Here is a 144,179-nt window from a genome sequence, read left to right as displayed (position 1 = left end):
TTAATGCCACCAATATTCAGTGACCATGAAAGTCATTGTTGGGAGGCAACTGCCTGAGACACTTCTACTCACATACCTCAGATGAACTTTTCAAGAATGTGAGAATATATCAAAACAACCTTAATTATTAAAGATGGTGTCTTTTTCTTAATCAGACGTATCTCCTGACCAGAAAATAGTGATAACTTTACCTGTGTGGATGATGTCTGGGCATCTCTGCTCTGGGCAGCTTTTGAAGACTGGGCTGTGTGGGGAGAAGGGTTCTTTGTGCAAAAGTGCTCAGCTCTGGGGGAACCTCGATGTAGGTTCAGCATTCACTGGAACAGCGGCAGGTCCCTCATTGTCCCTAAGACTTGGGCAAGAGGAACTGAATGTGGAGACCAAGAGGGTTGTGCTGCCTTCCGTGCCAGGAGTGAGCAATGTGTCTGTCTAAGTCTGCATGCTTGTTTCCTGACCACTGATTGATGGGACTGTGGCCAGCAAGTCTTCTCCCGGCAGCCGTCACTACCACTTAGCGATGGCTTGGCCACATGATAGCTATGTGCCTAGACAGGGAAGGAAAGAGGAAACGGCCAAGACCCTGCCTAAATGTTTGGCACTGGGTTCGTTGAAACTGAAGATGGGGATGTTTGGGGGAGAGTCAAAGTCTGAGGACCTTGTCTGGAGGCTGGCCAAGAGAGCGGACCAGAAGAAAACTGCCTCTCTTTTCTGTTGTAGCTATTTTACAAACTGGGAAGTCATTTAAAATTGTGTGTGTGTGTGTGTGTGTGTGTGTGTGTATGTTACCCAACTGGGATCATGGCTTACTCTTAGCTTTGCTCTTGGAGATCACTCCTGGTATAGGGAACCATATGAGTGGGATTGAATCAGGGTTGACCACATGCAGGGCAAGCACCCTACCCGCTGTACTATTGTTCCCATCCCCATTTTAAACTTTTTTTTTTGCTTTTTGGGTCACACTGGTGATGCACAGGGGTTACTCCTGGCTCTGCACTAAGGAATTACTCCTGCTGGGGCTTGGGGGACCATATGGGAAGCTGAGAATCAAACCTGGGTCTGCTGCATGCAAGGCAAATGCCCTCCCCGCTGTGCTATGCGCCAGCTCCCAATTTTAAACATTTTTAAATGAAAGCAAGTGAAAGTAATTATGAATCATGGTATAAACACTGATGACCACTGAAGGTGAAAATGTTCCTAGAAGCTTTGAGCCTGATTCGGAATATTTCTCCAGGGCCAACAAGTTTGGTGTTTATGTTTTGTATTCCTGAGAAGTGTGAAAGTTTTTGAAATAATGCTAGCATGTAGTATTTATTGCAAGTAATAAAATGGAAGTCACACCACACATATTATTATTCTTTTTTAAGATGATTTTTTTTTATTAGTGAATCACCGTGAGGTACAGTTACAGGCTTACAAACTTTTGTGCTTGCATTTCAGTCATACAATGATCGAGTACCCATCCCTCCACTAGTGCCCATTTCCACCACCAATGGTCCCATCATCCCTCCCACCACCCCCACCCTGTCCCCTCCACCCTACCCCACCTCTGTGGTAGGGCATTCCCTCTTGCTCTCTCTCTCTCTTTGACACCATACATATTATTAATCTGAAACTAATATGTCTAAATAAGAGAGACCTAAGATAGCGGCAGGTCCCCCATTGTCCCTAAGACTTGGGCAAGAGGAACTGAATGTGGAGACCATCTACTTAAGGAAATCGGCATCTACATTCAACATAGATTTTGAGTAGATTTTGAGGTGATTCTTTACTGAGGGGGAAAAAAGATTTGTGACAGGAATCTTTAAATACCCCATTCTGCTAAGGCATTTAGAAAACAGTTTAAATTATAAACACATAATAAATAGCTTTAATTTCATTTTCCAAATATGAAGAGCAGCTTTTCATGAATATGAAACTTTTATATCTTTGGGCTTCAGGTCAAGCTTAGGATTAGTGACGACAAGTCAGAGGCAAGACCCAAGTTTGTACTGAGTTTTGTCTGAAATCTTGCTTCTATACTGCTGATAATTTCCACACTCAGGGGAAGAAGTTGAGCCCAAAAGTTGAACTTATTAATCCTGAGCTGAGGTAAAAATTAGACAAACTTTACAAAATAATTGGCTGTTTGTAGAGCACAAAATTTACTTTTTTCAAAAAATCAAGATTCACCCCCTGCAGAACATTATTTAGACTCCCTTTTCTTGGCTGGAATGAGAGTATAGTGAGTAGGGTGCTTGCCTTGCACGAAGCTGACCTAGGTTCAATCCCTATAATCTCATTGATCCCCTAAGCATCATTAAAAGTGATCCCCACTTAAAAGCAAATTTCATGACTTCATCTCTCCTAACAGCTGCATAGTATTCCATTGTGTATATGTACCAAAGTTTCTTTAACCAGTCATCTGTTCTAGGACATTTGGGTTGTTTCCAGATTTTGGTTATTGTGAACAGTTCTGCAATGAACATATAGGTACAGGTGTCATTTCTACTGTGCTTTTTTGCCTCCTCGGGATATCATACTAAGTGAAATGAGTCAGAAAGAGAGGGACAAACATAAAATGGACTGCATTCATTTGTTGAGTATAAAACAACATAACATGAGGCTGACAACTAAGGATAGTAGATAGAGGGACAGGAAGATTGCTCCATAGCTGGAAGTCTGCCTTATGAGCAAAGGGGAGAAGGCAGCTGGAATAGAGAAGGGATCACTAAGAAAATGATGGCTGAAGGAACAGGTTGGGATGGGAGATGTGTGCTGAAAATAGATAATGGGCCAAACATGATAACCTCTCAGTACTGCATTGCAAACCATAATGCCCAAAAGTAGAGAGAGAGTATGGGGAATATTGTCTACCATGGAGGCGGGGGGGGAGGGGGGAGGAGGGTATACTGGGGAGATTGGTGGTGGGGAATGTGCACTGGTGGAGGGATGGGTGTTTGATCATTGTGTGATTGTAACCAAACATGAAAGCTTTTAACTACCTCGTGGTGATTCAATAAAATTTTTTTTTAAAAAAAGAGTTAAATACAAAGAAACATGTAATGAGCCTGGAGGAGCACCCAGCAAATTTGCATAAAAAACAGATAATGACAAAAAAAAGTGATCCCCAAGCAAAGAGTCAGAAGTAAGCCCTGAGAACTGGCGGATGTGTCCCCCAAACCAAAAAAAAAATCTCTTTTCTAAAGGAAGAAAATGCAAAAACAAACTTATTCCATTAATCCAACCCTGGGTTCTCTTTCTGCTGTCTTAGAATCTAGCCTGTGATTAATTTACGTGCAAGTGTCTGCGTACATATTCTATGTGCATGTGGTATGTGACCAGGAATGATCACTTCCTGTCAATAGCTTCACAGCGTTATGACATTTTTTTGGTGCACCAGTCAAAAACTAACACAACTATGGGTATTCAGATGATAGCATCAAAAAACAGGGTGGAGGCAGCTAAAAGATTATAAGCCGCTCAAAGACTATCTGGGGTCATTGCAAGAGAAACGTCTGAGAATATTTTCTTAAAAGGGAAAAAGGAAAGGAAACAGAGCATGCAACTTCAGAGTTCAACTTGTGCCTAATCTCTTTGTGTGGGATTTTTTTCATTCCAGTACATTCCTCCCAGGACAAGCACCACAGAGATCCTTAAATCATGTTCATCTTTAGAGCACAGGACTTAATAAATGTAGCCAGGAGTCAGGGCACAACATTGTGCATCTCTTTGTGCAACCCCCAAAAATGTTTTTGCCAACAACATCTAGTACAGATGAACCCCAATATCACTATCATGGGGAGCAAAGGGGATGAAGATTTAAGAAAAAAATGAGTACGAGTTCCTTCTTATTGATAGGCTTTGCCAGTGTTACATTCCCTAAGGAAATTCAAGTGCCCAGTCTTCACAGCATCAGCATCTGAGCCCAGGAAGTTATCAGTCCCTGTTAGAGCAACATCAGAACAAAATCTGTAGCACAGTCCTCCTGTTGTTCATCTGTTTTTCTTGAGCGGGCACCAGTAACGTCTTCATCATGAGACTTGTTGTTACTTGTTTGGCATATTGAATACATCACGGGTGGCTTGCCAGGTTTTGCCGTGAGGTATTGGGGCCAATATGGCACCAGAGAACACCTTAGGTTTCTGTGCCTGGTGCGTTCTGTATCTTTGGGTGACAGACGCTAATGTGAACTTGCAGATGCCTCAAGAATAGAACATGGCTTTCAAAGGGATATTCCCTACTCTGGCTTGGGGACCATGTATGTCAGGTTCAGCCACATTCAAGACAGGGCCTTCATCCCTTGTACTATTGCTCTGGTGGCCCAAAAAGGGGGAATTTAAATATATGGAACACCAGTCTCCTACAGATTGCCTAAACTTTTTCTCCTTTTATATGTATATCAAAGTATTTCAGAGCCCCCCAAATAAGAGGATCACATGTTTAATCTATGTTCTGCATTACAGAAAACAGAAACAGAAACCTCCATTCCCAGTCACCAGTGTTTAGAGCAGCGTTCTGTGTCTACGGAGTGTATACTCCATGTGACATGCATTAAAAAGCTTTAAGGTACAAGGGCAGGAGAAAACCCCAATCTTGTTCTCAGTGAAATGACATGCTATTCCGCAGAAAGAAAGGATATGTTTCTCTGAGACCTCCATTATGCCTGTTATGCCCTCCCCACATTCACCTCCATCTCCAGATATTCACACATGGGAGCTGGCAAAGAAATATACCTTTAGGGTTAGGGGAAATGTGAGGGTTTGTGGCAGGCATATCAGAAAGGTTATCTTGGTTCCTGGTAGACAACTATTGCCAAAAAGCCTATAGATGCTTGCCTGCCTGCCTTCCTTTCTTCCTTCCTTCCTTCCTTCCTTCCTTCCTTCCTTCCTTCCTTCCTTCCTTCTTTCCCTCCTCCTTCCCCTTCCTTCCCCTGCCCTTCCTCCCTCCCTCCCTCCCTCCCTCCATCCCTCCCTCCCTCCCTCCCTGCCTCCCTCCCCCCCTCTCTTTCTTTCTTTCTTTCTTTCTTTCTTTCTTTCTTTCTTTCTTTGTCACACTCAGGGATTCTCAGGGCTTTCTCCTGGCTCTGCACTTAGGAATTACTCGCAGTGCTTGGGGGACCATAAGGGATGCTGGGGCTCAAACCCAGGTTGACCACTTACAAGGCAAATGCCCAACTCACTGTCATGTCATCGAGCCCCTATAATTTTCTTTCTAACTGACTTAACTATATGGATCTAACTACATGGAAGAACTATTCGAACACTTGTGTTTTAATTGACACACACCAAGAAAAAAAAAACCCTTCTTTTAAAAAAAGTATTTGGCAAAACATTTTGTTTTTCATGTTAGTGAAATGCAGCCCGACAGTGTTCTTACTGTAGTCTTGCCTGAAAGTAATCACTTCTCTGGACTATTCCTATGACAAATTTATTTTTCCTATATGCTTTTGTTGGCCAGCATCTCTGGCATGACTCGACTGACAAGGAGCCAGAAGATCAGCATTTGGGGGAAACGCACGGTCTCAAGGCTGGCACCTGGCAGATCAGTGCCGAGGAACACGACACACTCAAGCAGGGCCCTCATGTTGGTTTCATCAGCCCACCCAGGGATCCCCACTGACATCAGATCAAAGTGGTATCACCCACAGTCTCACAGACAGAAATCCAGTATAAAACAGATCGATTTTTTAAATTTTTATTAGTCAAACACCATGAGGTACAGTTGTAGACTTACAAATTCTTGTGCTTGGGTTCCAGTTATACAATGATCAAATACTCATCCCTCCACCAGTGCCCATTTTCCACCACCACTGATCCCAGTATCCCTCCCACCCCCATCCCCCCATCCCCCCCGCCTCTGTTCTCTCTCTCTCCTTTTGGGTGCTGTGGTTTGCAAAAGAGGCATTGAGTGGCAATCATGTTTGGTCTATAGTCTACTTTCAGCAGCATGCATCTCCCATTCTGGGCGGATCTTCCTAACACCTTTATTTGGTGCTTCCTTCGCTATCTGAGCTGCCTTTTCCCCTAGATTGTGCGGATGGCCTCCAAGCCATGGCGTAAACCTCCTGGTATTTATCTTGGCTATTCTTGGGTGTTAGTCTCCTATTTTATTTTGTTACTTTATGTTCCCCCAGATGGATGCAATCTTTCTATGTTTGTCCCTCTCTTTCTGACTCATTTTGCTTAGCGTGATACTTTCCATGTAGCACCACTTTTGTGTAAATTTCATGACTTCATCCTTTCTAACAGCTACATAGTACTCCCTCGTGTAGATGTACCAAAGTTTCTTTAACCAGTCATCTAAAACAGATCGATTCTTGACACTAAAGCAGGCCGAACCATTGAAAATTTCCCTGAGCTTTATCTAGAGGCTGTCCCTTTCCAGAGTTGAGAAAAGTTCCCTGAAACCATTGGCCTTTTCTCTCTGGAGTAGGAGGAGTGACGGGGCCATCCCCAGCCTTGCTGGCCCTGAGCAGCACTGTATCCTCAGGGCTTTGCATTGAGCCACTGACCCAGCAAGAAATTTGCAATGCTTTTCTTTTCTAAAAAATACATTTGCCTCACTTAGCCTAAAGTTCTTAATTTGTGACTGAAAGAGGCCACTGTAGATTGCACATCTGTCTGCTGGGACAAATGTTAGCAAGATTGAAAGACTGCGAAGAATGTGAAACTGGACATTTTAAATAACTGTGTCTGTCTTTGTACTCATCTATAGTGACATGGATGGCACGGGGCCTTTATCTTTTCATGAGTGTCATTCCACAGGGATCCAGCAAATAACACTAATGCTTCTTACTGAAGCCAATCATAGAGAACAGCATTCCCATAAAGCTTACAGGAACAAGATATATTAAGCTTATCAAGTACTCTGTGTGTGTGTTTGTGCATGTGTGCATGTGTGTGAATGTGTGTTATAACTGATCCATGAAGTGCTGTTGTGGCACCATCCAAAATCAGCTGTGAGGAAGTTTGATGTGCATCTTAGAAGTTCTTCCCCTTAAAATGAGCAGCAAAAAAAAAAAAAAAAGGACTATGAGTGATAACACAGCTGTAAGGCATTTGCCTTGTGCACAGCCAGCCTGGCTGAGCTGGGTTCAATTCCCCCGCCCCTCTCAGAGAGCCAGGCAAGCTACCGAGAGTATCTCACCCGCACGGCAAAGCCTGGCAAGCTACCCATGATGTATTCAATATGCCAAACACAGTAACAACAAGTCTCATGATGGAGACTGGAGACGTTACTGGGCCCGCTCGAGCAAATCGATGAACAACAGGAGGACCGTGACCGTGATGAGGATTCACTAAACAGCTGCCAGAGTCAACTCTTTAACAAAACATTAAGACACTTATTTAGATGCACCTAGTTTACGTCAAGTCCTGACTTGACAAAAGGGTATAGCCGTGGGTTACTAAAAGGTGAAGATATATTCTGAGAAATGTGTCATTAAATGACATCGTCATTACATGAGTATCATGGCATGCACTAACATCTACCTACATGTCACTGCCTATTCCACACTGAACTATGCTGTGATATGTGCAGTCATTGGTTGACATGCCATTAAAAGACACTCTATAAAATGATATTCTAATTCTTCTTACATATTACTTTTTGTTTTGTTTTTGCTGTGAGGCCACACCCAGTGGTACTCAGAATTTACTCCTGGTGGGATCATTTCTGGAAGGAATTGGGTAGTCATGTGTGGTAGCATGGATTGAACCAGTGTTGGCTGCATGCAAGACAAGCACTATAATCCTCTACCAGCTCTCTGGTTCTATTTTGTATCATTTTTCTAAATGAAAATAGAATCGCTGCAATGGCTGGGTCCGAACGGATGAATCCTCTATCTCCTCTTAACTCCCTCTCTATGATCTTGGATTGGATGCCCTCTGCTGCAACGACCTGCAATTTAATAACTGAAAACAATACAAATTTATTATCTTCCAGACTTGGAAGTGAGACAACTGCAATGGATCTCCCAGGGCTAAAGTCTAGGTACCAACCTGCTTGCGTTCCTTTCACAGGCCCCAGTGGAGGCTGTTCTCTAGCCCTTTAAGCTTCAACCTCTCTTCTGGCCAACTGCCATCTTCAGAATCAACAGAGGCTGACTGAATTCTGCTCCTATTACAGACTCCGAGGTTCAGTCTTTCATAGCTCCCATTTTCAATGTTAAGGAGCTTGATATTTCTGCCTCACCTTCCCAGATGACCTGGGATAGTCTCCCATTTCAAAGTCAGTTGATTACATACCTTTGTTCTGTCTTCTACCTGAATCCCTCGGCCACAGAACATGTCATCTGGACAAGGTTCCAGAGATTAGGTACAATGGACATCTTTGGGACCATAATTGCGTCTCCCACAAAACCTAGTCTATCCCACTCTTTTCTTAGCTGCCTTTAGTTACTGACACCTAACAGTGTCAACCAGTCTTTCCAACCAAGCTTTGTAGCACATGACAGAGATATCGAGAAGTTCTTTATAATACGAAATGGCATCTTCCAGATGCAAATTTGAAATGAAGTATCCCCATCGGAATTTCTAGTGTAAAAGACATTTTTTATCAGTTATGAGAAGTATCATCTAAAAGAATCAGGCTCTGTTGTATGTTATTGATAAATTACAATACAACACACCATGCTTGGTCATTGAGAGCTTTCTTGATTAGCAATAAATCCTTTGCAAGAACACAGCTTGTTTTTCACCCACTTCCTTATGTGTAAAGTATATCCTAGCAATTGCTCTCTATTTAGGAGAATTTTTTTTCAAATTACTAAAGATGAGTAAGATTAGTCTTTACTCTCAAGTTGTATATAATAAACTAGAACAAAAATCATCTGACCATCTCTTAACAGACATGGGCATCACTTAGATTCATAATCAAATTCTTTGTTCTCTTGGAGAAGAGAGAAGGATCTAGATCAGTATATAACATGTTCTGGTAAAGATAGAAGTCCTAAAGCCAGAGAAAAGGAAGAATGAGTTAGAAAATAAGAAATGAGGAAAGATGGGCTGGAGTACAGTGGGTAGGGTGCTTGCTTTGCATGCTGCAGATCCACATTTGATCCCCAACACCCCACATGGTTTCTTGAGGTCCATCAGAAATTATCTGTGATTGCAGAGTCAGGAGTAACTGAGCACTTCCAGGTGTTACACCTCAAAACATACAAACAAAAAGAAATGAGGGAAGAAGACCTAGTAAGAAAGGAGATCTAGTTATTGTAAATAATTACAATGGCACATTCATTTCCTTGGGATGTAAAGAGTTGTTATACATGGATGCCTTCTTTTTCTACTAGTGATGGCAATTTAAAATATAAGTATAACTGAGCTTATGTGAGCAAAGTTGGGAAGGGTCCTTGGGACACCAGTGGAGGAAGCAGGTTCCCTGGTGATGTGTGGTGTTGTAATGATGTATAAGTAAAAAGCATAATTAATAATATAAATCCTGGTACCTCAATAAAAGTGGCTTAAATATATAATGATATTTTCTACAATATAAGCTACCGAGAGTATTCGATATGCCAGACACAGTAACAACAAAGTCTCCAATGGAGACGTTACTGGGCCCGCTCGAGCAAATCGACGATCAACGGGAGGGCCTTTACCTTTACCTTTACCTTTTATTAAAATAAATAAAAGAAGGGATTTGAAACATTAATAATGAGAATAAATTAATGTTATCCTGAGAGGAGATCATTATAGATAGCCACAGAATTTTTCTTTTGGCTGATATTCCATTAGAAAAGTGATGTGTCTCTTGAGAAATGTTTATTGGGATGGAGAAATAGTACAGCAGTCAAGTCATTTGCCTTGCAAGAGGCTGACCCAATTTCCATCCTTGGCACTCCCATATGGTTCTCTGAGTCCCTCCAGGAATGATCCCTAAGTGCAGAGCCAGGAGAAAGCCCTGCGAGGCCCAAAACAACAAAAAAAAAAGAGAAATGGATATTCACGCAAAACTAGAGGTGGCAAGAGGGCAGTGGAGAAAGATCGTGGGGCACTTTGGTGGAAAGATAGCAACTTTGTACATCAATACCACAAAATTTAGCACTATTATCATCATGTTACCTAAGCTCTAATTTTAAAAAATAATATCCATTCACAAATCATGTGGCAATTATTAGATATTCCCATTGCCAGTAAATATTTGAGAGGAAGAAACAAACAGTCATGAGCAGGGAGACACTAATTATGAATAAATAAAGCACGGGTGGTCCTCTCATGTATGTCTTGTGTCCTCAAATGATTCTGGTTAAAGAGGAGAACGTTCCATTTTCTTCCTCACATCTTCTTTCATTCCATTCCTTTTATCTGGAATATGTTCTCCACTTCTCCCAGAGCAGAATTCCAACTCTGTCTTTAACTCTGAGTTTAGACAAGGGTCTGCCTGAGAAACGTCTCCTGACACCCCATCCCATTCCAGAATGGCATTCTCCCTTGATCACTATACTGGCACATCTGTAACTGTTCACTTGTCTCCCCAATTTGACTTCCCAAATCAATCTTCTTGAAAATAAAGGGCCAAGCATCCTCCACCTATTCTCTGGACAGACACATAGTGAGTGGTTAATAGTTACTAGTTGAATAAATAGCAGACCATATACAGGTTAAGAAAGAATAGGAGGCATGAGTGATGTCTGGGGGAAAGATTCTGACAATTCTTATTTATTGCCCAGTCATAGATATTGTCATCCAATCCCCCCCAAACAACCATAAAACAATGATGTTTTTGCATCAATAAGGGCTGGAGCACACACCTGGCATGCATGAGGCCCCAAGTTCAATCCCTTGCAGTCCGTTTGCACCACCGGGGAGGCCTATCTGGCCCCCTCAAAAGCAAATGAGCAGCATGGGGGTTGCATTCAAATGGCTATGTGTATCAGTGAAATACTATCAATCTGTAAAAAACCACAAACTTCCAAGCTGTGCTTAATAGTGATAAACTCTACATTTCTCGTTTTTTACAAATGTACAATGTATGGGAATTGAAAATGTGTATTTGCGTATGTTCAGTTAAAAATAAATTTCAGCACAGGTAGGTGGAGGGTGTGGGATGGGGGTATACTGGGGTTTTTGATGGTGGAGAATGGGCACTGGTGAAGGTACGAATGTTTCATTGTATGACCGAGACTTAGACCCAAAAGCTTTGTAACTGCTCTCACGGTGATTCAATAAATAAAATTATAAAAAGTGAAAAAAAAATGTAAGGTGGAGTTCATGCACAATTCAATCAGCTAATCAGTGGCTGAATAAATAGCAGTACTCCTACATAAAATAAATAAATAAATAAGTTTCAGAACTTGGAGAGAGTGTATAGGGGTTAAGGTGCTTGCCTTGTGACCCTGGTTCAATCCCTGGTACCATATATGGTCACCCAAGCACCACAGGAAGTAATTCCTAAGCATTGAGTTATTGGTAGCCCCTGAGGACTTCTGAGTATGCTCCCCAAACCCCTTGGGATAAAAATTAAAGAAATGTCAATGATCCTGATGAAATGAGTGCACTGTTCTACAAAATGAGATTAAAATAAATGAAGGGCACAAACACTTCAAAAAATCATAAACGATTTACATGTAGAATAAAGTACAAGTGACTAGTAAAATAAAATACAAAAGGAAAAAAAAACAGGAGGTAAAGAAGTTTAGATTACCCTAAGCAGAATAAGTGAGGAATGTAAGACCTAAACCAGGAATGATTTGCCACCCTGAGCACATACAGAAATGTCTGGAATGTCTAGATTGTCCAGACTTGGGAGGGTACTTGGGAGTGGATAGAAGCCAGGGATGCTACTATACATACTATACATAGCAAAAGTTCCTGACACACATATAAAAGTGTCCGATGTTCCTCCAATAGGACGGAAGTTGAGAAAGAAACCAAGGGAAAAAAATAATGCGGTACAATAATTTACCAAACTTACATGAAAACAGATATTTAACATTTCACCGCCAACATATTTTGAATCAAGTTCTTATTAGAATATTGTATTGTACTTAGGTGACTATTCTTTAGACAATGCAGGTTGGGAATGATTAAAAGTAGACCTACTTATGACTGTCCAGTTCCTGCTTTTCGGTTCATGCAAAGAACATCATGCTATTACTCTGACTCCCACCTATTGGAAAGATCTGGAAATAATTCGTGCCTGTTTTGAAGCTGAGATTTGTGTCTGGGAAAATCTAAGATTTGGGGATTTTTTAAAATGCTGACAAATACACTGTCAGATAAACATGCCATAAAGTAAGGCTTAAGTTGAATGTTCTGGAGAATTAAGTCAGTTCTGAATTATGTACTAAAAGAAAATCTCTAAAAGTTAAAAGACATAGAAAAATATCAAATATACTGAAAATACAAATACCACAAAACTTCAAATGAAAGAGCCAAAAATCTTACATTACCAACATCAAACTATTCCAAAGCTCAACATTTTTAATACTATGCAAATATGCATTTTATAGTTAAAAATGTGGGAGAAATGAAGAATAAGGGATTCCAAAGCAAAAAAAAATAAACAAATCTTCAAGTCACTTAAGAGTAGACAACGGTTAGAAAGGGCATAAGGTGCTAGCAACGAAGCTAGAAGTGATCATTTTTAAAAGTGGGAAATGACAAGCAAGGTTTTGTGGTGCAAAGAGTTTATTTTCATGAAGCCACATTGAACAAAACGACACAGTGGGACCGTTTTGTGTGGTCCTGTTCATATTTCCATTGGACAGGTACTGTGCTGAGTCCGCCGTATGCAGCCAAATATGACTAAATGTTACTTTAAGGAAAAATATGTGTGAAATATTGTTTATTATTTACATTTCAAAACAAGCATTACATTCAGAATAAGAACCACATACTAGTGAAACATTAGGAAAAAAACCCAAGTATGTATGGGAATCACTGTGGTCTAAACATTTTCTACATTTTTTATGAGAAAGTTTAATTTATAATATTTTATAAATTAGTTCTTTAAAAAAAGTCATTAGACGGCTCAGTATTGCAAATGCACTAGGTTATACTTTGATAATATACCTCCCACTAACTAAAAGACCGTATGTATTATCACAATACAATATGAATTGTAAATGAAGAAAAATGTGGGAAGCCTTCAGAAAAGTATTTTTTCTGTTTTTTTTTTTAACCTCATAGCCAGCAGTTTTAACCTCATCCCAACAAAATATTTTCCCAGAAATGCCAATACAAAATAAGAATCTTCTATTAGAGTTTCCTTCCCTGGCCATGGAAAGAAGCAAGTTCAAGTGTGTCAAGGCTTGAATAATTAGGAAATTACCTATAGTCAGCATGTTCTGAATCAACACCTTTTTCAAACCTGAAAAAAAGTCCTCTTCATATATGGCAAGTGCCATTCCCAACTCGTCTTTTGTAACATCTTATAGAGCAAATATCAACTACCCTTCTTTTCTTTTCTTTTCTTTTATTTATTTATTTATTTTTGCTTTTTGGGTCACACCTGGTGATGCTCAGGGGTTACTCCTGGCTTTGCACTCAGGAATCATTCCTGGTGGTACTCAGGGGACCATATGGGATGCTGGGAATCGAACCTGGGTCGGCCACGTGCAAGGCAAACGCCCTACCCGCTGTGCTATCACTCCAGTCCCTACCCTTCTTTTAATTTTTTAATTAAATTACTTTGATATTAAATCCATGATTTTTTTCACCCTTTTTATTTTTACCCCATCCATGTTGCACTCTTGTTACTCTCTCCAGACCAATTCACTGTGCTTCGAATTTCCAAAAATTGTGTTGTATGGGACATACCTCTCTCATCTTATAAAAGAGCCTATGCCCGCCCACCAAGATAATAAAACAACTTTAACAGAGTTATACATGTTTAAAGAGACAAATCCACAGGTACTAAAGATAAAGAACTTCAAGAGTGGTACGAAGATTTCATTACTTCCTATCCCCAACTCACTCACTGAAAACTTAAGCCTCAGGACTTCTGAATGTGGTCAGAAGTCACAAATGGAAATAAGTTTGTGGTAGCTATTATTAAAGGCCCTCCCGTTGATCGTCGATTTGCTCGAGCGGGCCCAGTAACGTCTCCATTGGAGACTTTGTTGTTACTGTGTCTGGCATATCGAATACTCTCGGTAGCTTGCCGGGCTCTCCGAGAGGGGCGGAGGAATCGAACTCGGGTCGGCCATGTTGGCCGCTTGTAAGGCGAACGCCCTACCTGCTGTGCTATCGCTCCAGCTATTATTAGTTGGTTGTTTTGTTTGGGAGGGTCTACACCCAGTGGGGCTCAGGGACCATAGAGTTGGGGGGGGGGGGTAAAATGAGGAGCAATCACATTCAAAGCAAGTTCCTTAACAACCCTGTACTTTCTCTCTGGCCCTAATTAAGTTAAAACAAGGTCATAGGGGAGGAAAGTGGCCCTTAATCAAGCAAGACTGGTGTTTATGTGAGAATATGAAGCTTGACTAGAGGGACACACACACACACACACACACACACACACACACACACACACACACTAAAAATACATGCAGTGATTTCAGGGATGCACCTGAGCTACAGAGGCACCAGCCAGCCAGCGATGCACAAGAAAGAAGCCAGATAAGGAGCATCAAACAGATTTTCCCTCAAGGTCTGCCAGAGAGCCACCTCTGCTGTCACTCCACAATTCTAGCCTCTAGAACCATGAGACAACGCACTTCATTCGTTTAAGAGACTGTGGCACTCCATTGCAGCAGACCTAGGAAACCAATACAAGGAGTCAATTCCAGCTAACGCCTGGGGGCTACTTACCCAATCAGAAGCAAATGCTGCGCCCTGTTACCTACAAGTTGAGAGTTTGTAAAACGATGATGGGAAGTTAAAGAGAGGCGTTGGCGCTCTCCAAGCACACTGAATGGCATGCAGGAAACCAGGTCTCTGGGAAACTTTCTCTGTAGGTTAAAAATACAGTGGAGTACCAGGAATTTTACTCCATGGCTTGGAGGCCAGCCACACATGCTAGGGGAAAAGGGAGCTCAGATAGAGAAGGGAGCACCAAATAAAGGGTGTTGGGAGGATCCTCCCAGGATGGGAGAAGCATGCTGAAAGTAGACTATAGATCAAACATGATTGTCACCCATTGCCTCTTTTGCAAACCACAACACCCAACAAGAGAGAGAGAACAAAAGGGAATGCCCTGCCACAGAGGCAGGGTGGGATGGGGGGATGGGGGGTGGGAGGGATACTGGGATCTGTGGTGGTGGGAAATGGGCACTGGTGGAGAGATGGGTATTTGATCATTGTATAATTGAAACCCAAGCACAAAACTTTGTAGGTCTACAACTGTACCTCATGGTGCCTCACTAATAAAAATGTTTAAAAAATAATACAGTAGAGAAATATTACTAATTAAAAAATAAAATATAGCAACATGTACTTTCTAGGAACATTGAGCTGCAAAAGAGGCAGCTTGAAAAATTAGAATCCCATTTCAGGGCTTAGCAAAGATAGGGTCTGAATTCACTCTTACACATATGATTCAGATTGTGAGGCTGAGAATTTTTCTTCTTTTTTAATTATCAGGAACACATTAAACTTATGGTTCCATTCTGAAACAAAACATTATTCTATAGAGCTTTGCCACTAGACAGGGAACTTAGGATACCCATAGAAATTTAAAGGTATCCAAAAAGAATGTGTAAACCAATGAGGAAGCCATCAAAATATGTGAGTTTATTCAACAAGAGGGAGGACATGTCCGAAGATAATAAGATTCCCTAAGAGAAAGGCTTTTTTTGGGGGTCACACTCAGTGATGCTCAGGGGTTACTCTTGGCAGTGCTTGGGATACCATATGGGATGCTGGGGATTGAACCTGGGTCGGCTGCATGCAAGGCAAACACCCTACCCACTGTACTATCACTCCAGTTCCAAGAGGAAGTCTTAAATAATCTATGTAGAAATACTCAAACAGGTGAAGAAAAACATAAAAACCTTATCACTAGGACAATAGTATAAAAGGGAAAGTCAAACAAATTTAAAATTCTGAAAGTAAAAATGCAATAATTTCAATTAAAAAGTCAATTTACAGGTTACACAATGGATAGAAATATGGAACTAATAAATTTGAAGATCCATGCTAGAAAATCACTCAAAAAACCAAGGAAAACACAGAAAATAAGAAAGAGAATTTGAAAGATTGAGAAAAGAATATGAAAGTCCAATAAATGAATAATTTAAAAAATTAGAAGAACTAATTCATGAGAAGCAATATTCAGAGATTATGATTAAGAGTTTTCCATAAAAGGATCAGAGAGGTAGGACAGTGAGTAGGGCACTTGCCTTGCTTGCGAACTACCTGGTTCCATCCCTGGCATTCCAATATGGTCCCCCAAACACACCTAGGAGTAATTTCTGAGCACAGACCCAGGAGTAACCCCATAGCATGGCTCAACAACAAAATGAACCATAAAAGTTTTCCACAAGATAACAGAACTTTACATTAAAAAAAAAAAATCACTGGGGCCGGAGCTATAGCACAGCGGTAGGGCGTTTGCCCATTTGGTCCCCCAAGCACCGCCAGGAGCAATTCCTGAGTGCATGAGCCAGGAGTAACCCCTGAGCATTGCTGGGTGTGACCAAATAAAGCAAAAAAAAAAAAATCACAATGTGGTCCCAAAGCAAGCAAACAACAACAACAAAAAAAACACAATGAATCCTAAGCAAAGTTACTAGAAATTCTGTTGACATGAATATTCTAGAAACTAAAGACCATCCAAATTAAAGAAAATTATTATAAAAGCATGTGAAAATTGGCATAGTTTGTTTGATATGGTTTGGTTGGTTTGGGGGCCACAACCAACAGCAGTGTTCGGGGCTTTTTTCTGGCTCTGGACTCAGGAATCACTCCTGGCCATGCTGGGGGATAATGTGTGATGCCCAGGAGTGGACCTAGGTCAACAGCTGCAAAGCAAGCATCTTCCCCCCTGCCATGTTCTCTCTCTCCAGCCCTGAGCACTGGAGGATTGGAAAGGAAAAATCTGAATAGCTTATACAATTAGACCGACAGTAGTATTACTCAAAAGTAATAATGGAAGTTAAAACAATGGTAATATCATATATTTGAAAAATTGGCTGCTAACCTATAATTGTAAACCAAGCCACATTATCATTTAAAGACAAAGATTAAAATAAAAATCATTTCAGATTATTGAAAAATTCATTGAAGGAAGTTTAGGGGATATACTCCAGAAATTAGAAAAATTAACTTGGACAAAAAGTTTATGATCAAAGAAGAAAAAAATATGCAAAAAATGAAGATCATAAATGTCTGAAACTGTTTTTTAAAATATAGTATACAAAGTTCAAAAACTGGGCGATAACAACATGGGAGAGATGAGAGATGCTTCAAGCTAACGAATTCTAAACTGTAATGTTTGGGAGGAAACAAGAGGTCTGTGAAGTTTGGATTATTAAATTTAAGAAATTTAATTTCAAGGTAAACCATTTAAATGCTAGAAATCCTATATACTTCTATACATTGAAATTAAAAGAAAAAAAAAAAGAAAAGCAGAATCTTGACAAGCTGCCAAGAAATGACTCAAAGAGCCGTTGCATGCCGGAGGCCTGGCCCCGGTCCACCCTAGCACACGATCCTCTGAGAACTGCTTGGGAGTGACTCTGCGCCCAGAGCCAGGACTAGCCCCCAAGTACTGCTGGGTGGGGCCCCAAACAAAATTAAACAGAAGAAACAAATCTTGACATTCCAGATGAGCAAGAAGGATCCCAAATGTTCAGTCTAGGGTGCTGTTTTCACTGTTGTTTGCATTTTCTAGCTACACAGAACTAGATTTTCTCTAGCACCAATCCAATTTATCTCATGTCCCAGACAAAAGGACTTCCCTCTAATTGGCAGGACTTCCTGAGGGCTCTTTAAAACCATGAGGTCCAAATATCTGTTCCTGTTGTATTTAAAGTTAGGAACATTTCAATTGTGTGACTATGCAAGGTAGAGCTTTAGGGATTTATGATAAAAGCAAACACTGAAGTTGGAACAAACACCATTTCCATCTGAAGAGTAAAGCTACTAAAAAAAAAAAACACACAACACCAGATTCTCACATTTTCCAAATGCTAATAATTTAACTTCAGCATAGGGCTTGGGTTTTGATCATGCTGTCCCTGCAATATGACGAGCTTAGCCTGTATAATTACTAAGAGATCGGATAATTACTGTATAATTGTATTACTGTATAATTACTACAAGATTATTCAAACTATGAATAATCTTTATTTTCCCAAACAGAAATTTCTGAATTCCTTAGTTGACTAGGAAAGAAGAAAAGATGCTATGTTTTGCTTGGTACACAAAACTGATAGAATATACCAAAATCACCCTCGAATAAAATGAATCACTCTCCTCAGAGAACCAACCAGAGATTCAATAGCTTCCTCGGGTCATCTGGTCTTGGTAGGAATCTGTTGATCGGAACACTTCTCAAAAGTGTGGTTGTATAATCGGCCAAGTGGTGTCCATGGGTTCTGAGCCTAAAGAATCTTTCTTTTGGCAGTGTAGAGGGAAATTCAAGGTAACCCCACTTAGAGATAATTTGCATTATTTCTGATCTGAGATACTATTCCCCTTTCCTCAGCTCCAATAAAGGGGTCTTTGGCTTAGCTTATGTTGTTTCTGTCTCAGTTTAAAATACCGTACTCGCAGATAATTATAATGAAGGGTTTCTATTTACAAATTGGACATCAAGCCTTCACAGGACATTTGCTTATCCATTTAAAAAAAAAAAGTGAACCCTTTCCATGACATGGCTAGCAATAAACTTGAAAGCACATCCACTTCAATATGTCCAGTGCCACACTGATGAAATAAAAATCCATTCTTCTTTAAAATACCACTCAGAGATTATCCAGATTCCCTTGCTAAGCCATTCCAGAGTCTAATAAATATCACCATTGAGAAATTTGTTTTTAAATTCCCCATCTTTTATTGATTCTTATTTCCTCTTGTTTAGGCCTCTCTGCCCACACAGAACATAGAGCTGGTCTTCACAAAAGAAGGAACTGCAGAAATGCCTACTCCATATTTGGGAATTGACTTTCATCCTCTCTACTTCTCTTTTCTCTGTAAGTTATCCAGCTTTCACCTCGATGTGATAACTTCGCCAGCCTCCAGTGACTTCCCTCTCTCTGCCTGCCTAGAGCATTTGCTGTCCACGTTATTTTTCTTAGCACTAATCCATCTATATTTCAATGCTTACAGCCAGTAAGAGTTGGGTCCCCTCAGTGCTGATGTCTTGGTGCTTGAGCATACGCCATGCATTTCAATTGCTGAGTCAAACTATGCATTAAAATATACTTCCACCTACCACTGAGTGGTGCTTAAAAGGCATCCTGCTCACTGCCTTCTGAAAAACACCATTAAAAATATCAAAGATTCCTAACAAATCATCAAATAACTTGCCTTTAAAAATACTGTCATTTTTAAAAGTTCATATATTCTTGTAAGTCTCTTAGAAGTCTATTATGAACAGTAATTGACATTTTGGTTGAAGTTTTTTCCAAAAATTTTTTATTATAGGAAAAATTCACATAACATAAAATGTGCCCTCTGAACCCCTTTCAAGTGTGCAGTTCAATGATATTAAGGGTGTTTGCATTCTTATGCAACCTTCATGACCATTCATCTCCAGAACGCTTTCATCTTGCAAAATTGGAAGTCCATGCCCATTACAAAACTTTCCGTTCCCCTCACCACACCCCTGGCAGCCCCATTTTACTTTCTGTCTCTATAAATTTGGCTTCTCTAAGTTCTTATATATGTAGAATCATATAGTATTTGTCCTTTGGGAACTGTTCATTTTAGTTAACATAACATCTAAGAGTTCATATTATAGCATATGTCAGAATTTCCTTCTTTTTAAAGATATAAACGATGAGATTGTATGTAAACTGTCATGAGTCACTTAACACTGGAGATACCATCTGAGAAATTTTGTTGTATGAATGACTTTGAAGGAAAAAATTCAAACATGGATGCCATAGCATTCTATACATTTAGCTATATATTATTACCTATTGGGACCACCACTGTGTATGAAGTTTGCTTGGAGTCATAGCTGGTGGTGTTCAAAACTATTCCTGACCCTATTCTCAAATATGATCTCTGGTGGTGCTCAGGAACCCATAGGTGGTACGATGCAAGGGATTCGAACCAGAGTCACAAGTGCCTCATACAAGGCAAATGCCCTACCTCCTATGTTATCTCTTTAGCCCTACAGTCTGTTTTGAGCAAACATCATCAAGCAAACCTCAGTGGGTACCTCATTTTGTTTGGTCATTCATCAGGCAATAGAAACTCGTGTCTTTTCATTTTTCAGCTATTGTCTGTAACCCTACAATGAACATGGGTATAAAAAATACCTCCTCAAGACCCTGATTTTAATTCTTTGAGCTGTATGTTCCAAAGTGGAATTGCTGGATCATATATAATTCTATTTTCAATCTTAAAAGGATCATGATACATTCATTCACAGTGACTGTATCATTTTATATTCTACCAACAGTGCACAGAGGGTATAATTTCTCCACATCCTTACCAACATCTGTTATATGGATTTTTTAACCCTACAGTAAATCTTGGTACTTTATTTTATTTTTATTTTATTTATTTATTTATTTTGTTTTTTGGGTCACACCCGGCTGTACTCAGGGGTTACTCCTGGCTCTGCACTCAGGAATTACTCCTGGCGATGCTCAGGGGACCATATGGGATGCTGGGATTTGAACCCGGGTTGGCCGCATGCAAGGCAAATGCCCTACCGGCTGTGCCATTGCTTCAGCCCCCTGCTATATGGATTTTGAAAGTCATCCTACTGTGCAGTGGTATCTCATGGCTTTAATTTGCATTTTCATGATGCATGATGGTGAGGATACTCAAGTGCTCATTGGTAACTCATTTATCTTTTTAGAAGAACAACTCTTCAAGTCTTTTGTCCATTTTTCAGTCAGGTTGCTTAGATTTTGATATTAAACTTAAAGGAGTTCTCTGTATATTCAAGCTATTGATCCCCTACCAAACATGAATTTAAAAAAATATTTTCAATTCTATAAGTTGTCTTTTCACTTGCTTATAAGTTGCAATTTTACACTATTGATAATACCCTTTGATGCACAGAAGTTTTTCATTTTCACGAAGTCCAATTGATCTATTTTGTTTTGTGTTGCCTTTGCCTTTGATGTCATATCCAAGAACTCATTGCCAAATCCAATGTGGTGAAGACGTTGCCTTGTTTTCTTCTGAAAGTTTTGTACTTTCAGCTTTTTATGTTTAGGACTTTGATCCACTTTGAATTCATTTTTGTATATGGTGTGAAGTCCAACTTTATTCATTTTTATGTAGAAATCCAGTTTTCTCAGCACCATTTGTTGAAAAAGACTATCTCCTTTCCACTGAATAGTCTTGGCACTCTCGTTGAAAATCATTTGATCATATATACAAAGTTTTATTTCTGGGCTCTTCATTATATTCCATTGATCTATATGCTTGTGTTTATGCCAGTGCCACGCTGTTTTCATTACTTAACTTGCAATTTTTTGAAGTCACTAAAGATGAATCCTTCAGCTTTGTTCTCCCTTTTCCAGATAATTTTAGCAATTCTATATGAATTTTATGATGAAATTCTCTTTTTCCAAAATAAAAAGTCACTGTGATTTTGATAAGGACTTTAACACTTAAATCTATAGATCACTCGAGGTAGAACTGACATCTTCACAATGGTAAGTCTTCCCGTCCCTATACATAAGGTTGTCCTTCATTTGTTTATATATCTTCTTTAAGATCTTTTAGCAATGTTTTATAGTTTTCACCATTTTGAACTCTGTGACTGCTTTCCAACCTCATCCTGTTTTGACAGAAAATTCTTTGTCTGATACCTAAAATTTTAACTCTACTGAGACTTCATCTACATAATAAACATATGTCTATGCTGGAAAATATTCCATATCCATGTCAGAAAAAAATGTGTGTTCCACTGGTACAAGTAGATTATTCTGTATATGTCTGTCAGATATAGTTGATTTATTACGTTATCCAAACACTCTGTTTCCTTATCTTCTGTGTAGTTTCCTTGTCCATTATTGAGGGTTGAATGAAGTATCCATCTATCATTGTGAAAATGTCTATTTCCTTACAATCACAAAATTCCTCCTCCTTTCATTTTCTTACTTCACACATTTTGATGGGTTGGTGTTAAATATATAAATATTTATAACTGTTCATTGGCTTGTTACCTTTGATCATTTACATATATATCCTTCTCTGTCTTTTATAACCTTATTTTTATTTAAAGTATGTGCTGTTTCATATTAGTACAGTCACTCCTGATCTCTTTTTATTCTTTCGCTTTCAATCTACTAGTATCTTTAGATTTAGTGAAGCACAAAAAGTAGCTAGATAATATTTCCAACAAATTCTGCTAATCTCTCTTTTTATTACAGTTAAATCCATTTACATTGAAGTAGTCATGAAGGAATTACTTCTGCTAATGTTTTTTTCCCTATATGCCTTAGTGGGTTTTTTTAAATTTATTTTTGTATTAGTGAAACACCATGAGGTACAGTTGTAGACTTAAAAATTTTTGTGCTTGGGTTTCAGTTATACAATGATCAAGTACCCATCCCTCCACCAGCACCGATCCTCCACCACCACGGGTCCCAGTATCCCTCCTACCCCCCATCCCCCCTTCCCACCCTGCCTCTGTGGCAGGGCATTCCCTTTTGTTCTCTCTCTCTCTCTCCTTTTGGGTCCTGTGGTTTGCAAGAGAGTCATTGAAGCAGTTATGTTTGGTCTATAGTCTACTTTCAGCATGCTTCTCCCATCCTGGGAGGATCCTCCCAACACCCTTTATTTGGTGTTCCCTTCTCTATCTGAGCTGCCTTTTCCCCTAGCATGTGTGGTTGGTCTCCAAGTCATGGAGCAAAATTCCTAGTACTAATCTCAGCCACTCCTGGGTGTTAGTCTCCCATTTTCTTGCTTTAAATTCCCCAGATGAATGCAATCTTTCTGTGTCTATCCTGTTCTTTCTGACTCATTTTGCTTAACATGATACTTTCCATGTAGTACCACTTGTATGTAAATTTAATGACTTCATTTTTAACAGCTACATAGTACTCCATTATGTGAATGTACCAAAGTTTCTTTAACCAGTCATCTGTTCTCGGGCACTCAGGTTATTTCCAGATTCTGGCTATTGTAAAGAGTGCTGCAATGAACAAACAAGTGCAGATGTCACTTCGACTATACTTTTTTGCCTCTCTGGGATATATTCCCAAGAGTGGTATTGCTGGGTCAAATGGGAGATCAAATTCTAATTTTTGAGAATAGTCCATACTGTTTTCCAAAAGGGTTGGACCAGTCGGCAATCCCACCAGCAGTGAAGAAGGGTACCTTTCTCGCCACATGCCTTAGTGGTTTTTTTGTCTTTCATTTTCTACTTTACTGTGTTGTATTCAGTTGATTTTCTATAACAAAATATTTTAATTTTCTACTTTCCTTTCCTCTATATATTTTATAATTTTCCTTTGGGGGGTGCTTGGGCCATACCTATCAGTGCTCAGGGCTTGCTGCTGGCTTTGTTTGCAGGGATCACTCCTGGTGGTGCTGAGGGGACTGTATATGATATCAGGGATCGAACCCAGATCAGCTGCATGCAAGGCAAGTGCCTTACCCAGTGTACTACCTTACCAGCCCAATTTTCTTTAACATGGGATTACATTTCACATCCTTATTCCTTTTTTTTTTCATTTCATTTCATCATCCTGTTATTCGTCGATTGCCTCGAGCAGGCCCCAGTAACGTCTCTTTCATCCTAGCCCTGAGATTATTATATTCAAGGCTCTTTAGGAGAATGAGACCCATCATTGTTACTGGTATTTGGCATATTTGGTACGCCATGGGGAGTTTGCCAGACTCTGCCCTGTGGGCAGGCTACATTCGATAGCCTGCAAGTTTGTCCAAAGTAGGAATGAGATAATAAGATGTCATAAAAAGATGTCCTGATAAGATGTTGCAGCCGCGCGGTTCCGGGAACTGGATTTTATAGTCTCTGAGTCTTGGCCGTTGATGGGATTACATGGCGCCAAGGGGCCAGGTGGTGGGTGTGACCCCCGCCTACTGGAATTTGGAGGATCTGGGTGGAGGATGCTCGACTCCAATCCGAGTAGGCTGGGAGATCTCGGCCCCGGAACCCGCGTGGATTTGTCCCTCTGCCAGTACCTTCATGTGTGTGGAGAGTGGTCTCAGCATGGTGGTGGCTGGTCCTTATTCCTAACACTGCAATTTTAATTTATATCGTCTTAACTTCTACAGCATACTATATTTGGTCCTTTATAGCTTCACTTCAACTCTTTTATTCTTAATTTCATAAAATTATATCTTTGTATGTTGTGAAAAGACATACAGTAATAACTTAAAAAAGTATGAATCTCATTAAATTGCATAGAAAACTGAAAGTAGTATTATAAATAAAATTTCAACAGTTGCAGCTTTTAGACCAATAATTTAAAAAATTATTTTTTTTGTCCCCCAATGACCACCAGAAGTAATCCCTGAGCACACAGTCAGAAATAAGCCCTGAGTACCTCACAGTGTGGTCCCAAAATAAAACAACTAAAAACCATTACTCTCTTAAATCACGTAGGGAACAAAAAGTAGAGTTATAGGCTATTATTACATAAACACTAAATTTTGTAATTTTTTATGTTTACCCTTAGAGATCATTATTTTTTCCTTCAATTTAAAATTGTTACCTAGTATTCTTGGTTCTTTCTTTCTTTTTTTTTTTTTATTAGTGAAACACCATGAGGTACAGTAATAGACTTAGAAATTTTTGTGCTTGGGTTTCAATTATACAATGATCAAGTACCCATCCCTCCACCAGTGCCCATTTTCCACCACCACGGGTCTCAGTAACCCTCCCACCCCCCCATCCCCCCCATCCCACTAGTATCCTTTGTTTCAATCTAGGAGGCTCTTTTGCAAACTTCCAATAGAGCATTTCCAGTGGTAACTTTAATTTTATCTTTGAATTTCTTAATCTCTTCCTCACTTTTGAATAACAGTTTTGCTGGTTGTATGATTCTTATTTGATGTTTTCTCTCCTTTTGCACTGTGAGAGGTCTTCCCACTGCCTCTTCTTCCAACAGTTCCAATGATGAATCTGTTGATGATGTTAATAAGTGTATGTTCTTTGCTCTTCTCATTACTTTCATATTCTCCCAATTTTGGACATCTGGTTATGTGATTTCTTGATGTGACGCTCTTTGAAATTATACCATTTGTAAAAGTATATACAATTGGGGCTGGAGTGATAGCACAGCGGGTAGGGCGTTTGCCTTGCATGCAGACAACATGACCGACACAGGTTTGATTCCCAGCATCCCATATGGTCCCCCGAGCACCACCAGGAGCAATTCCTGAGTGCATGAGCCGGGAGTAACCCCTGAGCATTGCCGGGTGTGACACAAAAAGCAAAAAAAAAAATGTATATACAATTATATTACAGGAGCTACCCCCATGTTTGTAGTAAGTCTCACCTCAAATTTTGGAAGTTCTCAGCCATCATTTCTCCAACTATTCTTTCTCCTCTAGCCCTTCCTTTCAATCCAGGACTCCTGAATGTATAAGTTGGTCCTCCTGATGGTGTCCCACAGATCTCTTAGGGTTTGTTCACTTTTCAATGGTCTTATCTTCAAGTTTGATGAATCTTGTTTCTGCATACTCATATCTTCTTTAGAATTCCTCCAGTAAAAGTTTCCTTTTAGTTACTAGCGTTTTGGTTGTAGATTTTTCTTTTCTTTTTCTTTTTCTTTTTTGGTCTTTGTTTTAAAAGTAGATGTTTCCATTTTGTTAGTATAGTACTTTCCTAACTTTCTTCACATACTTCTTTAGTTCTTTGATCTTCTTTAAGATGGCCCTGGGTTTAATTCCAGGCATTCCAATCCCCCAAAAAAATGTATGTTAAGGTTGTTTTAAAGTCTTTGTCCTATAGACAAAAAATAAAGTCTTTGTCATGCTATCTCGTCTTTATCAAAGATAGTTTCTGCTGGTTCATTTATTTTCCTTTTTTAAATGTCCTTTGTAATTTATTGTTGTTTAAAAAAAATTAAATTCTGCTAATGTGTATCTCTAGATATCAGATTTACCCCCTTCTTCAAGGCTTTGCTGATTTTTCTAATCAGTCCAGGTAGTCTCCTTGTGGAGAGTCTGTGTGACATGCAAACCTCATGCCCTCCCAGGTCCTTTCTGAACCAGCACCACTCTGAGCATAACAAGTTTCTAATTTCCCGTGTACATGAAGTTGCGTTTGAGTGTCCTAGTCTTTAATATAAGGTCCAAAGAGGAGAAGAAGAAAAAAGTGAAGAGAGGTGTGTGTGTGTGTGTGTGTGTGTGTGTGTGTGTGTGTGTGTGTGTATTTCACTTCTTCCTCTCTCAACTCTTCTGGGTTTTTGTTGAGGTTTTTGGTGTTTTTTTTTTCTTTTTGGGTCACACCCAGCGACGCCCAAGGGTTACTCCTGGTTCCACACTCAGGAATTACCCCTGACGGTGCTGGGGGAAGCACGTGGGATACCAAGAATTGAACCTGGGTCTATCGCATGCAAGGCAAACGCCCTACCCACTGTACTATCGCTCCAGCCCCTCAATTCTTTTGGGAGTCACTTCAGCCTGAAAAGAGTCTTGTCACACAGGAGGAGTTACAACAGTGACTGGCTACCTCTCTTCTATCTTCTTCTGATAGAAGCAAAGGAATGAGCCAGGTCCTTTGATATTTAGAGAACAGGGTCCCTATTGCCGCACTGGCTCTAAGAGTTCACATGCACAAATGTCTGCACTCTGGGCAGGAGGTGGACGGTACAGTGGCTGCTGTCATGCTGAGACTGACACCAGCTGTGGTTGTCCTGATACCCTTCCCAAGGAAACTGCAAGTCGTCACTAGACACCAAGCCGAGAACAGAAGTGTCATCCTGCCAGTTGAACTGTTATCTAGGCGAGGAGACAGCCATGGCGCTTCCTACTCAGCCATATTCCCAGAATTCTCCCCAGTTAAATATTTTGAGGAATAGAGAGTCTGCAAATATCAGCATTGCTGTGAGATGAGGTGTTTTCTTTCTTTTAAAGTGAAAAAAAAAATGTTAACATAGCCACCTGTTTCTACTTGGAAGAAATTTTTAGAGTGCAAATGCTTTTATATGGAATACTGCTTTATGACATCATCTAGAATCATAGCCTGATGTTACATCATTACTATAACACACAAATATTATTCCTAACGATGCCAAGATTTTGTGATTCAAGATGTGAAGTGAAAGTGGATAGAAATAAAATCTTCGGGTTAAAAATAAACTTACATGCATGTGTAAAAAGTAAAGTAATGCATGTGAAAGACTCTAATATTCATGCGATACCTTAAAACACATATGAAATATAATTTGCCCATGGGCCCTATTCATGAATAAATGAATAATACTTTCTATGTGTCATTATATCCCAAGCATTGTCTTAGACATCAAATATACAGCAGTGAACAAAAAGATAGGATCTCTTTCTTATAGACTCTTCAATGAGGAAAAAAAGAAAGTAGATACAACAAATAAATTATACAGTACGATCAAAGATGATAGATACTACAGAGAAATATAAAATTGAGGGGGGAAGAATGGTATAAAGAACTATCACAGTAAGAGAAGTGCTGTTTCTTCTATAGTATTTAGGAAAGATCTTGCTATTGTAAATAACCTAATATATTTGAATGAGAGTTAATTCATTCATCAAACCTTTCTATCACTTAAAATGCTGTACCCAAATTAGTCTAACTTTCTCCACCTGAAGATGCCTTTGATCTTTATTCCTTATTACATTAAAAGGTACCAGAATGCTGTGCTTGTAGCTTAGTGGGTCAGACAGTTTGATGTACAAAAACCTGAATAAATATTCCTCCAGCCCCACCCCCCAGAGGTGTAGGCAATTATTAGAGTGATTCTTTAAAGGACTTGTTAAAATGCCAAAAGAGTGCCACAGAAAGTACGTCAAATAAAGATTTAAGTTTTCTTTATGAAAAAAAAAAGTGTTTAACGAGGGTTTATGGGGTTTTATAAAAACACCTTAACACCTTACAGACCTAAGGGGGAAAAAGCTCCATTTAAATATCATGCACCAATAGCAGACCACCCATTGCTAATGACTAGAAGCCTCAAACAGACCCATCCTTGGGAGCCTATGTGGAGACCCTAATTTTATGGTCATTTTAATTGTATTTGGGTTATTACCTCATGTCCCAGCAAACACCTACAGTATTTAATAAAAATCTGTGCAGAACACTGTTCCAGTTAAAGTATGCATTAACCAAAATCATAAACTAAGTATGCCTCACCATAAATTTACTGGGTGTTTAGTGTTTCTTTGCCTTTAAGTTCTATTTATTTTCTTATAATATGGTATGCTTCACTGTGTACCAAACCAATATTAATTGACTGAGCATTTAGACACACTCATCTCTATCTAGCTCACAGATGCACAAATACGCAAGCATGGCGTGTTGTAAAGTGGGAAGTACAGTGAATTACCCTTCCACATAGCCCAAAGTGACAACTGTAAAAGTTCACTGGGGCTGAAAAGAAAAGAAAGGCTGCAATAGCCCTCAGCAGAACAAAAGCAAAAGTCTTGAAAAAAAGAAAGAAGGAAAATACTTCAGGGCTAAAGAGATAGTCTAGGCTTTTAGGTGTCGGCCTTGCCTGCAGCCAACTGGACTCAACCTCCAGCACTGTATAAGAGTAGCCTCTTATACAGTAGTAACCAGAGTAGTCTCATGTGTGGTGGCCCACAAGCAAACAAACAATAACTTAAGGCTCTTGCCCGAATACAGACCCTTTTGGGTACCATCCTGAGGTCTCCGACACTGGCTTCCTGATCTTTTCCCAACGATGCATCTTTGTATCTTCAAGGATGCCCCATCCTTCCATTCTTCTCTTCCCTCTGGAAACACTCCGAGTGTGTCTCCTAATCTGGAGCTTCTGAGTATGGGGTGATAATTCAAATTAATCTGTGGGACTCCCTTTTCCAAGACACATTGGTTCCTCCTCTTACCAGGGTTGCCTCCTCGGAGCAATTATCCCCCAGCAACTGCTGGTGCCTGAGCCCTAGGGAGCCTATAGAATTCTCTAGAATTCTTTACTTCTTTTTTCCCTAGAGGGCTGCCAGATTTAACAACTTTTTAAGAACTTAGGAGCTGAGAGGATGCTCAGGGAAAGGTGTTTGCCTTACACGTGACCAACTCCAACTGAACTGCCCACATCACAGATGGTCTCTGGCACACCACTGGTGTCATTCCTGATCACAGAGGTATGAATAGCCTCTGGGCACCCCATGTGTAGCCCAAATGCCTCCCCACAATATAGGAGCCAGAATTCAATTTGGGGACCAGAGAGATAGTACAGCAGGCAGGACATTTGCCTTGCACACGGCCAAACTGGGTTCAATCCCTGGAACCATATATAGTTCCAGTCCCACCAGGAGTGATCCCTGAGCACAGAACCAAGAGTAAGCCCTGAGCACTTCCAGGTGTGACCCAAACAAAATTCCATGAAAAAACAGAACTTAATTTCCACTTCATAGAAACCATAAATAATTTACTAATACTAGCAGCTCAATACTCTTAAATAAGTAATAATCGCTTTGATAGCTTAATGTTTGATTTCAATTTAAATATAAATTAGCTCTATATCCAATAGAATAACAAATTTAGCCAAGCACGTGCTCCATTTTATCTGGTACTCCTACCCCGAGATCATCTCATCAAACACGAAGTTCTGAAATATTTCTCCTATCTTCCCATGCCCCGTTATTTCCCACTCCCCTCCCCCCCACAAGACCTTTTCACCACCATCTCTTGCTTCTCTGAGAGCCTCCTAGCCTGAAAGCATCTCTTCAATTTCATCATTCCTTGGGCCAGACAGACCATACATGGGATTTGCACATGATTAAGCTCAGTTGATCCCTAACATCACCTATGGTCTTCTTAGTACCATCAGGTGTGTCCCCCAAATAAACAAGCAAATAAACAAACAAACAAAACCTGACTGTTTATTTGGTGCATTATTTTTTAATAAACTAGTAACTTGGTAAATGAAATCCTTTGCTGAGCAAATTCAAAATCAGAGGAAGAAGTCATGGGAGCCTCTGATGTCAGAAGCTTAAGGAACACTCTGGACATGGAATGAGCCTGATGTGAATGGCAGACTTGTGGGCAGACGCCCAGATGGTGGAGTCTATATGGACTCAGGTCACAAATGAATGCCAGAACCCCCAGGTGGTGTCCAGAGAGTTGGAAAGTGGCCCGGTGTGGAAAACCCACAAATTCAGAGTTGGAAGTTTTGGTGTAAGTCAAGTTTTACTTTTACTAGATTAATAACTATGCTAACACACTATGTCAACAAGATGTTATTTGTTGCTAAAAGAGTTAGCAATTTATTCACTAGGTATTCCTAGGGAAAAAATTTCAAATTTTCATTGAACTAGATCATCAACGGTGGGGATATCTGAGTTGCTGATAGAATCTTGGGGTTGGAGTAGGGGGGAAAACTCAAATCCATATATATAAATACAAACTTTCTTGAATTAGTATTAAATATTTTTAAGATGCATTATGGGATAAGACACGTGGTCCAAGAAAACTCAACCTGGCAAGGGTTCGACCGGAAGATGGAGAAGGAGGAGGCACTTGACTGGGTGACAGAAGATCTAGATGAGATTCAATGAGGATTTGAACTCTGGTTGCCAACGAGGATGGGAGGGTAGTACTAAGAAATTTGCATTTAAAGTTCAGGGTCTGGCATTTGGGAAACAAGGAAGGAACCACAGATGCTAGCTATCATGGAAAACAGTAGCATCTTGATAGGAATAAAGAAATGGGGAGGGACATATGATGAACCCAATTTTGGCCAACTTGAACTTTAAGTAGTGACAGAACATTTGGAGATAGGAGGCTAGAATGCAGAAAAGAGACTCAAGCTGGGAGCACATTTGGGTGGTACCAGGAAAATGTTAAGTACTGAAATCATTAGAATGTATGATTGCTCTGATGGAGAAACTGCAACAATGATCAAAAGGGCTGAGGTGGCAGAGGAGGAAGTATTAGCAGTGCGCGCTTTGATGCCTGATACGTCTATGAATTTGTGGATGGAAAATGTGGCCACTTAAGTTTTAAAAACTACTGCCGGCAACAGTTGTAAATGTCAATTGTCTCTAAATCATGCTTCCTGATGCCACATCAATCTCGCTCTTCTTTTTTCTCTTCCTCTGTTCTTCTTTTTTTCTCTTCTTTCTTCTACCCTCTATTCCCTCTTTTCTCTCCCCCAAGATAAGGTCACTCAACCAAGACCCGTTTCTTTTTTTTTTTTTTTGCTTTTTGGGTCACACCTGGCAATGCACAGGGGTTACTCAGGAATTACTCCTGGCGGTGCTCAGGGGACCATATGGGATGCTGGGAATTGAACCCGGGTCGGCCGCGTGCAAGGCAAACACCCTACCCACTGTGCTATCACTCCAGCCCCTAAGACCCATTTCTAACATGCTGAAGCTTGGTCTCCAGCTTGGTTTGGTTTTCAATGATTCATAATACTGCCAATCTCTCTCCCCCTCCTCTCTCTCTCTCTCTCTCACACACACACACACACACACTCTCTCTCTCTTTCCATCTCTTTCTCTCTCTATCTTGGTCTCTCTCTCCCACTCTCTCTCTCCCCCTCTGTCTGTCTCTCTGTCTCTCTCTTTCTCCATCTGTCTCTTTCTCCCTATCTCTCTCTGTCTCTGTCTCTCTCTGCCCACATAAACACACACACACACACACACACACACACACACACACACACACACACACTCTTTCTCTCTTTCTCTCTCTCTTTCCCTCTCTTTCTCTGTCTTGGTATCTCTCTCCCACTCTCTCTCTCCCCCTCTGTCTGTTTGTCTCTCTGTCTCTCTCTGTCTCTCTCTCCCTTTCTCTCTCTGTCTCTGTCTCTCTCTGTCCACATAAACACACATACACACACACATTTACACATTCCGAGCTACACCCAGTAGTGCTCAGGTCTTAGTATTGGCTCTGTGCTCAGAGATGACTCCTTAAGGAGCTCAAGGAGTGCTGGAGACTGAACCCAAGGCAAGAGCCCCATCCCACTATACTATTGTCCCAGCCGCAGTTTCTGTTTGCAACACATACCATCACTTCCGTTTCCTCTTTAAAGTACGGAAAATTCTATCGCATCACTCCAAATGGACAACTCAACCACCACCACTGTCTGAGGCCCTTCTGGTTGCTGTCGCAAATGAACACAGTCAGAATGACTTACAGACAGTAGCGTGATCTCACAGAGATCGCGAGGCTCTGCGCCCTAAATCAGGAATCAGCACACTCACGGGTGAAACAGAGCCTGCAGCTGGCAACACTCAGCCAATGGCCTGCGGTTTAGTGTGAGACCTGAGGATAGAGTGTTGCTTGCCTGCCAGCCTGGGGGGTGTCCCCGAATAGCCGGCAGAGCTGGAAGAGTAGAGGGGGGTACCCCTTGAGGGTCTCCTGGACTGGCCAGAACTCAGTGGAGTGGGTGCTGCGGCTTTCCTGTCTGGGCAACAGGTCTGGGTTGCAGATCTGGGCTGTCTCCCAGGACCGAGCTAGGGCACTCCCAGAGCTCGGTTCAGGGCCAGCAGATGAGATGGCAGCTCACACTGGACTCTCCACACACCTCGAGGTGCACTGAACTATCGACGTCCAGACTCGGCTTGCTCAGGAAAAGAACAGATGGAGCCATTCCCAGTATGGAGAGACGGTGGGGAGCTGTGGAAGTGAGGCTGGGACCTCAAGCAAATGGGGTCAGGGACGTGGCTGAAGAAGAAGCACCCAGCCCAGCACATGTGAGGCCTGAGTTCAATTCCTGGCACTGCATGACATCTTGGGCACAGCTGGGTGTGGGCTGGGAAAATAGTGCAGTGGGTAGGGTGTTTGCCTTGCTTGTAGCCTACCTAGGTTCAGTCCTGTATGGTTCCACGAGCCTCATCAGGCATGATCCCTGAGCACAGAATCAGGAGTAAGCCCTGAGCACCACTAGGTGTAGTCCTCAAACCAAACCAAAATAAAAAAGGGTTTCTTTTGATGTGAGGTAGGGATTGATAGGATGGGCGCACCCGAGATTGAGGGTTTCTTATCAAAGTGTACCCATCAAGGGGCTGGGAAGATACCTCTGAGGCTGGGAGCCCCTGAACAATACTTAAGAGCCCCACCCCCACTCCCGCCAACCATCACCACAACCAGAAAGGGACACTTGGATGAAGGATGTGGCTCCGTGGGAGAGTTCATGTCTCTCCTGTGTGAGGCCCTGGGTTTAATCCCCAGCTCTGGATTCACGATCACAATCATCCTGTTGTTCATCGATTTTCTCGAGCAGGCACCAGCAACGTCTCCTTCTTCCTAGCCCTGAGATTTTAAAAGCCATTTCAATGCTCTTTCAGGATTAGGAGAATGAGACCCATCATTGTTACTGGTATTTGGCATATTGAGTACGACACGGGAAGTTTGCCAGACTCTGCCTTGCGGGCAGGATACTTTTGGTAGCCTGCCAGGTTCTTTAAAGAAAAAATAAGATAATAAGATGTCGCGTGGCCGCAAATGCACTGCGTGCTTCCGGGAGCTGGGTTTTATAGTCTCTGCGTCTTGGCTGTTGATTGGGACCAACCTGGCACTGGCGGTAGCTGGTGGGTGTGATGCCTACCTACTGGAAGATGGGGGGTCTAGGTGGAGAAGACCCAGTCCCAATCTGAGTAGGCTTGGAGACCTCAGCCCCGGGACCTGGATGCCTGGGTTCCTCTGTCAGTTCTTTCATGCATGAGGCCTGTCCGGACGTGTGGAGCGTGGTCCCAGGATGGCCGTGGCTGGCTCCGGAGGTCCTCAGCTGCTGGGGGTCTGCTCAGGGCGGAGGGGGGAAGGGGAGAGAAACTCAACCCTCTCCCTTCCAAGGGACCCTGGTGAGGACAGCCAGGAGCGGGGGCAGGAGACTCTGGATTAAAATAATAATAATAATGATGATGATGATTACTTCTTTCAAGAAGTAATCGTTGATGTCAAGAGAGGGGTTCGGCAGGGTGATACCATTTCACCGAAACTCTTCAGTGCCACCCTCGAGAACATCATGCGACTACTGGAATGGGAGGGAATGGGAGTGAAGATAGATGGTCGGCAACTACACTACCTCTGCTTTGCTCATGACATTGTTTTAATAACACCAAACATCAGCCAAGCGGCACAAATGCTGTTTGACTTTGACCGTGAGTGTGGAAAGGTAGGACTACAGCTGAATCTTACGAAGACAATGTTTATGAGAAACAGCCTCGTTCCTGATGCCCCATTGGCTCTCAATGGAACGACCATCTCCGAATGCAACAGCTATGTGTACCTAGGTCGAGAGGTCAACATGACAAATGACCTGGCACCCGAGCTGTGTAGGAGGAAGAGGGCGGCTTGGAACACCTTCAAGAATGTGGAAGAAATAGCTAAGAGGACGAAGAACCTCCGGCTCCTGGCACATCTCTTTGATTCCACTGTTCTTCCTGCATTAACATATGCCTCAGACACCTGAGCCCTACGCAAACATGATGAGAACGCCATTCAGGTCTCCCAAAGAAGAATAGAAAGAGCTATGCTTGAAATATCACGCTTCACTCAAATGAGAGAAAGAATCCAGAGTTCTGACATCCGTCGACGATCAAGAATCAGGGACGCTGTCTCATTTGCCAAGGTGTCATAAATCAGATGGGCTGGTCACGTAATGAGATTTAAAGATGACCGCTGGACTAGAGCTGTTACTGACTGGATTCCACGGGATGTCAAAAGACCGCGTGGCCACCCACCTACCAGATGGTCAGACTTCTTCGTCAAGATCATGAACGATCGGTTTGAGGCCCTTCATGTTCCCGGAGCGAACAAATGCCATTGGGCTACACTAGCACGCGACAGGGACAAATGGAGACGTTACTGGCGCCCGCTCGAGCAAATCGACGACTAACGGGAAGTTAAGTGATTAAGTGATGATGATGATGATGAAATAAATGAATGAAAAGGAGCACTTTTAAATAAATGTTTGAAGTCAAGTGATATGAGCAAACCAGGAAGATGTTCTTGCCAGTTCAAGGGATCAGTCAAAACGGCACAGATTTCCGAGACATAAGGAGACACTGAGGTGAAGAGTGAAGAGGAGCAAAACTGGATTGTGCCCGAGAGAGGAAGCAACGCACATGCCTGCTCCCCCCGACTTCCAGTGAGCTATAAACTAACTCAGGGCTGGAATAAGATGCTCCAGAAGGACATAGGACTGCAGCAGTTTCCCACTGACATGCAACATTTTTCTAGAGAGTTTACTTGCACCCTGGACTGCACCACAGAACTCTGTAGAAATGGCAGCTCTCTGGGAATTCTTTCCTGGGCTGGGCTCTGATGTCAGTATCGCAGAGAGCTCAGCAGAAACAGGTCACACCTGATTGTTCTGCATCAATCAGGAAGGCACTGGAGAAGGTGGTGCTAGGAGAAAGAAGTCTGAGGAGAAAGAGAAATAAATACTGGATGCTTTCCCCCAAGTGGGATAGAGAACAACATCCAGTGAAGATGAGCTTGCCACAGAACTGAGCTAGGCAGTGCAGAGCTGGGCACTCAGGGACCATAGTGGACAGTGGCACTTTAGTGGCACAGGTCACAGGGCAACGTCGTACCTCCAAAACGTATCACAATCTTGTAAACCAAGACAGGTTCAACATTAGTGATCCATTCAACATCGGAAATTCAGTGGGGGCAGAACTGTCCTTCAGTTTGGAAAATTCCTAAGTGGTGACATTCTCTTTGGGACATTCTCTACCTCTGGACAGAAACGGGGTTAGTGGGGAGGAAGACGAAGGGCTCCTGGTAAGCAAGGGGGACAAAGTTGTAATATTGACCCCGCTGAACTACTCTCAGGAGACGTCCCTTGAACCCTCAGGTTCTGAGTCAGGCAAGAGAGCGAGACGGTTGGGATGTCCAACCTACAGAAGGTGGCTGGGACCTGCCCGTTGGCGCTAGGGGAAGAAGAGAAGGGACAGGCCAGTGACTTGGACGCGAGACCCCGAGGCAGAAACAGCCTTGGGAGCTGAGCCCACCTCCCTCTGAGTCACCCTGACACCCGCAGGCTCGCAGTGACCTCAGCCTTGGCGTCTCCTCACACACTGCCCTGGTGGTCTCTGCTCGTCCTTCCCTCTCAGCCCTGACACTGAGCAGCCTTTGTTCGCGTCTCTGCACTTGGGGTGGGTGCCTGTATTCGCGGGTCTCGGCCCCTTCTCCGCTCCACCCCCTCGACGCCCAGGCCTTGCCTCCGTCGTCTCCGGAATGCTTCTCTTATCTCCTTTCCTGTCTTGGCAGCTGGCAGCTTTAGTGAGAATCTAAAGCCTCTATAATCTTGGGCCAGCGGGCTCCCTCTGTGAGCCGAGGGCCAGGGCACCGTCAAAACCACCAGTTGGCTGCCTTGGGCATAGAAGCACTTGGGGTTGGCCCTTGGTGAATGTCTGCGTTTTTTTTTTCTGTTTTGTTTTGTTTTGTTTTTAGTAGAATTGTACCCCGATGGACCCACCCCGGTAAGTTAGCTGCAAAATACACGCTCCAATAGCTGAATGAGGTGACCTGTTGTATGGGGTTACTAAGTATTGTTCATTTAAATACTGGTGAATGTCTGTCAAATACAATAGTTTTCGTCGGAGGGCGGTTGATGTTAAACTGTTCTGACAGTAAGTAGGCAGCGGCTTCAGCAGCGTCTAAGGAAAATCCTGGTTTGTGTTCAGAAAACTCTGTCTTCAGCCTCCACAAGCGCCCACACACTGCTCTTAGCCAGGTCTGGCTGTATCGCCCCGTTCCCGGGACAGCTGTATCCAGTTGTCTATGAAGGGGCGCTGGTGGCAAATAGGACACGACCCTGGTTCAGACGTTTCGAATTGGCATTTTCATCCCCCACCCCACCCCCCATCGGAGACTCAGAATGCACACCAGGATTACAGAACTTAATTCATGGATTCAATCAAAAGATATTCATTGAGGGTGGTATTGTTCTAGGGACTGGAGAGACAAAGGGGACATGGGGTCCCAGGAGAATGGGGACTCCGGTGGGAAAGCGTGCAAATGAGTGAGACGCCTTCCCACAGGCCCGAGCAGCACTGGCCCTCGCGGCTGTACCCCTGGCTCGGGTTCCTGAAGCTGTTAGCTCAGAGAGAGTGACAGCCAGTGGTCACAGCAGAGCACTTCATCTCAGGGGGTACTAACAAGCGATCTGGTCAGAAAAGAAAATCTCGATGCAAAGGCATCTTACTTAGGATTTATTCCAATTCTTCATTTCATTGAAATGATGAAAGAAGATCACGTTGATTGCTAAAACGCCCCCTACAATCCCACTCCTTTCATTGTTCAGACAACTTTTTTTTTCTGACTCCAGAGGATAATGGTTAGTAATGGGTTATGTGTTCACTCTTTTACGTCAATTCTGTTTTTATTTAAAATCATTATGTCCTCCTCTGTCTGCTTCCCCCCCTGCCCTCTTCTCCTCAGGAAATCTTGTTCTATCATCAGAGTCCACTGGTTTGTCTTTTTATTATGTTTTGTCTGATCATCCCAATTTTATCTTTATTTTGTCCATATGGGTGAAATCATCCAATAATACAGTCTTTTCCCTTCTGAGTTAGTTATCTGAAGTCTTTCCCAAACCATACTATTGAGCTATGAATGATCAATATGGACCCAGAAGCAGATTGAAATTTGTTTTACAATATCAAAAGATCAGACTAGAGTTTCGGTGGTGGGTGTGCTAAGAATAATACACAAATAGGGGAGAGAAGCATAACCTCGAAATTTCAGATTGCACAACCAATAATAAATCAGCAGGAATTATAGGGAAGGGCATTTGCCTTGCACAGGCCCAACCCGGGTTCAATCCCTGGCATCCCATATGGTCCCCTAAGCACTACCAAAACTAATTCTTTCTTTTTAATTTATTTTTTTATTTTGAATACCCATCCCTCCACCAGTGCCCATTTTCCACCACCATGGATCCCAGTATCCCTCCCACCCCCCCATACCCCCTATCCCCCCCTTCCTCTGTAGCAGGGCATTCCCTTCTGTTCTCTCTCTCCTTTTGAGTGGTTTGCAAAAGAGTTACGCCTGATTTTCAGGGAGAAATGTTGGATGATTTACTTTCCATTGATCACTTTATATATATAAGGAGATGTCCGCGCGGTTTGGAAAAAATGCCCTGGTTCCCTCATGCCCGAGCTATGCTTGTAGAGAGACTCATGGTCACTGGGGTTCCATCTGGAGAAGGCCGGATGCAGCACCTGTCCCATCTGGGACCTCCAGGTGAGATCGGCTCTGTTTGGGACCTGGAGCCCAAAACTAATTCTTGAGTACAGAGTCAGGAGAAATTCATGAGCACTGCCAGGTGTGGTCTCACAGCCAAAAAAAAAAGGTAAGGTAAAGGTAAAGGCCCTCCCGTTTATCATCGATTTGCTCGAGTGGGCCCAGTAACGTCTCCATTGGAGACTTTGTTGTTACTGTGTCTGGCATATCGAATACTCTCGGTAGCTTGCCGGGCTCTCGGAGAGGGGCGGAGGAATCGAACTCGGGTCGGCCATGTTGGCCGCTTGTAAGGCGAATGCCCTACCGCTGTGCTATAGTAAATACTTTTTTGAAAGTGAGGCATAATTGACGTGATTTAGTTTCAGGTGCACAACATAATATTCATATATATTTTGAAATAATCCCACCATAATCTAATTTACATCTATTAAATTAAAATTGTGTGTGTCTGCATGTGTTAAGACTTTAAAGATACTCTTTGAGTAGCTTTCAAATCTGTAACACAATGTCATGTGTATCATGCTACACCCCCAACCTATTGATTTCATAGCTGGAAACTCATTTCCTTTCTCTACTCACATCTATTCCTCCCAACGCTCCATGCACGCTTATGATGAACAACAGTCTGTTCTGTACATTTGGTGACTTGCTTTCTTAAAAATTCCACATAGATGAGAGATCAAACAGTATTTTTTTCCTTTGAATTATTTTACTTAGAACAATTTCTCGAGGTTCATCCAAATTATTGCAAATGGTAGGATTTCTCTCCTTTTTATGGCTGTCATATTCCTCTGTGTGTGTGTTTGTGTGTGTATGTGTGTATCAGACAACTTCTTTTTCCATTCAATTACTGATGAATACTTAGGTTGTTTTCACTTTCTCAATTATTGTAAATAGTGCTGCACACTGTGTCCCAGAAATGGGATTCTGGATCATAGGCTGGTTCTAAATTAAATGTTCTAAGGCAAAGCCATATTGTTTTCCAGTCACTGCACCAATTTAGGAAGAGTGGACAGGAGTTCTCTTTTCTCCACATCTTTGCCAGCCCTTGCTGTTTCTTGTCAGTTTTCTTTTTGAATAAAGGTCATTCTATAAGATGTGAGTAGCTGTATCATTTTGGGCTTTGATTTGCATTTCCTTGATAGTAACAATGGTCATCTTTTCACTTATGTCTTCTTTGTAAAATATCTAGTGTAGCCCAATGGTGTCTGCTCGTTCTAGGAACATGAACAGCCTCAAACTGATTGTTCAGGGTCTTGATGAAGAAGTCTGAAGCACGCAACAGGGACAAAAGGAGACGTTACTGGTTCCCACTCGAACAAATTGATGAGTAATGGGATGTCAAGTGATCGAGTGATCAAGAGTAAAATATCTATGCAGATCTATTTTTTGTTATTTTTATTTCATTGCTTTGTTTTGATAATGAAGTTATATGAGTTCTTAATGTATTTTAGATATTCTTTTTTTTTTCTTGTACTGGAACACACCCAGCTGTGCTCAGGGCTTACTCCTGGCTCTGTGCTGAAGATCACTCCTGGAGGGTCATAGGGGAACATGGGTGTGCCAGGGATCAAACTGAGGTGGGCTGCATGCAAGGTAAATACCTTACTTGCTTTACTATCTTTCAGACCCTAAATATTTATCTTATCAGATAAATGGTTTGCAAATATTTTCACATTTTATAGGCTGCCACTTCATTTTGCTGATGGCTTCCTTTGCTTTGCATAAAGTTTAGTGTAATCCCACTTGTTTGCAATTCATTTTTTTTTTCTTTTTGGGACACACCTGGCAATGCACAGGGGTTACTCCTGGCTCTGTACTAAGGAATTATTCCTGGTGGTGATCACTTGACATCCCATCACTCAGGGGACCATATGGGATGCTGGGAATCGAACCCGTGTTGGCTGCTTGCAAGGCAAACGCCCTACCCACTGTGCTATGGCTCCAGCCCCTTGTTTGCAATTCTTAAAATGCATTCCTCCCCAGGTCTAGAAGGCTACAATTCAATAAGGGGTTTTTCTCTACCCTTTTCAATTTCTGACTTTGGCCAACTCATCTCTTTGTACGTTGTTTTCTCCAAAATAGCAAGTTACATACTAGATAGCAATGAGAACCCAATCATGATTAAGGGTTTAAGAGTTCATATAATTTACATATATAAATTATAAATATAAGAGTACATTCTATTTTCAAAAAAAGCATAAGATACAAATAAAACATATCTTTAAGGAGGAAAAGGGCACATGAATATTATCTATTTGCATCTTTGACCTGTAATCTCTGACCCCTAAAATAGAGGGTTAAGTTAAAGTGACTGTTTGGATCCAGTGTGGTGTTAAAATTCTATTACCCTATTATTATATCAGGAGAAATTTTTTCCAAGACAGGTAAGAAAGAAAACATCAAGCAGGCATAATTTGTACATCCACAATAAGTATCCTCAAACGTTTCCAATTTAGCTTCTCCAATACTCAGGGAAACCTCAAAGAGATTCAGGTGTCAGTAAAAAGATTCTCTGAAACCTATAGACCAATTCAAGCCAAAGGCAAAGTATCAGTGGAGTCCGTTGCGTGGCATGTACACATGGTTGGAGATATTGCAAAGGAATTTGCTATTTTCTCCATTCCTGTTTGATTAAAAACAACAAAAAAATTCCACAGTACTTTTTTATATGGTCTCTAATAATAAGAGAGTCAAGAAGACACAGCATTAGGGATTTCTCTGGCTGGTCACAGACTTCTTCGGTGGTAGAAAAACCCTCCGTTTCCAGAGCAGAGGAGGTGCACATTCGTGGCTTTGTACAACCAAGTACCTCAACGGTAGATTTACGGAAGCGGCTTCAGGTATGCCTGGGATGGTCGCAAGACCAAAGAGCATCTCTGCCGATGCGCAGAGGCCAGCTAGAGGCAGGACAAGGGCCCTGCAGGCAGGAGGCGGGGCTCCACCTGTGCCTTCTTGATAACCTCAATTTGTCCAAGTTATAATTTGTCACCAGGCATTTTGAATTAGAACCAAAGACATTTCATCAATACCTGTCAATCCACACCCAGCAAAGAAAACGGTACAGTGTCAAGCAAAGGATTTAATTTAACGAGCTGGTAGTAAACCTGTCATGGGCAGTTTTTCTCCTTGCTTCCCTTCTTTCACCACTTCCCGAGCCAAATCTGACCAAAAACAAGGGGTTCGGCAGAACTTCTCTCTACTCTGGGAAAGCCTCACGAACTCTTACTCCCTGCCCCCCCTCTCCCAACATACATCTTCTGTAGACTCTTCTAGAGAGCAAGATCACTAACAGAACCGCTATTCATTTGTCTGTTAAATAGAGATTAAACTACATAGCTTTTTTTTCCTTAAATTTTTATTAGTGAAACACCATGAGGTACAGGTGTAGACTTACACATTTTTGTGCTTGGGTTTCAGTTATACAATGATCGAATACCCATCCCTCCACCAGTGCCCATTCTCCACCACCATGGATCCCAGTATCCCTCCCACCCTCCTTCCACCCATCCCACCCTACCACTGTGGCAGGGCATTCCCTTTTGTTATCTCTCTCCTTTTGAGTGCTGTGGTTTGCAAAGGAGACATCGAGTGGCAATCTTGTTCAGACTAGAGTCTACTCTCATCACACATTTCCCATCCTGAGAGCAACCTCCCAACACCCTTTATTTGGTGCTCCCTTCTCTATCTGAGCTGCCTTCTCCCCTAGCATGTGCGGCTGTCCTCAAAGCCATGGAGTAATACTCCAGGCACTTATCTCGGCTATTCTTGGGTGTTAGTCTTCTATTTTGTTACTTTATGTTCCCCAGAGGAATGCAATCTTTCTATGTCTATCCCTCTCTTTCTGACTCATTTCACTTAGCATGATACTTTCCATGTAGTACCACTTGTATGTAAATTTCATGACTTCATCCTTTCTGACAGCTACATAGTATTCCATTGTGTAGATGTACCAAAGCTTCTTTAACCAGTAATCTGTTCTTGGGTAAACTACATAGTTTTTAAGGCTAATATTTTATAGGGTTTTTTTTTTTTTTGCTTTTTGGGTCACACCCGGCGATGCAGAGGAGTTACTCCTGGTTCATGCACTCAGGAATTACTCTTGGCGGTGCTCAGGGGACCATATGGGATGCTGGTAATCGAACCTAGATCAGCTGCGTGCAAGGCAAACGCCCTACCTGCTGTGCTATTGCTCCAGCCCTAATATTTTATAATTTTTATCTCATTCTCTACTTTGAGTCATTTCCAATTCTTACCTCAAGGTACTTCTCCCTCTCTTTCTCCCTCTCTCTCTCTCTCTCTCTCTCTCTTTCTCTCTCTCTCTCGCTCTTTCTCCCTCTCTCTCTCTCCCCCCCCACCCCCAGCCCCTGCTCACACTGCCATCTCTCTCTCTTTGCCATCTCCAAAATAAAGGCTCTGTGGTTAAAAAAAAAAAAAGCTGAAGGTGACAATTTTTGTTTTATACCTTTAGGGCACTATTTAAAGAATGAAACCAGAAATGCTTGCTATTTGAAGAAGCACTCAAAGAAAGGAAGATAAAAATTCTAGTGTGGTATGGAGCTGTTTCTAGTAAAATAATGCCACACATGCAAGGACCTTCCTTGCATATCTATCTCCACAGGTATTTCTTCAAGCCAGTCTCCTTGTGTTTTATAAACACACAAAAGCAGCAGCCCCCGTACATGAACCATTTTTATTGTACAAGTCTTTTTCTTTCGGGGTGGGGGGTGTTGTTGTGTTTGTTCTTGTACCGTTAGTCTGAAAGAACGTGAAAATTGAAAATTACAACTATATACTACCTAGAGGAAAATGGGTAAGAATAAAACTGAAGTGGGGGGGGGTTGGCTCAGCAGTCGAGCCACTGCCGTGCATAGGTAAGGCCCTGGGTTCAATTCCCCTCACTGAATGTTCCCCAGGACACCAAGTTGGGAGAAGCTCCTGAAAACCAGTGACAGCGACACAAGAAGATGAAAATATTCCTTAATAAAGGCCCGACGTGAACTACAGTGCACAGGCCACAGATTCATTCTGGCTTTCCCTAGAAACGAAAAGAGCATCAAGAACAATAGATCTGATCAATTGTTTCTGGGTCAGGCCAAGGAGAAACTGTACAGGAACTCCAGTCTTCCAACCAGGACGGTCCACAGGAAATCTGGTTGTTCTATAAGTCTCTAATGGGGAAAGGGGGTGGATTGAAGCAATCTGAATGAGTCAACCCTTAATCTGAAAAAGACAGGAGTACAGCCTCGTCAGACAGTAGCTACAAATACCCCCCACGGAGTGGCTTACTCTAGGGCTGCACTCAAATCCAACTGGCTATTTCTCAGTTTCCCCGAGTCTTTTTTTTTTACAATGATTCCTGGAACTTTCAAACACTTATCCAAATGAAACACATGCCCAGTTTGAAGGCAAATCTACCACGAAAAAAGCCTCCTTTCACACTGCTTCTATCTCAGTTAGTTTATTCAAGATTCTAGCCCTTCGGGTTTTTGAGCTCGAATTCTCGTTTCAACTACCCCCGCCTCTGAGAAATACCTAATGGACTATTAAAAAATTGGCAAAGCATAAAAGAAATATTTCATAACTGGTATTTTTATTTTGGTTAGAAAAATTCATAGGTTATTTTAATCCATTGCTATAGTTCTTAAGCCCATTTTAGACAAGCGGTTGAGACTTAAAAGTTTTTCATTCAGCTTTTCTCTAGACTAGCCGCAACTCATTAAAAATGTATCTTCCATTGGACTTGTGGTTTATTAACTGTTCTTTGCAAAATTCATCTGTAAAGATGCTACACAAAACATATTTTTAACTTCCCATGTTGCATGTAACCCTAGATTATTTGGTGTCCCTGCTTAGGATACTCTTGACCTAATTCTCAAAAATAAACATAATGGTGATAGAGTTCATAATTACTAGCCATCATCAAGCATACCTGTGGCTAATGCTGCCTCCATGAAAAGACACAAGAACGTACAGAACAAGGTTCTAGAAATAAACAACTCAAGGTGCGTGCCTCCCTACCTCATTTCCCTGGAGACAGTTTTAAGTCTTCGAAAGCTTAATTCAGCATCTTAACTCAGTCTCCTGCCCCACACCTGACTGTCCTCACCGGGGCCCCTTGGAGGGGGGGGGGCGGTTGAGTTTCCCTACCCGCCCCCCCCCAGCAGCCAAAGACATCCAGAACCAGCCATAGCCATACTGAGACCACTCTCCACATGTCCGGACAGGCCTCATGCATGAAGGAACCAGCAGAGGAACCCAGGCATGTGGGTCTCAGGGCTGAGATCTCCAAGTCTGCTCGGATTGGGACTGGGCCTTCTCCACCCACATGCCCCATCTTTCAGTAGGTAGGCATCACACCCACCAGCTGCCGCCAGTGCCGGGTTGGTCCCATCAACGGCCAAGATGCAGAGACTATAAAACCCAGCTCCTAGGAGCGCAAGACCGTGAATCTCGTTTTTCCTTTAGAGAACCCAGCAGACTACTGAAAGTATCCTGCCCGCACGGCAGAGTCTGGCAAACTTCCCGTGTCGTACTCAATATGCCAAATACCAGTAACAATGATGGGTCTTATTCTCGTAACCCTGAAAGAGCATTGAATATGGCTCTTTTAAAATCTCAGGGCTGGGAAGAAGGAGACGTTACTGGTGCCTGCTCGAGGCAATCGATGAACAACAGGATGATAGTGATCATGATCATTCTTTGACATGGCCACGGATTATGTTTACTACCCTCAGCAAGAAGTTCTTCTTAATAAACAGTAGGGCTGGAGAGATAGTACAGCAGGTAAGGCGCTTGCCTTGCATGCAGCCAACTGGGGTTAGGTCCCCGGCATTCCATATGATCCCCTGAGTACCACCAGGTGTGATTCTTGAATGCAGAGTGAGGGGTAACCCATGAGCATCACTAGGCATGCACTTACCCAATCCACCTGCAAATAAAATAAAATAAAATAAAATAAAATAAAATAAAATGGAGCCCCGTCCACTCCATTCCACTTGGGTCCATATTTCTGAGACCTAGCCCAGAACATAAGCAGGGAGAGGACGCAAAGTCAGTTATCAGAGAAGAAAGGAGAATTTGTCTTTTGTTTTGTTTTGTTTTTCTAAGGTGCTCACTGGCATTTGGTCAAAAGATGAGTTGAGGGCTAGAGAGATGGCACAGCGGGGAGAGTGTTTGCCTTGCACGCAGCCGACCTGGGTTCGATTCTCAGCATCCCATATGGTCCCCTGAGCACCGCCAGGAGTAATTCCTGAGTACCAGGAGTAACCTCAGTGCATTGCCGGGTGTGACCCAAAAATGCAAAAAAAAAAAATGAGTTGAAAGAGAAGAGACTGAGTCAGAAATCCTGTGCATTTAATCCCTTTGGTGTCACTCTCCCCTGTCTTCTTGGGTGACACCTGCCTTATCTACATGGCCAGGTTGTTTTCAAATTGCTATTGTTTTGACAGGTAAAACCAAACAATAAGATTTCAGAATATTAACAAAGAGAAATCAAGACGTTTCCATGAAAATCAAACGTTTTTCCAGGAGCCAGAACAGTAACACAGCCAAGTAGGTGCTTGCCTTGTATATAGCTTCCTGGGTCACGTATTGTTCCTGCATCACATAGGGTCCCTCCAACACAGCCAGAAGTGATCCCCAAGAACCAGCACCTCAGTGCTAGGGGTGTGCCCTGAGCACGGCTGGGTGCTGTCCAACCCCCCAGCCTCCGAATAAAACTTTTCTTGGTTTTTTTAGAGCCCTACCTAAAGGCAAGTATTAGTTGAATATGAAAAAATATAATTCAAACTATCAAGGCAACAGAAATATCACATAGAAAGAAGTGAGTGCTAAGAGTATCACTATTCTAATAGGGTGACTTCGGAGAGCCCGGCAAGCTACCGAGAGTATTCGATAAGCCAGACACAGTAACAACAAAGTCTCCAATGGAGACGTTACTGGGCCCGCTCGAGCAAATCGACGATCAACGGGAGGGCTATTTTTTTTAATAGGGTGACTAATCTTAAATTTTATATGCACTCTTCTTAAATATTCTAGAGTCATATTTAACCATTTTATATGTTTGTACCATATATCTCATTAGCACACACACACACACACATATATATATATTTGTATATATGAAGTTTTTTTTTTGCTTTTTGGGTCACACCTGGCAATGCTCAGGGATTACTCCTGACTCATACACTCAGGAATTACTCCTGGTGGTGCTCAGGGGACCATATGGGATACTGGGAATCGAACCCGGGTCAGCTACATGCAAGGCAAATGCCCTACCCCATGTACTATTGCTCCAGCCCCTCAAAAAATATTTCATTTAACTCACAAGACAGAAATATTTATCGCAGAGGGGTGATGCATATGATGCTGACTCCACGTTCAGTCTCCAACCCCAGACAACCAAATCTGGCCAGGTTGGTCCAAGCATCTCAGTGAGGCACTGGGCAGGAATGTTCTCTGTAAGCAATAATGAAACATTTGAATATTTCACTTCCTTATTAAAAGAACTGTTTAAAAGTTTTAAAAGGCCCACTGAAAGATTCCAAACAGTATTTTCTGCTGTTATTAAGCGAAATATCAGGGAAGGGGGCCACAAGGGAGCAAGAGCCTGAGGAACCGGACTACGAAGAGCTCCACATTTGCCTCAGGGAGAACGCTAATAAAGCGGGAATGCAGTTAAGAAGTTTGCAGAAAAGAGATTCACAATTTCCCACAAAATCTAATTTCAATTTAATTACCGAGTTTAAAGCTACAGAGCGGCATGATATTCATGCAAGCAGAGCTATTTATTGGCCACTGCTGGGCATTTGTCCTTAGACTGGCCCCTTCTTGCATCTTTACAATGTTTTTGGACACCTGTGAAATTCTGAGGGCAAAAGAAAACATCTGCTCACACCCCTACGTGTGCCTCCCGCTCCCCTGAGCCAATGTTATGATTAACTTAGGAACGAGCATTCTTCACTTATTAACAATTCTGGGATGATTATCACATAAGATTCCGATCTGACCCATTCGATGGCAGTGGGGCGCGGGTGAGAGTCCATTAACTGAGATCACTCAGATTCACTGCTCATCAAAGAAGGGTCTCTCAATGCCCATGGGCCCCAGGCCCAGAATCAGCCACATAAAGTCAAAATGATTAAATACACATAGAAACCAAAAATTCAAAAAGTTTGGAGGGAGATTTGTGGTTCTAAGGACGCCCAGGGAAAGAGGCCCTGGCTGTTTACAAAGGTCAGCCAAACATGCTCTCAAATTAAGATGCAAAGCCACACAACAGTTGTCCCAGTCTCCGACTCTCTAGAAAACCACAGTGACGAATCCAAGTGTCTGTGTCGAATCCATCTTTCTTACCTCTCCTCTCTGGCCCTGTTGCTTGTCTCTCCCTGGAAAGCCATGGCTCTACTCGGTATGGAAATGGAAAACAACACAGGGCCGTCGACTTTTCCTCCCAGCATTTATCACAGGGAACCCCTCCTGCACCAGCTTGTGTCTTAGCAGTCATGCAGGTGGGGTGGGGAGAGCGGCTGCATCTGATGGGGTCAGAGGTGAGGCTCCCAGCACTCTCCTCTCCTTTGAACAAGTCTCTGGTATGACAGGAAACATAAAGCCAGGGGCCACATACTTGACTTACCCACACACCATTTAATCTCATTTTGGACGGCACCTCTGCCCCAGGAGGGTGGGGGCTGTTCTTACAAGGATTCAGCCTTCCCATCCTCCTGCCTCCTGCTAAACCACCTTGCTCCCCCATTTGTGGTATTATCCTCCAACCTAACGTTTGCAAAAAATCAATCAGCTAAATCTTCTGTTTCATCGCAGTGACATGAATCCTTTTATTAGTGAAACACCATGGGGTACAGTTGTAGACTTACAAACTTTAGTGCTTGGGTTTCAGTTATACAATGATCAAGCACCCATTCCTCCACCAGTGCCCATTCTCCACCACCAATGATCCCAGTAGCCCTCCCACCCCCCCAACCCCATCCCTCCCACCCCACCCCGCCTTTGTGGCAGGGCATTCCCTTTTGCTCTCTCTCTCTCTCCTTTAGGGTATTGTGGTTTGCAATAGAGGTATTGAGTGGCCATCTTGTTTGGTCTATAGTCTACTTTCAGCACTCATCTCCCATCCCAAGAGTGCTGTTCCCTTTACTTGGTGTTCCCATACTAAGCTATTCTATGAAGTACCCAATCCTAGATAAAGTGACATAAAAGATACAGAAGATATTTATTTATTTAGACCTGAAGGAAAGTTACTTCAGAATTATTTAAAGGTAAATTTAGTCACTTGTGGCCATGTAATTTAGCAAATTAATTGGTTCTTTTAGTTCTAAAATTATAAATGGGATAATGATAATTACAGAAATATTGCAGGGATTAAATATAATAATATAAAAAAGAACATGTTAAAATAATGACCGGCACCAAGAAAGAACCTAGTTGACAGTCTGTGCTAGGAAGCAAGCAGAGAACAGGCCTAAGAAGACATGCTGAAGAACTGGGGCCCTCGACCTCCCAACCCTTCCTGCCTTTTAGCTCAGTGCTAACTAAAGTGAACAATGTCATTAAGCATCAATGCTTGTCACTAACGTGAACCAAGAAAATCACCAGCAAATTTCACTTAAAATGAACTTCTGAGTTCTAAGGGAGATCAGATTTAACTTGCTGCTCTTCCAGACCATGCTGGAAATACTCTTCCAGGTAGAAAGAGCATCACTAGAGAGGCTAGAGATTGTTAACCAGGATATAACATGCCCGCAGACATGAGGAACAGAGTCTAACTAAATCTTAAGAGTTGATAGCTAAGGGGCTGGAAAGATAGTACAAGGGTTAGGGTCTCTGCCTTGTTGAGCCAGGTTCAATACCAGCATCCCATATGGTCCCATGAGCCTGCCAGGAGTAATTTCTGAGCCCAGAGCCTGGAGTAATCCCTGAGCACCACAGGGTGTGCCCCCAACGCCCCCCCCCCAAAAAAAGTTGATAGCTGAAATTACAATTTATTCCACTATCTTCTTAGAATGGAAAATTATCTTTTCATTTAACAAATGTAAACAATGACAAATGCCCTCACAGGTCTTGTTATATGAAATTAAAGATGTGGTATAATTTCATTACGGTGATAATTCCTTTTATTATGGTTTTGCTATGAGATATTTTGGATGACTTTTAAAATACAAAAGTATATATAACACCCCAAAAACAATCTCGTTCACAATTGTGCCCAGAAGATCAATTACCTAGGAATCAGCTTAACTAAGGAAGTAAAGGACCTGTACAAAGAAAACTACAAAAAGCTACTTCAGGAAATAAAGAGGACATGAGAAAATGGAAAGATATTCCCTGGTCATGGATCGGGAGAAGTAACATTATCAAAATGGCAATACTTCCCAAAGCATTGCACATATTCAATGTGATCCCTATAATGATACCCATGTCATTCTTCAAAGAAATGGAGCAAACACTCCTGAAATTCATATGGAAAAATAAGTCCCCACAAATAGCTAAAGCAATTCATGGGAAAAAGAAAATGGGAGGAATCAACCTCCCGAACTTCAAACTCTACTACAAAGCAGTAATAATTAAAACGGCATGGTACTGGAACAAAAGCAGAGCTGCAGATTAATGGAACAGAGTTGAATATACTGACATTTCCCCCAAAACATATGATCATCTAATCTTTGATAAAGGAGCAAGAAATGTGAAGTGGAGCAAGAAAAGCCTCTTTAACAAACTGTGCTGGCAAAACTGGACAGCTACATGCAAAAAAAAAATGTGCTCAGATCTCTGCCTAACACCATGTACAAAAGTATGATCAAAATAGATTAAACATCTCAACATCAGACTGGAATCCATAAGGTACATTGAAGACAAAGTTGGCAAAACCCTCCATGACATTGAAACTAATGGTATCTTCAAAGATGTCATGCTACTGGCCAAGCAAATGAAAACAGAGATAGAAAAATGGGACTATTTTAAACTAAGAAGCTTCTTCACCTCAAAAGAAACAGTGACCAAAATACAAAAACAGTCTACAGAATGGGAAAGGATATTCACCCAATACACATCCGACAAAGGGTTGATATCAAGGATATAAAAAGTACTAGTAGAACTCCACAAGAAAAAAACATCCAACTCCATCAAAAAATGGGGCGATGAAATGAACAGAAACTTTCTCAAAGAAGAAATCCAAAAGGCAAAAAGGCACATGAGAAAATGCTCTACATCATTAATCATCAGGGAGATGCAGATTAAAACAACAATGAGATATCATCTCACACCACAGAGACTGGCCCATATCCAAAAGTACAAAAGCAACCCGGTGCTGGCACGGATGTGGCGAGAAAGGGAACCTCCTTCACTGCTGGTGGGAATACTGACTGGTTCAGCCCCTTTAGAAAACAGTATGGACGATTCACAAAAAATTAGAAATTGAGTTCCCATTTAACCCAGCAATACCACTCCTGGGAATATATCCCAGAAAGGCAAAAAACTATAGTTGAAGTGACATCTGCACTTGTTTGTTCATTGCAGCACTCTTTACAATAGCCAGAATCTGGAAAAAATCTGAGTCCCCGAGAACAGATGACTGGTTAAAGAAACTTTGGTACATCTACACCATGAAGTACTATGTAGCTGTTAGAAAAGATGGTCATGAAATTTACATAAAAGTGGTACTACATGAAAAGTATCATGCTAAGCAAAATGAGTCAGAAAGAAAGGGACAGACATAGAAAGATTCTATTCATCTAGGGAACATAGAGAAACAAAATAGGTGACTAACACCCAAGAATAGCTGAGATAAGTACCAGGAGGTTCACTCCATGGCTTGGAGGCCAGCCGCACACTCTGGGGGTAAAGGCAGCTCAGATAGAGAAGGGAGCACCAAATAAATGGTGTTGGGAGGATCCTCCCAGGATGGGAGATGCATGCTGAAAGTAGACTATAGACCGAACATGATTGCCACTCAGTGCCTTTTGCAAAGCACAGCACCCAAAAGGAAAGAGAGAACAAAAGGGAATGCCCTGCCATAGGGGTCGGGTGGGATGGGGGGGACGGGGGGTGGGAACAGGAATCAGTGGTGGTGGAAAATGGGCACTGGTGGAGGGATGGGTATTTGATCATTGTATAACTGAAACCCAAGCACAAAAATTTGTAATACCTGAAGGTGTTTCACTAATAAAAATTTAAAATATATATATATATAACACCCATGAGTATAGATGATATTGCTTAATAAAAGAAATGCTACAAATGTAGTTAATTCCCTCCTTCCAATCATTTCCCTTCTTCAATCCCCTCTCCTCTGAACCCCATGGTAATCACTATACTGACTTTGGTGTTATTTATTCATATGGAATGTATTCTCAAGATCACTTTCACAAGCGAAGTTTAAAAAAAAAGTTTAGTCTTCTATCAATCTTCAAGGTTAATTATTCCCTTTGTGCCTCTAAATAGAATTTATGATGTGCCAAATTCTAGTGATATCAGAATTAGGTGCTATATATTTCTTTATTAAGTCAAATGAGGGGGAGTAACATTTTAAAACTACTCAAACTGTGAGATGTAAAATCCTTTAAACATAATCAAGAATATTTAGAAGCCAATGGAAAAAAAATTTCGTAGATGTGGGAAGAACTCAAGATTTGAATTTCAGCAATGTGGCAGAGTATATAAGCCCATCTGCTACATCTACTGAAATGCTGGGGAAATAATACAAACTTGAAAAATTGCAGTTAGGTTCATATAAAATAAAACTATCCAGGTGCCAGAAATAATGAAGCAACTGAAAACAGTGGTGGCAAGTGAGTAGGCTAGTCTGCCTTGGTGGAGGGTGAAAGTTAGTTGTATGCTAGGATTTTGTTTTTTCAAAGGAAGGCAAAGGATAACTAACGAGAGCTCAATTCTTGAAAGGAGCAAGAAACTAAGAGCCCTGCACAGAACTGAAAGGGTAGGAACCGAAGCGATAGCACAGCAGGTAGGACATTTGCCTTGCATGTGGCCAACCTGGGTTTGGTCCCCAGCATCCCATATGGTGACCCAAGTTCAATACATGGTCTGTCATATGGTCCCCTGAGCACTGCCAGGAGTAATTTAAGTGCAGAACCAGGCGTCACCCCTGAGAGTCACTGGGTGTGATCCAAAAGAAACGAAAAAAGAACCGGAAGGGCAACTTCCAATTGTGGGTGGTGGGGAGGAGTGTATGATGAGTCGAATCTGCCAACCAGCAAAAGAACAACAGGGAAACTAGTGATTTGGGGCTTGGGCTCTCTGAGTGATGAAAAATAATGTGCATCTAAAGAAGTAGGTAAGATTCAACCCATGTTACATGTGGTCTAGGAAGTAATCCGCTGTCCACTATCCTCCCGTGTTCATCGATTTGCTCGAGCGGGCCCAGTAACCTCTCCATTGTGAGACTTGTTGTTACTGTATTTGGCATATCAAATACGTCACGGGGAGCTTGCCAGGCTTTGCTGTGCGGGTGAGATACTCTCGGTAGCTTGCCAGGCTCTCCAAGAGGGGCGGAAGAATTGAACCTGGGTCGGCAGTGCAAGGCAAACGCCCTACCCGCTGAAACTGGGGTGCAAGCCAGGAATCACCATAGAGTGCACACAGATGTAATGCCAAAATTGTTGTGGGAACCCATTCTTAACCTAATTGAATCTCAGTTCATAATTCAAACTTTAAAATGAAAAGCTACCCTAGTTAGACTCAGTGGCAAAACCCAGATAGAAACACCCAAAAATGAACACACAGTAGAAACGTCTGACAGAGCTATTAAGTAATTACGATGCTATTATCATCACTTAATCACTTAATCACTTAACTTCCCGTTAGTCCTCGATTTGCTCGAGCGGGTGCCAGTAACGTCTCCATTTGTCCCTGTCGCGTGCTAGTGTAGCCCAATGGCATCTGTTTGCTCCGGGAACATGAAGGGCCTCAAACCGATCATTCATGATCTTGAGGAAGAAGTCTGACCACCTGGAAGGTGGGCGGCCACGCCATCTTTTGACATCCCGTGGAATCCAGTCGGTAACAGCCCTAGTCCAGCGGTCATCTTTAAATCTCATTACGTGACCAGCCCATCTGATTTTCGACACCTTGGCAAATGAGACAGCGTCCCTGATTCTTGATCGTTGACGGATGTCAGAACTCCGGATTCGTTCTCTCATTTGAGTGAAACGTGATATTCCAAGCATAGCTCTTTCTATTCTTCTTTGGGAGACCTGAATAGCGTTCTCATCTTGTTTGCGTAGGGCCCAGGTCTCTGAGGCATATGTTAATGCAGGAAGAACAGTGGAATCAAAGAGATGTGCCCGGAGCCGGAGGTTCTTCGTCCTCTTAGCTATTTCTTCGACGTTCTTGAAGGCGTTCCAAGCCGCTCTCTTCCTCCTGCGCAGCTCGGGTGCCAGGTCATTTGTCATGTTGACCTCTCGACCTAGGTACACATAGCTGTTGCATTCGGAGATGGTCGTTCCATTGAGAGCGAATGGGGCATCAGGAACGAACAGGATTATTATCATGGGTTGAAAAAATAAGCAAAATTAGAAAATATCCTAACACAAGATAATAGATAAAATAGCAGGCCCTATGGTATAATGGTTAACAGTCTGGATTTTAATAATAGAGAAAAATGTATCAATACATGTAAGTTCATTCAAAGCTGTGGCTGGGGGGAAACTGACAGCATTAAGTGCATATTTCAGAGGAGAAAGCTGGAAATCATTAATATTAGTACTCATCTCAAAACTTTAGAAATATACTGCAAATTAAACAAAGAGAGTAAATTAATAGAGCAAACACATGGAATGGAGGATAAGTCGAAGGTTAGATGTTACAAAAGACTAACAACTGATGTGTCCGATGACAACAATGAAGAGGAAAAAAGAGAATCACAAATAATCCTTATCAGAAATGCTGAAGGATCTAACACCACAGAGCCTACAGAACATTAAAGAGATCAGAACACAGAGACATGAAAGGGTTTATGCCTTTGATTTTAAAAGTGTAGATGAAATGGATAATCCGTCCCCCCAAATATATCAATTACCAAAACTTAAAGAGTTCAAGGAAGTGCAAAAGTCAAGCACTGAATAATTCTTTATCTAGTTATATCTCTGTATATTTGAAACTAGAAATCGAGCCTATAACTAGTTCTTCATGAATGAATTTTATAAATTCTTTAAGGGAAAGTCCTAATCTCACACAAACTCTTCCAAAGAAGAGAATGTTACCATTAATTTTAGTAGAACAAAATAATTCCCAAGCCAAAAACTGATAAGAACGGTATAAAAAGAAATATCACAAGCCATTCTCAGTCACTAAAAAAAAAAAAGTATTCAGGGGCTGAAGCAATAGCACAGCGGGTAGGGCGTTTGCTTTGCACGCAGCTAACCCAGGTTCGATTCCCAGCATCCCATATGGTCCCCTGAGCTTCGCCAGGGGTGATTCCTGAGTGCAGAGCCAGGAGTAACCCCTGTGCATCGCCAGGTGTGACCTAAAAAGCAAATAAATAAATAAATAAATAAATGTATTCATACAGATATTTTTAAAAATCTGAATAAGTTGAAAAATAAACCCACTGATTCATAAGAAAATGATGCATATAACAAATTGGGTTAATTCCAGGAAAGATGACACTTTAAGGAATAGAGAAGAAAATCATTTATTTATTTCAAGAGCTGCAGCAAAGGCATCTTATACAGTCAATATTTATTCCTACATGGCAAAATGAAAAGCAAACCAAAGTTTTTTGGTAAACTAGAAATAGAAGGAACTAACATTAGGTTTATGCGAGGCTTCCTGAAAAAATTTTAAGCAATTTTCATACAAAAGAATGACAATCCTGAAAGTTTTTCCTTTGCAGCCAAAAACATGGTAAAAGACTGCTTTCAACATTCAATTTAACACATCAGACTTCTATTTACTACATTACTGGAGGGCTCAGCAACTACATAAAAGAAGAGAAAGGGGAAAAGGAAGGGGGGGGGAGCCATTGCTTAAAGAAATAAAAATCCTAAAGAAACTAAAGACAAATTATTTTAATTATGAAGTAAATTAGAAAGTTTCTGGGTATAAAAATCTAGACACATAACCTTAATTTCAATTCACCAAAAGATTACTTCTAAAGCATCATTTACAATAGCATGAAAGTATCTAATATTTAAGAATAAATCTACAAAAAATGTACAAGATATTCCCCAGAATATGCTAAAACGTCATTCAAAGCCATTGGGGCAGGAGAGATAGTATAGGAGTTAGTACATTTGTCTTTCATGCAGATGGTCCTTTGCATCCCCATCACCACATGGTACGCTAAGTCCACCAGGTACAGCCTTGGTAGCTCCCAGCACCCCCAGGGTGGCCCAGGTCATCCCTGGCTCAGCATCCTTTGGCCCCAGTATTGAGCTGCAGCCAGTAAACCCATAATCATTGACCCTTGTCTCCTGGTTACTACTTGGAGCCTCTTCTGAGCCCTCTGGTGGGTGGGGGAGAAGACATTAAAGACCCAAATATACTGTCTTTTGTAAATTACACTGTATATCTGGCTGTGAATCAGTATTGCAAAAAAGTTTTGCCCCAAATGGTATAGAGTCAGAGCGATATCAGTAAGAATTATGATATATGGATGGGAGCATAACACGATACACACCATAATCATGCCACTGGACTCCATGCCAGGCTGTTTCATTCAGGGCACCCCAAAGCGGGGGGGGGGGGGGGGGTGAGACTCTTCCCCACGCCAAGCGACCCAGCCCTAGAAGCCAAAAACCTTCCGAACTCAACCACCGCCCTACTCACTCACAGTCACTCTCCACACGCTCAAGCTGAGCCTCACCCACGAGTGAACCTATTCCTGGACTGTGTGGCCGCAAATGTGGCAGTGCAACAACTCATACCTCACACCACCCCATACTCCAAGAGTAACGCACCACATTTGATGGGGGCTTAAAGCAGGAGGCAACCAATCTTTGAGAGAAATTTATTTTTACAAATATATACATATATATAATATATATTACATATATATTAATACATATCACAATATATATTAATATATACATACATATATATATAAAAGCTGGAGCCATAGCACAGCGGGTAGGGCGTTTGCCTTGCACACAGCTCACCCAGGTTCGACTCCTCTGCCCCTCTCAGAAGCCCGGCAAGCAAATGAGAATATCCCACCTGCATGGCAAACCCCTGCTCGAGCGGGCCCAGTAACGTCTCCATTGGAGACTTTGTTGTTACTGTGTTTGGCATATCGAATACTCTCGGTAGCTTGCCGGGCTCTCCGAGAGGGGCGGAGGAATCGTACTCGGGTTGGCCATGTGGGCTGGAGCGATAACACAGCGGGTAGGGCGTAACGTTACGTCTTACAAGCAGCCAACGTGGCCGACCCGAGTTCGATTCCTCCGCCCCTCTCGGAGAGCCCGGCAAGCTACCGAGAGTATTCGATATGCCAGACACAGTAACAACAAAGTCTCCAATGGAGATGTTACTGGGCCCGCTCGAGCAAATCGACGATCAACGGGAGGGCCTTTACCTTTTTTTTTTTTATGGCAAACCCCTGAAATGCTACCCATGACATATTTGACATACTAAAAACAGTAACAAGCTTCACAATGGAGATGTTACTGGTGCCCACTCGAGCAAACTGATCAACAACAGGAGGACAGTGCTACAGTACACAGGCTCAACCTTTAACAACATTTAGTGATCTCTTATATATGGGCTGAGTGAAATACAACAATCTTCATACTGCTTCCTCTAAGGAAACTCTTTTGGAGCATTTCAGCAGTTTTTCATAACAAACAATATAAAATAAATTATTTTGGTTCTGCTTTGGGGCAAGGGTTGGGGTTCGGGATGGAAACATCTGAAATATAGTGGTGGGAAGGTGTAATGATGGTGGGATTGGTGTTTGAATATTAAACATCATCGAATATTATTAACTACCTTATAACATTTTTTAAAAATTTGAAAAATAACATTAAAAAATTCTGATATATGTGTGTAACTTGAGCTGAGATTAAATGTGGAACAGTGGAGAAACTGGTAGGAGAGAACAATCTGGGAGAACTTGCTTTACTTGGTGTCAGAACATTTCAAATCAACAGTGTCAAGAGTTTTTGGTCCCCACAAAAGAACGGACAAACTGAACGAGCACAGAATCAAAAAAACATCCCCCCCCCCACATGGAAACTTGACTTGAAATGAAGGTGGCATTCTAGAGAAATGAAAAAAAGATAGTCTTCAACAAAAAGTACTCGGTTAATTGGACATTCGTGTATACATATATATACACGCATAAATATTTATCTAGGAATACACATATACACATAGTTGAATGGGTACAGTGTATATATAATATGTAAAAAATGAGCAAACTTAATGGATTGTGGTAACATGGATATATATTTCAGAAATCATGCCATACGAGGATCATAAAAGAAAACACAAGAGAAAACATTCGTTTACATCACTAAGCTATTAGCTGTATTTACTTCACTGTAAATTCTATTTACACTCATACTCTCTCTCACACACAGTCACACACTGACACATAAATGTTCATATCCTCGTATACTCACACATACACATACTCATATACACATTTGCACTAAAAGGCTAACAAAGCTGGGTAAGGATTCTTATATTACAGATTTACTTCCCTCTAGGCTCCAAATAACAGAGAAATTTTTTGCCTATCTTTTCATTAAAACATTATCTCCTCTTGGGGCTGGAGAGACAGCACAGCGGGTAAGGCGTTTGCCTTGCACATGGCCGACCCAGGTTCAATTCTCAGCATCCCATATGGTCCCCTGAGCACCGCCAGGAGTAACTCCTGAGTGCAGAGCCAGGAGTAACCCCTATGCATCGCCGGGTGTGACCCCTCCCCCCAAAAAAGCAAAAAAATAAAATAAAAACCATTATCTCCTCTTATACTCACTAGTTACTATTCTAATAGTAGAAAATTCTAATAGCTACACAAGAATAGATACTACTATTTTACAGATACCAGTAGTTATTAAACAAGAAAACTTGCTAAAGCTACAGTGTCTCTTACTAACACTGGTATATTCCATGTTTCAGTTGACATACCCTTAAAGAAGATTAAAGAACAATACAGTTTCAAAGATGCCTTCAAGATACAGCTCTCTCATTTTGAATCCAAAAGTAATTGAACACGAGACAAGTACAAATTGGACCCCAAGGAACCAAGTGGTCTTTCAACTCAAGATGATTCTGTTTAAACATACAACATGCTCTATTCCAAGAATTTTAATATTTTTGTAATATCCCCTAGGGACCTTTATTTGGAGCTGTATATGATTACTGATGATCTTGCTTACAAGTGATTTTCCCCCCCAAGAATTCCACTTATTATCTAACTCTCTGGAATGGAAGGCAGATCTAGAACAATGAATCAAAATTGGGTGCATGTCCTCTAAGAAATGCCCCTTGGAAAAGCACTGGTTCCCATCTGTTTTAACCTGAGGCAAACTTCTGACTACCTTCTTCTTGGTCCAATTTTAGGTAATTACACCACAAATAAAAATTACATAAAGATCATTTTAAAAGGTAGTTTCCCACAACTTAGAACAGTGGTGGATATTCAGTTACACATCTCTCTTCTCTTCCAGTTTTAACATAGCACATAAGAACTAAGAAGTGTTTGGGCTCCTCTCCACATAACCAGTGGAACTTTGATATTTTTCCTTGGCTCAAAGGGATGAATAATACAGTTAAATTGGCTTTAAAATTCACTTTACCAGTTTGGAGTTGAGGAATTTCACCTTCTCGGTGTGGGTAAAATTCTCATCGATGGTGAGATGTCCTATAAAGCAGATGGTAACATAAATATGCTAACCAAAGGTGAGAGGGAAAAGCAGTCATTTCTCCCCCCTGGAGAGTTCGTGCAGAACAATGAGAACTGTAGACAAAAGTAATGTAATGACAACACCAGCTACATTTAGGAAAAAAATTTTATTGAGAGTCTATTGCTTATAACACTGTTAATGGTACTTTCCATGCACATAATTCCAAAACCACCCATATCACCAGTGTACCCACCTCCCTCCCCGAAGGACCCCTTTTCACCTCCCTCCCCCCACCCCACAATCGCCACACACACACACACACACACACACACACACACACACACACCATCACCACCACCACCACCACCACCACCACCACCTCAGTTGTGTGGATCAGTTCTTCCATCATGTTGCCTTTGGCACTTTGTGCTACCTTGCAGTCTATCTTTAAGTTCCACATATAAGGGAGATCATTCTGGAACTGTTCCTTTCTGACTCCACTCAGCACGATACCCTCTCCTTCCATCCAGGTTGCTGCAAATTGGATGATTTTGTTCTTAGAGCTGCCTAGTATTCCATTGTGTGTATATATCATAACTTCTCAGTCCATTCACCCATAATTGAGCAATTGGGTGTTTCCATCAGTGGAGGGGAACAGTGGTGTGGTATACGTATTCTTTTGAAGAAATGTTTTGTGTTTGGGGGATACATGCCAAAAAGTGGCATCCACCAGCTACTTTTTATTGAGGGCTTACTGTTCACTCAGCTGTGTTCCTAAGGGCTCCCCTTGCTCACCCAATCCTCTGAGATGTAGTGCTGTTATTTCCAGCTTCTTGAAGCTCAGGCTCTAAAGGGTGGTATGACGCAGACAGGAGCAGCATCTACCTCATATCCATGCTCATCTCTTCCTTGCATAAAGCACTCTAAATATCTGTACCATTTTTATTATAGTTAGATTTCAGGGAGGCAATGTGCTTAGCCCAAGAAGATGGAGCTTTGCTAAGTCAGCCATGACTATCTGTCATCCCCAAACATATGTCCTTTCTTATGTAGAGGTGGTCATGTGACTCAGTACCACCCAATTATGACATCTAAAAAAAAAACCTGCTGGAGCTCTCCAGGAAACTTCTCTTACCAAATAAAGGAGAAATGGTGCCCAGTGGTACTCATTCCTTCTCTGCCAACTTCAGACAGTGCTGAACACCAGAAGGCTGAGGGAACTCAGAACCCAAGAAAGCGCAAAGATGCATAGGACTAAAATCTAACGAGACCCTTAAAAGTGTGACATCTGGGTTAGTTTCTGTTGAGAAAAGTGGTATCAACTGACAGAAGAGTGACAATGAAAGGTCATTAGGTGTTGAGAATAAAAGAGAGAATAAGGAGTTGTGTGCTTTGAACAGACAAGCATCTTTGCTTGGTCCGGGCAAAAAGGCTGAGAATAACGAAGAAGGGTTACCCAAGAGGCAGCGAAGATGTATGGCTTTGAAGGGAAGCCAGAGGACTTTTGGTTTATTTATAAAGGTAAATTTATATAGGTAATGTGGAATTAGTATAGATATTTACAGAAAGTCATATGATGGAATGGTGTTTGGATAATTTTATCTTAGCATAAACTACAGACCAATGGTCCAGCTGGGAGCTGCCTGTAATTGGCCCAGAATGACGTGAATGGGTGATACCAAGTGATAATGTGGAGACCGACTCTGCAAGACTTGGGGTGACTGAGGATTGAAGGACAGAGTCAAAATCATACCGATTCCAGGCTAACCACTAAAAAATTCAAGTAAGAAATGACAGATTTTGCTTTAAAAAGCTTGGAAGACTAGGCGGGGTGGGGAGGGGGGGATCATGAGAGAAAACTGAAGAACAAGTTCCCTGCAACACTTCTCACTGAAGATTACCCTAAAATATAGGTATGATTTCGAAATAGCAAATCCCTTTCCTTTGTCTCTGGTCAACACCAAGCTATCCTACCGGAATAGCTGGGTGGTTTACTGTCCTTTGACCAAAGCTACCTACCCTCTATTTAAGTTTGTCTTTATATCCATTGAACATGTGATTCTTATAAACTTTAACAGTTGAAAAACAAACAGCTGGCTGAACTCTCTGCCTCAGTCTTTTGGATACTCTGCTTCTTGGTCAGGGATTGGTATTTGATCGTTGCAGTAATAACAGGAAATGATCTGTTAAAGTCTGGATCTCCAGCGAGAGAGGCATGCCAGGGCAAAGAAAGGAGCCAATCTTGGAGTGAAGTCCATAAAACTGTGCCAAGAGTTAATTCTAGGACCACAGGGAGAGGGCTGTAACTTGCTCTTGACATCAGAGAGGCAAAAAATACAGTGGAGGATCTCACCACGATCGCTGAAAGCTTACAATCACAAACTTGGTAACTAAAATGGCCTCAATTACACATGATGTGAATGCCACTTCCTGAAATAAAAACTCACTCAAAGTTTCATTAGCAAGTAGAACACTTCTCACTTGATCCAACTGTCATTTTGCTTATATTTGCAAAATAGCAAGTCGCTTCTATTCAACAGTGAAGATGAAACAATGGTGGTGGGATTAACCACCACTAAATGAAAGGAAATGTTCACATAAAATTGAAAAATAAAGAGGTCTGGAGTACTAAAAAAAAATATTTTAACTTTTCCCATAAAATTGCCATGAAATCAAGACATTTTCTTAAATTTATAGTAGGGCTTTTTCCAATTAGTCTTTAAGACTTGTCCTGGTAATAGGATCATTATTGTGGATAATTAATGACTGAATCTCTGAGGCTTTCTTCTTCATCACCTTCCTTTCTCCAAAACTTTCTGAACACCAGTGTATGAAAACAAACCCAATTATGGTAGCCTGAGAAGCTCAGAGCTCCTCTGTAGAAAGCTAGTAAATAGCTATTCAGCAAGTTTTCAAACACCGAACCCCAAGGAGTCAAGAAGTCGGGAATGAAAGAACAATGTGGGTTAAAAGAAGGTAATCTTGGTTCCAAAGTTCTATAAAGCAAGAATGTCCACATCGAACCACAACTATAAAATAACATTCTCCCTAAATGCTTCTTTCAAATTTGGTCAAACTCATTTTTGCAAATTTGGTTATTTTAAAAAGGTAATGAATAATCTAAAATTCAATTTTAAAATAATGCTAACATTTTATTAAGAATTTTAGAGCAGGGTCACTTCTCCGAAACATTAGAAGCTTTTTAATTCCTAAAATTTTATTCGAATAAAAATTTATAGTTTGGCAATTTACACATTAGGAATCATCATGAATACAGACATGTTGATGGGTGTGGCCTGAACCCTTGAAGTCCCCCCAAAAGATACGATGTCTAAAATTACTTCTCAAGATTTGCTTGTTAGTACCTTTGCAAACTTTCAGATGCACACCACTTGATCCCAAACACACAAATCATCTGCTTTAGATTAAACATTGCATAAAAACAGTGATACTCTGGATCCAAGAAGAGGCCATAAAAGTGAACAGCTGAAACTACCCATAGCCTATTCTGTCCAAAATTCCACCTCCCCCCCACCCCCCCACCCCCCACCTCCACCAGTATCTTTGACTCCTTTGAAACAGGAAGCAAGCATCACAGTGTTCCCAGTCTTTAGTTCCTTCATTCTAATTTCTGATTGGTAGCGATTATGTTAACGTAGACTGGAAGCAATTGAAGAGCAGTGTATCTTGGCTTCCTTCTTACACCAGCTCAACACCCAGTATCTATGGGCCTTTTGAGAGCTGCATATTCCTTAGTGTGCAGTGAGCCACCATGTTTCCATGCTCAGTTCTGTATAAAATTTCTTGCAACAAACTGCCTCGGGGAATGAAGTGATTTGGGAAGTGACTTATACATAGGTTACAGGTGAAACTGAAAATTCTAAACCTCACAACTGCAGGTTTGACCAGTACTCAAAAATATATGTCAACTGCAAATAAACCAATGACTCTTCGGTCATAAAATTGACGGTTAAGATTTTTTTTTGTTCAAGAGTAGGAGAAGGCTCAAGAGCTGGAGTGTATGCTCCAACATAGCGGGAGACCGGGTTCCATCACTACGACTGACTGGGGGTCAGCCACATGCAAGGCAAATGCCTTTCCCCCTGCACCCTCCCTCTGCACCCAACCCTGCTCTTTGCAGAGTACAAAAAAAATATTAAAAGAGTTAAGACTTCTTGGGGGTATGGTGCCGCCAGCAAGTCAATCTGTACCTGTGAGGCGAGTGCATCAGCAGCTTCATGGCGCCTTCAGACTTCCAGATACCCCAAAATTGCTGCTGTGCCTTTGGCCAGACCCCAAAAACTTGGGGCAAAGTTTACCAAGAAAGTAAATGGCCAAAAGTTAGGTATGTGGGAAACACACCCACAAACCACCTCCGGCTCAGCTATATAATTGGAGGCAAGGCCTCTTTGGTTCCTGATTGAACTGCTTAATGGACATGATCCCAGAGACTCAGAAACGAATCTCAGAACCCAGTAGCTTTAGGTAGAAATGCATCTGGTCTCTGCAGTAGGCTACTGGTGCTGGGCCAACCCAGGTGGGAATAGGTTTCGTGCCTTGGCCTATTCCCCCTGGCGGCCCAGTGGCCACCATCCGTCTGAGGCCACTGGAGAGTCACATTTGGGCCCCCAGTGACGAGACACACAGGGCCTCACGGGATGAGGGTGGAGCCGGGCTTGTCCTCCCCACCCCAACGAGACCCCAAGTCATCGCCCACGAATGGCCTCTCTGGCTCCTGATCAAGCTGCTCAACGGCCATGATCCCAGAGACTCAGGAGCAGATCTCTAAACCCAGTGGCTTTTGGCAGAAATCCCTCCAGATTTAAGTGTTAAAATTTCAGAATTCCAAAACCACATGGCCCTACTGCAGCCACACGACATCATATGTTAGTCATAACCAGCAATAGAACACAAATTGTCTACTGTTGCCTTTTCAGCAGATCTGAGTATTGGGGTAAATCTCAAATAATAATGGTGGGCCTGGTGTCGAAATATTGAATGTGATCAAAGTAGAGAGAGAGTAATGTGGAGATCATCTGCCCCACAGGCAGGGGGAGGGTGTGGGATGGGGGTATACTGGCATTTTTGGTGGTGGAGAATGGACACTGGTGAAGGTACGGGTGTTTCGTTGCATGACAGAGACTTAAACCCAAAAGCTTTGTAACTGCTCTCACGGTGATTCAATAAATAAAATTATAAAAAATGGAAAAAGAAAAAAAAAAGTAAGGTGGAGTTCATGCACAATTCAATCAGCTAATCAGTGGCTGAATAAATAGCAGTACTCCTACAAAAAAAAAAATTAAAAAAAATAAAAGAGTTAAGACTTCTTCTGGATGAAAAATAATAAAATTTTGGTCTCTTGTTATCAACTGATGAAACACAATTTTGCTCGCAAACATGCAGTGACGTCATTATAGTAATATACAAACATGATAGAAAATAATCACCTGGTTATTTAACACTGGGGCATGTCTTAAAATTGTCAGTTCTGTGGGACACTGTAAGGAATAACTGGAGAGCGAGTGGGGTTAAGGATGGAGCCCCGGAGACGTGGCCCAACAGGGAAGAGGCGGCCCCTCCCCCATAACTTTCCCTTTTGACTTCCTGGCAGCAGCCCCTCACCTTTCCTTTCCTCTCTCCCTCTGGCAGCCAGCTCTGGCACCCAGTCACCTCTGTGGCACCAGGGGACAAGACTGAACCAATGGGAACCCCCGACCAAGAAGGAACGATAAGCTGCAACACCCTAAAGCCTTGTGCAAGTGTGTGCTGGATCCCCCACGGAAAGTTTGTTCCCTGTTTCTTGAGGTATATAACCCTGACCCTGCTTGCAGTAAACTGAGTCTTCTCCCTGCAGAGGCTCTGGGTGTGTGTGTCATTTCCTGTGGGCTGGCCCCCTCCCACTACAGTGCACAACAGGCAGTGAGGTGGGCTGTCATGGCCAGCTCCCTGGCCGGTCCCATGACCCCAGCATGTTGCAGCGACAACTTCAGCTGGTTTCATTTGAATATGGTGAAATATTTAAAGACTGGCGGTGAACCCAGTTTTAAGAATATAAAATGTGAGCCTTCCTGTAAGTTAGACGAAATAAAGACCACGTGACCCAAAAGTTATCAAAATTACAATACCTTTTAATGCACACAGAATTGTCAAGATTTTTTTTTCTTCAATAAAAACACCAGCTGCAATATTTACTAGCAAGATAAAACGAAGATACCCCAAATGACTTTGCTCTGTCACCTTATTGAGCGATACATCATGAAATCAATGGTGGTGCAGCGAGGGAACCTGCCGATGGAGCTCTCCTCCACGGGCGTGTAGATCTTAATCTGCCGCATGTGGGTGTCTCGGCCATTCTGGTGATTGGCGAGAACTGCAATCTGGATCATGAACGTGCGGGTCGGCTTCTTATGGTTGTCCGTTAGAGGAACGTGAATCCAGCCGCTTGGTTCTACCAATTCAAGTTGCTGCCGAGAGAAACAAAACCGCATCAGCTGTGTGCCCAGGCAATGCCATGTATAATAAATACACGTTAATGCTCACTTCTGACGTCTTCTCATGGACACACCGACGATGTGACGGTGACCATGAGCAGTTACTCATAGTAATTTTAGAGTTGGCAAGTGCATACACTCCTTAGCTCAGGCGATGCTCTGTGTGATCACACATTAATGGATGTTAGTGGGCTCTCCGGGCGGCGAGGAAGGGCTCTCTCTCGCCACCCGCATTCTGTGCTCTCGAACCAATTCCCCATCCGGGACGGCTGTTGCAATGGGTGGACAAAGGAGGAACAAGGGCCAAGCTGGTTGGTGATCAGTTGCCGTTTATTCACATCTCTCGTTTTTCCCAAACTCTCTCTCTAGCTTGGACCACAATGCTCCCTCCAACTCTCCCGCAGTGCCCGACTCTCTCTCCTGCACCCAGCTCAGCCCGCAGCAACTCCACAACTCTCACTCTGCCTCCCCTGGAGGCGCAATCAACATGTTTATCACACCTGTCCTGACCACCTGCAGCTGACCAGGGCAAAACAGCACTTACAGTTCTCCTTTCCTGCACCATCAGATGGATGTGGTCTCAGTGTGTCCACATATTCCCCTGAGCCCCATCAGGAGTGATCCCTGACCGCAGAGCCAGGAGTAAGCCCTGCGCACTGAGTACGGTTCCCCCAACAAACAAAATACACTTTGTAGTATATATACACTTTGAGGCATATCACGTATTAAATGACAAATGTAGTGAATAATGTTTGACACGTTGGAGCTGGCATGCACTACCAGTGGTTCACACTTAAACGTGGTTTAATTAACATATTGTAGCACCAGTGTCAAAGTGTTAATGAAACGTTCTAGAGGCCAGAGCAATAGAACAGTAGGGAGGGCCTTTGTCTTGCATGAAGCTAACCCAGATTCGATTTCCAGTATCCCATATGGTCCCCCGAGCACCGAGCACCGTCAGGAGTAATTCCTGAGTGCAGAGCCAGGAGGAACCCCTGTGCATTGCTGGGTGTGGCTTAAAAGCCCTCCCCCCACCCCCCCAAGAAAAAACAATTCTTAGTAAACAGCTTCTTCAGATCATACAAAGTTTACTGGCCTCAGTCATGGCTGGACATAGTGGAGCCAGTGGTACCAAGGCTTCTATCAAAGGACTTCCCAACCCACAACTCGGCCGGGAGCCAGGGACACTGAGTGCTCTGCCTACCTCCAGCCCAGTGTGCCCAGCTAGAATTCTGAGTCATCGCCGAACGCTTATTGTTCTGATACTCTTCTAATTTATTCCATGAATTTGAAAATTCAAGTATATGTACATACATGTGTATGTATGTATAATTTTATAACATTTTGAAATATTTGATTAAAATACATTTTAGACAAATTTTCTATTTTAAGCAGAAAGTTTAATGGCTGAATGCCACAGTTCTGCCTATTAACTTCCTTTCCCCTCATTTCTGTTCTTTTCTGGAAGGCGGAAGGCCTTCCAAGGGGCATTAGGGGGAACCGCCAGTGATCACTATCCAGCTGGACTGGATGTCCACTGCCCGTGCTTCCGGGAACTCTTGCATGGACCACACGGTCTCCCTGCGTGGGTTCAGCTCTGCCTGTGCAAAATCAGCTACGAAAAACATGAACACGATCGGGTGTGGCTGGGTTCCAATAAAATTGTATGTACAAAAACACGTCCCCGGCCAGATCAGCCTACGAAGGGCCATTGGCTAAGCTGGGGCCTGGGCAGCAGTGATTGCTCTGAAGGGGACACTCAGCAAGGTGAGAAAACGCCACAAGCAGGGTCAGACCTAACGGATTCCAGACGGGGCCAAGCGACGCCAAGCACTAAGAGGCGTCACAGTGTGGAGGAGAGAAATGAAGAGGCCGAGGAGAAGCCGGGTAAGAAATGAAGAAGTGCCAGGCTTCAAGCTGGGGAAGAGAGGAAAGCGATGGCCACTGTAGGACGAGTGGCTCGGAAACCTGGACCTCTGCGAAGGAACTGTTTGGCCTGTGCTGGTGTCTCGGGGGACTGAAACAAGGACATGGAGAGTGAGTTCCAACTCGCAAGGAGTGCTGGGACTTGTGACGGGTCATCACCACGAACGACAGACAGGCTGGACACGGAGCCCGGGTGCTCTGAGAAGGAACCGCTGCTGTGAAGAAGCACTGCTGGGACAAGGGTGGGCCAACAGGACCACGACAGAAAGCCCTTGGTGCACCCCCTTGCCCCGGGCTCTCCCTGCATGCCCCAGCAGATGGGCAAAGGCTCTGAGCAAACATTCAACCCATTCAAGTCTCTCAAGCAACCCGTCGTCAGGGGCCACAGAGTGTTCCAGGGGCCAGGAGATACAGAGGAGAGTGGGACTGAGCATCCTCTCAAACACAGCTCAGGAGGGCGAAGAGAGGCCATCTAAACACCCCCGCTTCAAAACTCAGGCTTTAAGAAAGGAGAGTCCGCAAAACAGAAAATTACTGGTAGTGCGGGTGAGGGGACAGCTCATCCAAAAACGAATGCATTCGTGTGCTTCTCCAAGATATATGCCAATGATAATTCCTCAAAAAAGAATCTAATGATAACGACGAGAGATGTTCTACGAGAACATACATTATGTCTCGGGAACAGTTCTAAGAGCAGGAAATATATCCATCTGCTCAATCCGAGCAACAAGGCAGGCCTTGACGTTATAAATGAGGCAAAAGAGACACGGAGATCAAGGCACTTCACTGGGGTCACAGAGCTGGTAAGTAGCGGAGCTGTGATTCAAATAAACAGTACGATTCCCGAGTCCATGCTTTTAAACATGCGGTGTTTATAGAATGTAAAGATATTCAGTAATAGTTTTATCTGAAATCTTATACAAATAAAACAGAGAAGTCTTGGCTAGTGAAAAGTGGCCACTAATCTTACCATAATCCGATTCCTTTATGGCACTGACACGGCCATGCAGACACAAATACACACGCAAATGAAGACACAAAGGGTGGGCAGGAGGAGGAGGGGTCGGGGAGGAGGATCCCTTCCAGGACCAGCGGGGATGAGAGGAGGAACAGAAGACGGCTGCGGGCACACGCCTGCATGCGGCTGACCCTGTTTCGCTCCGCGGTACCTCGTGGCCTCCCAGTCCCCAGCAACCACTGAGTGTGTCAGGGATCGCTGTCAGGCACACAACCCCCTGCATGAACCCGGATGCGGCTCCATGAACCCAGATGCAGCTCCTCCCCGGGAGAGCCTGCGAGGAGCCGGCACAGGGCGCTGTGGGGGGCCGTCGGAGACCCCGGGCTTGGCCGGGGCTCCACTCTCACCAGAAAGCAGACCGCCTGTGTGCCTGGAAGCCTCCATGTCGGTGGTGACGTGTGTTGTGTGGCAACAGAAAAAAATTAGCAACACAATAGCAGCAGATGAGTAATGAGTATCAAAACATTTATGAGACTAGTTAAAAAAAAAAAGGATGCGTAAAAATGACGAAGGCTTTGAATGCTTATAACTAAATTCACACAGATGTAGGCAACGGCAAAGATTCCTAGTGTTGATTTGAAAGAAATTACTTTTCTTCGACCTCTTATTTCATTTCTTGACCATAATAAGGTTTAAGTCCATTGAGTTAGCTACTTCTAAGATACTTGTGTTTGGAGCAAACTCCATAGGTGGCATTAGCTTAGGGGCAGGAAGAGCATGGGACAGCCCCCAGCCCACGGAGACACTTGTCAGCAGGAGTCCTGCCCTGTCCTGCGCTATCCTCAGCAACCCTTCCCTGGCGGCAGTGTAGCGCCTACAACGGCAACAAAAACTGTTCTCTGGAGTTTCTCTGAAGGCATCTTGCAGCCCCGGTCCCAGCACTCCTGCTTCCTGTGGGCACCTGGAACTCACAACCTCCCCTTAGCCCTTCTTTAAGGGCAGCCTTCCACGGACACACGGAACAAAATGGTCAGCTCCACCAAGAACAAAGTTGACTCAGGGGGGAAACGTCCAAAGCACAGAGAGCCGTTTCCAATGAAAATGATGTCAAGTACTAAATACAAAGGGGTTCAAATGTCCTTTCCTATCACTGATCGCACATCCCTGCAAAAGGAATAATGAATTAAGTCATCATTTAAGAAATCCGTCCTCTGTGCATTACTCTCGCTACCTTCTCCTCTATTAACCAGAACTGTGACTTCATGGATTTCGAATGTCTCTCAATATGAGAACTGTCAACACATCACGTAGATTTCCAGATCTTTTTTTTTCTTTTTTTTAAATAGGGTAGAGCAATTTATTTATTTATTTATCTTGCTTTTTTGGGGGGGGGGGTCACACCCGGCAATGCACAGGGGTTACTCCTACTTCTGCACCCAGGAATTACTCCTGGCGGTGCTCAGGGGACCAAATGGGATGCTGGGAATCGATCCCGGGTCAGCCGCATGCAAGGCAAACGCCCTACCCGCTGTGCTAGCTCTCCAGCCCCAGATCTTTTTTTTTTTCGGGGTGGAGGGGTGAAGGGTAATAGGCTGAGCCAACCCAGCAGTGTTCAGGGCTGATTCCTGGTGGTGCTCAGGGGATCCCACATGGTGCTGGGGACTGAACTGGGACTGGCTATGTGCCAAGCACGTGCCTTGACCCCTGCCCTACCTCTCCGAATTTTTTTTTTTTGGCTTTTTGGGTCACACCCGGTGATGCTCAGGGGTTACTCCTGCCTTTGCACTCAGGAAATACTCCTGGCAGTGCACAGGGAACCATATGGGATGCTGGGAATCGAACCTGGGTCGGCCATGTTGACTGTGTGCCAAGGCAAATGCCCTACCTGCTGTGCTATCGCTCCAGCCCCTCTCCAGATTTTTAACCATCTCACTTAAGAAACTCAACTCGTTGACAGCAACGCTGAGTCTAGTCCTAGAGCAAGGCAGACTAATATGATTCAAATGAGTGTCCAGACCCTGTGTGGCAGGAGCTCCAGACAGTCATTCCTAACTAGCAAGTCAGAATCAGTTCACAGAAGAGGAAGGAAGAGGACCAGATGAAATCACGCCTTTGAGATGGGCTTTCATCGAGTGTTGGGGAGGCTGTGGGGAGAAGGGGACCTGCCTGTACCTCAGTGGGAACGTAGACCAGTGTGAGCAGCCGCTGGACCCCGGCTTACACTGCCCCGAGCCATCTGGTGATGCCGCCCTGTTGATCATACACCCAGGGTTCTCCTCGAGGAGAGAGAGCGTCAGAGACATTGCCTCCGAGGCAAAGGATAGCGCCAAATGGGGCGCCGCCCCCCCCCATCATGTGTGATTGCTGCTCCTCTATTCGGAGCAGGTCAGCTTGGCTCGGGTCTGTTCCTCTTGCCAGGCGGTTGCATTAACTGAGTTCAGTGCCACCCTTTGTCTTACCCACAGCAGTGCTTCTGTGGCTCCTGGACTCCTCAGGGACACTCCCAACTCCCCATGCCTGTGTGAAAGTCCTCCTCTGTGCTCCATTCCTCCGAAGTTTCCCAGTCTGTCACTGTCCCCCACTCTCTCGCGGTTCCTCTCCCCTGTATCTAGTCTGTGGAATCGGGAATAAACTGTTGATACTGGCTGGTGGTCTGTCTGCAGCCTGTTCCCCATCTATCGGCCCCAAACGCACCAGGCGACCCCCATCACTGCTGGACAGTCACACAGCCCTGATGAAAACAGGAAGGGAACTTCTCCGAACATCAAACTGAGAAGCTCAGTATCATCTATGACTCCCCTCATTTGGGTGTATGCCTGAAGAACACAAAAATGTTACCTTGAAGAGCTATCTGACCCCACCCCTTCCCTGCCACATTACTCTCAACAGCCACGACAGGAAACATTCTGAATGTCCAGCACCCATGGCTGGATAAAACAGCTCTGGCCAGGATGCCCAATGGAATACTACTGGGCCGCTGAAAACAGATGGCCGCCTGCCATATGCGGCCACGTGGAAGGACCTGGAGGAACTATGCAGAGTGACGTTTATTTGGCAGAGAAAGGCAGAGGTCGCGTGATTTCATGCATACGTGATACATTAAAAAATGAGTTAAATCAACTTTCAGGGATGGAGAGATAGTACGGGGGCTAAGGTTGTTTGCCTTGTATGTGGCTGACCCTGGTTTGATCCCCAGCACCGCACCGGTTCCCCCAAGACTGGAGTGATCCCTGAGCACAGAGCCAGAAGGGCGGCCCTGAGTACCTTTGGGAGCAGCCCTCAAATGAAAATAAAAATACTTAAATAAGGAACGAACTTTCAGGCTATAGGACAAACTAGCAACAAACAGAAGGGAAGCGTGAAGGGGGCTGGTGAATGGGATAAAATTAGACTTTTACTGGCAAACGCAATGTTGTATATACAATTGTTGATTTATACTGATGTACACCTGTAACCTATAAAATTTTATAAATCAATGTTACTTTGAGGGAAAAAAAATGATGCCCAACATTGTAAATGCTTAAAAGCCAAATACAGGGTCAGGATGCAACTCAGTGGTAACGTGTCTCATACACGTGAGGTCCTAGATTTAATTCCTGGCTACACACACACACACACAAAATTTTTTTTAAAAGACTAATACAGTTAGTATGTGCTACACTGGATAGCACCTATCTACAGCTAAGGGGGGGAAAAGTTCCCTATTTCCTTATTTATTTGCTTTTTGGGTCACACCCGGAGATGCACAGGGGTTACTCCTGGTTCTGCACTCAGGAATTACTCCTGGCGGCACTCAGGGGACCATATGGGATGCTGGGAATTGAACCCGGGTCGGCCGCGTGCAAGGCAAACACCCTACCCGCTGTGCTATCACTCCAGCCCCAAAAGTTCCCTATTTCTAATGGATGTATTTTTAAGTGAAAACTGTTCAGCTGAAAATAAATATTTTTATTAAAATATTTAGACAGGAGGCCCTCCCGTTGATCGTCGATTTGCTCGAGCGGGTCCAGTAACGTCTCCATTGGAAACTTTGTTGTTACTGTGTTTGGCATATCGAATACTCTCGGTAGCTTGCCGGGCTCTCCGAGAGGGGTGGAGGAATCGAACTCGGGTCGGCCATGTTGGCCGCTTGTAAGGCGAACGCCCTACCCGCTGTGCTAAATATTTTTATTTTATTAAAATACCTATTATTAAGAATACATGAGATTATATTTTTTCCTACAGATCACATATGCTGAGAGGACAAAATGAACAAGTTCCTGGGATGGCGAAAGCTCAGAGGAACAAAGCATCAGTGAAACCCGGGACTTGGTTCCTGGCACTGCACGGTGCCCCGTGCACTATGGAGTGCAGCCCTTGTGGCCACCAGCGTCGAATCATCAGGCCACAGAGCCAGCCCTTGGGAACCTCAGGAAATGCCCCCAATATACTACTTAGGAGCTCCCCCAAAAAAACACACAATAACAAAGAAATTTCTTTTAAAAGTATGACCTGTTAAAGCTAACCAAAATAAAATAATAATAATAATAATAATAATAGAAAATCTGACTAGAATTATGTTTATTCAGAAAACTTCTTTATAATTAAAAATCTAACACAACAGTCACAGAGGCAGGTTGGGATGGGGAAGATGGGGGGTGGGAGGGATACTGGGATCTGTGGTGGTGGGAAATGGGCACTGGTGGAGGGATGGGTATTAGATCATTGCGTAATTGAAACCCAAGCACAAAATTTGTAAGTCTACAACTGTACCTCATGGTGTCTCACAATAAAAATTTTTTAAAAAATCTATCACATTTGTGATAGACTTTTAATTGCTCGAGCGGGCCCAGTAACGTCTCCATTGGAGACTTTGTTGTTACTGTGTCTGGCATATCGAATACTCTCGGTAGCTTGCCGGGCTCTCCGAGAGGGGCGGAGGAATCGAACTTGGGTCGGCCATGTTGGCCGCTTGTAAGGCGAACGCCCTACCGCTGTGCTATCGCTCCAGCCCTAGACTTTTAATTATATTTAATTATACAAAAGTGTGGTGAAGACTTTGCCAATTCTCCTGCTTCCCACCCTCCCCCAATTTTTTTTCCTTTAGGGCTTCCCAACAATGCCCAGGAGGTTCCTCTGGCCACAGTTGCAGGGGGTTCATCGTGAAGGTCTGAGGGTCTAGTGGTGCCAAAGATTATCCCTGTTGCCTGCCCCAGTGGGGCTGAAGATGGAACCCAGGCTGACCACGTGTCCAGCACACACCCTCACCACTCCTGGCCTTTCCAAATGCTTAAAGGAATGATAGCAACTTGGCAGAGAGGCGTAAAAAGAATAGAAAAGAAAACACTGAAAACTATTTTTATGAGGCCAGTATAAATTTGATTCTAAAACTTGTTACTGACATTCAAAGAAAGAAAAAGTATAGACCAATCTTTCTCATGAACACAGGAGAAAAGCGAGAATAAATGAAGGGCCGATCTAAGTGAGCAGTTTACTGGAAAGCAATACATCACAGCTAAGTGGGGTTTGTTTCAGGCCTACAATGTTGGATTATCATTTGAAAACTGATCAATGTCATTTCAACAGATTATTTTTAAAAATGAGAATGATAAATTCAATACCCACTTATGATTTTAAAGTCTTAACAAATAGAATAGAACCTAATTTCCTTAATATGAACAAAACCAGCATCTGTCAAACTAAGTAGCATTCATTATATACAATGATGAAATACTAAAAACTTCCCCAATGACATTATAAACAAATGAAAAAATTCCACTATCACCACTAGTATTTAACATTGTTCTGCTGGTCTTAAGCAGTGCAATAATACAAGGAAAATGAGCCTGAACAAAAGAGAGTAGAAACAAGAAGAGTGGATTAACAAGGTTTTGCTTGAAAGGCAAGGGAAGAATTAGCATTATTTGTAATTCACATGAATGCGTACTAGAAATTCCAAAAGAAGCTATAAACTATTACGATTCATAAGAAGATTTAGTAAAATCACTGGAGACAAGAGCAACATAAAGTTTAACAGTGTGGAATTTGTGCAGAAGAAAATCATAGAGAAAAGGAGAGATCAAAGTGTGCAAAACTTAGTCTGTCTATACACTAACATTCACCAATTTTTCTAAAGATGAGAGGCCAGAGCAGGAGGGAAAGGATGGTCTCCTTAGGCAATAATGCTGGATAACTTAGATCGGAGGTTAAAAAGTAAATAAGTTAACTTTCTCACCCTTCTTACCCTAAGTAATGTCCAGTTCCAATGTAAATTAAATAATGACATTTCTAGAAGGAAATAAAACATCTTTATAACCTTGGAGTAAACAAAAGTCTCTTAAGTAGGTGCCCAAAGCCACCATTCAATTACGTTCTTTTCAGTTATTGGATTAAACAAACCAAGCTCAGAAGTATTAACTAGTGGGGTATGATGCGGCCAGCAGGTCAATCTGTACCTTTGGGACGAATGTACCAGCAGCCTGATGGTGCCTTCAGGCTTCCTGATACTCCAAAATTGCCGCTCTGCCTTTGGCCGGACCCAACAACTTGGGGTCAAGTTTACCAAGAAATTCAACGGCCAAAATTTAGGGATGAAAATAAAGGGTGTTGGGAGGATCCTCCCAGGATGGGAGAAGCATGCTGAAAGTAGATTATAAACCAAACATGACTGTCACCCATTGCCTCTTTTGCAAACCACAATACCAAAAAGGAGAGAGAGAACAGAGGGGAATGCCCTACCACAGAGGCAGAGCGGGAGAGGGGAGATGGAGGGGTGGGAGGGATACTGGAATCTGTGGTGATGGGAAATGGGCACTGGTGGAGGGATGGGTATTTGATCATTGTATAACTGAAACCCAAGCACAAAAATTTGTAAGTCCACAACTGTACCTCATGGTGTCTCACTAATAAAAATTTAAATAAATAAATAAATAAATAAATAAAGTTAGGGATGTGGGAGGCACACCCACAAATCAAAATTGCCACCATAGCCCCTGCCTGACTCCACTGTCTCAGTACGGACCTCATCAAAGATATGATCGGCTGAAAATTTTGGTATGTAGGTTTTGTGACTGAAATCTCCAGGCTTTCTCGGGGTCGGGATGGGCTACCTGCCCCCACCTCCCTGTACCTCCGGAAGCCTCGGCAGTCACATCCACATCCCAACGCGGCCACCCACTTGAAAAGCTACTCCAGCCTCACTGTCCCGATAAAAATACCGAATGCCCTGAACAAACACCATGACATCTTAGCACCTATATTGCAAACAATAACGCATAAAAGGAAAAGGAGAGAGTCCCCCATAGAGGAAAGCTAGGGGTGGGGGAATCAGGTTCTGGGGGGTGGTGGGAGGGAAAACAGGGGACCCTGGTGGTGGGAAATGTACAATGGTGGAGGGATGGGTGCTGGATCATTGTATGACTGAAACCCAATTATGAACAGCTTTCTAAATGGTCTATCTCACAGATATTCAATTGAAAAAATTAAAAACAAAGAACTGTAGCACTGTAGTACTGTTCTCCCACTATTGATCGATCTGTTCAAGCGGGCCCAGTAAAGTCTCCATTGTGAGACTTGTTGTTACCGTGTTTGGCATATCGAATACGTCACAGGTAGCTTGCCAGGCTTTGCTGTGTGGGCGAGATACTCTCAGTAGCTTGCCAGGCTCTCCGAGAGGGGTGGAGGAATCAAACCTGGGTGGGCTGGGCCGGCCCCATGCAAGGCAGACGCCCTACCACTGTGCTATCGCTCCAGCCCTTAAATATATCCAACAAAGGACACCCATCTTGAATATAGAAAGAACCACAGATCAGAGATTTATGTGCAACAGAAAAGCACAAAAACACCCAACTATGAACTGAAACTCTGGTTGGAGTAGCCAGACTACCCACGTGCACAGTGACAGGCAAATGTCTAAGTCAAATGGATAAAGGGAAGAGGAGCCACAAAATGAACTGCCCGATGGAAGTGAGAAGTAATGAACTGCAACTATCCAGTGATGTAGCTGGCTCTCACAAAGAGGGAGAGCTTAAAAGCCAGAGACTGCGTAGTCCTAGTTCCATCTCAAGAAAGTGACAGAGCCAAAACAAAACGGGAAAACGAAAACAACAAAAATGAAACAGGGGAAAGTCTTCAGTTAGAAAGGACAATACTGGCCAATCTGCGAGGACAGAAAGCAACTCCAAGTTTTGGGATTTTTGTCTGCCTATAAGCTACAAAGGGTCCAAGTCACTGTCCCTCAGTGAGGGGGGGTCCCCTGGTGTGTTTGGGGCCAAAAGATGTCCCCCAGCTGATAGACAAGGAACGGGTTGCAGAGAGATCACCATGCAATAATCACAAATCACAAATCATCCTGTTAATCGTCGATTGCCTCGAGCAGGCCCCAGTAACGTCTCCTTCATCCTAGCCCTGAGATTATATTCAAGGCTCTTTAGGAGAATGAGACCCATCATTGTTACTGGTATTTGGCATACTGGGTACGCCACGGGGAGTCTGCCAGACTCTGCCGTGTAATAATCAACTACCTTTATTCCCAATTCCACAGACTAGATATAGGGGAGAGCAACCGTGAGAGTGGGGGACCGTGACAGACTGGGAAACTGCAGGGGACATGCAGCACAGGGAAGTTTCACACAGGCATGGGGAATTGGGAGGATCCCTGAGGAGTCCAGGAGCCACAGAAGCACTGCTGTGGGTGAGACAAACTCAGTTAGGTGGGTGGCACCTAATTCAGTAAACATAACCGTCTGGCAAGAGCAACAGACCCGAGTCAAGCTGAACGCTCAGAATAGAGGAGCAATGATCACACATTACGGGGGGCCGGCGCCCCATTTGGCACAGTCCTTTGCCTCGGAGGCAATGTCTCTGACATTCTCTCTCTCCTCGAGAACCCCCGGGTGTATGATCAACAGGGTAGCCTCGCCCAGATGGCTCAGGGCAGTGCCAACCGGGGTGCACGGCAAAGTCATACCCTGTTCAGTCTGGGAAAATAAAGAGTTGTCTCTTGTGACACCTGGACATTTCTTTATCAATAAGGAAATAAAAAGTTGAGGAACAGTAAAACATCCTTTCCATTGCCAGCCTCATGCTCTCATAAGCAATGTCCAAGAAGGTTTCCTCCACTTTCAATTACAGTGGGAAATTGTTCGTAGTGCTCCAGCTTCCTGCTGGCCATGGCTGGACCACGTGTCCATGCGCTAGCTGGTGGGGTGTGGGAAAGGGAAGTACCTGGCCGCCCCTCTCTAGAGTGTCTGCTAACTGGACATCTGAGAGGGCCTAGGTGGGCAGCGGCAGTATTTGCTACGCGGATGACGGTCAACAGACTCCTGGCGAGTCCTGCCCCGGTCGCTGCCGCCTGCTCTCTCTGACAGGCAGTGGTCCCTTAATCAGGATATACATCTGGGAAAGCTCTCATGAGTTTCTCGTGGGAGTAAGGATAAATCCTCCCACGTAACTCGGCTGACACGGCTCTGCATCATCTGGCCTCTGCTTAACCTTGAGTGGTCCTTCGCCTGCGTTTCAGCCAAATAATCTGCGACAATCCAAAGAGCGAAATGTTATACTGTGCAGGAAACGGACTCTGAATCTCTTCCCAAGATCATAAAATGGGACGTGTAAGGGCTATTATCTTGAAAACCAAATTTTTTTTTCAATTTTTATTAGTGAGACACCATGAGGTACAGTTGCAGACTTACAAATTTTTGTGCTTGGGTTTCAATTATACAGTGATCAAATACCCATCCTTCCACCAGTGCCCATTTCCCACCACCACGGATCCCAGTATCCCTCCCACCCCCCATCCCCTCCCATCCCACCCTGCTTCTGTGGCAGGGCATTCCCTTTTAGAAAACCAAATTTTAATATTCCCAGACTCTCCCTCCCTAGCTTTTACCCAAAGCCGCCAAGTTACAACGCCGAAAACCTAAAATAACACCGATATGTCCTAAAAGCAAGAAAGCGAGGATGAATCCACAGCCTATATGAAGTGGCTTCCAGGAGACTGGTGGGGTGTGTGTGCGCGTGTGTGTGTGTGTGTGTGTGTTTGTTCTTTTGCTGTGCAGCCTATGCCGTGCTTCTAGAACAGATGCTTTAACACCAATGTTGACACTGTTTGTACTTGTGGCCTTTCGTGGCGAAAACAAAAAATCCTCTCAACTTATTTCAGCTGATGCAAACAGGTACAACTGCAGGACCTTGTGAGACCGAACACTAACTCAGGGAAGGAGGGGAACACGTAAATCTGCATGTCTCACAGAGAGAAGAGCTTCAACTACGAACCAACGTGAAAGGAACTGCTTGGGAGACCAGCAATAAAGAGGTGGGGAAAAAGACAAAATCTCAGGCAGCACCACAGCCAAGGCACAGGACTGTAGAGAGCGAGCAGAGAGAACACGGGAGCCCACGAGGCCCACCCTGCCCTGAAGAACAGGACGGAGACACACATGCATGCATACACACACACACACACACACACACACACACACACACACACAGAGAGAGAGAGCGCAGCACCACGAAGACCTCTGAACACGGAGGGCCAGACATCAGGAAGCTTCTAGAGAGAACAGCAGCTGCTGCGCAGGCCGCCAGGAATCACGAGTGGCCCTGCAGCCCCCGGGACCCACACGGCAGACTATGAGGCAATGGAGAATGTGCTTAGGATTCTGACGAAACCTATTTCCACACTAGAATTCCACCCCCAGTCCAACCACCCCTGAGGGGGGGATTAACGTGCACATGAAGCTTCCAGTCAGGCAAGTTCCAGGGATGCTACCTCCCATGTGGAAGGTGCATTCCACCGGAAGGGAAGTGAACCGAGGCGGGTGGGAGTGTAACCAGGGAAAGCAGGGGTGGCACAAGGAGCTGCTGAAGGCACCGGGGCCCGATGTCCCTCTTAGGAACAGCGCTGCGTACAGACCGTCTGAGCAGACACCAGGGCAAACGGCCATGGACGAGCTGCGGGACAGTGTTGTGGACCTCACCCAAGGGGGGTTGGGGGCGGGGAGGGTGATACTGGGCTGGGAGGCACCTTGAGAAACCAAGGTTGGAGCCAGAGCGATAGCAGAGCGGGTAGGGCGTTTGCCTTGCACCCGGCCGAACGGGGTTCAATCCCCAGCATCCCATATGGTCCCCCGAGTACCGCCAGGAGTGATTCCTGAGTGCACAACCAGGAGTAGACCCTGAGCATCGCTGGGTGTGACCCAAAAAGAGAGAGAAATCAAGGTCAACAGCTAGAGACCCACCGTGGCCTCCTACACCTACTGGGGGCCACAAGGGATGGGGACGCTAGAGCTGAGCAGGGTCAGAGTAGGACAGGATCATCCCTGGGCCAAAGGTGGGGGGCTCCGAACATGTCTGCAGGACTCTGGCGGCTCCCTGGAGTCCCTCTCCTCGCAGGGCTGGGAGTTGGTGGGGAGGGGTGGGTACTCAGCCGGTATTTCACACAAGGCATCAGGCCAGCAGAGAAGGGGCAGTTCCGGTGGGTGCTCTCTGGGCCCGAGGTCGGGCGGGAATGTGCCCTGGGCTCTGGGCTGCTGCTGGCCAAAGGCACACAGGCCACGTTACGTGATGGGGAAGCCGCCACCGGCCCAGTTCAGGTTCTGCCTCCTGCATGCCAGGTTGGCGGCTACAGGGAGCAGGGAAAAGCCGAAGGTGGCAGGTCGGGCAAGGGACCCGCTCCTGGCTTCCCAGGTGCCCACGAGGCTTGGTTTCTTACGACGAATCAGCCACACACACCCACAAACCGTGAAGAACTCCGCAGTTAAAAACGCGGCTCCAGCCGTCCAGGTTAGGGAAGGACTTGCCGTGAAACGAACTCTAAAAGAAAAATGAACGCACGTTCTGCATTCAATCACCTTGCATGCCACTGCGGAAATAAAGCAACGCCGTCAAAATGAGAGGACGTCATGCCGATAAGGTGTACACTTTCCACATAAATTCTGATTTTTCATCCTCGTGGCTATTTTTAAGGTGTAGCAAATGGGGAAGAAGACATCTTTCCACCAGCATAATTCTCAGCAGCAAATAAATTCTCAAAAGAGCAGAGATTAAAAAATATAGCTCAATAATAAATAAAACTAAAATATATCTAATAATAAATGTAACTACTGCTAAATTATAAACTACTGAAAAGAGTAAGAATCAAAAGTTTAGGATCCCAAGGAATCACTATAAAATACTTTTGTTGTTTTGGCTTTTGGGGGCTTTTTTATTTGGGGGTTGGGGTCACACCCCCACGATGCTCAGAGATTACTCCTGGCTCTGCACTCAGGAATTACTCCCGGCGGTGCTCGGGGATCATACGGGATTCCAGGAATGGAATCTGGGTCAGGAGCATGCAAGGCAAATGCCCTACTTGGTGTACTATTGCTCCAGCCCAATACTTTTTTGTTTGGGGGATACACCCAGCAATGTTCAGGGTTTACTCCCTGGTTCTGTGCTCAGGGAGGGGCTCAGAGGACCCAATGCAGTGCCAGAGATAGAATCGAACTGGGTCAGCTGTGTGCCAGGAAAGAGCCTTAACCTCGGTACTAGCTCTCTGATCCCAAATACTCTTTACAGGGCTGGAGAAAACTTGCCGGACTGGAGCACATACTCTGCACCTAGCAGACCAGGGTTCAGTCCCCGGGACCACATGGTTCCCCGAGCATCAAACCAGGAGTAGCCCAAGCTCCATACCACCAAATATGCCCCCTCCAACAACAAAATTATGTGAATTATCGTTGCTTATTTTCAAAATCCATCTGAGTGCTAGAGCCATAGTCAACTTTGTAAACCATGGTTTAAAATAAAATAAAAATCCACTAGAAGCAGGAGAATGACACAGTCACCAACAACATCTAGTCACGGTTTTCACTGCAAAGTAATGCAGCACTATCAGGAGCCTGAGGGCTCTGAAGCAGAACAGGAAGAGGGTGGGTATGTAGACCCCGATCTTCACAACAGCCTTCAGGACAAACAGACTAGTGTGCGGCTTTCACAGCCCATTAAAAAAAGAAAAAAAGTGACCCATTTTCCAGGCTTTGCTCCTTCCAGTTGCCATAAGTTAGGCTGCCACCACGTGCCAGACAATTAGTGTCCATTTCTTTTAACCATCCCAATGCCACTTTCCTGTTTGATGGCTGAGGAGCTGCGAGCTAGCTATTTCCAGAGAGAGGAAATAGGCTTCCCCCCATATTTCCAAGTGGAACGCTCCTATTTGCTACGATCTGGGGTCTGGGAACACTCAAAATTTTTCCGTAGAGAATGGTAAAAGCATTCTAAGACCCAAAATATGACCTAGCAAATCATACCCAATAGCAAATACCCAAAGTATTCTGCTTTCAAATACAGAAGAAACCTGCAATTTGCAAAGGGTCACCCAGATACAGGAAGAGGGATGGCGCCAGAATTTGAAGGTCATTTCCCTGTGTCAAAATTTCAAGCATCACAAGAGTAACAAAGCAGTCTGTCTGGAATAAAAAAAAGATAATACGTTATGAGATGAGAAGAAGTGACGAAACATTGGAGATTATATAAAGCTGTAATCCTGGGGCTGGAGTGACAGCACAGCGGGTAGGGCATTTGCCTTGTACGTGGGCAAGCCAGGTTCGATTCCCAGCATCCCATATGGTCCCCTGGGCACCGCCAGGAGTGATTCCTGTGTGCAAAGCCAGGGACATCTTGGATTTGGCCCACAACCAGGGAGTTACTCCCAACTCTGTGCTTGGGGAATAGTGCGTTGCTGGGGATCCAACCTGGGCGTCCTGCTTGCAAAGCGTGCATTCTGCCCTTTATTGCTACTTCTCTGGCCCCTAGCTACGCTTTAAAGAAATGTGAAACTCAAGGGGCCTGGAATAAGGAAATTCCATAACATTCCTGTTTTTTCTATGAGATCTAGTAGTAAAAGCTGACAGTGAGAACAAATGGATTTCTTGTTGATGGAGGTAGCACTGTAGCACTCTCCTCCCGTTGTTCATCGATTTGCTCGAGCGGGCCCAGTAACGTCTCCACCGTGAGACTTGTTGTTACTGTGTTTGGCATATCGAATACGTCACGGGGAGCTCGCCAGGCTTTGCCGTGCGGGCAAAATACTTTAAAACTTAACAACTTTAAGTTACTTATAATAGAAATATCACTCTGTACACAATATTCTCAAGCAGATGTTCACCGACCACTTGATTTGTTTTCATACCCAACCGGATCATGCAAGTATTGCCAGCCAAGGGCCCCATACCAGCATGGGATGTGTAACATCCCTGGCCACCTTATCCCCAACTTAAAAGAACTGCACCTTGATGCAATCAGCCTCGTATCTTATTAACGTGAACTACTTAACATTCAGGTATTTATTCATGGGATGTTCCAGAACGTGAGCAGCGTTTCTGTGGTCTTGGTGGCTCCCACCCACCTGCACTGGGAGGGGGATGCCAGCCCCTGCACCACCACTGAACTCCCCGCCCCCACAGAAAAAAAATGGCAAACTATAGCTTACATTTTGAGGTTCACTGTGTATACATCAGATACTTGTTGATCCTTACATTATTTTCGGGCAAAAAAAAAAATATTTTGGGGCTGGGAAGAGCTCAACAGGCTGAAAACATGCTTTGTACATAGGAAACCCAGATTTGATCCTTGGCATGACCAATCCTCTGAGCACCACCGGAAGTGACCTCGAAAATGGAAGTAGTCCCAATAGCCAGAATCTGGAAAAAACCTGAGGGCCCAAGAACAGATGACTGGTTAAAGAAGCTTTGGTACATTTACACAATGGAGTACTATGTAGCTGTTAGAAAAAATGAAGTCATGAAATTTACATACAAGTGGTACTACATGGAAAGTATCATGTTAAGCGAAATGATTGAGAAAGGGATAGACATAGAAAGATTGCATTCATCTGGGGAACATAAAGTAACAAAATAGGAGACTAACACCCAAGAATGGCCGAGATTAGTACCAAGAATTTTACTCCATGGCTTGGAGACCAACCACACATGCTAGGGGAAAAGAGAGCTCAGATAGAGAAGGGAACACCAAATAAAGGGTGTTGGGAGGATCCTCCCAGAATGGGAGAAGCATGCTGAAAGTAGACTATAGACCAAACATGATTGCCACCCACTGCCTCTTTTGCAAACCACAACACCCAATAAGAGAGAGAGAACAAAAGGGAATGCCCTGCCACAGACACGGGGTGGGATGGGGGGATGGGAGGTGGGAGGGATACTGGGATCCGTGGTGGTGGGAAATGGGCATGGTGGAGGGATGGGTATTTGATCATTGTATAATTGAAACCCAAGCACAAAAATTTGTAAGTCTACAACTGTACCTCATGATGTCTCACTAATAAAAATTTAAAAAAAAAAAAAGGAAGTAGTCCCTAAATATTGCCAGGTGTGGACCTAAAACTGAAATAATAAAGGAATCAGTTTAATTTGATCTCATTCAGCACTTCAGGAACACGCAAATCTGGATGGCATATGGCCCAGTATAGGGTCAGAAGGTCTCATGTTCGGAGACATTTCAGTGGTTCCCCGGATATCCTAATATTAACATGTGGCCGCTGGGCTCTCATTACCACCAGATAATCTGGCAAGTTTTATAGAGACGATGGAGTTGATGGAGGTAAAAATCCCAATATATACCTCTATCTTCAAAACCAAAATGCAAATATCTCTGATGTTTTGAACTACAGGTGTTTATTTTTACTTTAGATTGTATCTGAAGGGCTGGAGCAATAGCACAGCGGTAGGGAGTTTGCCTTGCACACAGCCAACATGGCCGAACCGAGTTCGATTCCTCCGCCCCTCTCGGAGAGCCCGGCAAGCTATCGAGAGTGTCTCGCCCGCACGGCAGAGCCTGGCAAGCTCCCCATCACGTATTCGATATGCCAAACACAGTAACAACAAAGTCTCCAATGGAGACGTTACTGGGCCCGCTCAAGCAAATTGATGAACAACGGGAGGACAGTGACAGAGACAGTGTATCTGAAAGGAGAAGGGAGAGGGCAGGAAGTCTCCCACAGGAAGGGAAGGGGTTGTAAGCAGGACTCCCAACTACAGGTCTATGGAACAGCAGAAGAGTCATCCCACAGATGCCAGCTCTGCTCACAAGACCTGTGATCCCCGGTGATCCCACAGTTGACGAATATCACAGATTTTGTTTATGAAAGTTAAAAAAAAAAAAGGACCTTCATCACTTACTTTCAAAAGTGTTTAGCCAAATCTTGAACATGCCTCAAGAGTTTAGGTGAAATTATACAAAATGAATACTGCAAACACGAGGCAACAGATTTTCTCTGCCAAGATTTAAAAAAAAAAAAGTGCTGAACTATGGCACGACCTATTACTTACCTTGATGTGAATTACCGTCATTCTGGGGAAAACGTTAACTTGTTTCCTAAAACTGCAATCGGGGACAAGTGAGCAAGGAAATTTTTAAAAAAAGCACAGGCGTTTCTGTTCTATTCAGAAGCACCAACAAATGGCAGTGGCAGTGGGCCAGGTCGCCCTGCGCGCAATTAGGCTTGGTGGCAATCAGGAGGCCCAGGCTCTCCGGCCCTAGGAAACAGGCTGCTCGGAGCAGGGGCTCTGACTTCCTTCCCAGCAGGCGCATCTGAGCACCATCCTGTTTAGGTGCCCGTCTCTGCCATCCCAGACTCAAAGACAGGTTAAGACAACGAAGCAGCAGCAAACCGAGGAGCACCTAGGAGAGATTAGCAAGCACTATTACCCGAGGAGCGTGGTGACTCACTGCGGACGGTTGGTACAGGCAGAGTCGTGTACTAATCAGCCAAGGGGAAGGAAAATGAAAAGACTCATAAAATCAGCATGAAATGCAGAAGCTCATCGTAATTGAGGAAGAAATGCTGAGTGAAGATTAGACACACACAAACCTGAAATGACTTTGCGATGAAAAGGCATTAAAATGGGTTTAGAAGAAGAAGAAGAAGAAGAAGAAGAAGAAGAAAAAAGAAGCAACCAAGAAAGATGTTTCAAGAAAGAAGTTTCAAGGAAGATTTACTCTTTTATCATCTCTTCTTTGGAAATATTTAAGAAAACAACAAACGATGTCGAATGATTCAAATAAACCTCCCGGTGAATAGAAGGTCTCCCCAACCATCAAACTGAACCCTGCAGCACCCAATACCTGCCAAATCCTTTCCTCTTTGGGGGATTTTAAATTTGAGTGAAAGGCTGAATCTGCAAACACTCTGGACTTTATTCTGCAAATTCACCATGTCTGTCTCAGAGAATGCCCAGCCAGCACAGGAAGAGTGAAAAACGAACAAGGCTGAGTTTGAAAATTAAAACACTGACCTATGGATCCATAAATGCACTTCTCCTGATTAGAATCATTAGGGTCAGTGGAGAAATTTTACTAACACAAAATAGTACTATCAAGAAGATCCCCCTATTTGAACTGCTTTAACCTCTAGTGAAATGTAAGGTCAAGGAAGGATATTTTCATAGTCATCTCACCAAGAGACACTCCTTGTATAGTTAAATTAATTGAGAAGGCAAAAGTCAGCACGTAAGTCCATCTCTGGGTTTTCTCTCCAACGTCAACCCTTTCTCACTTTCCTTCATCATTGCATATACAATTTTTTTAAAAAACTATTTTGTAACCCACAAACATACACATCTTCACCGCTGGAGATGCCCGTGACCTTGGTGTGCTATACACATCTGAGACAACTTACCCGATGAGCAGAAATGCTCCCACCTTGAAAATGTAAGGCCCAACAAAAGGGTCACTACACTAAGAACACACAGAGTCTTTTTTCCAAGAGGAACTTTCGGGAGAAGAAAAAAAAAAATGATGTGTGAACAGCAGATACTGATGTCCTCACAAGCGCACGGCAGACAGCCCAGCGGGCGCGGGCGGGGGCTGTTGTTCTTGGATTTTGCTCAAGTGCAGCTGGCACAATGGAATTTCAATACCACCATTGCTTATTTCTCCGCGTATCTTTAAAATAACAGGTTTTTTTAAAAAAGCTACAAAAAACAACAAAACAAAATGTTTTTAATTCTTCTTTTCAAAGGATGTAATTTATAACCATTACACAAATAGAGCAGAGGCACAATGGGGGGAGAACCAAGTACTGTTCCAAACGTTCAGTTTACAAGGACCTCACACTAAGTTTTTTTTTTCCCCTCTGCAACTCTTAGTAGAAACAGTATTATTTGCTAAAAATGCACTCGATGCCAAGAGCTACGGTCCATCTAAAGCAAAATGCTTGGGATGGAAACAGAGTGTTAATACGGGGTGGGGGGGTGGAAGGGGGCAAGATTCAGTATACAAATTGCTGTGAAACCAATTTTTTAAAAAGAGCAAGATCAAGTTTTGAGTTGGCTATCTCTCTGTTGAATAAAACGAAATCGCCGCTGTCAGGACACTAAAATATGCAAGCTGTATTAGGAATCAAATTTCAGACTTTCTAATTAAACCTTTTTTTTTTTTCAAAGTTATTGGGAATTCAACTCTAGTCTTGGTTCACATGCTAGAACAATGGAAAAATTTTCCGAATGGTTGAACACTAACCCTGACAAGTGGGGAGCGCCAACTACAATACATTATATGGTAGCATAACCTGCCACCCACGGTGCTGGGAGAGCCTTTCACACACGCACTGGGCTGTAAAACCACTGAATCCGGAGTCCACGTTGTCGCTCTTACACTAGGTGAAATATACCATCAGTTCTTTCCATTATAAATCTTTTCTTTATTACTATTTTTGAAGTCCACTTAACCATTTGTCTTTTCTTACAAGGTAAAAGATGTTTAAAAAAAAATGCAAGAGGAAGGCCACCATTCTTTCTACAGTACAGAATAAAGGGGGCATAGCTGCCTTCACCCTTGGGAGTTTATCTGTGGAATCCATATTACTCAAAATGGGGGAAAAAATTTAAAAAAAACTGATAGTGGTTCATCAACCACTTCTGGCATTTGAAAATATTTACTTTGAAATAAATAGATATATTGACAGGGCGGGGGGGGAGGGGTTCTGTAACAATACATGGTTTTTATTGGTGTGTGTGAAAGAGAGAGAGTGAGCGAGAGAGAGAGAGAGAGCGAGAGAGAGAGAGAGAGAGAGAGAGAGAGAGAGAGAATAGGATTTGTTATGGAGTACTCTGTTTCTATGTTCTCCCTACATTCCTACTGTCTCCCACCCTGGCAAAATCCAAACCTAAACCAAGAAACAGACACACACACACACACACACACACACACACACACACGCGCGCGCGCATCAAGACTCTGGTGTGTAAGGGTGCCCTGGAGCACCAGCACGACACTGGTGAGACGGGAACAAAGCCAGGCAGCAAGATGACACATGTGTGTCACCCTCATCACAGGACCGTGCCAGTCAAGGATGTGCGAGGTACTTTCGGGAAGTGCTCACTGCACCGAGTCCAGTGTGCTGGTGTACACAGGGTTCTGTGATTCAGAACATGAGGGCTTCCCCTCAAAAAAAAAAAAAAAAATTAAAATAAAACCAAAACTGAAAAACAAAAAAAAAACCACAAACAAAAACTGGAAAGACAGAAGTTTTGGAGACTCAAAACAACGTAATCATTTTTCTCACTCACCTTTGGCCTCATTCATGTCCCTCCAAAGTTCTCCCTCCTGTGCCGCATGCTTCTCACCCACCACAACCCACGTCCACCCACCGCCAGAACCACGGCATTCCAGGACAGTTACAGGACCTAAGAGGTACTTCTGCGGGTTGCATTTGCAATGCTGTTGGCAAAGAGAGATTTATTTTTCAGCGTTTCTATTATGCTGACAAGGTCAATTAGTCCTGTGAACTCTTGGTCTTTCTGCCTGCTAGCTTGGTGGATTACTCAAGTGGAGCCATTCAGAACCTAGAACTGAGTGCAGCCAATTAACCTCCTAAAAATAACAATAATGCAATCTAATGAGATTTTAAGCTATCTTAATAATACACAACAGTAATGCCATTTCCTCCGAATTGGCGGGTGCTATTTGATAGAAACTCTCCATTTCCCCCAAAGTGAACTGGGTTTTAATTTATGACAGACAAATTACATAGAGCAATTTCCACTTTATGGAGGTTCATCTACTAATGCTCTTCAAAACGACAGCTTTGAAAAGTGAAGATGGGGCCTATGTTTGCTGATATGGTTTATACAAACAACTACAGAATATGAGAGCCGTTTACTATGTAATTTTTAGTGCTCTTATCATGGTTTCTCCCAAGATGCAGAGTGGAACTTATTGTCCTGAAGAAATAAATACCAAAATATTCTATTTCAAATCTGTCAAATACTATGCATTTTTAAACACAAAGGTTTAAAAAAATAAAAGGATTTTGCATTAGTTGATTATTTGCACGTGACAGGCAACACGAATAAACACTTGGCATACTTTAACGTTTTCTCTGAACTGTCTCAGGAATCCAAAAAAAACGGGCACTGTTATCTAGTCTGTGTCTGAGGAACCTGATGAGAAATACTGCCATGTCTCACATGGACAATGGTGGCAACACAGAGGTCTCGAACTGAATCTGTTCAGTTGGTCAAATTGTGTTCTTTCAACATCACTGGGCTAAAAATGAGATGATCCCCGGCCATCTCTCGGTCTCAGCTTTATAAATCAGGGCCCAGGGGAAACTGTGGCTCTCCGGAGCCCAGTCTACTGGGTGACATCTGGCCCTTACTGAGTAGCCACTGAGAGGTGAATGGAGGGTGGTGTCTCGCTACCCACTACCGGTAGAGCAACACGCACGACTTAGCAACAGGAAGACGGCAGCTCAGCTTTCCCCTCGGCGCTTCCAAGCCAACTGCAGTGACACACACGCGCTCCTCCTCCTGCGGGCCTACACCCCACACATTAGCCATCACAGACGCCCTTCATCCCAAAGTGCCACACCCAGTCATCTTGGTTTCTCAGCCGTAGTTATTATGTCAGGGCATAAGGGTGTGGGGACGGAAGGACGGGTAAAGTCATCTGAAGGCACAGAGGGCAAGGCAGTGATTTCTCTGCAAAGAAGGTTTTAGGGGTGGGGCTGGAAGGGCTGGTACACAGGCTCAGACGCATGCCCTGCACGCTGCTGTCCCTCAGTTGGACCCCAGGCGCCCAAATGGTTCCCTGAGCACTGCCAGGAGTGACCGCTGAGCAAAGAACCAGAACTTAGCCCTGAGCCCCACTGGCTATGACCCCCCACAAAACCCACCCCCCACACCCAAAACAGTTAATAGCTTTTTTGATAGTTAAGAAAAACAAAAACAACAAACTGGGCCAGAGAAGTAAGAGGGGTGGAGGAGGCGCCTGCCTGGCACATACATGGCTGACCCGAGTTTGGTCCTGGGCCGCATATGACCCTCTGAGCACTCGCAGGAGTGATGATCCCTGAGCAGAGACCAGAGTAAGCCCTGAACACCACCGGGGTGGCTAAAAAGAAAAACAAAATGAACCAAACCAATATATTGCACACCACATCCCACACCCACCCCATGGCAGCTCATCCGTAGGCCGAGCTTTACAGACTCAAGGAAATCTCAGAAGAGATGCCAGGTCAAGCTGCAGAGTTCACGGGTACCCTGGTCTCTTGGCTGAAAACCCTGGGGTGCCCTCAGGAGGAGGGCGGGCCAAGTCCCCACCCTGCAGAAGCCCTAAGAGACACACCCACACGCCCCAGCTGCCTCCAAGACAACGGCCCAATTTCACTGCGTCATGACTAATCAATGCAGAGACACCAAACTGCAGAAAATTCCAGGTATGCCGGTTTCCAGGCTGAGAACTCTGACGGGTAGACAAATCCCAACTCCCAGCGCTTCCGGAAGCCCGGGCAGCCACACCCACTTCCCACAACAGTTACCATATAAACTCAGTCCAGTTACATATTCTGGAGATTCTGGAGTGCGACACCCGCAAATTTTGCAATACTGACATCCCGGAAGGAGCACACCAAATTAGACGGGAAATAAACACAGATGCCAACTGCCCTCAAAAGACATTAACGCAGAAGGCTCAACTAGCAATGAACAACTTAGTAAACCCTCAGACCTCAGGGACTTAAGGACCCTATGGTGAGACGTAACAATTTTCATGAATTTTCTTTTGCTGAAGTATTTGATGATTCCATTAGCCATCTAATTGTAACAAGCAAAATAAAATGAACTTCACGCCTAGGCATGGGGGGGTGTTTGGGAAAGTGGGAACATTGGTGGGAGGGAAGGCCACACTGGTGATAAGATTGGTGTTGGGATAGCTATGCCTGTAACCAGTGTACTCTGAACAACCTTGTGAACCATATTTGAATAAAGGGGGAAAAATATTCCATAGGGCTGGAGCGATAGTAGAGCGGGTAGGGTGCCTGTCTTGCACATCGCTGACTACACTCAATCCCAGGCATCTCGTACGGTCCCCCCGAGCCCACCAGGAGTGGTACCTGAGCACAGAGCCACGAGTAAGCCCTGAGCACCACTGGGTATATCCTCCCCCCACAAAAACAACAACAAAAAAGTCTATGCTTACCTATCTTTGCTTTGCACATTTTAAACGAAAGTGACCTGTTCTATTATCAGGCCAAATTGCAGGCGTAGCAAGTGCCAGCTGACAAGAACACCATCCGGGAGCTCCTCACCTACATTCTGATTCTCATCCCACTGCGGGGAACCGAACCCAGAGCCTCACACTAGGGAGGCAAATGTTGCGCCTCTGAGTCATGCCTCCAACCCCTCCACTATCACTTCCAACATCCCTGCTGTTGGGAGTGAGAGTGACTCTCAGAATGTCACAGCTCTAGTGGGTCTGTTTCTAGAAAATATTTGTGTGGACAGGGTAGACCGAGCCTTTCTAAGGTAACAGCCTGGATAACACAGAGCAGCCACCATGCTCAGGGAACAGCATTACTTATGGCCACGGGTGCCCCAGCTCCACAAATTTATTGCTAGAAGTATGTTCATTTAAACAACGGCAGTCTGCAAAACAAGTATGAAGTAGAAGAACCCAGGGCACTGATATTAAGTCACCTTCGCTTACGGTCGAAATAAATCAAACCAAAGGGGAGGGGGGAAAAAAAAATCCCAACAGCGCAAAAATCATGAAGGACAGTCCAAAACCAAAAGAGGCACCAAAGTTCATCAACTATTACCTTAGGACAGAAAGATCTAGCATTTTGACACAATAAACCCACATGTGACCTCACAGATTTTATACTACTGGAGTCTATCCCAAAGATTAAAATTCCTAAACCATCCCCTTAGAGAAGCCCCAAAAGAACACTACCACGGCCGGCCGCAGTTCTAAATCTGAATTTCATCTAACGCCAGGGGTAATTTCCTTTAAGGAGGGGGTGGGGTAGGGAGGATTAAAAAAAAAAAAAACACTAGAAACTTGAATGAGATGGATGCTTTGCCCAACTCTGAACACTTGCTACTGACATGCCAAACACCAACAAAACTAAGACGGGGGTGGGGAAAAAAACCCTTTGTGCTTCGATCTGACAGAAAGAAACTGATTCCAAGACACGTTGGCACTGTCTCTTACCCACACCAGGCTGAGTCAAGCCGAGGTCCGCTCACCGGGCTCTTGCCGCCGAGTGCGCGTGTGGGGTCTGCAGCTGTGTGATGCCAAGGGAGCGTTCCTCCCCTCCCCTTTCGCCCCCTCTAGGGCAGGGCCAAGGGACGGCTCTACACCGCCCAGTTTACCAGGCAAGAGCTCCGAGATTCCAGCTCGAATCCGACAGACTCCTGGCCCGAGATTCAGGCGGCAGGTGGCAAAGGCAAAATCTCGAGACCTGCTGCGTCCTCTGGCGCGGGGCTCTTCCTTTTGCACCACTCGTGAGCCCAATATTGGAACCCCAGATTGCAGCTCAGGGAACAGCCTGGGTTTCTGCCCCTGGGAGCCAAGGTTCGAGAACTCTGCGTGCAGAGAGCAGAACGGGCCGCCCCCGGGGAAAGGGCGCCCGCCTGGGCTGGGCTCAGGGAGGTCAGGGTGAGGCCGGGGGTCCACCCCCCACCCCACTTAAGACTGTTTTCTCTGCACACGAGGCACGACCAGGAAGAAGTAGCGGAGCTGGGCTGGGAACCCTTCCCGGTGCCTGTCCCCTAACTCTCCTCCGAGCAGTGAGAGGACCTGGGAATGGACGGAGCCAAGAGGCGGTGCCTGGGGCAGGGGGCACACCCGGCCCGATGTCCACCCTTCGGGCCTTCAAATGGGAGGCCGCTGACGGGAAGGAACCTGGGGACACTGGTGCGGGAAAATGGACACCCGTGGAGATGGGTGTATGACTGAACCTAATCATAAACAGCTTTGGAAGGGTCTGCCTCACAATGATTCAATTAAAAAAATTTTTAATTTAAAAACAAGGGGGGGGGGAGCCATAGAGTCCTGAGGCGTGCGAGCCTCCCCAGACCCAGCCTGGCCTCCTCTCCCAAACCCCTCCCCTACCATGCTCAGCTGCCACACTGCTCCCTGGCCCTGAGCTGAGCTTCTCGGGGGCCCACGTCCTCCCTTTCGGCACCCCTGCAGGCATCGGCACCTGCAAGGCTGCAAGAGAAACAAACTGCCTCCAAGCCGACCCTTGAGCAGGGTCACAACGGGTGCCCACCGTGGTGCTGAAAGCAGACAGAACCTGCCCGCGGCAGGGGCAGCTGCAAAATGTCAAGTGAGGCTCCAGGGGCCGAGTGCCAGGCAAGGACCAGGGATAGTCGAGGCAGGACGACGGTCAGGACAGACCCTGCCCATGCAGGGGCACAACGGCAGCTCCAGCAGAGGTCACACACATGGGCCCGGGGCCGTGCTCTGGCGCTGGACTCCGCCGACTTAATACAACACCCCCATGACCATTGCAAGAACAATTTTTAAAAGAAGACAGCACCATGGAATAAGGAGCTGGCACTACTGAGGGTGTCCTGAGCCCTGCCAGGAGTGGTCCTGGGCACCGCCAGGTGCGGAACCCCCCAATCAAATAAGGAAAAAAATAAATAAATGTAAATGGCAGGCAGGAAAAGTGAGCATAAAAACACACTACTATTCAGGTCACAAAGCTGGCTCCACAGTTCCGGGCAGTCAAAGCCAAGTAGGGTCACTGATGGGTTTCAGCCAGGAGGGCTCTGCAGCCCCCAGATGAATCTCCAAAGAGCCACCGGGAGCCCCTTGTGGACCCGGGAGCAGGAGCAACTGCCGACACCCTTGGGCGGAGGCCGTGAACTGACACACATCTTCCCCACCACGATGCGTCTGACACAGGCCCCAAAGTCATGTTCTGAAGCAAAGAACAGGTAGGGATGTGTGTGTGTGTGTGTGTGTGTGTGTGTGTGTGTGTGTGTGTACAGAAGTACATGTATATTCTGTCTGGGCTGGAGACAGCACAGCCGGTAGGTCATTTGTCTCGAAAGCAGCCGACCCGGGTTCGATTCCTCCGCCCCTCTCAGGGAGCCCGGCAAGCTACCTAGAGTATCCCGCCCACACAACAAAGCCTGGCAACCTCCCCGTGGCGTATTCGATATGCCAAAAACAGTAACAACAAGTCTCACAATGGAGAAGTTACTGGCGCTCACTCGAGCAACTCAATGAACAACGGGACGACAGTGCTACAGGGCTATATTCTCTAAGTACATAAGCAAGCGTGTGTTCTCTGTGGGTTTGGGCATACGTGTACACGTGTAAAATAAAGCCCGACCTGCTCTTCCTGGAATTCAGATCTGAAGGAACTTACTTTTACTCTGATTCTGTTAAAAAAAAAAAAAAAGAGGGTACTTTGTGACCGAATGAACTACATTTCCAACAATATATTCCCAACAGCATTACAATAACAAATCTTATAATTTGATGTGTTTCAATGAAGGCCTTATGGATTAGCACGAAAGAGAAATTCTATAAAGGCAAGTTTATAGAGGGATGTAGCCAAAGTATAATATTTACAGTAGCTGAAGAACATACATGTCTTTCAAGCAGCTCCCAATTTAAGAAGAAAGAACAGAGGAAATTCAACTCTTGGAAGCACAGACTGAAGATCTGAGAAGACGCTGGGAGACCCCTGGCAAGGCGGCCTCTCCTCATTCCGGGCTGGAGCGGGACCTCTCTGCTGGAACTCCAACACAGGGAAGGCAAGGCTTCGGATTCAACGCTGAGATCTTAGTTATCCCAAGCGAGTCTCATGCTTGGTGAACAATGGAAACAGACGCAGCCTCTTCCCAAAGGCCGTCATTCCCTCAGGAACCCCACAGGAACTGGAAGAACACACCAGTGGCCTCGGCATCAACACACAGGGTCCCCGTCACATGTCCGGACAGACAGACACATCTTGCCCAGTCACTGCAGTGAACAAAATGACAGAAAAAGCAAAGCCAGCGTGCCATCCTGGAGGATGATACACTCTGCCTGGAAAACTATTAAGAACACAGAATTAAGGAAGTCAGGGTACAGGGTCGTGGATGGAATACTGCCTGAAGCACCACAGTGGGCCCGTTCACCTGCTCGCGAATAGTCGGCAGCTCTGAATAAAGCTGCTATAAACTCCAGGTGTGGGACACTGTGTGGCCGCGTGTTTTCAGCTCTTCTGAGTGAACACGAGTGCTGGGTAGCATGATAAGAGTATGCTTAATTTTAAACCACAGAGCCAAACTGCCTTGCCAAGTGGCCACAGTGGCCCTCAGCACTGGGAGTCATCGGGGCCAAGCCCACAGGTGTGAGACCACACTTCACCATTTCACTGTGCGTTTCTCTGATGAAAAACAATGGGGAGCAAACACCTTTCCATCTGCTTATCTGCCATCTCTGGGGAAGAATATGGGAAGATCTCTTGCATCCGTTTTTTTAATCACTTCTCTTAAGGTTGAGTTTTGAAAGCTCTCTGTAGATTTTTGGCTAACTATCCTTTACTGTACTTGCCTTCCGAAAATTTTTCTTCTTGGTGTGTTTGACGTTTCATCCTCATGATACTAAACTGAGCTGTGATGTGAGATACTTGTTGCTATGTGACCATGTTAGCTTTCTGTGACAATGAACAGTGACCTACAGAACATGTAAGACCCAGAGCAAGAACTTACACTCCTCATCATAGAAACAGAAACCAGAAAATGTACACAGCTACTTAGGAAACACTGTAATAACAGAAACAAGGTTAAAGAGACTTGAAACTAAATACTAAATTGTTAGGCTGTGACCCTTATCACGTCCACTAAGGAGCCCACTTAGTGGAGATCTCATTCCTCCCTTCCTGTCAGAGGCTCCTTGAGAGCCTCACTCCCCACTGCTGAGGGTCACTGAGCTAAGCGAAGATTCAGCCGAGCGTGAGGGCCAGGAGCACTGGTCACACGCTGAAGTCCCGGGTGTGATTCCCTGTACCACACAGTTCCCCCACCAACCGCCAGGAGCAACCCCCTAAGTTGGGGATGGAATCTGGACCAGCCTCCTGCAGAACAAACGCCCTATCCCGCCGCTGATCTCTGACTAGCCCATCCGTGGCATTTCCAGAGCTCCAGCCCTGACCCGCCCCGAGTGTGAATGAACACTTAGCCCGTCCAGGCTGCCGCTTTCGCCCCAAGGATTCCCAAATGGGCCCCTGGGGGCTGGCTCTCCTTCTCCAGGCTCAGTCTACCCCCCAGAGGCCACTGGCCCTCCGGTTGCAGACACCAGGCGTCAGTGGCCAAGTCTTCACTGCCTTGTCTTGACCTTCCCATACCCACCACCATCACTTCTTACCTCTCTGTCACTGCCATGCACAGTGACATGGGAAAGAGGCTTTCCCAGGAGCTCAAACAGTTCCCTGTTTACCTCCCCTAAGCCTTACCCATCCTCCCCGCACGGCCCAGGTACCCGAAGGCCCCAAGTCCAAGTGCCTCCGTCACAAACGCGCCCCTAACTCTCCTGACCATGAGCAGCTGGTCACTCGCTGCCTCCGTCGGTGGTCGCCACGCTGCTCGGGCCCGAGCGCGCCCAGGACGAAGCCTCCTCAGGGTTCCCCCACTTTCTACGAACTTCCTGACAGCGCACAATCAGCACCCACCCACCTCGGCTCTACTTCTTTCACTCTCGCAATTACAAGTTTATTTCCCGGGGTCGAAGGTCAACTCCTCACACCTGGGGATGACATCAGAGCAGTGATCTGCGGCATCCTAACTCCGTGTGCGCCGTCTGCGGGATGCCACCACCAGGTATGCAAACCCCAGCCGTGGCGGCAGCCACAGTACAAGGGAGAAGGGGAAGAGCACGGGCTCGCAGGCAGGCAGGCCAACATGGCATTCGACAGGGGGGCAGCACCTGGCCCACACCCCGAGGTCACCGGTTCATCTCTGGCCGTGTGATCTCCGCCCAGCTGGCCTGGCCCCGCCACAAAGGGTTCAGGCAAGAACCACAACTAAGAGTGTGACCTTAGCACACCCTGACAAAAACAAGGACAAAGGGGCATGAGAAGGGGTGGGGGGTGATGAATGAATCATATTTTTTTACCAAATCCATATACATCATACACTCCCGTATAATGTATACAGTATAATCTACTCCAGAAACTACTCACCCTCAACTGCATGGCTGAAGTACCAATAGAAACAAGCAGGGCCAGGGAGGCAGCACAGCGGGGAGGGCATCTGCCTCGCACATCCCCCACCTGGGGTAGCTCCTGGCATCCCATACGATGGTCCCCTGAGCATCGCCAGGAGTGATCCCCCAGGACAGAGCCAGGAGTCAGTCCTGAGGACAGTTAGGTGTGGCCCCCAAACTAAACGAATATTACATAGAATCACGCTCCTTGCCAGTTTTAATTTTAGAAAGGGGTAAAAGGGAGTGCATCTGTGGCCTAAAACTATGGACAGTGTACCTCGCTCGCTGCAACATCTTTCAAAGTGTCAAGTTAGTCACAAAAACCAATTTAAAAAAATCCCTTTTTCTTCTAAACTAGTTAAATTCAGTAAAATTGGTTTTTTTGTTTTGTTTTGTTTTTTGCTTTTTGGGTCACACCCGGAGATGCACAGGGGTTACTCCTGGCTCTGCACTCAGGAATTATGCCTGGCGGTGCTCAGGGGACCATATGGGATGCTGGGAATCGAACCCGGGTCAGCTGCATGCAAGGCAAACGCACTACCCACTGCGCTATCTCTCCAGCCCCTAAAATTGTTTTTTTTTTGTTTTTTGAAAGCTCAATAAATTCAACATCCCATCTTACCGGACCGGTTTGTTTGTGGATATCGCCCAGATCATCCCACTTCATATCAAGCTGTTTACAGAGATTCCTCGTGACAAAGGGAATTGGAAGCCAATATGGAAATCAATAGATAAAGTCTGGGCCTCTGTCTGCATCCTCGGACTTTGCCACACACATTAGTGGAATTCCAATGATAATAGTAAATGTTTTGTTAATAGAAGAGCTGACTTACGAGCCACTTGTGTCAAAGAACCATATATGGACTCCACAGCCTGACGCTGCTTTAAGACGCAAGGTGGGAGCCAAGAAACTCGACCACAGGGAAGGAAGGGAAAATATTATCTCGGCACTGATTTCAAACCTCCTCTTGAAAAAAAAAAAAGAAAAATCACCTGGGAACGGCAGGGCTCTCTGAAGACAAAAACAAGGTTTGAAATCCACTGTGTGGCTCAGTATTATCCTCTGTCCCTACTTTACCCTTCCCCAGCTGCAAATTCGAGAAGCAGCAAAACCACAAACCCTCATGCATTGCATCTACTTATTCTGAACGACTTGTTTTCTTCATAAACCAGTATCGAAATAATTTGGAGTGCCGTCACTGGATATCTAGTAAATCACTTACTTTAATGAATCACTTAAGTGGTTTTGTATTTCAGTACAAAGCTCTACCACCGCTGAAAGAAAAGAACCAGCTAGCAAGCTGGAAAGAACTTTCCGGTTCCCTTGGCCTTTCGCTGGAGATGCTCCTTAAAATGCGAAAACGAGACTCCCCTGCAGTAGTCCTTGTCCTTGCTCCACAGACAAAATATTCCCTACAAATAATATTTTCCCTCCCAAGGGCAAAGGACAAGAAAGACATTAAACCAAAATAATGCTAGAATAAAACAGGAGTAAGAAGTTGCTTTCGCGGAGCTGGAGAGGGAAGCCAAGTCCTGACCCCGCAGGCCAGAGATGCTCAGGAAGCAAGCCACACCCTCGGCTCAGGACTAAAACTCTTCAAAGCAATTTCTCTGAACATTTCTCTGGGAAAACCTTCTGCACGGAAGTCTGAAAAAGAGATGACCGAGTACTCCGAAGTGACAGCTTCTCCTATCCTAAAGAAATTGCTCTTGTACAGAAGCAATCACTTGTAAATATCTTCCTAAGTGCCCTTAGCTTGCTGGGTTCTAAATTATGAAGGTTAGATAATTTTGGAAAAAAAAAAAAAAAGAAAGCCAGGTGAGCAGCAAAAATTAATTCAGTTTTGGCTGAATATTCAAAAACTAGTTAGCCGAAAAATATCTCATTTGGCTAAACCCAGGCATAGTACCTGGTAACCATTAAGCAGAAAATCTGAGCTTCATTTCCATATTAAGCCCCTCCTCCAGTAGTTAAAATATGCTTTAAAGTGAAAACACGAAACAGTGAGGGAAAGAGCTGATCTTCTAGCAGAGATTCTTCAACAGAGATAATGAATACGTACAGAAACAACCAAGCGTCAGGACTGGAAAGAACTAAGAGAAAAAAAAAATTTTTTTTTTTTGCATAAATACAGTGACTCTTCAGTTCTTCTCACCCTGACCTAAAATTTTTAAAGCTGGTATGTCAAACCAATAATACATTATGAAGAAAAAGTTTGTTTGGAGTGTTTCAGTAAACAAATCCATAATTTCTAGTAAAAAAGGGAAAATCTAGTGAAATACTTCAATATATACTACACCCTCCAGTGGGCAAGGATCCATGGAAAAATATAAAAAGATTTACTCGGATTTTCCACTCAGTTAAAATCAGTCCTAAAACTAATGAAATGATGGCTCTAAAATCCTCATAAAAATTCACACCATTTTAATCACTTGTCTTAGTATCTGAGTTATAAGAACCAAGAATTTTTTCTAAAAACTAATAATTTAAATCTTACAGATTAACATCAGAAGTTTAGAAAATACTATCAGCCTTATTTAACTTATAAAAGAAAAAAAAAGTTTACAGAATACATCACATATAAAGAGGTATAATTAAAATATAAAGTATACTTTATACCGTGAGCTTCAAACAGTAGCACTAATATTTTAAAGCAAAATCCAGAAAAATTATGGTTCCTTAGTGAAAACAAGGACAGAAAAATTCGTTAAGTTTTTCAGGAAAACAACTTACATTATCACCTGGTAATATTTAGTATTACTGGTCTCATGAGGTTATGCGGTCACTACACAGAAATATAAACACACTTAGAATAAAATCAGGAGACTACCTAAAAGAGCCCTCACTCACTCTCGGTGGCTGGGATTTCAGCACTGACATGATCTACCAGGAGCAAAGATCCGATGAAAAGTCGTCCATGATGATCCAATCCTTTTTATGACTTCCCCAACTTACAGCAGAATACTAAACATTTGTTTACTACATAAATCTCGAAATCATGTATGAAGATGTGCATTTCCCAAAATGTATCAAAAATGTCCGAATAAATAAACTCCAGGAAAAAGTAAAACTAAGACTACTGGAGGTCTTACCACTAGGATAGGAAACTAGTAATTAAAGGACAACAGTGACATCTAGTGGACATTTTAAGTAAATACCACATATACTTGATTGAGTTGAGTTTCATAGGGCCCGCTCGAGCAAATCTACGATCAACGGGAGGGCCTTTACCTTACCTTACCTTCATAGACTTCAACCTGAGAATTTTATAACCAATCTTTAGTTTTAGACCAAAACAGAGCAAGCCTCCTAATGAAGCTTCCTAAAACTTAATGGTCTAATAATTTAATAAAAACATCTAACAGCTAAAGTATAAAAAATAGTGTAATCATTTAGAGAAAGCAATAAATATGTGTTAAAGGTAACCAAATACATTACTCAAAGAAGGGTTAGGAATAGCAGGCATAGTGCAATCATGAAAACAAAAACAAGTTAAATAACGTGGGTGACAAAAAGCACTACAGTAAAAGAAGTTACAAAATGAGAAGCTGAATTATGAATCTATTCGAGTATGGGAAGTATGGTCTGTTGGCATAATAAATGTTTATAAACTAAAAACAACTAATTTACCGAAGATATTTTTCAAAAACAAATGGTTATAAAAATGTACAAGGTCATTCTCTGAAAGGTTCCGTGAGGGATAGCTGCGTACATGCTTCTCAGGTAGGAGGTCGAATTCAACCCCCGGCGCCGCTGCTCCCCTGAGCACCACTGCAGCGATCCCCAAGAACAGAGCCTGAAGTTGCCCCTGAACACAGCCAGATGTGAGTCGAAAAAAGAAGAAAAAGAAAATAACCATCAAGACCAGGTAATTGCCTCAAAACCACAAACAACCTTGAAAGAGGATGATGGGGCTGGAGCGATAGTTCAATGGGGAGGGTGTTTGCCTTGCACGCGGCCGACCAGGGTTCGATCCGCGGCATCCCATATGGTCACCCGAGCACCGCCAGGAGTGACTCCTGAGTGCAGAGTCAGAAGTAACCCCCAAACATCGCTGAGTGCGGCCTCAAAACCAAAGGTTAAAAAAAAACAAAAGATAAAAAGCAACAAAATAAACACATGGACAAATGCCCTTACTCTGCCGTGTCAATATACAAACAAAATTTGTAAGATGCTATATTTAACGACAAAACGAGGCAGGTTTATATAATTTGAATCAAGTATTGTAGTACTAACTCGGAGGAAGAAACATAAATGTAGAAATCGGGTCTTCGTGTCTCTAAAGACCTAACGTGCTGGAGCAGAGGCTTTGTATGCAGGAGGTCGGGGTCCAATCCCTGGCACCGCACGGCCCCCCAGCACCACCAGGAGTGAACCCAAAACCAAAACGGAGAGAGCATTCAAGTTACCGGAAGTCTTCAAAAATCACAGGTGTTGTCTCTCTCACAACTGCCTCACTTAAAGGATCTTATTGACTGCTTGAAATCAGTGATTCCCTGGCAAGGAGAAATGCTACCTCAGGGGCAGGACGTCCCAAGCACGCAGGTCAATACCTACAGAAGCAGGAATTATAGGCTTACACGTCTTACAAAGACAATGACATACCCGAATCTCTTGAAGGTTGTGAAAATTATTCCCTACTCGAACCGAGATCTTGCTGGGAGTATAGCTTTCGTCTGATTTATAGTCTGCATAGATGCACAAGGTCTTCACGGTTGTTTTTCTCCTGAAAGCAAAGAGGTACAAACAACATGTCCATCTTAACGTGGCGAAAAAAAGACTTCAAGACACCTCCTGATCTCAAGAGTCGGTGTGGTAAGGTATATCTCTGCACCAGCAATTTCTGGTTCCTTTTATTTTAATAATGAGGAAAATAACATGCCAGACAGACAACTGGAATTCTGGTGGCAAACAAAAGGCCACAGGTGAGAAAGCCTGATTTACAACTCCGAACACCTGAGAACGAGATAACCTTATCAGCCAACATTAATTCCATTTTAAACGCTTACCTACGATAATTAAAAAGGAAAATGTACAGCGTGTCTCTTCTCCTCCTTTGCAAAGCAGGAACATGCTGGTCGGAATAGCAGCTGACAGCGGAGAGTGACAGACGGGACGGAGAAGGGTCCCGTGCTGACGACAGCACGGGGCTGCCCCAATGCCCGGCTGCCAGCTTCTTCCTCGAGCAGCACCAAGACGTGCCTTTCCCACCAGCCTCTGAGATTTTTCCCACCACATGATTTTCAACTTTATTTTTTTTTTAATGTGGGAGTGGGCTGGAGCGATAGCACAGCAGTAGGGCATTTGCCTTGCATGCAGCCAGCCCCGGCCGAGCCGGGTTCGATTCCTCCGCCCCTTTCAGAGAGCTCGGCAAGCTTCGGAGAGTGTCTCGCCCGCACGGTAAAGCCTGGCAAGCTCCCCGTGACGTATTCAATATGCCAAACACAGTAACAACAAGTCTCAAAATGGAGATGTTACTGGGCCCACTCGAGCAAATCGATACACAACGGGAGGACAATGTGGGAGTGGGGATGGGAGTTGGGGATGAGGAAGCCACACCCCAGAGTGTGCAGGGCTTGCTCCTGGTTCTGTGCTCAGGGATCATGCCTGGCAATGCTTAGGGGGCCGTGTGTGATGCCACGGATCAAACCCAGAGCCACCACACACAAGTCAAGAACTTTAACCCCGGCACGATCTCTTCAGTAGCAATATCTGTTATTTTGTTGTTTTTTTTTGGGGGGGGGAGTCACATCCAACAGTGCTTAGGGATCATTCCTGGCGGGTCAGGGGACCTTATGGGATGTTGGGGATCGAACAAGGGCTGGCCACTGTACTATCACTCTGGCCCCCAATACCTACTATTTGTAAATGAAATCAGTACTCTAATTGTTCTGCATGCTTTCCAAGGGGGTGCACGGTGCAATCACGGCTCTGATGCAGTTTTCCTAGGATGTCAGAACACTGAGTCTGCTATGCTACAGCAACAGGGCCCGGGCTCACCTCTTGCGAGGCATTCGCTCCAACCCCTAAAATTCACCCAAGGAAATGACAGAACACCAAAAAAAGGGTGCACTTCACAAAACGCTAAGAGAGAAAGAGAGAAGGGCAGGCTGCATTTGGGACAGAGAGGAAACAGAGGTATGTGTATGACTGAGCTTCAGGAATCTGTACCAGCTACACAGATGTACTTATTGATGCGTAGATGTCTATATGCTCAGCCAATACTTTTCAAGATGATTTCAACAACTATGAAATGCACAGCTATCGACATCCTCATTCAACCACAATTGTAGGAAACAGATTTTTTGCTGGACTTCTCTAATGGTTGAACTCAACCTCCCTCTCTGAAACAAAATTGTTGGTATCTTTCTTTGCACTGTTTTTTGAGGCCACACCCAGGAGGAGAAGGGGTCCTATGTGGGAAAAGAGATGGAACCTGGGCCCCCTGCATACAAAGCAGGCACTCAGCCCAGTGAGTTCCCTCTCTGATCTTCAGTATTCTTTAAATATACTTGGGTTCTTCAATAAATGTCTCTGCATTAGTAGAATTATGAATGACATATATACGTATATGCCATTATGTGTGTGTGTGTGTCTGTGTGCGTTTGCGCGCGCGCGCGCGTGTGTGTGTGTGTGTGTATGTGTATGAAGCCAAAGTAAAAGTGATACCAGGAGGGATAATACGGGAATTTAGGCACTTGCCTTGCAAGCAGCTGACCCAAGTCTGATCCCTGGCACCACATGTGGTCCCCAGACACCACCTGGAGTGATCTCTATATAGTCAGGTGTAAGCCCTGAGCCAAGCTGGGTGTGGCCCCAAAACAAAAAAGAAAAGAAATTACAATCAAGATCACATTTAAGATAATTTGCAGAAACTCAGAAATGTAAGATAGTGCAGCAGGTAGGATGCTTTACTTAGCTGACTTGGGTTCAATCCCCGGCACCCAATATTGTCACAAGTCCACAATAACAAAGAGCAAAATTCTACTACCTATGAACTGCCTGTGGCCAGTTCTTTTTCTGTCAAGAACTGAGCATCTCAACACTGAAAATGTCTTTAAAGATTCCTAGTTAGAAAAAAAAAAAACAATAAAACTCCTTTTTTCCAAGTGGAAACATAAATCTGAGGAGTAAAATGAGCCAATCAGCAAAGAATAATTTTCTGAAGTAAACAATATAGAAAAATATGAGAATTACCAAAGGCAATTCTGTTAAGGTGCCATAAAGAATAAAACACAGAGTAAACACGAAAAAACACAATCGAGTTTTCCGAAAAATAATCTCAGAGCTCCTAATAAGGTCTGGTGCATTTCACTACCGTTGAAATGTGTCTTGGCGTAATTAAAATTTAGCACAATTAAAAAGAGATTTCTCTGCCCACTTAGAACAGCATGAAACTGCAGGCGTGTTTTACCTGAACTGGATGTTCACCAAGTGAGGCTGGGAGCCATCTGACTGCCAGTAAGTTTCTAGGTTGTCATCTCGTAACTGGTCCACTCCAAACCCTAAAAACACACAAGAGACAGTAAGTTCTCATAATAAAAAAAAAAAAGGGCTCTTGATTCAAAGCATGATGTCTCCATGAGTATCTGCCAGGGAAGATAAGCTACGTAGGGTGGTCAGCACTGTGCAATCAGACAGACACACTTCTTCCAGACTCTTAACCAAACTTCAGCTCCCACGAGACATCATGTGCACACATGGAAGTTTATACTATTAGAACCAAGTTTCCTCAGTTACCTGACTTCAAAAAAATTTTTTTGAAATCATTATTACTGAGGAAACATTGTCATAGTGTTATTCTTATGCTGGTGTACAATACTGGCCTTAGTTTTTAAAGAATATCGTCTTGGGGCCAGAGTGATAGCACGGCGGGTAAGCCTTGCGCATGGCTAACCTGGATTTGACCCGCCGCATCCCATATAACCATCCCCTCGGCCCTGCTAGAAGTCATCCCGAAGGCAGGGTCAGGACCAATCACACAGTCAAGTGTGGTCCCAAAACAAAAACATACAGAAATTCAAAAAACTAAAGAATATCATCTAGGATTCACTCCAAAGTCAACAGGCATTTGAACCCACTTTTTCTTTTATGTTTTTAAATAATTTCCCTTTCCCTTTGGCTATTGCTACTGAGTTTCTCATGGCTTAGAGCTCCATCGTGGGTACTGCTGAATCCTCTGCTCCATGTGCTCTGAATATGTTCTCCTAGGTCTCAGACTGGACTCTTAAGTTTGCACATGGAAAAGAGTAAACAGCTTTTGCACTGAGGAGGAAATTATTTTTTCCTTGAATTCTCCAATATTAGAAGCTGACCAGTAAGCAAGACCAAATGGCAAAGTAAGGAAAGAGAAAGACATGTAATGTTTCCCACCGAGGTGATAGGAGACAAGAGTCCCACCAGAGTGAATGAGGGTCCCATTCCACCACATCCCCACCACCACTGGTTGTTTCCCATCTTTTCTAGGGGCATGAGGGCTCCCAAATGGTGCTCATGAGGTCTGGGGGTCCAACCAACAATTCTTGGCCAACTGGTCCTGCTGTTCAAGGCAAGAACTCGATGTCGCTTGGGCCGTGGGGTACAAGGCATGTCCGGCACCTCTGTCCTGGGAACCCCCAGAGACACACCCTATGATGCTAGGAACGGAAGGACCCTGTGGTGCTAGGAATGGAAGCAGGCCGGGCACTGCCGGACTATCTCTGACTGGTTTGATTTGCGTTCCCCAAGAACAAGTGACAACGAATAGTCTTCCTAGGCCTCCCAGCCATTGTACATTCTTTCGAGGACGTATATCAAAACCATACACGTTCACACATACACCTACGTTCACTGCTGTGCTATTTACAAGAGCCAAGATCCGGAACAACCACAATAGCCAGAATTCTGGAAACAACCCAAGCGCCTGAGAAGAGATAACTGGTTAAAGAGACTGGTACATCTACACTGTGGAATACTATGCAGCTGTTAGGAAAGCTGAAGTCATGAAATTTGCTTCTAAGTGGCTGGCCATGGAGAGTATCACGCTAAGTGGAATGAGTCGGAAAGAGAGGGACAGACATAGAAGGACTGCACTCATTTGTGGAATATAAAGTAACATAATAGGAGACTGACACCCAAGGACAGTAGACACAAGGGCCAGGAATACTGCCCCACAGTTGAAAGCCTGTCTCATCAGCTGGGGGAGAAGGCAGCTGGAATAGAGAAGGGCTCACTAAGTCAACGATGGTTGGAGGAATCGTTCGGGATGGGAGATATGTATTGAAAGTAGATAAAGGTCCAAACGTGATAGCCTCTCAGTATCTGTATTGCAAACCATAATGCCCCAAAGTGGAGAGAAAGTATGGGGGAAATTGTCTGCCATGGAGGCAGGGGAGGGTTTGAAAGGAGGATGGGGGAGGATAATGGGGACATTGGCGGTGGAGAATGTGCACTGTGGAGGGATGGGTGTTCGATCACTGTATGACTAAAACTCAAACATGAAAGCTTTGTAACTGCATCTCACGGTGATTCAGTAAAAAAAAAAAAAAAAAAAAAAAAAAAAAAAAAAATCCGGAACAACCCCAGTGCCCAAGGCCAGAGAGAGGCTAGGCGAACCACAGCAGGGAGACACTATGGAACCCGCCTCGGCTGCAGGAAAAAGAAGAATGGCAACGGGCCGTGGCTTGGATGCAGTGGAGGGTCCAGGCCCAAGGAAGCTAAGTCGGAAGCAAGAGACAAACGCTGGTCTCACTCCAGGGCAGACTGAAAGGAAACAAAGAGAAGGATCAGAAAACTTGCAACTGAACAAATCCTGAGATGCGACCAACAGAAGTGGCAGCTGGGGGAGGACGCCCCTGGGACAGGGGTGGAGGCATCCGCACCCCCGGGAGAGCGCCTGGGGGGCCTGGGAAGCAGCCCTGTCACGACTGGAAGCTAGGATTTCTCAGTTTAAAAGTTTTAATTCAAATAATAAAGCCATAGATGTTAGTGATACTGTTAACTATGCTGCAGTAGGGGTCGGAGCAATACTATGGTGGGCAGAGCGTTTGCTTTGCACACAGCTGACCCGGGTTCGATTCCCAGGATCCCACATGGTCCCCTGAGCTCCGCCAGGAGTAATTCCTGAGTGCAGAGCCAGGAGTAACCCCTGTGCATTGCTGGGTGTGACCCAACAAGCAAAAAAAAAAAAAAAAAAAAAAAGTTGCAGTAAAAAAAAAAAAACCTAAAAATTATATTAATAGGGTCAGAGTGATAGTACAACAAGTGGGACACTTGCCTTGCATGCAGCTGACCCGGGTTCAGTCCCCAATATCCCATTTGGTGGCCTGAGCACCACCACTGGTAATTCCTGAGAACAGGGTTAGGAGTAATCACTGAGGTGTGAAACCCTCGTCTCAAAAAAAAAAAAAAAAAGAAGAAGTTAATAAGATGTTGAAATTTAACTTAAATTTGGCACTGATCAAGAAAAACCTCTGGGAGCTGGAATGACAGCACAGCGGGCAGGGCGTTTGCCTTGCACGTGATCAACCCAGGTTCGATTCGCAGCATCCCATGTGGTCCCCCAAGCATGAGCCAGGAGTAACCCAAAAAGAAAACAAAGAAACAAGCAAACAAAACCTTCTCTACAGGAAGCAAATGTTGACACTCAGGGAGTGGGGAGGCCAGGTCAATCCACCAGGGGGGGGCGCAGACTGGAAACTACAGACGCAAAGGGACCCTTGTGCCCTTAGCTGAGTGATACAGACTCTGGTGCACTGAGGTGAGTGTAAATTACCATGAAAGAGACTAACCTCCTGAAGATGCTTTAGTAGGTCAAACCACAGAATCAGGGAGTCAGATCAGCACCAGTGAAGAACCTAGTCACTGTGGCAACTCAAACTGCAATAAATGCTGTGCTGGACATGGGCTGCACTCATGAGTGACTACAGGAAAAACGGGACAAACAGCATCCTCTCTCACCACAGACAAGTTGCTAAGGCTGCAAATATGGGGCAATTACTCACGTTCCAACTTTCAGATCTGCACCACACAATACAGGAGAGTCTGGCCCGACTGCTTGGGAAGCAGAAAGGGCCCATAAGAGTCGCTCAGAGGCATATTCGCTGCCCGAGCCCAGGTGCTGCTTGTGCCCACGTGGCCGAGCACATGTGTCACCCGCATCTCCCCTCTTGAGATGAGGACTTTCATGCTTTAGTGTCTAATGCTGGGATGTGTGTAGGGGCTCTCTCCGCCCTTGGAGAAGCCCGCATTCTCTCTTGAGCGCGGTACTCTCACTTTCACCCTCTTTCCCTCCACACCTTAAAAGCCTTCAAATAAAATCTGTTTTACTTAAAAAAAAAAAAAAAAAAAAAAAAAAAAGAAGAGAGACGCTCAGAGACTGGCTAGTCTGGGCTGCAGAGAGCTCGGGGCTGGTCAGCTCAGTCCCAATCCACATCATCTCCCACACACTCCTGCACGAGCTGGGACTCTGCTGCTGTCCATGGGCCTCGACTGCCAATCTCCACCAACAAGGGCCTGGTGGCTGATTTTTCGAAATTCTCTATTGAACGTCTGGGCTCAGGGAAGGAGGGAGGCAGAACAGACCCACAGAGGCGGACTGCCTTGAGCCTGTCCTCCTCATTTGAATGCATGCTAAATCCTGCAGCAGAAATCAACATGTGATCATTGCTGAATGCCTTAATTACAACAGGACAGTTCTAGCATCCAGAAAATTATTTAAAAAGAAAAACCCATCTGACTTTTGGAGACTTTATCAAAGCCACTATTTATGTATACATTAAGTATTCGGAATAAGATGTGCCAGCAAGCGCTAATAAAGGTGACATCGCTATATCCCCTGGAGAGTAACATGCACTTAAATCTGTAATTCCTCTACTAAACTGTGAACCTCTGGACAGCAAGGACTATATGCTTTTTTTCTCTTTCAATGGCTAGCAGTGTTACACATTTCAGCAATAGTCCACTGACTTGAACTGAAAAATATCCAACCATAGGGAAGTCTAAGAAAGTTATTAATGAGGAAATTCTCTTTAAGAATAGTCAGGCATGCTCAGTGCATAAGGTGACATTTCACTGGAGGATTCAGAGCTCAAAATCACCCCAAGTAAGGGCCAGGGTGACAGCACAGTGGGGAGGGTACTTGCCCAGCATGCAGCTGACACAGTTTCCCAGTACCACCTGGGGTCGGTCCCCCTAACACTCAGGAGTCCTGAGTGCAGAACCAGGAGTAAGCCCTGAGCATCACTTGGGTGTGCCCCCCCAAACAAAAATCACTTTAAATGTTACTTTGTGGTTGATAATGTGGAACTAAAAAGATGTGAAATTAGGCCTTCTTTGCTAAATATTTAAAATACAACTCCTTTGCTTCGTATATGAGAAGTTCATTGGTCATCGTTTCTTGGAAAGAAAGGAGTCAGGTCAGAATCTGAACCTGCTGTTGTAAATGTAATCCTAGAGCTGACCAACTTTGCATAGACACTGCTTTTACCTTTTTTCAGGCATCCATCTGATGCAGATGTGTCTTGGTGCAGGGAGGGGGAGGAGTCACCAGAAAAAAAAAATCAATCAAATAAAACGCAAGACACGACAGTGATGTACTTCATGAACCTCACATTCAGCAGGCTGAAGTGACCCACCAGAGACCCGTAGGAAGTTTCCAGCCTCTTTCAGCAAAGCACCAGAGGCGAGCTCCAACGCCGTCACAAAGGGATGCAGGGAGGACCGAAAGGCTGGAATCTACCAGGGGCCAGACAGGAAGTCAGGAGGTACGGTGACTGTTCAACCCTGGGACCACATATGGTCCCCCAAGCACCACCAGAGGTCACGCCTGAGCAGAGCCAGCAACAGTCTCCGAGCACCACCCCCAGCCCACTAAAAAGACTGGGGCCTAGACATCAGCATAGCAAGTCTGCTTACCCCACAACTTAACTGCTTACCCCACACGAAAAGGTCTTCCACACATTATCAGGAGACTGCAGTGGAAAGACAGAAACAACCCCAAGGGTGTGGAAACTGAACAACAAGACGTTACAATCCGTAAGGCAAAACTGATAGAACTGCAAGAAGTGGACAGGTCGTACTATGCAAATCCAAGTACAGCTGAAGACTTCCAACTCTCCTCTCTGAGTGACAGAAAATCAGAACGGGAACACGGTTGAATGACACAGTGCCATCACTCAGCGGAACCCACTGGAACTTACTGGTTCCAACACAGAAGAACACAGAAGCAGAACACAGAGAATCCAGAATGCAGCAGAACACAGAAACTTCTAAGGAAGAGTGTCCTGGGGCCAGGGTGACAGCTCAGCAGGCTGGAAGACAGGTTGGGTCCACCGGAGCCCCAGGCTGAACCCCTGAACCGGCACTGCACAGTCCCGCAAGCACTGAACAGCAGCCCCAAGCACTTCTCAAAACATTCAAAGTCTGCACAACAAAAATAACCAAGGGTGAAAAAGCAAGTGAAGTTTTTGAATACTTGTAATGGAAAAAAAAAATCTGAATTATCCAAAGTTGTGAGAGATAATGAAATGGCATAGGGGCCAAGAGATAGTACAGTGGGCAAGGCATTTGCCCTGTGCATGACCAACCCGGGCATCCCATATAGTCCCACGAGCACCACAGGAGTCATTCCTGAGTGCAGAACCAGGAATAATCCCAGCATCACTAGATGTGGCCCTAAAACTAAAAAACGTAAAAAAAAAAAAAAAGGTGTTTAAAAAAGAAATAGCATAGAAATTTCTAACATGGAGTACGTATACTAAAAGAGACCTATAATTAGTAATCTAAGTTTTCACCTGAGAAACTAGAAAAAGGGGTGCAAGTGAAATTCAAAATAAACAGAAACATTTTTTTAAAAAATCAGAGCGGGTATCAATGAATTCAAAACAGGAAATAGAGAAAAAGCAATGTAACCATAAGCAAGTTTTTTTTAAAAGACTAATAAAAGAGGTTGTTAGATAAATAAAAGATAAATTATTAGAAGTTCTTAAGCTTCTAACAAAGGTGGATTAACCAAGGAAAAAAGGAAGAGAACACAATTAATAATACTGCGGTGGGAAAGGCTCATGGGAAGAGGCACCAAGCAGCTATTACTGTATATCCGTCAATAATAACGGAGTTTTATAAACAACTTTATACATACAAATCTGATAATTTAAATAAAAGGGCCCAATTCTTGGAAAGACACAACCTACCAAAATCTACACAAAGAGGTCATCTAAAGAGACCTATACTACTATTACAGAAACTGAATAGAAAAGTAGTGACCTTCCAAAGTAGAAATCACTTAAGCTTCACGGTGAACCCTACCCAACATTTCGAAAGGAAATACTGCCAACTCTCTACAATCTCTTCAGACAAAAGTACAACGAAACCCTCCTCATTACAAGCGGCATTACTCTAACACCAAGATCAAACAGTTTCTGAAAGAAAAATCTCAAAACATTTGGAAATTGAGCCGAGGTGTAAAACAGTAATTCTCTGGAGCACAGATGCAAAATATCTCAAGAAATATCCCCAAACAGGATTCTTCTTGTGACAGAATTGTGGGGGCTGGAGCGACAGTGCAGTGAATAAGGTACCTTGTACAAAGACTCACTCCAGGCACAACAAGAACACGAGAAAACCAATGGGGGAAACATGGAGAAATTTTGCCCGACAAGTTCAATGAACAAAAACAGTATCACCAAAGACATAAACTACACCAGTAAATCCTCAGATTATGTCTTTAGTGACACCATAATGAGGATGTTCAAGGAGCCCAAAGAAATTATAGCACAGGCAGTCAACAGAACACAAGAAAGTAGAAGAGCCATAATTAAAAAATTACTAGAGTCAGAAATGACAGAAAAGAAGAACATGGTAGGTGATAGTTTAAAAAGCCAGTAAGACTCTGAACAGGAGAAGAACAGAAGCTGAGTAAAAGATCGGGAAGCTCCCAATAGGAGAGAGAGAACAAAAGGGAATGCCCTGCCACAGAGGCAGGGTGGGGTGGGAGGGATGGGGGGTGGGAGGGATACTGGGATCCGTGGTGGTGGGAAATGGGCACTGGTGGAGGGATGGGTACTTGATCATTGTATAACTGAAACCCAAGCACAAAAATTTGTAAGTCTACAACTGTACCTCATGGTGTCTCACTAATAAAAATTAAAAAAAAAAAAAAAAGATTGGGAAGCTCCAAAATGAGGAGGAAACCGCTAGGAAACAGCAGAAGGCAAGAAACAGTCTGATGGGCCGGAGCGATAGTACAGTGGGGAGGGCGTTTGCCTTGCATGCGGCTGACCCAGGTTCGATTCCCAACATCCCATATGGTCCCCCGAGCACTGCCAGGAATAATTACTGAGTGCAGAGCCAGGAGTAACCCCTGTGCATTGCCGAGTATGACCCAAAAAGAAAAAAAAAAAAACAAAAACTAAGATACTGTCTGAAAATAAATGGACAGCATACCAGAGAACTATGGGATGAATTCAAAGGGAACAGCGTAGAAATCATGGGAGGCCCTGAAGAACAGGAAGACAAATGTGATGAAGAAACAATAGTGATAGGTATTGAGAAGAATGTCCCAGAGATGAGGGTCACAAGCACTAAGAATTCAGAGGCCCAAAGGGACCCTGAGAAAATGACTCAAGTAGGAAAACTCCACTGACACAAGGCACATAAACAGTCAAGACAGAAAGCGACAGATCAAAAAAGGAATCTACACTGGAAACTTACAAAGGAATTTACAAAAGGAACTAAAGGAAAGCCCATGCAATATAAGCAGATTGATCAAATGAGTCTCTCTTCCTCTCCTGGAGTATGCGAGGAGACAGGACAAAAACACAGAGAAATGAAGTCCTCGCCAAGAAGACTCTCTCCAGCTAGATTCCCCGTCAAAAGATACAGAGCTTTGGGGCTGGAGCGATAGCACAGCGGGTAGGGCGTTTGCCTTGCGCGCAGCCGACCTGGGTTCGATTCCCAGTATCCCATATGGTCCCCCGAGCACTGCCAGGAGTAATTACTGAGTGCACGAACCAGGAGTAACTCCTGTGCATCGCCAGGTGTGACCCAAAAAGCAAAAATAAATAAATGAATAAACAAATAAAAAAGATACAGAGCTTCATGACAGGAAACACCTTAGGGAATCGATAGACACGAAGCCAATTTTGCAAGAAGCATTAAATGAGCTTCTCAAATGGACAGGTGGAATTTCCCAACATGAGACAAAGACTATGGCCCTGAGTTCAGGGTTCACTCCTGGGAAACGCAGCTCACCTCCAAAACGCACACCTCGGAACTCTACATACTAATATCCCAGCAGGAGACATTAGATGGGAAAGTAACACAGAAACCAAGAAAGCTCAATAAACAAAATAACACAAAAGCCTCAACTAGCATCAGCTTGTAAACCCTCCAGCAAAGACTTAAAGTTCCCATGGGGAGATAGAACACTTCCACAAATTTCCTTTAAGTATTTTTTTTTTTGATAAATGCATTAGCTATTTAGCTGTAACAAGCAATGTAAAGTAATTCTGTGCCTGCTAAAGAGGCAGGCTTGGGGTATGGTTGGGAAAATGGGGACAATGGTGGAGGGAAGGTCACACTAGTGTTGGAATATTGAATGTCTGTAACAAATGTATCATGAACAACATTGTAAACCACAGTGTTTAATGGCCGGAACACTCACATTTTATCTATCCAGAGACATCAACAAAGAAAACCACTAACCAAGTAACAGCTGAATCACAAAGAGAAAGTGAAGGGGAAAGAGATGTCCTATCCCCCGAGTCCAGGTGGCTACTAGTAGACCTCGGGGAAGGGATACAAAACGGATGACAAGCCCATTAAACTTACTCCTAAGTGAAAGCATGTCAACAGTCCAATGGCTAAGGCAACCGTAACCAGTGATCTTGCTTTTTTGTCTTGTTTTCCTTTTACCTGGTTTGCAAGATGAGAGTGACCAAACAGCCTGGGACCCGATTTCCCGCACTGTTCCCGTCCTTTCCAGCTGCTTAGGGTCTGCACCAGGAGGTGTCTTATTTGGGGTGGTCATTTCTGGAACATTCTATGTACACAGAAAAAGAGAATACGGACGTTAACATCAGGCCCTGAACATCATTCTGCAAAAGTAAAATTCTCAAGTAAAATGGGTCACTCGTATACCCTTGACAGTGACCAGTGACCTAGCTGTCAGAAGTAGGTAGCGGAACTTTTTGTAATTAAAAAATAGGAGTTGAGAGAGAACATAGCTCAAAAGGCTGAAGCTGAGAATACTCTCTGCATGAGGCACTCCCGTTTCAAAGCCCCAAGGTGCCTCAAGCACCCTGACACTCCCAGTACCACCGAGTATGACCCATAGGAAAATAAAATCTCGGCGATTCGGTTTAGTTTCTCAAATATATTAAGATTTACAAGACATCCTATGAAGCGGAGGGCACAGATAAAAAAAGGGTTTTGCTCCAGCCTCTCCTTTAATTAGCCTAGACTTGGGTGTTTCTTAGCACTACTCACTCTATAATCCACCAATACTACACGCAAATCCGTACATCCAGAAGTCAAATTTAGGGGCTGGAGTGATAGTACAGTGGGGAGGGCGTTTGCCTTGCACTTGCCTGATCCAGCATCCCATATAGTCCCTCCGTGCACAGCCAGGAGTAACTCCTGAGCGCAGAGCTGGGAGTAAGCCCTGAGCATCGCCGGGTGTGACTCAAAAAGCCAAAAACAAAACAAAACAAAAACAAAAGTTAAATTTGGCAACGCAAATAAGAATTTTGGCCTACGGACTGAAAGACTCAATTCACTTTTAGTTGTCAAAAGTTGTGTTCATATGCGCTCTTACCAAGAACGATTAAAAAAAAAAAGGCTTTAAGATTTAGAAGGAGAAAACTGGGGATGGGAGAAATAGTCCAGGAGTTGAGGCATTTGAGGCATTTGCCTTGCACGTGGCTGACCCGGCTTCAATCCCCAACCCTCATCCCTCAAGCCCCACCACGAGTGAGCTCTGAGCACAAACCCAAGAGTAAGCCCTAAGCATCACCTAGCGTGGTCCCAAAAGTCAAAAACACCAACACCAACAATCAGGTGAAAAACTGGCCTGTTGTAAATCAAAAGCTTATCTCCCATTCATCTTGTTAAGTCCATACAATGTGGGAAAAAAGTGGAGGGGCGGGAAATACCTCTAAATAAAACTGGTAAGTAGCATCTTGGACTCTATTACAAACGTGGCACAATTGTCTGTCTCCTGGCCACGTCCTTTTCCAGATCTTAAATTGTTTGCAAATCACCCCCACAAGCATTTGAATGCTGATTAAAGGCTTCGGAGAGGCGCTAGATTTAAATGCTGATAAATTAGGAATTTCGAGAGTATCTCGCCCGCATGGCAGAGCCTGGCAAGCTCCCCGTGACGTATTCGATCTGCCAAACACAGTAACGACAAAGTCTCCAATGGAGACGTTACTGGGCCCGCTCGAGCATATCGATGATCAACGGGAGGGCCTTTACTTTTTTTAAATTAGGAATTTCCTCGATGGCTGCATCAGAAACTGGAGTGTCGGCCACCCACCAACCAGCAGGTTAACTGAGGTGTAAAGGGGAGGTCTAAATGGGACTGAAAGACTCAGGGAACTGGGCTGGAAGCTGGCGAAATGGAGGTCATTTGTCCGACAGATGGCAGAGGTGGAGGGGACGTTAAAGTGACTTGAGAGCCAGGAAGGCGTGCAGGGCCTCAATGTGGTGAACCCCGAAGGCATTCCCATCAAGAGCACCGGGGACAACCCCACTACCACTGCAGTCTGCCAGCCAGCCTTATGCACAACTTCACCTTGAAGGCCCGGAACACTGTGCGGGAAACTGACCCCCAGAAAGACCTCACTTGGCTTCGCATTTGTTCCAAGAAAAATGAAGTTAAGGTTGCACCGCATAAAGGCTATTTCCTGATTGTGACTGCGTAAGTCATCTCTTGGCTTCCTGCAGCATTCCTGAATTTAAGCCCACCCCCCCTCCCGTGAATCTTGTCCATCATGTCAACCTTCCTACCGGCACTTGGAAATCAACTTAGACCTTCCTCCGACCAGTGACCGTGGGAGGCTGCAGCTCCTCCCGGCCCACCACTGCCACCACCCCTCAGTATCCTCTCTCATTCACTTTTCCAGCAGAACCTATGAGAAGCCCACGCCTTGCATCCTTCTGACCTTCAGTTCATTTGCTTTTCTTTAACGAAAAATCAGTTAGTGCTTTAAAAAAACAAAAATAGAGAGGGGGGGAGGGTAAAGCAATGAAACCTGCCACCACCCTCGCAAGCTCAATATCCCAGGAGGGTCTTGGGGACTGGAGCAATGGCACAGCGGGTAGGGCGTTTGCCTTGCACCCGGCCGGGGTTCGATCCCAGCATCCCATATGGTCCCCTGAGCACCACCAGGAGTAATTCCTGAGTGCATGAGTCAGGAGGAGCCCCTGTGCACCGCCGGATAGTGACCCCAAAACCTATATATATATATATGTATATATATATATATATATGCATCCCAGGAGGGTCAAACAGAAACACACGGACCGGCCAGACCCCGCACCCGGGCGCGCACCTGACTCTACTGTGCCGGGGAAGACCTCAACTGCCCGACTGGACCCCAGCAAGATAAAAGAACCCGGAGCTCGGGGGGTGGGGGAGCCTAGCGTGCTGGACACTCGGGTCGTCGGAGCAGGGGCCGGGGGGATGCACCGGACAGGCCCGGGCTCTCGGCCTCCCCGCACCGCGCACAGACGACCCCCGAGAGGGCCGGAGCCGGAGACCCGGGGCGGCCCTGCAGCGCGTGGACTGCGCGGCCGCACGGCGGTCCCGGGACGCAACTAACTAACTTACTTACAGTCCGCCGGGCGGCCCCGCACCTCGCAGCTCGCAGCTCCCCGGGACCGCTGCGCCGCGCCGCGCCCCGCCCACTCGGGCGCCGGGCGGGCGTCGCCGCGCAGTGACGTCACTCGGCGGCGCCTCCCGGCCGCGCGCGCGCGCGCGCACTGCGTGCCTATGGCGAGCGCGAGGCGGCGGCGGCGGCTGGGCAGCGCCATTTTGGCCGGCGGCCGTATAGGAGCACGCCGTGTGACCGACACGTCAAGGCCAGGGGCGAGCCGGCCGGCCTCCGCGCTGCCCGCCGCGAGCCGCGAGCCGTCACCAGGTAGGCCGGGCGAGGCCGGGGCGGCGGGGCGGCGGCGGCGGCGGCGGCGTTGGTGGCGGCGGCCGAGCTCCGAGCGCCGCCTCCGGGGAGGCCTCCGCGTGGCAGCTGGCTGGGGCGGCCGGCGCGCGCGGCGCCTGGTCCAGCCGCTCGCCCACCCGCGGGAGCGCCGCGACCACCGCCGGGGCCCGCGCCCCCCGCCCCCGACGCCCACCCCCCACCGAGTCCCCCTGCCCGGGGCCCCGGCGGCCGGACGCGGGGGGTCGCGGGCCGCAGGGCTTGGCGTGACTCACGGCATCCCGGCGCCATGAGTCGGCGGCGGCGGCTCCTCCCGGTCCGCTCCCAGGCTCCGGGGGGGGCGACGGGCGCGACCCCCACCCCCACCCCCAGGGCACCCCCTCGGGTGCCTGCCACGCGACCACCCTCCTCCCCGCCTAGAGGTGGCCGCTGTCCCCCTTGTCCCTGGACCCCGCCCCATCCCCCCTCCCGCCCGAGGTCACGGCTGGCGGGGGGTGATGGGGGGTCGGGGGGGGCTTCGCTCCCCGGGCCGGGGGATCCCTTCGGCGGGGGGTGGGTGGTCTTGTCGCGGGGAGAGCCGAGTTTCCCCCTTTCCGGGGGGTTCCGGCGGGGACGGACACGGAGCTGTCAGCACCGGCCCCGGCCCCAGGACGCCGGGGGTGGGGGCTGGTGTGTCTAACGCCTGGACCGCGCATCTTCCCCGGGAGATGCAGGACAGGTGGCTCGGAGACTAGATGAAAGCCCCTGCCTGGCTCGCGGCGGACCCCCCGCCCCCCAGTTCCATCCCGGGCACTGCAGACATCACCCTCCACCCCAACCGCCCCCCCCCACTGCTGCTAGCAGTAAGCTCTGAGTTCCCCAGGTGTGGTCCCAAGACGACCCCCCCCTCTTAACACACACACACCCTATTTATTATTGGGGAAGAATGCTTAATTGCCGGGAGAGAGAGGGGAAAAAATAAAAAGCTGTCTTCCTTTAGTGCCCCTTCAAAGTGGCTTCAGTTCAAGGCTGAGTTGAGGCGTGCGCTCTTGCCACACTCCCTGCTCACCTGGTTTATGAGGCCAATAATTGAATCGGAAGCACAGGCTCGACTGTTTCAAGGGAAAGCGAGCATCGTTCCTTAGCAACGGTCCTTTGAGTGTTTTTACGCAGCGGGGTGACAGTTCTGGCCTGCGATGCAGTGTCCCATATGTGTGCCCGGCTTGCTTTATGTCCCCTCCCAGCTGGAAGATTGACAGTGACTGGGGCGTTGTTTGAGTTCCTGGTCTGAAGTTTGTTTCCAGGTCTGAAATGTCCCAAGAGCCTCTTTCCCGGCTTGGCTGTTGTGGGTTGCCTTGGAAAAGAAAATAAAATCCTTCCCCTCCCCCCGCCCCTCCAACACGGCTCAATTTTGAAAGTAATCTCGGAATGTAATTAGAGTATTTTTATGAAATGCGTTCTGTCGCTTTTGTCTGATCGGCTTTTTTTTTTTTTACTATCATCTGGCGATGTTTTTTAATTCTGCAAAAGATATACTCTTTGGTAATTTTATTTTTGTTAAGGACTTGAAATATGTGAGAATGAAGAGAAAGAAAAGCACTTTATAATATACCCTATTTTTTAAGTGTTTGTTTTTTAATAGTGTAGCTATAGGGAAGGTTCGCTGAGGACCAAAGCCATGTAAGTTGCTTGGGAGAACAGCATTGCAGGAAGAGAAGTACGCGCCAGGACCCCCGAAGCCAGCATCTACGGGGCATTCAGGACAGCAGGGATCTGAGGCTGCAGAACGAGCACAAGTTGATGGCACTCCTCTGGTTATCTTAAGGACTTTGCCTCTTCCTCGGAAGAAGACATTGGATGAGCAGAGGAGAGGCACGGTTTGGCTTCTACTTTCAAAGAACCATTCTGGCTCCTGTTTCGGAAACGGAACTGTAGAGGCTTGGATAGAGGGTAGCTTAGAAGGCAAGATATCTGTTAGAAACTATTAAGAGTAATATAGATAAGAAATAATTATGGCTTGCAGCCAGTCATGAGAAGCAGTTAGATTCTGGCTGCTCGAAGATGAGGTCTATGAAATCTGTTGTGTGTAAAAGATGACTTGAAGAATCCTGGCCTGAGTAATGAAAGACTGCAGCTACTTTAAACAGATTGACAAAGGCTGCTAGTTTGGGAGGTACATCTAGTTCTTCAGAAAGAAATGTTGGGTAATGAGGTAGAGGTCCTACAAATTCAGAATTTAAAAAGGTCTTTGACTCCAGGTGGAAAGGGAGTTAGCATAGAAATATTTTTTTTTCCATTTTTCAGGTGTATATTCATTTTGTATTTTTGATGCATCTGATACTATTCCGGTCCCATAGGAAATAGAACAAAATAGAACCCTGCCATTTTGGTGCTTATTATAAGGAAAGAGAGGCAATAGGTGAATATATTTTATACATATATATATATAACTATCCAATATTGATAACTACCATGACTCAAATAGGGAATTACTTTCTTTAATTTTCAGTTACTGACATAATTTTTGGTAATTGATCGTGAAGAGGAGTTGGTAATAAAAAAGATCCCCAAAAGATGACTAAAGTGGGCCAGAGTGATAATATTGCAGTTAGGATGTTTGCCTTGCATGGCCAACCTTGCTGTGATCCCCAACACCCCAGATGGTCCCCTGAGCACTGCCAAGAGTGATCCCTCAGCACAGAACCAGGAGCTAGTCCTGAACGTCACTGGTTGTGAGTCCAAAACAAAAAGTGACGCCCAAGACTCCCAAATATATTTGTCCACTATCCCCTTTTCAGGAAAGAAATCACTCAGTGCACCCATGGATTGTCTTCAAGGGGCCTCAGTGACACCCGAGGAGATCATACCATTGGTGGCGGGGGGCATGGTGGGAGTCACAGCTTGTGCCCTGGTGCATGGGCATAGTCTGTATTTGAGGAATAGATGTGACTAGAATAGAATCTGTTCTAATCGATGTGACTAGAAAAAGAAAAAAAGTGGTGGGAGTTTTCAATATCTACTACAAATGATCAAAGTAGATATTGTTGAATATTGCTAGAAAACACGATGGCATTAATGGGAGGAGACAGGTACCCAAGTGTAGTGTGCCAGGCAGCACCTTAACCTCTGCGGTCTCTCCAGCCATGGGTCAGCATTGTGTGTGTCTCAAAAAGAAAAAGAATATGTATCAAGTTTAATAAATGGTAACCTAAAATAAGAACTAATAACTGATGGCTTCGCAAGCTGTTTTGATGGAACGATGGGCACTATCGTTGGAAGTGCCCATCTGGAAGGCCTTCCGCAGAAACTAGTGGAGAGAGATTTCCCCGAGTCCAACCCCTGACAACAGAAACGTGAAAGAATCTGGAACACTGACTAGAGACAACTCTTTCCAGTAGTCTTGGTATAGGCAGAGAGAGGAGGGGAGAGCAAAGATGATAATGAGGTCAGAGGCAAGAGAAGCTGATGGGAACGTGAGCAGAGGAAACTGTAGCCTTCATGTGCAAACAGCATTGCCCATTTGTTTTAATCACAGGTCTGAGATTATTGTCTATCCCTCGCCCAGTATTGTGAAAGGATTTGAAGTTCACTTTCACCTTAGCTGAGTAAGTGTTGACACTACTAAATATCAAGACTTTGAAAAGTGATAGGCATGGGACCAGGGCAGAGCTCATGCCTTACATGTCTGAGGTCTGGGGTTCAGTCCTGGGCACACACGCCCCACCAACCTTTCCACTGCTACCTTTGCCCCTCCCAGAAACTAAGTCTACTCCCTATACCTTAGTCATCATTTGCCATTTCAGTAATGCTTAGGTTGAGGGGGAGAGTAAGCTGCTTTATCATTCCCGTTAGCTTCCTGTCCTGTTTTTTTCTTTCGTTGCTTTGGGGGCCACACACAGCAGTTTTCAAGGATTACTCATGAGTCTGTGTTCAGGGATTACTCCTGGCAGGGCTCGGGGGACCATATGAGCTGCTGGGATCAGACCCGGGTCCAGCACATACAAGGCTAGTGTCCTACCCACTATTTATCAGTTCAGCCCTTGTCCTGTTTTAATGTTTTCCTCGGCTATGTTCCTACCATAACTAGTATCACTATTCACTGCTGACGCCTGAAGATCATTTTTTTTTTCATCTCTCAAGTGTGGGTCTCCTCAGCCTCTTCCTCTATAGTTTTAACATAAGCTTTAGATTAGCTTTCTACTGGTTTGTAGATTGGTGAAGGTTGATGAGTTTTTTCCCCTCTTCGGATTGTTGGACACTAATGCTTCTCCCTGTAACAGCTCCCTCTTTCTCTTCAAGCTGTGTCTTTCAGTAGTATTTGGAGGTTTCCTCATCTGGGCATTTATTTTGTAAACTCAGTCCCGGTACCTTCTTATTTTTGGTGACCATCATAAATGCGGTTGTTTCCTTATGTCTTTGGTGGTATGTTTGCCTTTCTAACTTTACTAGGTTATTGGATTGTATTTTAGTTTTTTTTGATAAGCCCATCTGAATCTAATGATAACTTATGGCCTAACTTTTTATGTCTATTATTTATTTCTTACTGTTTTGTCACTACCAAATCGTGTTAATTTTTTTCTTTCATAGACGAGCTGGATATTGTACAATTATGGCAGATAAATTAACAAGAATTGCTATTGTCAACCATGACAAATGTAAACCTAAGAAGTGTCGGCAGGAGTGCAAAAAGAGTTGTCCTGTGGTTCGAATGGGTAAGCTTTGCTTTGGGTTTGTTGAAGGATTTAAAAATATTAAGGATTTAAAGAAATAAATAGGCCTGCTGATTCTTTATGGGCTTTTGCACAGTGCTTTGCAACGTTTTTTTACTCCCAGATTCTCACACTGGTGAAAACCACTGTCTGTAAAGCAGTGGCTTTTTACAGAGTGGCACAGATCTGTGGACCTCTAGTTGAAAGCCGCTGTTTTAGCGTTTAGCATTTTTTTTTCCCGTTCAGTCTTTAAAATATAAAAATAAGACCAGATTTTGTTCTAAGCTTATTTTATTATTAGATGAACCTGTTACTTGTTTATTTTAGTTTTGGGGCCACACCAGCGGTGCCCAGGGTTTATTCCTGGTTCCATATCCAGGGCTTATTCTTGGCAGGGCTTGGGGGGCGGGGGGCAGTTGTGGTTCTAGGGATTGAACCGTGGTCCACCACATGCAAGGCAAGTGTCCTGCTCACTGTACTATCGCTCCAGCTCTGAGAGTGCCACATTGTACTACCATAAATTCGGTGCTCTGGTCTCATTTCTTTTTTTGAGCCTGATTTTTAAAAATATTCTCAGGTATATTTCTGGGATCTGTTTCTGGCTTTCTCTATGGAAATTTGGAATCATAATTGCCTAAATGCCAAAGTGTAGAAACTCAAGGTGTCAGGAAAGTTAACTTTGTTTTGTCCTTTATTTTGGCAGGAAAATTATGCATAGAAGTCACACCCCAGAGCAAAATAGCATGGATTTCAGAAACACTTTGTATTGGTTGTGGTATTTGTATTAAGGTAAGTGATACTGAAGATTTGTTTTGTTTTTAGTTTCTTTTTGGGTTGGGGAGAGGCAGGAGCTGCCTCCAGCTGGCCGTGTGAGAGGCATGAGAGAATGTGCTCCCGGCGGGGCTCTAGGGACCGTTCCCTCCAGGAATGAGCCTGGGCCTCCTATTTGCAAAGCAGACGCGCACTCCAGCCCAATACGCTCTGTCCGGCCCTTTTGATCAAATTTGTAGACTGAAATTGAAATCTGAAAAATCTGAGTCAATCTTGTGGGGGTTTTTTCTTTGCTCTCTTTTTATTTGGTAGCAAAATAAAAAACAGTGAATAAAGAATATAAATTTAGGGAAATTGCATTTTTCTATGAATAATCTAAATTGTCGGTTTCTTGATTGATTGAATCACCCTGTCTAAACATTGTCACTGGATTCCATCTTTTGCTGGATATTCTCCAGCATTCATTTTTGTTGTCTCGGGGCCTCATCTGCAGGGTTCAGATTTGTTTCTGACTCTGCACTCAAGGTTCACTCCTGCTGGGCTCAGGGACCATTTGGGGTGTCGGGTATCAAACCCAGGTCCACCTCATGCAAGGAAAACACCCTCCTCCCTACACTACTGCTCTGGCCCAGTTCTCTGGTATTCTTTATCAAACTTCTTGGAAATATGAATGCAGGGAATAGGTCCTACTGAGAAATTTTTTTGGCCACATTATCGCCCTTCAGTGGCCTTCCAGTTCTTGCAGTTCTTAGTCCTTGGACATCTCTTTATTATTTGAAGGTCTTCCTGTTAATAAGTTTTATTTTTAATATGAACTTACTTGTAATAGGAAGCTTCTTTTTCTAATGAAAGACTTAAAAGCCATAATAGAAAGATATTAGTCCTTACTTTGGCAGATAATATATGCAAACCTTCATTGACACTTTGTCTAGATACCCACACCCCAGAGTGCTACTCAAGACCTTAAAGGACTTTCTTACACCAGAGAACAGGACATAACACAAGGACAGGAAAGAAGTAGAGGGAAGCTTCTATTAATGTGGAGTCAAAGACTCACTCTGAACCTTCTTAAAATAGAATGAAAGCAAAATATCACTATTTCTGTAAGCTTTTCTTTCGGTGGAATAAATACTCTACATAATAGACATGTAGAGTATTTTTGTTCCCACTAAGGTAAATGTAAAACTAGTTCATAGGACTCTTGCCTTTAGAAACATTTGTTTCTTAAATAAAAAGGAAGTGAGACAGTATTTCACATCTTTGTGACTCTCCAAATACAGTGAAGAAGCTTATGAAAAGTCTTGGCCTTGGGGTCAAGGATGTGGCCTGGTTGCAGAGTTGCCTGCTGGCGTGCCCAGGCTCTGGTTCCAAACCAGCACTACCCCACCCACAGTCTGGGCTTTGACGGACTCAGACCGCAGATTTTGCACCATTCACAAACCTGAATTCATGGCAAGTCCTTAACTGATGCCCAGTTCTTGTTCACTGGTATTAAAAAATACTTGAACTCATACACTCTGACTGGTAGACCAAATTGTGTGCTGGCCACATTTGGAGGAATTGCTCTGATGAGTTTGAACTTAAAATCTAAAAGTTGTGAAATCCATAAAATGGATTGTAAATAAACTTTATCTGCTCAGTTGCCATGCCTAAAGGAGCTAATAACTCATCAGATAATTTGTACAATATTATAAATGGGGGGGGGGGGGATTTGTTCATTTTCTCATTCATGTGTCTTTGTAAAAACTAACGCAAAGTAAATTCTTTAAATAACAGAAATGTCCCTTTGGCGCCCTTTCAATTGTCAATTTACCGAGCAACTTGGAAAAAGAGACGACCCACCGATACTGTGCCAATGCCTTCAAACTCCACAGGTATGTTCTCAAGGCAGCATTCCTTTTTACTTTAGTTGAGGATAAAATATTTGTGAAATTTTTCAAGAAATGCAAAATTTGAGAAGAGAGGTATTAACTCTCTGTTAAAGTAGTGTGTCTCAACAAGGTGCCATGCGGGCCCCCACGCCTTTCCAAGGGGGCTACAGAGGAAAACCAGTAAGGCAGGGAGAGGGACGCAGCTTAAGATTAAGGGCCAGCCAGTAGGACAGTGGAGAACCACAAGAAGGGAGTGATGTCGGGAAGGGCCGTGGCTGGGAAACACTGCACCAAAGAGAAATACACTGGCAACCATGTAGTCAGGCTGTACCTCAGAATCACTGAGTGTGGGTAGGGTGTTGGGAGCACCAGTACACACAGGTTCTGGCTGTATTGGATTACTTACTGAACTTAGGAGGTCAGGGCCTCCGGAAGTTGTAAGCATCCCTGATGATTCTGCCATCCAGGGGGAATCGAGACTTGCTCTTTGTAGTGCCCTTCCCAAATTAACATTAGGGGAATGTGTTTTTGATCCTACTTACCTGCTAGGGTTAGCTACAGAAAATATTACTCTGAACTTGAACATTTTTTTATTCAGTTATAGGCATATTTTAAGGTTTTCATCTGAAAACTAATATTCTCAATCTGGGGACCAGATTTACTAATAAAAAGATATTTCTCAACCTGCCAGCTTTAAGGGGCCCACTGCAGCAGGGAGAGTGAAATGGAATGTTTGACTGCTGTGGCACTTCTCTGCTTGTAAGTAAACAGCAGCCCAAGAGAAACCGCCAACAGAAGGCACAGCACGGGCTGCGGCTGCTCTGGGATCTTGCTCCAAAGCACTCGGCTGCACAGTCAGATCGAGTCTCCCACAGAAAGACTGGTTTTATTATGGGCTTGCAATGAAAATTGAAGAAATGAAATTTGGAGTGATATTTTCTAACAATTAACAGTTGAAAGTTAATCCTGGCTGGATTTTTTTCCCCCCTAATAGCTAATCCCATCCAGCACATATCTCCCCAGCTTATTAATGGGGGGAATGGGGAGGGGCAGGTGCTTTGAAATAGATCGCTGATAGCGTGTGACATTTTCTAATTAAGCCCGAGTTTCTTTATTTTTGTATACTTCTTGCAGGTTGCCTATCCCTCGCCCAGGAGAAGTTTTGGGCTTAGTTGGAACTAATGGTATTGGAAAGTCAACTGCTTTAAAAATTTTAGCAGGAAAGCAAAAGCCAAATCTTGGAAAATACGATGTATGTATTCCCAACTTATAAATGAGTATTTTTCCTTGCATGCTTGAGGCTCTGGGTCTTATCTAAACCCAGCACTGAAAGAGAAAATGGGAGGTCTGTGGGGTATTTTGGATTGGTTTGATGAGATTTGAAGGAGGGGGTGTGTGATTTCCTCCCACCCCTCCCCCAAGGTTACTTGTGGAATTAATGTTGAAAAATTATATTGATGAAATGTGTTTCCTCTCACACTAAAATGTGTTAGACTTAACTGATAATTCTAAGCTTCCTTAAGCCATTATGAATTGGTATACTTAATTTTCAATTATATTTACCTCTGAGCGTAAGATTACATTATTAGAAGAATTTCATTTGGATATATAACACCATTCTCCTTACTGTCGTAATAAATTTGTACGCATCTAGGATCCACCTGATTGGCAAGAAATTTTGACCTACTTCCGTGGTTCTGAATTGCAAAATTACTTTACCAAAATTCTGGAAGATGACTTAAAAGCCATTATCAAGCCTCAGTATGTAGACCAGATTCCCAAGGCTGCAAAGGTAAGTTGCTTTTATTAAAGGAATTAATTCATATATTAGTGCGGTATAGGCTATATAAAAATTTCATTTCAACTTTTAACTATTTCTAGTATTGCGGGAAAGTAGTAACTATTTTCTGTTGTATTATGACAGGGGACAGTCGGATCTATTTTAGACCGAAAGGATGAGACAAAAACCCAAACAATTGTATGTCAGCAGCTTGGTAAGTGTTTTGTATATGCATTATTTTTGTTTGTTTGGGGGCTGTATCCGGTGTTGCTTAGAGCTTACTCCTGGCTCTGCTCTCGGGGATTGTTCCTGGCAGGCTTGGTGTCTATATGGGGTGCTGGGGAATGAGCCTGGGTTAGCCATGCGCAAGGCAGGCACCTTACCACTCTGGTATCTATCACTCCAGCCCTCTGTATGCATTTTATCCAGCCCTATACTTTAGCTCTTGAACGTAAATATACTAGCTTTATTTATTAAAAAATTCTCGCTTTTTCATGAAGTCACATAATTCTCAACTGAAATATCAAATCCCAAATGACATGCAGCATGCTTTTTTACCTGGACGAGGCCAGATGAAACTTGCCGTTGAACACAGCACCTTTCTTTGTAGATTTGACCCATCTGAAAGAACGCAATGTGGAAGATCTTTCCGGAGGAGAGCTACAGAGGTTTGCCTGTGCTGTCGTGTGCATACAGAAAGCTGATATGTAGGTCCCTTTCTCGCTTCCTAGGTCTTACTCCACCCTTTAAATTTTTCTGTGTAATGCTGCTGACAGGCCAATGGTTTTGCAAGAAATAAATGGAGGTCGTGTGTCTGGCTGTAATTCTGAGCTAAGATGCGCATTGCCAGGCATTGCCCCTTCTCTCTGCTGTCCCATCAGCAGGTCAAACATCTTATTAAGATGAAACACTTTCCATGGGTTCCCTACAAAGTCTGTTCTTAACTGTTAAAAATCTCTCTGTGCACAAGAATTATTTTTGACTTAAGCTCTCCAGCCAAGTCATCAACTAACCTTTTCAAAAAGACCTCAAGTGTCTAAGAGTGAGAAATTGCAGGTTACCCTAGAGCTGGATGACCTGCCATCTGACAGAGAGGGAAAAGGAAAGGGGCGTAGTTCCGTCCTGCCTCTTGTCTTCACCAATTACCTCGGTGTCCCCACCCTTTTCCACATTTCTTCTCTGGCAGGCAGCACAGACTCCCACTTCCTCCCAAAACATTCTCTGGCTCGGTGTGCCGCCTACCTTCCCAGGAGCCGTTTGTTTTTACAAGCACTTGGGAAGGCATCCCAATATTTTTCATGAGGAGATAAAATTTGGCAGGCCTGTCTAGGAGCTTCTCAGAATCGGTGCACGGTCTTGCTTTTCATGATTTTTTTTCTCCTTCTAAATCAAATATGGACAGTTTTTCCCATTATTCTGTAGACTTCACTATTAATACCAACAGGGATTATTTGCTGTTACTAAACAGAAAACTTCATCATGGTTTTTTTAAATAATACACACGATTATCATAGCATTATATACATATAGCATGTATAGTATTTATACATATAGTAATATTTAAATAATATACAGGATTAAGTAACATTAAATTTGTTTTCTCTTTTCTTTTTATTTACATATATAGTTTTATGTTTGATGAGCCGTCCAGTTACCTGGATGTCAAGCAGCGTTTAAAGGCCGCTATCACAATCCGATCGCTGATAAATCCAGATCGGTGAGTCCACTTTTGGTGTCTGCTTCTGTTCTTTTGTCTTGGGAGTTTCACATTAAAACAGGTTTTATCTGCTGTCCCACCTTGCTTCCAGGGAACCTAGGAATACCTCGGAAATTAAATGCTCTGAAAACCACATTTTAGCTTGTGTATCAAGATTTCTGGGAAGCAGATCCTAAGCTTTTACCATTTTCTGAACTAGATATGTAATCCAAACCCAAAATCCCAAACATTTTGATGATCATGAGAGTAACTCCAGTTGTTTAGGGACTGAGTACAAGATTAATAATATTTTAATAATAATCATGTTTTGTATTCTTCCAGTTTTCCATAGATGTTAGTCTTTGTATTACTAGTTCCATAGTAGTCTTCAAAGTGAGAATCTTCAAAGTCAAAACTTTCCATTTTGCTGATGAAGAAGTCTAACATCAGGACAGTCAGCCACATGTAGTTTGAGCTAACACATTCACTGTGGTGAAGCTGTAATTAGAACCTGGGACTGTTTGTGGTTGGCTGTTTTAATACTCAACACATCTTAAAGGAATTAAGGAAGATCCCTAGTGTTCAAAAACCACAGAAGTGTAACTGAAGAGATGAAACCAAGGACCTGGCTTTCCTGAGGGGTATTGCTTATCTCTATGATGGGGCTTGAGCTGTGACCACCACTGTGAGCAAGAAGCAAAGCCTTTCCTTGAATTATCAAATGTAAATGCCAGGATTTGAGAAGAGCCAAATCCCAGTGAAAGGACGAATGCTTGAGCAGGAGCGTATATATCTCACTGCTTCAGATTTATTCACGACCTTGGTACAGATATGGAACAGCAGGTTTTTCAAAGTACAGGACATGTTCAGTTTGTTCTATAAATGCAAAGAGAAGGGAGGTGAAGGACTGGACTTTTTTTTTTTCTCTCCTTGATTGGTTTTTGGGTCTAGTTGCTCAGGGCTTACTCCTGGCTCTGCCCTCAGACATCACTCCTGGCAGGGTTCAGAGAACTAAATGCAGGGCAGGGGATTTGAACCCAGACGGGCCGCATGCAAGGCATCCGCCTTACCCTCTGTACTCTCTCTGGCCCCTCCCTGAGTCTTTGGAAGAGGAAGAAGTGATAGTTGCTGTAGTGAAAGACTGGAGTGGTGTTTTTGTTTGTCTTTTGGGTTTTTTTGCTTTGATGCAGGGATCTAACTCAGGACCTCATACATTTGAAATAGGTGCTTTACTACTGAAGTGTAAGCCCTGGCCTCTTGGTACAACTTTGATTTGTGCAGGAACCTCGCAAGTGGGGTTGGAATTTGATTTATCTACAGAACACCGTGTTTTGAGCATCTGTTAAGTTGCTGCATCAACACTGGCTACTGTAGTGGCACTCTCCGTTACCATTTTAGATGCCCTGTCCCTTCCCATCTAGCGCTCTGGTATATACCAACCTGTTTCCTTTCTCACCTGTTAGATGACAAAACAAACTGTCCTCCTGTTGTTCATCGATTTTTTTCAAGCGGCCCAGTAACGTCTCCATTTTTGAGACTTGTTGTTACTGTGTTTGGCATATTCAGTACATAACGGGTAGCTTGCCAGGCTCTGCTGTGTGGGCGAGATACTCTCGGTAGCTCGCCGGGCTCTCCGAGAGGGGCAGAGGAATCGAACCCGGCTCAGCCAGGCTGGCTGTGCGCAAGGCAAATGCCCTACCGCTGTGCTATCACTGAATGTTGTCATTTGGTCTCTGACTTCTCCACCAAACAGTCAAAGTCTGTTCCTTGTCTTCCCAGCCAACTAGAAGGTTCTCAGCTTAGGAAATCTGTCATATCATCTCCCTTTACCCCCACTGCTGCTGGCCTGGGGAAGGATGAGTAGAAGGACTTGGTGCATAAACTGAATAGAATGATACTCAGTTCAGGTTCCATCTTATAATAAAATCACTTCTGCTTTATAAATTTATTTTTAGTATGGTCTGTATTTGGGCCAGAGCATTACTATAGAGTGCTTGACATTGTCCCCCAAACCTTGATCCTTGAGTGCACAGTAGTAGACCCTGAGCCGGGTGTGGTCCAAGAAATACATTCTATATATTAAATATTGAAATTATATTGAAATTTATAGATATGAAATAGATTTAATTTGCTAGTAACTTTTTTTTCTATTTAGGGGAACAATTTGAAATAATGATAAACATTGATGTTTGGTCTTATTTAAAGAAAAGTTTTATAGGGCTTTTTTGTCTGATGGGGTCTTTTAAATTTTAAAAGTACACTTTTCTGATATTTTTACTGTGGTGATTGGTTTTTAAGTTACCTAATTCTTTCTATTACATATGTAATGTTCCATTTGCAAATAAAAATATATTGACTTTCAGGTATATCATTGTGGTGGAGCATGATCTAAGTGTGTTAGACTATCTCTCGGACTTCATCTGCTGTTTATATGGCGTGCCAAGTGCTTATGGCGTTGTTACGATGCCTTTTAGTGTACGAGAAGGTAACTTTTCACAGTATTTTCTTCTCTTCCATTCGATGCTTAGGAAATATATTGTTACTCTTCAGTGTACAATATCCAATTGCTCTACTACTTAGAACTCTGATGTTAAGATACCAGAAAACTGTACGTATGTTATACATAAGTTATTATTCAAGATCTACTACTTTTTGGAGAATTTTCTGTTGCAGTGGTAAGAATTCTTCCAGGCTTTTATTTCTTTGGGTTGAGGGGTCTTTTACTGTTTATTAAATTTTAATTTTTGTGTTTGGGCTTCTGCGGAATCATTTTAGTATTTCTTATCTTCACTTTAATCTTCCACAGGCCAATACCAATAGGGAAACTACTTAAAATTCATCTTCAGATTCATTCAGTGCTTGTTTTCTTGTTTCAAACTTTTCTATAACCTGTATCCTTCACAGATTTATTTGTGGTACTAAGACTATCCATAAGAGTCCAGTAAGGTAGCTTAGTGTGTGTTTTTCTTTATTCCTTCTGCTGTCTAGGAAGAGAGACTTTGGCCTCTCGTTTCTTTGTATCCTTCTTCCTCTATTTGACTTTATCTTTTTTTCCTTTCCAGTTAGGATTTTTTTTAATGTATTTTATTTTTATAAAGTTTTGTTCATAATAACTTATCACATTCAATATTCTACCTCCAATCTCACCACCATATTTCAAATTTTTTCATCCCCACCCCAAAGCAGGACCTATATAATTTGTATTGTTTCTTGTGAATATTTCGCTAAAAATGATCTAAAAAACTTCCTTAGAGGAAATTGTATGAAGATTGTTAAGCTGGAGTTATTAAGCCCTTATATAAGAGATTACTAACATGGTGTTAAATGTTCCTCTATGCATATGTATATATATTTTTTAAAATCAAGATTTAGAAAACCCTTAATTTTTTAATCCTTAATTGGTTGCCTTCTACTTTATACCCCATTGAATGATATACTCTTGGTATATCAGTGGCGTAAAGTATGAGATGTTACTCCAGGAGTTCTGAAATTTTAAATAGAGTGATACAGCTGGAGTTGATTTTTAACTGAATGGTGACATTGGTATCCAGAGGCATCTCTGCAGCTTGTTGCTCGCTTCCAAGGGATTTATTTGTGATTCTCTGGGTCATGGCCGTTAATAGTTTGTGTGGCACCATAGGCAGTTCAAGGGCTTCACTGCCAGACTTCCAGAAGAACAGGGAGATGGGGGGAGGGTCACTTATTCTCGACTCCAGTCTAGCTTGGAGATTTCAGTGTTTCACTTTATATTTCAAGATATAGCTCTATTCCGTGTGAAAATGAATAACTTGGAACTTAAATTTTTCCCAAGCTCTTTTATATTACTTCATGTCAGTCTTTAAAGGCATTCCATTTTTTAAAATCTGACAATCATTTCTGGAATAAAAGCAGTTTAGGTTTTAAAATACGGCAGGAAGGAGATTATGTGCTCTCACATAAAATCTAATGGGGAATATCTTGTGTAAAAAAAAATCAGAAATGGAGCCTGGAACAATAGTCTAGCAGGTTTGCTTTCCATATGCTTTCTTGGCTTCCGTCGCCAGCACTCTTATGGTCCCTAGAGTTGCCAGGAGTGATCCGTGAGCACAAAGCCAGGAGTAAGCCCTAAGCCCAGCCAGATGTGTCCCGCCCCCCTTCACCACCAGAAAAGAGAAGGGGAAAAATGGGCTGGGGTAGAAGTGGTGACCCCGAGTAGAGTGTGTATCTTGCCTGTGTGAAGCCTTGGGTTCCGGTCCCAGCACTGGGGGCAAAGGGATCACATCATGAAAAGCCAGATTCATGCACACCTGTGTAGATATACGCACAACCACGTGTGCATAATTAATTGAACTGGAATTTACATCAAAACACCATTCACTATGCATTCCACAGAATTCCACAGAAATGTACATCATTTCTTGCTGTAAAAAGTTACATCTTGAAACTTGACTAATCTGTTATAACTATGACTTTCCAACAGGCATAAACATTTTCTTGGATGGCTACGTTCCAACAGAAAATTTGAGATTTCGAGATGCATCCCTTGTTTTCAAAGTGGCTGAGACAGCAAATGAAGAGGAAGTGAAAAAGATGTGTATGTATAAGTACCCTGGAATGAAGAAAAAGATGGGAGAGTTTGAGCTGGCAATCGTAGCTGGAGAGTTTACAGATTCTGAAATCATGGTGATGTTGGGGGAAAATGGTAAGTTTTCCTTACTCGGTAATACCTGAAATTCCATTCTGCCATCTGGTAGTTTTAACTACTGCAAAGAAAACTGACTCAGTGAATCCATGCATTTTTCTATGTAGCTCGCATGTTTAACATTGTAAGATTAGGAACATTTATATAAATTCACTGTTATCTACTTTTGTAAGTCGTTACACTTCCAGTGCCCCCAATTTAAAAATATTACATTGCCATCACCAATAAATCTGTGGGGTGAATCTGAGAAGTGAATATTTGATATTACTTTTATGACTTAAGAGAAAAGGCCGACAGGAGATGTGAACGGGAGCACCTGTGTTGCATGCGGGAGCCCTTTAGATGTCCCTCACCACATGGCCCCAGGACACCGCCAGGAGCCACACCCGAGCCCTGAGCCAGGAGTAACTTCCCTCTGCTCCCCCCCTCCCCTTCCAATGGCACATCTGTGTGTGGCCCCAAAATTGGGGGTGGGGGCGCAGAAGGTTGGTGTTTTTTTTTTTTTAATTTGATTGTATGCCTCCCATAGGCAAAACTAGAGAAAAGTGTTATCATCATGATTGTTGCAGTGTTGTAATTTTTGTTTTGTGTTTGAGGCCACATTCAAAGCTGTTCAAGGGCTGCCCCGTGCTCAGTGCTCAGGGAGCATGCCATGCAGGGATACATCCGAGTCCTCAGCCCTTGGAGCTGCTCTCCGGCCTGCAGGGGCTCGGGCACTTAGATATTTCTCTGGCCGTACACTTTATAATGCACTTCTGTCATAAAGGCGTTTGTTGTCTTAATTTGTGTGCACTGCTGTTTTAGCTAAGTAAGTCTGTTTCAGTAACCATTGACTCTAAGCTGCAATTTAACCCTTAACTAGTCTGCAGTCCTCCTATTTAGTTTACTCTATATTAGTGTCATTATTCCTGACAAGTGAATCATGAGGGGGCTTTGTGGGGGCTGCACCCCGTACTGCTCAGAGGCTACACCCCGAGCTGTGCTTCAGCAGGCCATGTGATGCCAAACACGCGCTTCTGCAGGCAAAAGCATGTGCTGCAGCCCAGATCACGAGGTTTTAAATGGTTTTCTGTATGACTGTCAGAGTTTCGTGGTTTCCGTGTATATCTTTAAGAAATCTGATTTAAAACCATTTTGCAGTTTACATTAAACTTGATGCATCTTTCAGTTCAATTTGTGTTGTCTTTATTTGCCAGGTACTGGTAAAACAACGTTTATCAGAATGCTTGCTGGAAGACTGAAACCTGATGAAGGAGGTACTATTGTGATTAGGAGTCTTGAACTTGATTTCACATAGTAAACTTTCAAAGATCTGGGCGCTTTTTTTATGTCTTATTTTTTTTGCATTATTTTACAGGAGAAGTACCAGTTCTAAATGTCAGTTATAAGCCACAGAAAATCAGTCCCAAATCAACTGTAAGTGATTCTGTTGTCTATTTAAAAAGCTTATTTAAAAGGTTTATGGTATACCTGAGGTTTGAGTCTTTTCACTGATCAGAACCTTCTGTATTATTGTCCTTACAGTCTTATCAAAAGTGAGCCCTGAAAATATTAAGACTGTGGTTCTTGATTCATTTGATTCATTAGGGCTTACTCCTGGCTTTGTGCTCATGGATCACTCCTGGCAGCACTAGGGACTATAAGAGTGCTGGCGACTGAAGCCAAGAAAGCCAAATGGAATACAAAGCAAGAGGCATCCTGAGATTCGTTCATTTTATTTATTATGTGTTGTCTATTATCTTCCAGTTGCCTAGTAGTTAATAACCACATTTACCTTTGAAATTATTTCCCTCTGTAGCAGTCATTACTGATTTCCTAAGAATACTTGATAACCACATTGACCTTCAGAATTATTTATCAAATTATTCTCCCTTTCCCCATAATGATCATTTACTACTATCAAGAATTAAGATTATGCTTATTTGTTGATCATAAGTCTTGAACTTCAAAATCACAAAATATTGGGCCAGAGATAGCGCAGCAGGTAGAGTGTTTGTTTTGCATAGGGCCGACCTTGGTTCTCTCTCCCTGGTATCCCTTAGGGTCCCCCGAGCCTGCTAGAAGTGATCCCTGAATGCAGAGCCAGTAGTAAGCTCTGGGCACTGCTTGGTGTGGGTCAAAAGAACAAAACTAAGTAAAATAAGTTCAGAACATGCCTTACCTAAAGGATAAGCATAAAAATCTTGCCTGGAGCTAGGGAGATAACTCAGAAGACTAGTATGCATGTGGTTTTCAGTACCTCATAATCCTCAGAGAACAGTAAGGAGATCCTGAGTACTGCCAGATATGACACAAACCCCCCCCCCCCCAAAAAAAATTATAAAGTAACAGCCATTAAAGACACCTCCATTATCTGTTGGTTGCAAATTTATTTTTACTCTGGTGCTTGACTTTGTAAAAGACTTAGAGGATTTTTGTATTAATATTTTAATGTCTTTATATTTCCCCCCCACTATAAACAGGGCAGTGTTAGACAGTTACTACACGAAAAAATCAGAGATGCTTATACTCATCCGCAGTTTGTAACTGACGTAATGAAGCCTCTGCAGATTGAAAATATCATTGATCAAGAGGTACTGTAAAATAACATTTGCTACTTTGTCTTACTGCTTTCAAATTTCAATGTCTCTGTATGACTTGCTAAATTTCTTCAAACAGGTCCAGACGTTATCTGGTGGTGAACTGCAGCGAGTAGCTCTAGCCCTTTGTCTGGGCAAACCGGCTGATGTCTATTTAATCGATGAACCGTCTGCCTATCTGGATTCTGAGCAGAGATTGATGGCTGCTCGCGTTGTCAAACGGTAATGGGCTTCTCCTAGGAGGATTACGGGGCACACGGTCATGCAGCCGTATGACTGATCATTAGCCATAGAGGTCTAGAACGGGCTCTGATGTTGTGTGTTTCAGTTTCATCCTCCATGCAAAGAAGACAGCCTTTGTGGTAGAACATGACTTCATCATGGCCACCTACCTTGCAGATCGAGTCATCGTTTTTGATGGTGTTCCATCCAAGAACACAGTTGCAAACAGGTGAAACTGCCTTTTCAGATATTCAAAACTGGAGTGAAAGTTCTAACAATTAGAATTCATTTACCAATATTACGAAAAGCTTGAATACGTCACGGTTTTGGTTTGTTTTTCAAGGAAAGAGAGCTAGGTAATCTAGATAGGATTCTGTGACTGTATTTTCCCATTTCACGTTCTGTATGGGGCTGTTCAGAATGTAATTCCTGGTCTATTCTATGCCCTTCTGCAGACAGCTGGGAGTATGATAAGTGTCCAGAACTCAGGACCCTGACCCTTTCTCTCATTCTAATCTTTATCTGCTTCCTGACTTGATTTCTCAAACTGATACATCAGATTTGGGGTCTGCAGTAATTCCTTGCAAACCCATTGATGTCATGACCTACGACCGAGAAAACAAGGTCCAGAGAAGTTTCGTGACTTGCCCTTTTTCACACTGCTGGGGGTAAAGCTCACAGTAGATGACAGGTATCTGGTATCACGCTCTTGCCATTAAAGTGGCTTTATCTCTTCCTCTCACTTTTCCTTACTGATCTGATTGAGAATATTTGTCTAATAGAGAACCCCTAATGCTAAGGTTGAGAAATTCTACATGAGCAGGGTTTGAACCATATAAAACCTCCAGTATCAAACATTTTGCCCTGCAGAAAACAGCAGTAGATGATGGTTCAGTGGGCCGGAGAGCAGAGTTTGCATGTAGGAGGCCCAGATTTGTTCCCTGGAACCCCATGCTCCCCCAAGCACCAAGATGGAAATACCCGACAAGCTCCCTTAGATGGTGGCCCAAAACAAAAAGTAATTCTATGTGATTCTACCCTAATGTGTCCTGGTATCTAAAAAAGAAATGGACCTGCTGTTTGAATATTTGATCAAAGAAATGAGAACGCTTTTACTTAACTGTCTAGAACTCATTTATTTTCCCTTTAATTAGACCAGTTAAGAATTGTATTTCTTGGAAGAGTTAGGCAAACTCCTTATTTAAAGCTTGTATCAATAATAATTCTCTTTGTGCTTACAAAATGTTTAGAATGTCTCACATTGGTGATAATGTAGCATGGCTTAAAATGAGCACAGCAGCCTGGGGTGTGCGCCCGAGTTCCACGTTTCATCTCACAGCATCTCCCGAAATTACTGGATACAGTGAGCAGAGAAGTCTGAGGGGGTTAAGAAAAGCTCTTCCCCTCTAATACTGTTTGCAGCAAGTGTTTTTATTGTCCTCCTCTCAACTGTTTGCCTCTGTTTAGAATAGCTCGGATATTTTTGTGCAAAACATTCATGACCATAAAATGACCTGTATGCTGTGATACTCTCAGCTATATGCTTCCAGAGAATACTTATTCCGAAGGTGGTTATGGTCAGGAGGTAAAATGCAGTGACCATTGATCTTTTTTCACCCCCTAGTCCTCAAACCCTCTTGGCTGGCATGAATAAGTTTTTGTCTCAGCTTGAAATTACATTCAGAAGAGATCCGAACAACTATCGGCCAAGAATAAACAAACTTAACTCCATTAAGGTATGTAGGAAACCAATCATAAGTCATAGGTGAGTTTTCAATGTAGTTATTTGAAGGATTTGGCTTCTGTTTAATGTCTGTCTGGTGGGGTCTGGTGGGGAGGCAGTTGTGAGGCTCTACCATCGCTTCGGGAGTGAGCAGAGTCCTGCCCACTGTTGGACTGACTCTGGACATTTTGTTACCTTTTCAATGTCTTCAGTAAGGTACTGACTCACCACTGGAAAGCGCTTTTACCAGTACTTTCAGCAATATCCCTGACATATTTCAGGCTTTGTGCATACACAAGATACTTTGAACATCTTAACAGCATGCTCTAGGAGCATAAAATTGTTAAGTCCATTGTTTAACGGACTTGTTTTTACTTCCTTTGTTTACAAAACAGTTCCATACCCTTCTCTGAAACGGATTTGTTTTTTCCAGAAGGGAGTAATTTCTTGGTTTCTCAAGGAAAATGAATTCTCAAAGCATTTCTGTGTTTCTCATGGGGCTGGAGCGGTAGGCTGTTTGCCTTGCATGCCAGTGATCTGAGTTCAATCCCAGACATTCCATATCATCCCGAACACTGCCAGGAGGACCATGGCAGAGATCTGCACTCAGGAGTAACCCCTGAGCATCACTGGGTGGGGCCAAAAAGTTTTTCGTGACCATCTTTTGTTAACACTAAGCAGCTCCAGAGTTACACCTGGGGCAGGAGCAGTAGTGCAGCGGGTAGAGCTCTGGTCTTGCACACAACTGACCCAGGTTCGATGACTGGCAGCCCATGTGGTCCTCCAAGCCCCACCAGTGATCCTGGAATGCAGAGCTAAGAGTAAACCCTGAGCACAGCCAGGTGTGTCGAGAAAAAAAAAAGAAGAAAAGGGGAAGAATTGACACAGACCTCTTCAGTAGCATTTTGTTTTCATATTTTCACTATTGTAGCTTTGCTGCTAAACTAAAGATTCTTAGAAATCAAGAGACAGCGTATTTCCCTATGCACAATGCCTAGGTGCCTTTTGCTTTCATGTACTTTTCTGGCCAGGATAAGTACTTCACTCGGAAGCATTTTCAGCATTCTGTAAAGCATTCTGAGCAGAAGAGCGAACTAAACTCTAGACACTAAAAGCGCATCCCCTCATTTTCTCAAGTTCTTCTGCAACACCGTACAGGCTTCAGTTTTCAGTGTAGATGCTTCTGGTCATGTGCCCAGCCACATCCCTTTGAGATTTCTGCCTGTCCCCTCACATCTCTTTCTGAGGGGGTGTGGCCAAGCCAGCTCAAAGAGGGGCCAGTGTGCACACAGGACTGGGCCTGAGTCACTGTCACCTGCATTTTGTATGTAAACCTTTCTCACACTGAGTCTATTGCCTTTTGAACTCTGAGCTTTTAAGTGGTCTATGCAACAAAGACCAGGCCTTTTCTCTAAGGGGCTTCATTTCAGGTGGGCCAAGGGTTCCTCCACAAGGGTCCAGGTGGGGAACAGAGGAAGTTCACTCCCCGGAACATGTGGGGAAAGGCCAAGTCAAGGAGCCTCGTGCCCCTCTCAGGGTAGCTACATCTCGATGAAGGAGAATGGTATTGACTGGGTGTGTCTCTTTTTCCTTTAGGACGTTGAACAAAAGAAGAGTGGAAACTACTTTTTCTTGGATGATTAGACTGAGAACATTGATAAGCCATTTGTTAAAAAGAAACATTGGGACTTTGTAATAAAAGCAATCAGGTTTTATGCCTCACACACTCTGGATCTGGAAGTGTGATTAATGTAACATCAGAATTAATTATAGTCTGAACACAGAAAATACCACTTCTCTGTTCTTAAAGACTCCTTTTGTGTGTAACACTCTAAAATGAAGACCTTTCCAGCTTTAATAATTACCTCCAAGTTTCCATGATGTATGAGAAGATTCTCAGTAGGTGTATTATAATATTCACGTACCAGATGCTGACCAGTGTTGCCCCTTTTAAAAAATCTTGGGAAAAGGTTTCTGTACTTCCATGGTTTGCCAGGGATGCCAGATAATGAAACTGCCCTTATATTTTAAAATCCAGTTGAAGACACCACTGCTGAAATTTGACAAATAAACTTCAGGATTATATTTGTTATTCGGTTTCAGTCTTTGCACTAGGTGTTTTCGGTGCGTTTACCTTACAAAGGAAGATTACTCACATAAATAATCCCTGTGGGAAATGGCTATTTCTTACCAACCTTAAGCATTGTTTTATGTTTTCTGGTGCTTTTGATTATCTTTCTCAAAATTCATTTCACCTCTACCTTCAGGAAATCCCGTGCTTTACTCTGGATTGTGATATTCTACTTTTCTCAATGTAAATTTCTTGAAACATGGTATTTACAGCAAGTTTTTGGAGAAAAGCTTATCTAAAGGCTACTTGCTTCCCTTCAAAGTGCAGGCTCGATCTGTAGTGGATGTCCAAATATCTATAGTTTGTAAGCTATAGATTTCAGATGGGCAGCAAAGACGCTCACACACTTGTGTACAGGCAACACTAATACAAACAAGACCTCAGATAGCAATGCAGAGTATATCCCTTAATACCGAACGTCAGATGTAAAACATTATCAAAATCCATTTGACTTTTCTCAAGTTCTGTATATTAAAGATTTCTAAAACTTGATCAAGTTCTGGAGTTGAAGCAGTTAGGTGATTGGTAATGTGAACACTAATATTCTAACTAGTGCCCTGAACTGGAATTAACGTCGACGAGTAGGGCAAGCATGGTAGAGGGGGAAATTGCAAATTAGACCAACTTCAGACGTTGAAATGATAGGAGCTTTCAGTAATACGTAAGCAATAGGTAGAAGGTATGGTTTCAGTAGGTGTCAGTCTAAATCTTTACAAAAATAACTCAATCCATTAATAGTTGATTTTTTTTAATACAGAATACGGGGTAGTTATAATTTCCCTCACACTATACCCCCTCAGATTTTACCAGTGTTTGCATTTACTCAATCTTTGTGCTTTTTTTTTCATGGGCACTTAATTAAGTGTGAATATGTAAAGGACTTGTTTTGTACATAAATGGGATTATACTAAAAATAAGCAGTGCCTATTTTTAAGGATAGGTTAATTTGTGAATTATTTCAAATATATTGAATAAAATAAGACAAAAGCCATTTTTATTTTGTATTTTGTCCTAAAGAAAATATTTGCTGTAAGAACCTAAGTTTAACTTAACACACCTGGTGAGGAATATGCATTTCCATGTAAATGAAAAAATTTAAATGATTCTAGATGTTAACTTTTATACTGCAGTAGAAAAGGTTTAGATGCTGACATGAAAATCTTAGCTACGAAAAGAAACTCCTTTCCTCATTCTACAAACATTTTAACTGCCACATACCCCTGTCATGGTTATACACTACTTTAAGGTAAAGGTAAAAGGTAAAGGCCCTCCCATTGATCGTCGATTTGCTCAAGCGGGCCCAGTAACATCTCCATTGGAGACTTTGTTGTTTGTTGTTACTGTGTTTGGCATATCAAATACTCTCGGTAGCTTGCCAGGCTCTCCTTTAAGAAACCCTAAAAACTATTAAAATAGATACAAAAGCATGCTTGACAATAACAGACTTGTTGCACTTTTTCATATTTTGTATGTTGTTTACTTTAGAAATCCTTTTTTGAAGTTTTCCAGTCTTCAGTAAAGATAACACTGACTAGTGTACAGTAGCCTTAAGCAATTTACCTACACAAAGTAAGTTAAGTTAGGGAGGAGGGCTGAGGAGGAAACTCATTTTATAGCTAATTTTACTTTCACGGAATGAGAATTACATAAATTCCATAACTGCCTAAGTCATTCAGAGTATAGTCTGATTGCTGGGCATGTAGTTCACCTACTGTATTGAAGAAATTGATTTATCCTGAGGAGACACTGGTTCTTCGACTTCATATAAACATTTAGGTGTACAGCAAGCCCTCAGCCCAGGATTCTGAGCCCTTATGGTTCAGAAGAGAAATTCTGGGTTGGTTAGTAAAGTTCACTAAGGTAGCTCCCAGGAAAAATACCGCCTACAGTAATGAATAATGTGATTATCCACTGGAGCAGAATACAGGGGGCCAGAGGCAGAAATTCGCACAGGCATTTAAGGGACTGAGGAGAGGAACAGATGAGTAAATCAGTGCCTTTAATGACTGAGGGTAAGAGGGTTTTACAGAAAGATTTTAAAAAGCTAGAATTATGAAGCAATTCTTTCCAAAGCCTTTGGATTTAAGTTTTATTCCAGATTAGGGGCTGGAGTGATATCACAGCGGGTAGGGTGTTTGTCTTGCACGCGGCCGACCCGGGTTCGATTCCCATCATCCCATATGGTCCCCCGAGCACGGCCAGGGGTAATTCCTGAGTGCATGAGCCAGGAGTAACCCCCGAGCATCGCCGGCTGTGACCCAAAAAGCAAAAAATAAATTTTATTCCAGATTAGTCTTTTTGTAATCTTAGAAACATTTAGATCCTATCCTGACCTTATCCTAAATCCTCATTGCTGTGTAGTTTTTGTGCCACACCCAACCAGTGGTTACTCGTGGCAGGTTGGAAAGTCTGGGATCAGAGGAGGGTTGGCCCTGTGCAAGCAGATGTCCCCCGCTGCTTTCTTATCTCTCCAGCCCAGTCTTCCTCTTGGTGACACAGCGGATAATCACTTGTTAGCGAATTTATTCTGAGTGTTGATCTGCTTTCCCCTCCCTGTGCTCATCGGCTCCTCTCCCTCTGATAGCCTTGGCTCTATGCCAGCCCCAGATGGTGGCTCTGAGTTGAGCTGAGAATTAATCCCGTTTCTAGGCAAGTTAAAGGAATTCTCTTGCGGTATCGTGGAAGCCCTTTTCCTAAAGACTCTGGTACTGTCTGTACCTGGAGGGACACACAATGGAAACAAGGCCATGGGGATACTAGCCTGACCCCCAACATCACACAGCAGGCAGCAAGTAGCCAGGTCAGTTTATACCCATTTAGTTAAGCCACTTAAGTCCAAATGATTTTTCTGTAGCAGTGACCTTGTTTCCTTGGCCAAAGACGACTCAGGTGACTCCAACTGCATCACCAACTCAGAACCCACATTCACATTAGTTGAGGGAGCTCAAGGCTAAAAGAAAGTGCTCAGGCCCTACAAAACTCTGAAAACCATCAAGACAAGATTCTGTTTTGTTTGGGAGCCATACCCGGCGGTGCTCGGTGCTTCCTCTTTGGCTGTGCTTACTCTTGGAGGCTCAGGGGATCCTAAGGGCTGCCAGGGGTTGAACCCGAGTCAGCCGCATGCATGGCAAATGCTCCACCAGCTGTAATTATCACCCCAGCCCCTCTGTAGGACTTTAACTTGTATTTTCCCCTTTATATAAAGACCGTTTACAAAGCTGTTCATTATGATTCGTTACGTTCAATATGCCAACACCAATCTCACCACTATTCCACCTTCCCACCACCATCATCTCCAATTTTTCCAACCACCCCTTAAACCTGCCCCCACAGCAGGCCCCCGTTTATTCTATACTGCTCGATATAATTTGCTGTAAGAATGATCAGCAAAATGTTTCCTCGGGAGAAAGTGATTGTTGAATCTCACCGTGGAGCTATTAAGCCCTTGTAGAAGGTGCTGTTACAGGTTGAGCCTTCTGTGTTGATAGTGGATGCTTCATTACATCCCATCCAATCTGGTTTACCTTGTTATAGGACATTTCTACTGTTACTACTATCCTTTTTATGGGCCCCCTGGCTTTTTTTCTTTTCTTTTTGGGAATTGAGCCTGGATCTGCTGCCTGCAAGGCAAATGCCCTACCTGCTGTGCTATCACTCCAGCCCCGCCCTGGCTTTCACACAGATGTTTAGTAACTCTAGCTTGCACCTGGCGTGAATTAGCCCCCACCCCAACCCAGCCCACTCACGGGTGCAGAAACAGAATGCTGTCACTTCATCTCTAGGCGCCATAGTTTAAACAGCCCACTTTGTAAACAGATCTTAGGAAAATGAGGGTTTGAATGCTTCTGCCAATTCCCAGTTTAGAAAATAAGACTGAGGGAAGCGTAAGGCAAGCGGTCTACCTCCAAGTGTCTCCCTCACAAGGCATTTGGCTTCACTGTTTCCTGCTCTATCCAACGCCGAGGTTTTCCATTTTTAAAAATTAAGTTTGGGCCAAGGTGGGACGCAGTGATAAACTGCCTGTCTCGCAGACATGAGACTTGGACTTTCCTGGTTCCTGGCAACACACACGCATTCATTGCAGCTGTGGTCAATTCAAAACTTGCCAGTAAAACATTCAAGTAGGAGACAGGAATCTTAGTTTTCCATCTCTTGTGGTTCAAAACCAGGAATCCCACAAAGGGTGGATCCCTCAGAGCCATCATCCCAGCACATCTTTTTCCAGTCTTTACTACGAAAATTAATAAACACCAGAATGGCGCATTTATGAAGATCCTCCAGCAAGGACAGCCAGGCGCGGGGGCAGGAGACTCTGCGCTGCTCTCTTCCGGGAGCTGGGTTTTATAGTCTCTGAGTCTTGGCTGTTGATGGGATTACACGGCGCCAGGGGGCCAGTTCGTGGGTGTGACCCCCACCCTTGGTGGGGAGCAGGTTGAGTTTTCCTCCCCGCCCAGACCAGGGCTCCGGCAGCAGAAGACCTCCAGAATCAGCTACACAAAGGTACCGGCAGAGGGACAAAGCCTCGCGGGTTCCGGGGCCGAGATCTCCAAGCCTACTCGGATTGGGGCTGAGCATCCTCCACCCAGATCCTCCAAATTCCAGTAGGCGGGGGTCACACCCACCAACTGGCCTCCTGGCGCCCTGTAATCCCATCAACCAACAGCCAAGATTCAGAGACCATAAAACCTAGCTCCCGGAAGCGCGCGGCCGCGCTACATCTTATCATCTCATTCCTACTTTAGACAAACTGGCAGGCTACGGAATGTAACCTGCCCACACAGCAGAGTCTGGCAAACTCCCTGTGGCGTACCCAGTATGCCAAATACCAGTAACAATG

General features: G+C 43.9%; 2 protein-coding genes and 1 pseudogene across 4 annotated transcripts; 2 read left to right on the top strand and 1 right to left on the bottom strand.

The window, feature by feature from the left end:
- Nucleotides 1–65,339: 65,339 nt before the first annotated feature.
- On the bottom strand, nt 65,340–117,496 carry ANAPC10 (anaphase promoting complex subunit 10). Of its 2 annotated transcripts, none has more exons than XM_056119041.1 (5): nt 117,476–117,496; nt 113,956–114,082; nt 104,477–104,567; nt 101,668–101,788; nt 65,340–65,683 (listed from the first exon to the last, which is right to left on the bottom strand). In XM_056119041.1, exons 2-5 carry the CDS (start codon nt 114,068–114,070, stop codon nt 65,453–65,455), a joined length of 558 nt encoding a protein of 185 aa, XP_055975016.1. In that variant the 5' UTR covers nt 114,071–114,082; nt 117,476–117,496; the 3' UTR covers nt 65,340–65,452. The 2 variants fall into 2 exon arrangements, with proteins under 2 accessions (XP_055975016.1, XP_055975015.1); XM_056119040.1 differs by lacking the exon at nt 117,476–117,496 and adding an exon at nt 116,880–116,938.
- On the top strand, nt 115,684–115,967 carry LOC130028284 (dynein light chain roadblock-type 1-like; annotated as a pseudogene).
- On the top strand, nt 117,041–139,303 carry ABCE1 (ATP binding cassette subfamily E member 1). Of its 2 annotated transcripts, XM_056119039.1 has the most exons (19): nt 117,055–117,185; nt 120,715–120,784; nt 121,767–121,891; nt 122,592–122,677; nt 124,436–124,533; nt 125,665–125,782; nt 126,185–126,322; nt 126,455–126,524; nt 126,921–127,017; nt 127,938–128,027; nt 130,370–130,491; nt 132,466–132,687; nt 133,884–133,943; nt 134,045–134,103; nt 135,150–135,260; nt 135,346–135,488; nt 135,595–135,717; nt 137,113–137,224; nt 138,808–139,303. In XM_056119039.1, exons 3-19 carry the CDS (start codon nt 121,789–121,791, stop codon nt 138,853–138,855), a joined length of 1,800 nt encoding a protein of 599 aa, XP_055975014.1. In that variant the 5' UTR covers nt 117,055–117,185; nt 120,715–120,784; nt 121,767–121,788; the 3' UTR covers nt 138,856–139,303. The 2 variants fall into 2 exon arrangements, with proteins under 2 accessions (XP_055975013.1, XP_055975014.1); XM_056119038.1 differs by lacking the exon at nt 120,715–120,784 and having other exon boundaries at nt 117,041–117,185.
- Nucleotides 139,304–144,179: the final 4,876 nt, after the last annotated feature.

Source organism: Sorex fumeus, unplaced genomic scaffold (genome assembly GCF_029834395.1).
Source record: "Sorex fumeus unplaced genomic scaffold, SorFum_2.1 ptg000039l, whole genome shotgun sequence".
Taxonomy (NCBI): Eukaryota; Metazoa; Chordata; class Mammalia; order Eulipotyphla; family Soricidae; genus Sorex; species Sorex fumeus.
Note: the sequence above shows the minus strand (reverse complement) of the source record. Positions and strands in the feature narration are given on the sequence as shown.

Bases quoted from the DNA above. Each gene is read 5' to 3' on its own strand.
- ABCE1 (XM_056119038.1), top strand. From the start codon at position 121,789: ATGGCAGATAAATTAACAAGAATTGCTATTGTCAACCATGACAAATGT. The intron at 125,783-126,184 runs GTATGTATTCCC...GTACGCATCTAG, and splicing joins CAAATCTTGGAAAATACGAT to GATCCACCTGATTGGCAAGA. The intron at 133,944-134,044 runs GTACTATTGTGA...ATTATTTTACAG, and splicing joins ACTGAAACCTGATGAAGGAG to GAGAAGTACCAGTTCTAAAT.
- ANAPC10 (XM_056119041.1), bottom strand. From the start codon at position 114,070: ATGACCACCCCAAATAAGACACCTCCTGGTGCAGACCCTAAGCAGCTG. The intron at 104,568-113,955 runs GTAAAAGGAAAA...GTGTGTTTTTAG, and splicing joins ACTCTCATCTTGCAAACCAG to GGTTTGGAGTGGACCAGTTA. The intron at 101,789-104,476 runs GTAAAACACGCC...CTTTGCTTTCAG, and splicing joins TTGGTGAACATCCAGTTCAG to GAGAAAAACAACCGTGAAGA.